This window comes from Orbicella faveolata, unplaced genomic scaffold (genome assembly GCF_042242905.1).
Source record: "Orbicella faveolata isolate gen_17 unplaced genomic scaffold, um_ofav_v1 contig_46, whole genome shotgun sequence".
Taxonomy (NCBI): Eukaryota; Metazoa; Cnidaria; class Anthozoa; order Scleractinia; family Merulinidae; genus Orbicella; species Orbicella faveolata.
The window spans coordinates 18,605,904-18,750,082 of NW_028301576.1; the positions used below are offsets into that span (position 1 = coordinate 18,605,904).

General features: G+C 40.3%; 5 protein-coding genes and 4 pseudogenes across 5 annotated transcripts in view; 2 read left to right on the top strand and 7 right to left on the bottom strand.

Annotated features, from left to right (window-relative positions):
- Nucleotides 1–4,895: 4,895 nt before the first annotated feature.
- Nucleotides 4,896–17,385, bottom strand: LOC149098751 (beta-1,4-N-acetylgalactosaminyltransferase 3-like). Its single transcript, XM_089278098.1, has 4 exons — nt 16,010–17,385; nt 9,399–9,918; nt 8,395–8,539; nt 4,896–6,068 (listed from the first exon to the last, which is right to left on the bottom strand). Exons 1-4 carry the CDS (start codon nt 17,143–17,145, stop codon nt 5,824–5,826), a joined length of 2,046 nt encoding a protein of 681 aa, XP_089134224.1. The 5' UTR covers nt 17,146–17,385; the 3' UTR covers nt 4,896–5,823.
- A 17,904-nt stretch (nt 17,386–35,289) lies between these two features.
- On the bottom strand, nt 35,290–57,779 carry LOC149098752 (beta-1,4-N-acetylgalactosaminyltransferase 3-like). Its single transcript, XM_089278096.1, has 4 exons — nt 56,191–57,779; nt 41,271–41,790; nt 40,199–40,343; nt 35,290–36,452 (listed from the first exon to the last, which is right to left on the bottom strand). The coding sequence occupies exons 1-4, from the start codon at nt 57,321–57,323 to the stop codon at nt 36,304–36,306; spliced, it is 1,947 nt and encodes a 648-aa protein (XP_089134222.1). The 5' UTR covers nt 57,324–57,779; the 3' UTR covers nt 35,290–36,303.
- On the top strand, nt 42,752–43,819 carry LOC149098753 (uncharacterized; annotated as a pseudogene).
- On the bottom strand, nt 44,726–46,164 carry LOC149098754 (uncharacterized; annotated as a pseudogene).
- A 13,519-nt stretch (nt 57,780–71,298) lies between the features above and the next one.
- Nucleotides 71,299–72,389, top strand: LOC149098755 (uncharacterized; annotated as a pseudogene).
- A 1,954-nt stretch (nt 72,390–74,343) lies between these two features.
- Nucleotides 74,344–76,727, bottom strand: LOC149098756 (uncharacterized; annotated as a pseudogene).
- A 4,486-nt stretch (nt 76,728–81,213) lies between these two features.
- LOC149098757 (beta-1,4-N-acetylgalactosaminyltransferase 3-like) lies at nt 81,214–93,126 on the bottom strand. The gene is made up of 4 exons (XM_089278241.1): nt 91,624–93,126; nt 85,884–86,403; nt 84,890–85,034; nt 81,214–82,553 (listed from the first exon to the last, which is right to left on the bottom strand). The coding sequence occupies exons 1-4, from the start codon at nt 92,757–92,759 to the stop codon at nt 82,405–82,407; spliced, it is 1,950 nt and encodes a 649-aa protein (XP_089134367.1). The 5' UTR covers nt 92,760–93,126; the 3' UTR covers nt 81,214–82,404.
- Nucleotides 93,127–107,039: 13,913 nt separating this feature from the next.
- Nucleotides 107,040–119,458, bottom strand: LOC149098758 (beta-1,4-N-acetylgalactosaminyltransferase 3-like). Its single transcript, XM_089278194.1, has 4 exons — nt 118,130–119,458; nt 111,297–111,816; nt 110,306–110,450; nt 107,040–107,971 (listed from the first exon to the last, which is right to left on the bottom strand). The coding sequence occupies exons 1-4, from the start codon at nt 119,263–119,265 to the stop codon at nt 107,823–107,825; spliced, it is 1,950 nt and encodes a 649-aa protein (XP_089134320.1). The 5' UTR covers nt 119,266–119,458; the 3' UTR covers nt 107,040–107,822.
- Nucleotides 119,459–131,827: 12,369 nt separating this feature from the next.
- The window catches only part of LOC110041235 (plastin-2-like), a 14,434-nt gene continuing 2,082 nt past the window's right edge, over nt 131,828–144,179 (bottom strand). The window contains exons 3-13 of the mRNA XM_020746517.2: nt 143,730–143,992; nt 143,104–143,317; nt 142,620–142,805; nt 142,156–142,236; nt 141,019–141,099; nt 140,198–140,324; nt 139,112–139,200; nt 137,685–137,880; nt 137,415–137,524; nt 135,355–135,498; nt 131,828–132,222 (exon numbers count right to left, since the gene is read on the bottom strand). Of these exons, the coding sequence (XP_020602176.1) occupies nt 132,043–132,222; nt 135,355–135,498; nt 137,415–137,524; nt 137,685–137,880; nt 139,112–139,200; nt 140,198–140,324; nt 141,019–141,099; nt 142,156–142,236; nt 142,620–142,805; nt 143,104–143,317; nt 143,730–143,992 (1,671 nt within the window). The 3' untranslated portion in view covers nt 131,828–132,042. The remainder of the gene's footprint in view (nt 132,223–135,354; nt 135,499–137,414; nt 137,525–137,684; nt 137,881–139,111; nt 139,201–140,197; nt 140,325–141,018; nt 141,100–142,155; nt 142,237–142,619; nt 142,806–143,103; nt 143,318–143,729; nt 143,993–144,179) is intronic.

Here is a 144,179-nt window from a genome sequence, read left to right on the forward strand (position 1 = left end):
GCAGTTTTTGTAAGATATTGTCACCTTCGGTATTACACCCAAAAACTTGAAACAGGTACTACGTTTCATACGCTCTTAAGCTGTTTGGGGTCAACTTATATCGAACATGATGTCCTCTCTACCTGAGGAGGAATCATGTTAGAAATGACGTATTAAAGTCGTATGCTAATGACACTAAATGTATACAATGAGGTCAGAAAAGCTCACCTAAAACTTAAGCTGGAGTAATCTTAGTTACAAGGCGAGGTTAGACGATAAAAGTTCTTGATATTTTCATGTGACTAGCACTTAACGAAGATATTTTACTTCTTGTGCAAGACAAGCTGGCATACGTATATGCTCCGCTTATGAGAAGTCATCCGGCTTCACCTTAATCAGCAGGCTTCGAAAAACTTTCCCTAAACTTGCCGGTAACACTTGACGTGTTTCGCTTCGCTTTCGAAGCTTAACGAAATTCAACGGCAGTCCCATTTGCGTCTGTCCAGCGGTCACTGGAAGCATAACAGCCACATCCTCGCATATGCACTTCTGTCAGGAAGAGAAACTCAGTTGGCATAGTTAACCCTGTGGGTGGTAGTACAGCGGTATTTCGCCACTCTACTGCCATTCCCTCTCGCTCGTAGATCAAACTATCGGCATAGTTATCGGTTGGAGGTGGCTTGGGATGGTTGGGCAGAAAAGCGAAAAGGTTCTCTTTCAAGCCACCGCAGTGTGTATAGCGCAGATTTTTTCCCATTGGACAGAAATCCGAGAACGTTTCCATTTATGCCTGATACATCAGGGGGAATAATTCCTGGCGAAAGCAAAGATTTGCCATGTGGAAGTCAACACAAAAATGAAGTGCAACGGAATTCTACAGTTAGCAATAAACTATAAATGATTTATGTAGTATGATGAACGATAGTTTTGTTACCTAGCAACAAGTAGTCTCCCAAGTGACTTCATCATAATTGTTGACACGAACTCCAAGTAAACTGAAGAATACAAAAGCAAAAACCGACACAACGTAGAATGATTTTTTTGAAGGTGTACTATATTTCGGCTGGCTAAACCAGCCTTCTTCAGGTACAATGGAAGATTTTACATTTGCGTGTTTTTATGTAGCCGATATTTACGTAATACCGGAAATACGCAAAAGTAATTGATAGTGTAAATTGAAGATAAGCATACGGATGGTCTGAACATCCGCGAAGAAACATATTAATTGTTTCCATTTGTTTTCTTTTATTATGTTCTTTTATCATGTTATTTTATTTTACCGTATGCTTAACAGGCTGAATGGAGTACAGCCCGCTCAGAGAATCGGGAATGCCCGCTCTTATATCCCTGCATGATTTGTAATAATAAGTTTCCTGAAATTTTAAATATTATTTTTTACGATAACTGCAGAAATTCTCGCGCGCTCATTGGCTAATTTGTATTGTCAATAAGCGGACAGACACATGAATTTATAATTTATGCGATGTATCAACGGGTGAGAGCGGGCAATTTGACAATTTGTTATCGCAAAAAACAAATTAATGTCAGTTTTTAATGCGTCTGTCCTGTTATTGACAATGAATTTCGTCATAACATTGTCAAAGTTTGCAGCTACTTTGACAGTGTTATGACGAAATTCATGATCAATAACAGGATAGACGCATGAAAAACTGAGGTCAATTTGTTAAAGGTAGTCAGGGATTTTCATGAAAAGAAACCCATTAAACGTTATTTATTTTTCAACTGGTTCACTGGTTCACAAGTGAAGCTGGTAGTTAAAAATTCGACCATCGCGGTCAACTTTGGGATACGCTGATTCACAGCTGGTTAAGGAAATACTATCACGAACATTGTAAAGATATCCTGTGGGCCTCGGTTACTGTTAACTTAGTTTTTATTCGACAAACGAAAGTGAACAACTAAGGAAGGAACGAGTCAAAAGAAAACTACAAGACTTCTCGTCATAATGGTGCGAGTCAGACCTATTTAAATAATAGATCTCATTACTCTCGCATTTTGATTGGTTCAACATTATGATGAATTCAAGGACAGACGTGCAGATGACGTCATTTACATATTTTGTTTCTTTGTTATATAAAACAAATAGATTCCATACGAGTAACCAAATGTTTTAGCGTATAGGGCTGCACTTGCGCGCTTTCGGCACGCAAGAGCTCCGCTACAAACTAGGTACTAACCTACTTTGACTAGTATACTTAATTTTGGAATATTTCTGTTTTCCGTTAAAGCTGAAACGCCAATCGAAACAGATAAACAACATATTACCCTACCGATAACCAGAAAACGCTGATGCTGAAGACTTTGGTCATCATAAGTTTAAGGGTCTAATAAGCGAGGTGAAATTTCACTTCCGGTGACTTAAGTCAGCCTTAGCGCAAGACTGTTTTAAACAATTCAGTGGCCTGCAAACTCGGTTACATTTTGAAATTTTTTTTGTGTGTGTTTCACACAATACTAAGTAAACAAGTATATGTAAGCAAAAACAAAATAAGAGAAAAACAGAAGAACAAGCGCAAAAGAAAAAGTAAAACTTTTTCCATTAGACTTTCGTGTGTTTCGTTTGATCTTATCGAAGTGCCGCTGGCAGTGTGAACTGGGCGAGCGCTGATAGGATAACTTCGGGGCCACTTTTTAAATGCTAAAGGAAACACAGATTTTTTTTAAATCCAACATTTTTCGACGAGCTACGATTCAAGCTAAAGTTGGAACCCTTTTGTGAAATCGTGCCTTTTTCAGAAAATTACGAATTTTGTAATATTTTGAAATTCTCCCCATATCTTGCCTATGCATAGCGTAATGAGGATTAAAAATGAAAGCTTAAATCAACGAAAAAAAACTCCCGATAAAGTAATATGTATGGAAGCCTTTACATTTTTTTCGGAATTAGTCACTTGACCATGGGCGTGACCTCATGACGTCATTACTGGTGTAACTGATCACGAAAAGGTTAAAACACGAGAAATAACTATGACGTAACAAAGAATGACGAGGCTAGATAAAAATAAATTTTCCTTGTCATCGGCTCAAAAAGATTACAAGTAGCCGTGCCGCGAGTCGTTAGTAGCGCGGGCATCGGAAGACGAGCGAAAAGAGAGACTGCACTGGTTTCATACAACCGTGATTTGGATGCCCGGCACTCTGGTGACGGAGTAATTCTATTGGTCGGTCTAGGAAGTTATGACGCACATCTGTCAGTAACCCGGCTTTATAAGTGACATGCAGCGCACGCCCAAACTCTGTTGTAATGTTTGTCTCCTAAGGTGCGACTCCTACGGTTCATAACATTTGCCGCTCTATTTTGAACTTCGATCTTGCGACCTTTTATTAGTTTTATGCTTCACACTGGTTTTTGAAGGACTGTGCTATTAGGAAGACTTAAAAGCAGAGTAGAGCCGTTTGACAGAGCCGTATAAACACTTTTGAGAGGTCATTTGCCTGGAGTGTCATATTCAAAACGGGGCGGAGGTGTTATTGATGCGACCTGTCAAAGTAGCATCCATAGTATGAAACCAGTGCAATCTCTCTTTTTGCTGGTCTTCCGACGCCCCCGCTACTAGCGGCTCGCGGCATCGCCGCTCGCACGTCACGCTCACAGTCACGCTAGCACGCTTACTTGTTTTACGTTCTTCCCCGCGGTTTTCGAGGAAAAGAGAGACTGCTTGCAGTCTACAAAAAGATCAGTTAATGAGCCCTTAAACGCTACACTAATTAGAAATGTCAGTTTTTCAGTGTTATGTTTTCATATGAATATGCCGAATGAATAGTTGGCTTAGGCCCGTATCGTAATTACACAGAATGAAAACTCAAGCATATGCTAAACGCGGCACGCAATCTGTAAGGCGAGGTGCGTGCGATACTTTACACTATTTTCCTTGTAAACGCTAACAGTACAATACAATACAGTACTATTTATCAGTTTCTCCGAAATGGGTTTTTCAGAACTCATACTGCTTACACCCATCCTTCCCATCGTCAGCTGCATTGACTGTGTTTGCCACTGTCTCTCTATGGCATGGTGTAAAATAATAAAGACTTGTGAGTATTCCGTGAAAATACAAGTGATTCGAGTGATATTCCATGGTATACCACTCTTAAGCGTTGTATAATTTTGTTACTTACTTACTGGCATAAATTACTTTTGTCTCACTGGAGCTCCCACGTGGATTTTCAATGAACTGTAATTGGTTGCGGTTTATCCATACAAATGCAAATTTACCCATAATTTCTTGCGGTTGCGAAGACCGGTCCATCAACTTTACAAGCAGTCAACAGAAAATAGAGTTCCGCGAAATCTCGATCGCTTCAAAAAGCTTTACTTGTTACGATCATATGATCATTTGGTACTTAACCCTGTATCTTAATTATTTGCACGATACTGGCAGTTAAATGCGCTCGCGAACCGAAGACTAAGTGCGCTCTCCCGCTCAAGTTTGGAAGTTGGTGAAAATCGTATTTACTTGTGTTCTATAATATAGAACTGAAATCACTCTAAGAGAATTTCAAATTGTCATACGCTTTGACGCGCGAATGACAAACAAAACACTTGAATGAAAGTTGAGACATTTCTGCTTAGAAAGAGGAACCGATGTAGATTTGCCATCAACAAGACAATATTTGTTGGCTACCTCATGACCACGATGGTCTCAGATGAATTCACACAAATAAGCTTGTGGTGTGATCCTGTTTGAAGAGTGACTGGAATCAAGTCTAATGCAGATTTCGTCGCATTTAGTTTTTTTTTTTTTTCAAACTGATATTCACACGGCTAGCCAGTCTGGCCCAAGGAGATGGAATAACACAATGAAGTTGGATGGGTATGCCTCGAAAAACCTCGCTATAAAACATCTGCAAGTAGACAAAGTGGAAGGAAATCCAGTTTAAATTAATCCATAGAATTAAAGTCACCAAAGACAACCTTTATTGATATGGTATTAAACGGATGACGAATGCCTCTACAGTGGTGAGCAAGAATCGATATTGATCATACACATACTATCTGTCAATTTAATTTTGTAAAGACCTTAGCAATTGACTGGCTTTATGCTACCAACAACTCAAAAGGCACTCAAACGATAGATAAAAAACTGTTTGGTAGCATATCCGGCTCGTGGAAAGAAATATCGAAGATAGTTGCATGTAATTTTACGACCATTCTATTGAGATAACACATCTACACTAGTACTGAATGTAACAATGGAGAATATAACATAGCGGCGCAAAGATATTGATTATAGTGGTGCAGAAAACAAATAAAGTTAAATTTAAAAAAAAAGAAAGCGATATTCACAATCTTTAATCTTAAACCTTACACAACACCTTTTAAAACTGTTAAGTAGTCGCAGTATGATGTGAGAATTTAAACCGATATTTTTCAACTTGGTGAGGCGGTACGTAGGCCAGGTAAAGCAACTTCGCATAGGAGGCGCGCTACAAACACTCCAGGCGCGGCTACACCAAGCGTTTTAAAAGTGTATCACTGTGACAGATACTTTTTATTTGTTTTATGGAATCTAAACGAGATCATAATAAAGAAATCGAAAGAGAAAATGGATGTCGTTGTTTTTACACCGCGTCTACATACCTTTCGTAATAATGGTGAATGTTTACAAATTTGAATCAAAATTGGAATTACGCTTGATTGCCTAATTCCTAGTTTATTTCACTTATTTTTTTGTTTGTTTGTTTGTTTCGTTTCTATTATTTTGGTTGGAGAAATATGTCGAAGTACGTTCTTGTTTTAACGTCACAGCCTGACTAGTCCCAGGTCGTAACCCCCTGCGGTTTCTGACCTAACCGGAGGTAAAATCTCACATTTTCAGACGTCTAAATCGCGGTGAAATAACAAAGAGGTCCATTTTCTTTTTCTATTTCCATATCATGATCTCGTGTAGATTCCATAAAACAAATAAAAAATATCTTTAATTCCATTTTTTTTTGTGTACTGTGATAATGATGATAGAGGCCTGGGTACTTGATTCGTTCCACTTCCAACTTGGCGTTCAAAACACGGTCCAGTAGATCCCAGTCCTCCCCGCCCCATTTGTATTTGAATTTCTCGGTGTTCATTCCTTTGGACAAACAGAGCAAAAATAAATCAGAGTTGTACAACTAAATGTTCATACAAGCAAATTCTTTCCCTGCTAGCAGAGATTCTTCTCCGGGTGTTCGTTGACGGGAGAAAAGAGACATCTGCCATGGGTCGAAAATGGCTTTGATTTAACCGCCGTCCACAGTCTTGGACGGCTCTATTTAAAACGCATGCTCCTTGCGTTGTTCGCTGACCGCAACTTGAGCCCGTTGCGTCTCGCGCATTTCTTTACATTAATTTCGCTGTCATTTATTGAGCCCACGGTGCATGGCGTGCTCATCGACGTGCTCGAAAGAGTTCAATCTTAAAGAGACACAAGTTTGCGTTCTTCCGTTTTGGATAACCTCGACGATGGAAAAATAAAAAAATTGAGTGACGAGCATTTGAAAGCCCTTTTAAACGGGCGAGACACGTTTGCGTGCTTGCCGACCGGGCATGGGAAAACTCTCATCTACCAGATTGCTGTACTAGTTGTACGAACGGAAAAGGTGAAAATTCTGCCATCTAACCCACTTGTTGTGGTTGTTTGTCGATGAGAAATGTTTTGTCTTGTTCGAGAATCAATGTTCTATTTATAACTGAGTTCACCTTTCGTTTACAGCATTTGCAAACCCGTCGGGATGACAAGGAAAAATCTGGCGACTCTCCGAGACGGACTATTAAATTTTCTTTGACTTCTGCAGTTGTGGTTGTGTTGAAAAGCTTTCCTGTCCAGATAACTTGAAGTTAATACCACAGTTCAGACAACAATTATCTCCAGATGATGTTTGTACTTTTTTAAGCGCGTTTTGGCGATCTAGTCGATGTTTTCCTTTGTTTTCTACACAGTGAATTAACCGGGGTGTGGGACATAGAGCGCCATCTGCGTGGGTTTTTCGAGCCAGTTTGAGTGAAAGGTTTTATTTTCGTCACGCGCTATGAACATCACGTGATGGCTCGGTCGCTAAGCCGCGGAGCATGTTAAAAATAGCCACTTTCGACCCATGGTAGAGGTCTCTTTTCTCCCGTCAGCGAACACCAGGAAAAGAGCCTCTGCTAGCAGGGAAACAAATTCTCTAAGTTTCTAAAAGAATTTTGTTAGTTCAGTATTACTGTGTCAGGCTGCAATAAACAGCTCATCAGAATCCACTTTTATTCCGTGTAGGAGAAAGGCAATGTGGGAGTAAATCAAATGTCAATATTTTCCCTTCAACCCAAAACAATGCACAAGCCACTGTCCACATAGAGTCTTTCTTGTTTTCAGTGCACTTTTATTTTCTAATTTCCTCCTGTCTTTGAGCAACCAGCAACAAAATTTTCGAGATCTTTCGACATTCATGCAAGCACACCAACAAACCGCCAGCACCTCCACCTCCCCCCACCTCCCCCCCCCCCCCGGCCTCCAAACTGTTTTTATTTTGCTGGGGCCTTGGGCGAGTGATATTTTTTCAATTTGCAATTCGTCCGAGGTGGCATAAGTATCGAACCGTGTTAAGTCGTTCATTATTCCGCTGTGCCACGCCCACAAAACAAAGACAACGTACGACAAGCAGACCAGAACGCAGAAAAACGGTTGAATTTGGATTCCAGACATTTGAGAACACTCGAGAAATGTAGAAAACACGAGCCGCAGGCGAGTGTTTTCTACATTACCCTCGTCTTCTCAAATGCCCGTCGTGTTTTATCACAGTGTAATACACGGCTTAGGCTTCTTTATTTGCTTTATGATATAGATTTTATACGCGCAAATCAATCAAACACGCTTTTTTTTCTATGTTTTATGCTCTGATAAAACATGGGTTTTTGACCAACAGAGCGCGCGCAGGGTCCTATCTATATTATAAAACTCAATACATCCAAAGAGTGACATAGTTCTATACTGTGTGGTATGATTTTTTTGTAGTGCGTTGTCTCCTTAAGATAAGTATAGTGATCATTCTACACACATTGGGACCACTGAGGTGAATTATAATTAATTGTCTGCTCAATTGATAATAGCAATAATAGGTTTTTATTCTTATGATGCTATATTAATTATTAGTTAATTTATCTAGGCAGACTTAGGTATTATACTTTTAAATTGTGCCGAAGGAATTTTTACCGTGTGTAAATAAAGTTGTCAATCAATCAGTCAAGTTTTTCAAGCCGCGAACAAAGTGTTTAACCGTCGTTAGAAACTTTATCAGGAGAAAAACATGTTTGTCATATCTCGTTAGTCGGTTAGAGGCTTTGCATTGTGGTAATATTGCAGTTCAAGCTTTGTCCGGCATCGAGATCATTAGGTTGTTCTTCTGATCACGTTCTTAAAAAAACTGAGTTCCACTTACCTCCAATCTTTGTCCAGTCAGACTTGTATATACCAAGCAAGCCAAACCCTTCAAGTTCCCAGAAGCCTCTGTGTTCAGTAGACGAGCTGCCACAATCTAAACGACCAACCACAGGGAAATAGGCAATTCGTCCCTCAACGGTGTTCTGAAAGATGAATGACAAACTGATAACGTTGAGTATGTAGTAGTGGTACAACGATTTCGAGTCAAAGTACATAAGGGACCTAGAGAAGGCTAGGACCAATAGCACCATCTGACTGGTGCATTACAGTAAACAAGCGAACCCATACAGAGTAAATCCTGTCACTGTAGTTTACGCTTGTCCGAGAATCTTTGTACCCTAGCCTCTAATACATCTACTCTGCTTATCGAGAAATCTAGATCTGCAATGATTACAATTTTTTTTTCCAGCCAATCAGTAGCGGGATAGTTCCAAGTGCCCTGTGACATCGTCATCAGCATTCTCATCTACAGGCCCCTATCAGTTCTACACTTGTTCTCTAGCAGTTGTCCAATACACTGTAGATATGGTAAAACATGATTTTAGTTGATTTGTTGAGGCCTGCATTCACCGTGAGGAGCCTGGTGGAGAGCAATGTTCTTGCAGGCGCCTCCTCCTCCTCCATACCATGCGACATCCACGCACTTACAGAAACTAGGAGCATTTATTCACACTAAGTAAAATGTTTCTTCTACACAGAAAACACTGAACACGCCCTGTCTTAGTTCTGTTCATCAATTCATTAAAAATGTCGAGCAATCGCAGAGAACAATGGAGAAGATCGTCGAACACTGCGCAAAACTTGAAAAAGCGTGACATGAGGAGGAGACGTTGGAGAAAACATAACACTAATGAGGCAACTCCTGGTTCCCACCCCCTCTCTGTTTTCCTAGTGGGCCGTGCTTTCGTACCCTCTTAGGTCACGCATTTGAACTGTTCGCTAACATTGCTGAAGACTCTTACAGAGCCTGCTTCTAACGTAATTACATTTGCACTTTATTACCTTTCTGACGCTGCCCACAATGTCTACGGGCACATCGATGTGAAGGTCATACAGAAACAGTATATCATGCTCGCTTGGAACACGCGCGACAGCCTCGTTTAGCGCGAGTGTCTTGTAAAATTTACCCGTCATGTTAACAATGGTGTGTCTGCTGCGGAACAGAGAAGTGTTAAAAGCTTCGGCCATATCAATATCCTGGCTTTCAAAGTCGGCAACAACGACGTGAAAGTTCGTATCACCGGTTAATAAGCTGGCAACAGTGAGTTCATTGATAAAATGATAGACCCATCGTCCCTGGTCTTTGACAGGAAGTATGAAGTACACCATGGCTTTGCTGTTCCAGTTGATTCCTTCTGGAAAACACAACTTGTCACTTCCCTTCTTCTGATAGACGTGCTCTGACAAGCGAAATGATTTCTTGCTATGCTGTAAACCAAGTTCCGCGTCGACAGAGAAACGATCGCCATAAACTGGATCAGACTTCTGCGTAACTCTGTAAATTCTCTTTAAAAAGAAATCCCTGGAAGAAAAACGAGACAAATTAAGTCATTAATCACTCAGTCGGTCGGTCAGCAGGTCGGTCGGTCGGTTGGTCGATCAATCGGTCGGTCGGTCGGTCAGTATGTGGTGGGTCGGTCGATCGGTGTGTCGGTCAGTCAGTCGGTCGGTGTGTCCGTCCGTCCTTCGATCGGTTGGTCGGTCTTTTAGTCAAGTCGAGCAAGCAAGGTCGGGAAGGCATGCTAACAGGTAGGCAAGCAGGTAGGCAAGGCAAGCAGAAACCTAAAGAAGTCAAACATCAGGTTCTTAATAAAATAATTCGTATTTCAGGTATTTGTTTGGCTTCGTTTGTTTCATTTCTCGTGTTCGAACATGTTTCGAAGCGAACTTGAGGTAAGCCTTTGGGTCGCTCGTAAGGTAATTACACTGCAGAGATGAATTCGAATTAAACCCTTTACAAAGTGATGAGTCCGGCGTGGTGAAGGTTTGTGAGTTGTGTCATGCAAACAAAGGAATATGAACTCCGCTTACCCAGCTAAATGTTCTGTATTTGTATCACAAACCATCATTTTTGTAATTAATGAACTTCTCAAACAATATGACATCAGTCCCCAAAATAATGTAAATACAGGTACAAAAACTGAATCAAGAATAATCCACAAGGATATAGCTTGAAAACAGAAGAAGTTGATCTACTCTTGCATGAAAACAAATTACATGAAAATAATGTGATCTGTGAAACCGAGTTACAACATAGCTTGATCAAAGTCGCGCTATCAACTCAGTATATGTTAGCGTGCATGTAATCCATTACAACGTAGCTTTAGAGAAGCGCGCGTTCTGATTGGCTAATACGCAATATACAATTTTTTTTATCTTCGAGTGTTCAACTCGATATCTCACGAGTGCGCGCAGCGAACGAGTGACACGCAAAGGTCGTGGGCTCGAATTCCGTTCACAGCCTGAAATTTTTTCAGGTTATTTTTCCAGTAGTGTTATGGCTGCATTCGCATCTTTCATTCTTTCATTATTTAATTGCTACTGTTGGACATCTATTACCACATAAGAAAGAAGACGATACAATTTTTTCTTGACGATGATGTTTACTACTGTCTTCTAGTGGAGTCCCTCGACAGTGGTGACAATAGGACTACGGAGGAGGACGACGATGAGATTCAACCAGAGGATGACACTCCGCAAGTTTCAACTAGATCAGGAAGGCGATCAGCTAGAAACAAAAATTCCAACTTTGTCTTCTACTAATGGTCACTGACATTCAGTACAAACGCGAAAGCCAGTTACCACACTATTATCAATGACAACGAGTGCAGAGAATTTAGTGAACTTATCGGTTCTCTAAACAAATGCACATGTATGTAGCTTGTTTTTGGTAGTAATAATAATAATAATAATAATAATAATAATAATAATAGTAATAATAATAGTAATAATCGAATGTTTCCCCAGAATAACCCTTACTTTGCTGATGTAGGTTCCCCCAAACAGTGCCTGGGTTTGCCGACTTTGCTGGCTTTGCTGTGTAGTGGAAATTCAGGCGACCAAGGCAAACCTACATCGGTGTCATTAATATTCAGTTGCTGGTACTTCCTTGTTCAAGAGAATCCAAGAGGTCGACAAATAGCTTCAAACGACGCCGACATTTTATTGAAGTATGAAACGAAATTTGTTTCGAAAGCGAAAGTTTTTGATGGTTTTGACATATTTTTGACAGCTTTATGTCAACTTTCCGTTGGCTTTTTAAACAGGTTAGCCAATCCCGTTAGCATGAATTGTAATTTTGGACTTAGATTGAAAAACGAACACGAGAAAACGAGTCGTGTTTTTCGATGAATTGTGTGTTTCTTGTTCGACGCGAAGGAATGAATGACAAGTTTTTATTGTAGAATCTTTTTTGAAGTTGTTCCGCGCGCGACATCCTATTTAGATTTAAACAGAATTCTCAAAATTTTCAACACTAGGTGGTCATATGATAAAATGCTTTTGACTGAGTTAGGCCGGGCCGGAGGGGAAAATATTTGTACGTGCGGACCTCGCGCAGGCGAGTCAAATATTTTCCCCTCCGGCCCTCCCACTCAGTAAATAAGTACATAGCTATTTGCCAGCTGGGAGGCCCGTATAGTGAAAAACTGTGACCGAGGTCTTAAAAGCATTTTCAAGGCCAAGGTCACAGTTTTTCGCTATACGGACCAACCCTAAGCTGGCAAATAACATATTTAATTTTTTCCTGCGGTAAAATGGTTTGCAAGTGGGTTTGTATACGCAACATTGAATTGGCTTACGTGCGGTCTACAAACCATCGTAAAAAAAATCTAACGAGCGAACGAGCGGCTAACTCAGATACTAGACAAAGAAAGATGTATTAAAGAACAGGTTTACTTCGAACTACTTTATGTTAGTTGCATCTAGTTCACCAGTTAAGTTCTCAAAAACTGTTTTACCGGAGTGAAAGCTCGTGCAAATTTGAAGTTTTACTACAAAAACAATTTCTATCAGTGATTGCGAATCACTCTAAATCAGACCTTTCTACCGTAAATTGAGTAGCACAAAGCGAGGAAATCCGGTAAGTGTATTCCACAGAAATTCACTTAAATACAACAACGATCAGAAAGGTGAACTCGACTACAATAGACTCATTTTTTGCTTAAAATTGTACAGTATTGTACAATACAATATTACGTGCCATTACAGCGCCGAGCTACAAACAACCAAACAAACTCTCACAACTTCAAAATATACTCAATTGAATTTACTTACGCTGACTTTCCTTGCCATTTTAAAGTGAATAGGGATAAGCTTGCGTTGATTAATCGTCGATGAAAGTGTAAAAAGGGCAAAGAGTGATCATTACCGCTTTTCACTCACGAAAATTGACCAACACGACAATTTCACCCGCGCTGTTTCCCGCCGTTACCGTGACCGTGGTCAGAGATAGGAATATCCGGAGCGCGCTAAGAACCAATCAGATTGCAGGATTCGTTACCGTGCCCTCTTGGGAAAAAATGAATCGGTTTATTTACTGAAAGCCTTAATTCTGGTGCACAATACGGTAATCTTTAAATTTTAGTTTAGGAAAATCTCGCGTATGGTCGGTATCGCACATTATTACATGTAGTTGCATATTACTTACAAAAATAGAATATTTTACTCTTTATTTATTTTGCTTTTTACTCTCGGTTTTCCCGAACCTTTCCTCGATTGTAATTGGGCTAAAAAACTCCTATTTTCCACTAATTCACTTGCCAAGTTGTTATCGGACAGTTTTTTTCTCGGACAGTACGCTTGTTATCAGTTCAATAAGCCAATCATATTCAAAGTTGTAGTTTTAATCAACCAATCAGATTCAAAGTTGTAGTTTAAATCAACCAATCAGATTCAAAGTTGTAGTTTAAATCATCCAATCTCAATTTCAGAGCGACACTTACGCAGGATAGAAAAAATAGATTTTCTCAAACTTTGTCAGGGAGGAGGTTTTTACTAACTTATTTCAAAACCGTAACTTTTAGGTTGTTTGGATTTTTATTTTCTTCGCGTCCTCTCACCGCACTCTTTATTTTCGCGCGCTAATTTTCGCGCTGCGTCCCAACTAACTGAACGCCCGGAAGAGGCTAGGTCAAACTCAATTTTTAGTCATGAAAGATGGATTTACTTGACATCATACTAAGGCTAGGAGCATCAAGAAAACATTCTGTGAGGGATAAATCGACTGCTTTGAATGTTTACATCTTTCAAATATTACATGTAACTGAGCGGTAGCGGCCCTGACCGGAAGTCACTCTTGAGAGTCGATCGACTACACTAAAATGGTTTGAATTATCCCGTAAATCGGGAGTCCACAATCTTCTTCATTCATTTGAGGTCAGTAATTATCATATACTTGTCAACATTTTGTTCCGCTAATAACCGGAAAAAGCGCCAGTTTCACAGGTAAACGGTCTTTCAGCTGTTTACATAGCATGTCGAAAGATGGAATGTCGAGAGTAAACCTATAAAACTTATAACTTATTACCTTACAAAATTATAAGGTTTATAAGAAGTTTAAGTCTTGTTCAATTCGTACCCCCAAGACCAATACGTGCAGAAATAATTTGTTCGCCTGTAGATTTGCAGCGGATGAAGTTAATTATAGAGGAGCTGGTTTTGTAGCCTCAGGCTGCAAGTCCGCGCGTACAGGTTTGAGCCAGACGTCATTTAAAGTCTTTCGAGTTTCCAGTTTGCTTGCATAAAGAGAACAGATTAGATTATTTATTAAATCCATTTTGAAATCACTGGTTATCCTTGCAATCTGATTGGCTCTCAGTGGTGCGATTTATTCACGAATCGCACTATTTTTTGCTCTAAATCGCATCTTTTTCTCAGCCAATGAGAATGGGCCAGTAAAACATAACAACCCATCAGATTTCAAGATAAGTTTAAAGTAATCAATAAAATTTCAGGAAAATGAAAGGCAAAAAGCCACTGTGTGGAGAATTTTGCAAATACTATTGCCAAAACTTTGTTGTTATTGTAGCTTTTTTTCCAAAAAAATTGACAAATTTAATTAACTAGTTTCTGAATGACGATTATGAGCTCTTTTAGGCTGAAGACCTACTTTAATGGAAGTTCCCAACTTTCAGTGTCCATTTTGACGAATGTTTTGGCGATTTTTCTTCAACATCTGCTCAAGATCCGTATGATACTGAGTCCAGTAAAACATAAACAAACGAAAACCACACAACAACAAATTCAGAGTCATCTCAAGAAGGTAGATGTTTCCAGGTTTCCGGTAGTTTCAAACGAAGCAACAAAACAGCTCAACTCTGTTGCTGTGAATAAACATAGTCAACATACGCCACACTGCACAAAATAGTGAATGAACGAACGTCTTACGAAGCCGGTGCCAGTCCTGCCATCGTGGAAATATCTTAAAACAAATGGCGCTGCCAGAACTTGACAAGGTCCTGAGTATTGAGTCCTACGCCGAGGTTACAAAAAGAAACGGAGATGATAAGAGCTGGACCCCTTAAAATCATACCATTGAACGGCATTTAAAAGAAAAAAAACGTACTATCCACTTGGCATCGTACACTCGAGGGAGTTTCACAACTCAAAAGAAATCGATCGCAGAATTACACAGGATATGCACCTTCAAATTCCTTCTCCAAAGACAATGAAAAGTCGCAGCCTCAACCACAGAAGAAAGGTAGGCCTTCCATAATTGATTCAGGCGACGAGAATTGCACTTTTATACCTGAAGTAGACTATTTTCGACTTTAGATCAGAACTGCTTGTTTCTTTGTCATGCTCGAATGAGTTTTCGTCACATGACATCGTTTTGCATACTAAATTAGACGCAAAGGCGTTTCCGGTTCCGCTTTTTTTTAACAAACCGGCTACTGGAACAATACACCAAAAATCTAAAATTTAAGGCGATAAAATTGTGCGATTTCAAAATGGATCTAATAAAGTGGCAATTGAACTGAGTGGAGTGCAATTTTGGTCTGAAATCATACTTGTGATTTCAAATCGAACTCGCGCTGCGCGCTCGTTCGATTTTGAAATCACGCGTATAATTTCAGACCAAATTGCACTCCACTCAGTTCAATTACCATTATTAATTATACAACTACAGAGTAACAGCCATTTTTCGGAGGGACGAACGATCGAAGTGTGGTTTCATGACCGATAGAGACACCGTTAATTTTTTGTTTTGTTTGCGGCTTTTTCTGTTTGGTTGCTACACAATGGACCTGTCAAAGTCAAATCAAAGTGATTCACGGCTTTTTGTCGCGTCACGCAAAAGCTTAGAAATTCAAGCGTAGTGTATCACAAAACCAAGAACCCGTTCAGAGCGAAAATTTGTATGAATATTAGTTTTCAGCTGCTCTTATACATCATTAAAGTAAAATCTAAGGAAGATCAATAGTTTCGTTGTTTGAATTTTAGTGACGTCATGTGAAAACCAGCTATAGTGTGCAAATAGCTACAAATGACTACAAATAAACAGCTCAGCTGACGGGCAGTTTGTCTAGCCTTACTTTATTTATAAATTAATCTGTACACCATCGAGGGATTGTTGTTGTTTTGGCAATAATAATTTCAAAACTTTCACTTACTTGGCAGTTTTCCTGTAAAGGACAGCAATCATCTTGTCCACCACTGATTGTACTATTTCTCCATCAACGACTCTGTTACTCCAGGACCACACTCTTCCTTTGCTTCCCATAAAAGTATCATCTTGAGGGAACACGTTGGATAGATAAACTAGGTAAACCCCATTGTATTTGTCGATCTTGTCTTTGGAAACAACTTGACTTGACTTGTACGTGCATTGTGGAAGATAACCTACTTCGCTAATCAAAGGAAGAGCGAAAAAGTTCGAGTACTTTTCCCATGCTATCTGTGAGATTGCAAGACGCTCAGCAAGTAGTTGGTTCATGGCATCCTGTTTTGGGGAAACCACGACATCATCGCAACATAGCGATAGGTATTCAGAGCTGATCAGTTTAAAGTCTGTGACGCCAGGATTTGACCAAAAAACTTGAACAAATCCGAGGCCTTTGCCTTGTTTATGAATGACTTCGATGTAATATTGACTTCCTTTGCGAAGATTTATGTCGCTCGAAACTTGATTAGGGTATTTATTTAGCTCGTTCTTTTTCGTCCAACTTGCAGCGCCCTCAATAAACACACTGGCAATTAGCTGTTTCTCATCGGGATTTTCGCTTGGACTGAGCCACAACTCTGATGAATCATCGGAGGCTATCGCAAAGCGATATGATCCATTCCTTGCTGGGTTTAGGAAACCAACTATCGTTTGACCGTATTCCGTTTTGTTGTCCTCGATTTGAAACTCGGAAAACTCACGAATTAACTTCTTCTCGCTTGGATAACTAGGATAAAATGGCGAGTTTCTCAACACTTTCACTTCGTCGCCGCACAAATCGCGCCAGATGGAAACTGTTAGTTGACCTTTTCTTCCTTCTTCACTTGCATCCGTGGAATTTTGTTCCTCGCCAGTTAAATTTACACCAGATTCATCAGTGAAGAAGACACTAGTTCTTCTTGAATAACTAACACTGTTCTTTTTGAATAAAACAGGAGCAAAAAAGAAAATCAAACAACAAGACAGTATTATTACCAGAAGCTTGAGCGGTCTTATCCGTCTTCGGGAGAGTACAGGCAACCAAAAAGAGCCATGGCGAAGGTAAAACCGATACACGAGCGCGAAGATCGTCCGTCTTCCAACCATCTTTTATTTCAAACAGAGTGAAGAAGGTCGGTGGAATCCCGCTTTACCTTCACTAAAACCTGTGTACACCCCTTTACACTGAACTGAACTCGATAATTTCGGACATTTTTGGCTGAGCAAGTGGAGTGTCGACAAAAGCTCTCATACAAAGTCAATCTCCCACTGTAGATATTGTCGCAGTTTTGACGCGATTCTATGCAAATCAGTTGGCCGCCAAAGTTTTCTATAGGCGTTGTCATAGTCACCTGTACAGCATAACATTAACCTAGTAGCGCCAACATTCAACTGATCAGTTCTTATTCAAACAAACGACCATAACTCGTGCATTACAGTAATTGTAAAGTTTCAGCCTGCAAAACATTAGAGCTTTTCCGCATAAAGAACCTTACTAATGGTAATATGCATTTCACGACCTTAGGTATGTAGATGAGATGGCAATTGTCTCTCGTTCAAGAAAAAGTCGCACGCCCGGATGTAAACTGGTGTGATTTTGCTGTATTTTTTATTCAGCTCGCTGCGTTTGTAAATACCTTATGAAACCAGACAAATTTTCTCAAAGCTAATTGTTGCTTCTCAGATAGAGTTGCCTGAATTTCAGCCGCCTCCTCCGCTCGCTAAGTCACTCGGGGAGAGAGATGTCTAAAGCACTGGTCGATAACGCTTCCGGTGGCGTCACTACCCAAAAACCTGGTAGTGCTTCTGATTGGTTGCAGTGTTAATTTATTCGCCCGGCTCGAACAATTCAGAATAATTTTATTGCCAAATTCGCGCGTTCAAGATGGCGGAAGAAAATCGCGAGCTAACGCAACAAGACTTAAAGCCGTTTCTGGTGTATGCTCGACATTTATAATAATAATAATAATAACAATAATACATAATACATAATATTTTAAAAGGAGGCCTCCAATCACCATAAGGTGGTTTTCAGGAGGGTCCTCTGAGAAAATAAATGTTAAACCTTTAAAATACATTAAAATCTAAAATACAATAAAAAGGACAAAATCTATGCGGTAAGCTAACTAAGATTAAAAACTAAAACTAAAACAAGAATTAAAATACTACTCCAAAACTTAATCCGCAATAAGAAAAGGCACTTTCAGAATTTCTTAGCAGAAGCGATGTATTCTTAAACTTGCCTACGGGATATAGAAGGTCCTTAATATATCAGATGGCTCCACTCGTGGCAATTGAACTTTCAAAGCAGCACAGCCGTTTTCCAAACGAAAGCATACTTGTTATTATTTCGCCAATGTTTTACAGTGGTTATCAGTTATCAATCACACGCGACCCTCAGCGCAAAAACGACTTAAAAAAACCTAAAAAGTGGTGCACGTCAATCATCTCTCCCTCCTTGCCGACTGTATGCAAAATTTACCTGAAAAAAAGTGTGAAACCTTGCAGCAGTCCACTCGTAAAAATTATCATTTTACTTTCGGTATGTACGGCTAGCTCACTACATTGGCATTTAACATTCCTTGAAATTTGTTGGGTTTTTCAACGACCATTCACATGCATGAATGACCCCGACGAGTCAAGCAAATCTGCACGTGAGCGAACAAATTATTTCTGCACGTATTTTTCTTGGGGCTACGGACTAAACAATATTACCTTACAAAATTATAAGGTTTATGAGAAGTTGAACTCTTGTTCAGTCCGTAGCTCCAAGACAAATACGTACAGAAATAATTTAGTTCGCGTGTAGATTTGCTTGATCTCGGGTCATTCATGCATGCGAATGGCCGTTGAGAAACCCGATCCGCCCGTCTTCAGTTACAAATTTCAAGTATTTGAAAGTAAAATGATAATTTTTACGAGTGGACCGCTGCAAGGTTTAAGACTGTTTTTGTAAATTTTGTATACAGTCGGTAAGGAGGCGGAGATGATTGACGTCCACCAAAGCTTAGGTTTTGTCTAGACGCCTTCTGAAGGTCGCGTGTGATTGATAACCGCTGAGGCCTGAGATAAAATTGCATTAATTACCACATCTGACTCGTGACGTCACCGGACAGCATTATCGCCCAGTGCTTTCAGACCTCTCTCTCCCTGAGTGACTTAGCAAGCGGAGAAGGCGGCTGAAATTCAGGCTACAGATAGAGAAGATCTTTACAAAATCGTTGTAATAAGACTAACGATTCGATCCAACGTTCTTTATTTACAAGATAGCTTTGTCGAGGCTGTTTCTTCTTCGCTGCAGGTCTTAGAATAAAGAAATATATATGGCGCTCATTATAAGAAATGTGCACAATTCTAGGTCAGCTCTTTGAAGATTTTGACACGAAATATGAGGCCATAATCGAACGGGCAAGGAATTTACAAGTCTAATGTCATAATGGGTACATTTGCATCTGTAAGGTTGTTATGCGGAACAACTCTATTGCGCTGAAAAACTCTATATGGAAGCGATGGTCGACGTTTTGGTTGTGCGGTAGGCAAAAGGAAAATAATATTTCCCGAATTCATATTAAACTTATTGCCCACGAACATGAACATTTGCTGTAATTGGCGTCCAGGCTAGCGCGGGCATTATTTGTCTGTAATGCGCTTGCGCATTAGTTTATCCATGGGACTGGGGAATAATTTCCATACGTAAACAATACCTAAATACTGCAGCAGGGTGAGTGAAGAGAGAATCCAATGCACCAAAATAATACATAGATGAGGTTTTCCAGGAGTTATCACCCCAAAGGAAGACGTTGCGAGTAAAAGCAGACCGTAAACATTATCCTGTGGTTGTAACAGACGTGGACAAGATCGGAAAGCGGGTTCACTGTCTTGGTTATAGCGAGCGGTACTGATGACAAAGATAGAAATTTAAAGATTAAAGATGACATTCTTTTCCAGCGGATGGAACCTCTTTTTATTCCTTCTGCTCCTTCTTTTGACGACCGTGCGGAATTATTTCACGCAGAGCTATATCATGAAATAAAAAGAAAGTTGTATTCTGGCCGATAGGACGATCCAGCAACTCTCATTGAAATTAGAATTGATCAGGATGTATTTGATGGAGGGCTTACATCAGCCGGGAAATCACGGAAAGAACGAGGAAAGACTGTGTATCGAATTAACTCAAACCAGACCTTAGACCATTTTCTGGGAGTCAAATGGGATGAACGTATATTCGATAAAAATTTACTTGTTGATACTGCACGTGAAGGAAGACGATGAATAGCCCGCGAAATCAGACTTTAGGCCATCCTGTCCTTCTCCCACAGCACTCACGGTCGCGCTAAATGCGAGTAGCAAAAACAGTGTAATACCTATAATTTGGGCGGCCATTTGCCCCATCGAAATCGGCTGCAATCCGGATGAATTATATACCAAAATAAAGGAAATTTTTCGCTTTATTCGAATTTTGCGGTACAAATGTGATCAGAGCATGTGCAAAAGTGCGCGGGCTCATTCTTTTGCGCCAACCGTGACAGGAGCTCGAAATCTCCTATAAACATTGCGTAATTCAATTTCAAAAATTCGATTTTGCCCCATTGAAATTTATCGCTATGACATATGAAGCCATCTTCTGATGCAGCTTAAATGTTCTTTTTTTTTAATTCAAAGGTACAAATTGTCCCCATGCAAAATGTTCAAAATTGTGCGTGTTTTTGCATGACCTTGAGTCAGACATTAGTGGGGGCGTGACCACCGGAACTTGATATAACCTTTTCTTACACTGAGTTTGATATGGATCGTGTTTGTTCCATGTTTGGTTAGTTGCACTGAGCAATTCCCTCTTACAGTTGTGATTAATTTTCAGAAGAAACAAATGCGAGCGTTACGCGAATTCTTGAGGGGCAGAGGAGTTTTGGTCAATTCAAAAACACTGGATACGGGAGAGAACGCTACAGCTTGGGTAATTACGAGGACTAACTGCCGATTTTGTGGTATTTGCCGTTGATCAAAACATTTTTCTCAATCTTTTTTCTAACGCTGTAACTAAAAACCTAAATGTCTTTGGAATTTAACGAACTGGTAGTCTTCCAGTTCCTTCTTAGGCCCGTTCCAAACGCCGCTCCATTCATGCGCCGAACCTAACTGATGAGTTAAGTACGGCAGAAGAGCGGCGTTTGAATCAGTTTGGTTCGGCAGGTTAGGTTTGGTGATGCAAACGACAGTAAATTCGGCAGGGTCTGTCGCACTATGCGACGTTGGAGCGGCAGCTGATTCATACGGCGTTCTCCTCACGGTGTCGAACCTAATGCATAAATTACTGTAATGTATTTTTCAAATAACGGGACTAGTGATTGGCTCAAAATTGTGTGGCGTGACCAGTCATGCATGAAGCTCGAAGTCGTCGCTAAAAACAAAGACAACAAAATACCAGTATGCCTTTGATTTATTAGAAACTGGACTGTATAAGCGAGTTTCTTTAGTGAAAATTCATTTTTTGCTCTTTTTTCGTGATAATAGTCCAGCTTATGAGATTTCCCTTTAACAAGTCGAATTGACCGGGAGAAAACCTGTCTAATTAAATATAGATACAAACACTGAACCTTGAGTTTGAATTTGCTTCCCTAAATTTTGCCATAAAAGCGAAATGTTAGTCACAGCTTTTCTATTTGGACAGAGTTCTTCAATTCAGAAGGCATGTTTTCCCATCGCAAATTGTTACCCCTGGCTTTCCGAATTAAGTTCGACGCAAGTACGCGGTCTGAACCAGCCGTCGCTCTAAAGTCGCTCTAAAGTCAAACTTAATCAAGTTTGGTTCGGCGCATGAGTGGAGCGGCGTTTGGACCGCCTAACTAAAGCTCGAAAAGTTTTCCGAGTGTTCCTACTCACTCGGCCGTCGTTAAAAGCAGGAACATGGAAAATTCCGGAACATTCCGGAACATCCAAAAACTAGAATAATTATGAGAAAATATATATAATTAGGGCGTCAATAAAACCAGGAACATGGAACATCCCGGAACATTCCGGAACATCCCGGAACATCCCGGAACATCGAATAATTATAATAATTATGAGAAATATATGCAAAAATTAAATTTTCAGAAATAAAATATCCGAGATAAACTGATATCAGCTCGAAATATGAAAAGATATTTTTGGGGGGTAGGGGAGTCGGTAGGGGAGGGGTATGGAGCGTTGGGTATTCATTCAACTGGCCACAATGAGTACAGGCTCCTCTTCTTTCCCGCCAATTGCGTCATGTGGTCTTTACAGCACTGTTTCTTCAACACAAACATGGACTGTTGTTACCGGTTCTACGGAATTGTCGGGAACGGTCATAATAACGAAAAGGTCTTCCATCTTTAATACTCTTCGATGTTTACAGGCCAGGATCTCGATACGGCTGACGAGACAACGACTCAAAGTACGAAATGTCTGGAATGATACTAAAATATTTAACATATGTCACACAACGTGTCACGGTTACTTAAAGTCTCTTCAACATGAACGATCAACGGAAGCACGAGTAACAAGCAAGCTATTATTAATAAATCATCAGAGCTCGAGCAGTCCGAACTAATTTAGACTTAGCCAAGAAACTCAATACCGAAGAGTTTCTATATTTATCTCATGGAGAAACTATTTCTTCGTGAGAAATCGCAATCGTGTATATTTTTGAATTGACGCAATAAAAAATCACACTCGTGTACCCACATTTTTCGGTCTCATTAAAGAGTTCGAACGCCACCATCTTGGTTTTCTATGAAAAACGAAATGTGGGAATAGGGGACAGTCACGTGATTAAACTGATGGCGAACGACTGGAAGGAATGGATTAGTGTTCTAAGTTACGCCTTCACTCATTGCAGTCATTTTCATTTTTTTGTTCTTTTTTTTCCTTTTCTGGTTAAATTTTTGTTTTTGTTTTGTTTTTTATATTCCGAGCTGATTAATTGTACATGTTAATTTCATTATTTGTTTCGTTTGTTTGTCCGCTGTGCAACAGAACATAAAAGATAAATAAGTAAATAAATTAATAAGGGAAAAAACTGAACAATGTAAGTATTTAATTATAGTATACGTAGAATATTGTACATTTATTAGTAAAAGTAACCTGTAGAGTAGGCATTAAAAATAAGGTATGAAATTGTAAGCGACTTGTATTGCAATGATGTAAATAGTGTACTGTAATTGAGTATTACAATGTAAGAGGTGTAAATAATGTAATTTTGTAAAGTAAGTATGTAAGTGTGTATTGAATGTATATAATTTATCAATTAAATTTTAAAAAAATATATTCCGAGCTGATACCAGTTTATTTTTGTTAAATTCAATTTTTGAAAATTTAATTTTACATATTTTTTCTCATAATTATTAGAATTATTCGATGTTCCGGGATGTTCCGGAATGTTCTACCTTCCTGATTTTATCGACGCCCATGAAATTAAATAAAGAAATAACCTAGAAAGACCAATAAGTAAAAAAAAATTAATTAATTAATTAACTGGTTTCAGCTCCGAATTTGTAAAAAAAGAAAAAGAAAAAATGCGAAATGACTAGAATGAGTGGAGGCTTGCAACTTTCACCTTTTAAGTAGCGATGTCGGGAGGAAATGCACAAGCTATCCCCACTAATCACTTCCTGCCAGTTGTTTGCTACCAGTTAAATCACGTGACGGTCCTTGATTTTACAGTGTGGTTGAGGAGGTCGATTTCCACCATATTGTTTTGATGCTGTTGTTTTGCTCATTGTGAGTGAAAACTGGGGAGAGCACCCGTCCCTGCGGAAGAGGCTGCTGTACTTACTTACTTACTGACTGACTGACTTACTTAACCCTATCACCCCTCCCGGGGTATAGGCCGTCGACGAGAGACCTCCAGAGCACCCTATCCTGTGCCTTTGCCTCTAATTGGTTCCAGGTGATGCCCATCCTCTTGGTGTCTGCCAGGAGGTCTCGGCGCCAGGTGTTTCTGGGCCTACCTCTTCTCCTTTTACCCTGGGGATTCCAAGGCAAGAAGAAGGAGACAAGGCTTGTCCCGTGGTACTAGCCACTGGCTTCCCCAGCGTGTGCCCTATCCATCCCCATCTCCTTTTTCCCATTGCCTGTTCTCCTGGGATCCGCTGTGTTCTTTCCCACAGGCTGATATTGCTGATCTTGTCTCGCCAGTGCACCTTTAGGATTCTCCGGAGGCTGCTGTTGATGAAAGTTTCTACTTTGGTGACGGTGGCTTTTGTTATTCTCCATGTCTCGGCACCATAAAGTAAAACTGGTTTTACATTTGATTTGAAAATCCTGATCTTGGTGCGTTGGGACAATTCTCTGGATTTACAGATTGTTTGAAGTTGTCGGAAAACTGTCCTGACCTTGCCAATCCTAGTCTTGACATCTTTATCCCTACCGCCCTGTACATTGATGATACTGCCGAGGTAAGTGAACGACTCTACCTCATCTAGTGGACTACTTTCCAGCAGGACAGGCTCGGTGCTGGCTGTATTCACTTTCATGACTTTGGTCTTGTGCTTGTGGATGCTAAGGCCTACCTGTGCAGAGATGTCCATCAGGCTAGTTGTCTTGTCCTGCATTTGTTGATGGTTGCGGTAAAGTAAGGCTAGATCATCCGCAAAATCCAGGTCATCTAACTGGAACTAGAATGTCCACTGGATTCCATACCTTCTCTGCTTCGCTGTCATTTTCATGATCCAGTCTATGACCAGCAAGAAAAGGAAAGGGGACAGTAAACAGCCCCGCCGGACACCAGTCTGGACCTGGAACTGTCTGGAAAACTGCCCTTCGTGTATCACTTTGCAGGACATTCCTTCATAATTACTCTTAATCAGGGAACCAGCTTGGTAGGTATTCCATTGTGCCATAGTAGTTTCCACAGGGGCTACCTATCCACACTGTCGAATGCCTTCTCACAATCAACGAGGTTGATATACAGCGAGGAATACCACTCAAGGGACTGTTTCACGATAATTCGGAGGGTGGCTGTTTGATCCGTGCAAGATCTGTTTTTCCTAAATCCTGCCTGTTGATCGCTGAGCTGGGAATCGACAGTGTCCTTCACTCTTCCAAGATGATCATGTTGAAAGCGTCTCCAGGCACAGACAGCAAAGTAATTTCTCTGTAGGTGGAACTTTCACTGAGACCACCCTTCTTTAAAAGTTTAATGAGATGACACTCCTTCAGTCAGCTGGTAACTCTTCATCCTCCGATATCCTTGCAAACAGGGGGTATAACATCTCTGCTGTGGTATCTATGTCGGCCTTCAGCGACCCGCAGGAAGGTTGTCCGCTCCTGCTGCTTTGCCATTCTTTAACTTCATAATAGCTTTCCTGATCTCATCCCGACTCGGTTTCTCACAGTTAATTGAAAGGTCCGAGTAGAGTAGAGGTAGGTCTGTTCAACAGTTCCTCGAAGTGCTCCGCCTACCTGTTGAGTTGCCCTTCTTTTCCAATGACGGTGTTCCCATCTTTGTCCTTAACTGGTCTTTCCGGTCTCCCATATTTACCGCTCAGCTTACTGGTGGTATCATACCGCTGCTTCATGTTTCCACTCTAAGCGGCTTCTTCTGTCTCCTCTGCCAGGCTATTGATGTAGTTCTGTCTTCCCCTGGTGCTTTGCCTTGTCGTGGCGGGAAAGCTTGCTTGCCCTTGCGACCCCCAGAGGTATACCGGCGTGAGCCTTATGCTCCTGGCAGGTTCGACCATGCCAGATTGGTCTGCGGGAGAGGGTCCGATAAAACAGCACCCTGGACCTACAGTTTACGGGTTGGGCGTGAGGCCAGCTTTCTCAACGCGGAAAACAAGTCTAGCTGCAGAAACGCCAACGAGAGACCTTACAAGAGATTCCTTATCTGGGAGAGGAAGGATCCTCAGTTAGAAGAAGAATGAAGTCAAGTAGTAAATGCTTGAGGTATCTGGAAGCCACAAGACGAAAACCGCCTTTCTCTTTCCAGAGACATCACCATGGGAACATGGAACTTGAGGACTATGTTCCAAAGCGGGAAGGCCGCAGAAATAGCAGCAGAGATGCAGAGGTACAACACAGCTATGCTCGAAATCAGCGAAACTAGATAGATTCAATCTGGTCTGAAAAGATTGATAAGTGGAGAGATGATTCTGTTCTCTGGACATGACGAAGAAGATGCACCTCATACTGAAGGCGAAGCTCTGATGTTGTCTAGATCAGCTTAGAAGGCACTTATAATATGGGAATCACATGGGCCAAGGATTTTCAAAGCTGCATTTAGAACAAAACAGAAGAAAATCAAGGTCAACATCATACAGCGCTATGCTCCTACAAATGACAGTGACGAAGAGGATAAGCATGAGTTCTAAGAACGACTCCAGAGTGTCCTAGACAACTGCCCATTGACAATACATTACCATAGTGATGGGCGACTTCAACGCTAAGATCGGAGAGGACAACACCGGCTAAGCGGAGGTGATGGGCAGGCATGGACTAGGTGAGATGAGTGATAATGGTGAAAAGTTTACCGCCTTTTGTGCCTTGAATGGTCTGGTCATTGGAGGTAGCATCTTTCCCCACAAAAGGATACATAAGGTAACCTGGGTATCTCCTGACAACTCTACTGCAGAGAACAAGATAAACCACATATGTATCAACAAGAAGTTCAGAAGATCTCTCCAAATGTACGAGTGAGGAGGGGCGCTGACGTAGCTTCTGACCATCATCTGGTGATTACTAGAGTGAAGCTGAAGTTGAAGACGAACCCCGGTGTGATAACCAGAAGACAGCGATACAACGTAAGCCTCCTAAGAGATAATGAGGAGAGAGGAGAGCACCAGAACAGACTTTACAACAAGTTTCAAGTTCTGCAAGAACTATTAGGGACTTTAAGCAGCGGGGACGCGGACGGCGACGGGAACGCCGAAACCTGTAAGAGGGCTGGGGAGAGAACGCCGTTGTGTCGAGAATTGACAAACATTAAGCAGCACCGTCGGAAACCGCGGTTTCCGCACTGTCAAGCTTATTGACATTATCGATATTCGTCCTCTGTTTATCAGGATGAACTAGGATCACTTCATTGAAAGAAGTTCGCAATCAACTCTTGATAATCCACGATGAAGGTGTTTTAAACGATCACAAACTTCTACTCTTGTACGATTTAAACCGGTCGAATGATCTCGACCAACCTTATGATTCTTTTCCTGATTTTAACTTCGATAGTTTGAAGACGACGAGTGCCGGTCCGAATTTCGCTTCCACAAACGCAACTTGCCCCTTCTCGCTGAGTTGTACGATGAAGTAAACGAACTTATTATCAGCAGATGTTTAATCAGACTGGCGCGACAAATCAGTGTGCCGACTGATAAAGATCTAAGTAAACCACTGATCTTACGACTGAAAATCGAAACAGCTAAGCAAGTTTTAATGGTGTCTACCCTTTTAAGTGTGTTAGAATTTCACCATGATGAGCCATTTGACATTTGAGTACTTCTCGAAAGGAAAAATTTCGATTGAAATCCGTGTAAGTTGTCTTTATTTACATTAGCGTTCAAAAAGATATTTCACGGTACTCACATGTTCGCCGGCTGGCTTGAGTTCGCTTCAGATTTCTCGACGTTTCTTTAAAATGAAATATCTCACATGGCAAGAGAAAACAAGCATTAAAGTTCCTCGAAATTAGTAACACGGGTTATTTAGCGTTGACACAGCAGAGGAAACGAAAGCAAAAACTCACGTTTTCAGACAACGCGAAATGAGCTTCACTCACGTCGGGCCCGAACGCAGAACGTCAACTTGTTTCCCGCCAGTCATGCGCAGTGGACCTTTTGGCTTTTCCCTGATCTTGTGGCGTTCCCGTCGCCGTCCGCGTTGTCTTTGCTTAAAGTCCCTAGTAGCAGAGGACGACATACCCATGGAACATCAGTGGAGCAATTTTAAAGAGGTTAAACTCCACATGCGAAGAGGTAGTCGGCTTTAGGAAACATTAGCACAAGGAGTGGAAATCAGCCGAGACATTAAAGAAGATCGAGTCAAGAAGGAGGAAGAAAGCTATACTGAACAACAGAGCAGAGCGGAAAAGGCAAGGGCACAAAAAGAGTATGCAGAAGCCAACAAAGAGGTCAAGAGAAACATCAAGACAGACAAGACAAGAAGGGGCTACTGTACTCTTCCTTTATTTCTTTCATTTATAGAAAGCCATGATAATGGTGTTCAAACTCTTAAAGTAGACCGAAAAATATAGGACTGTAAATAATCTACTGTACATAAGTTTCTGATTTCTTTATTCAATTCATTGCGTCAAAGACAAGCGTATACACGATTTCCCATGGTTTTACACGGCATATAGTTACTTGTCTAAACTAATTCGAATTACTCGAGTACTGATGAGTTTCTGACTTGCCAGACGGAATTTGCTTGTCTTACAACAGCTCTGCACCATAAATTTACTTCCATCACAAACCTTCAGATCCTGTCCCGATTAAAATACGCTGAACGACAGGTTATCGCACTTTATTGCCTGTAAACATGAACATGAAGGGGCATTTACACTGGGCCGCGAACAGTAATTGATTTATTTTTTTTAATTATCATTTTTTTCTTTAACTATCTTTTTTGGTTATTTCTTTACTTAATTTTACATATTTTTCACATAAATATCATAATTTTTTATGTTCCAGGATGTTCCGGAATGTTCCATGTTCCCGGTTTTATCGATCCGCTCTGGTTGATTTAGCGAGAGCATGCGCTGACAATTGTCTATCGATTACAAGTTTGAATTTTTTTGAAAATGCATGATCGAATTGCGTACTTTTTTAGCTCTTCGTTTATCTGTGCGGCGTTTTCAAATGCTTCTTTAAAAGTTAAGTTTTATGAAAACGTTGGCAACATATGGAATTTTTAACGAACGGATTCACCTATACAAAATATTACTAGGATAGTTTGTCTCCATTGATTCATCTTTCATATTTTAAGATAAAAACCCTGGAGATCACGCTGATTTACGGCGCGCCAATTTTTCAAAATCAGACTACACGCTTTATCTCTGAAAAGAAGTCCTTGGGCCCCAATTTTTTTTTTTTTTTTTTTTTTCATTCCTTAAACAAGTATTTCATTATGTGTCCGTGGTAGAAGTTTGAAGAAAATCTATCGAGTAGAACATTTTCGCGCGAACGTACTTACGGAGTTTACGCTGAAAGAAAACATAAGTCATGGCCTTAACGTGAGTTCGTAACGATTTTGTAGTCTTTAATCGAAATGCTGCCGCAAATCAGTTAGTGCAAGAGGTGGGTCTTGAGGTTGCAACATGAACCGCGGACTGCAAAGTGAACCGCAAACGTGACGGCAAGAGCAAGGTATCAGGTATCGTGAAGTTCGGTCGAACCTCCCCTCATTGCCGGCCACCTTGAGAACAGAGCAAAATGGCCGTTGTTGAGACATGGCATCATGGGGAGGTAAAGGTGAAACCATTTTTTTTCTTTTTTTCGGGAGTGCAGCATTTTCATTTTTTAAAATGCTTGTTGTGGCATATCAAACGTAGCACAGTCAAAATATATTAACAAAACAGAAACGAGCAGAGACGGAGAGCCTTTTACAATAATCAAAGTGCTCTATGAGCGAACTCGTGAATTTGACAGGAATGATGGTTACGCAAATGCCGTGATCACTAACAAATGCACTCTTTCCAATGTGAAATTTCTATTGTACCTGAAGAAGGCTGGTTTGGCCAGCCGGAATATAGTATACATTTTAAAAAATAATCCTACGTTGTATCGGTTCCTGCTTTTATATTCTTCATTTTCTATGTGAAGCCGATTAGATCACTATTGATCCAACGTATCCCAGCAGGATCATCGTTCGCAGTTGCCTGCTTAAACATTTTATACTCATCATTCTTGTGCTCATGTCGTAGTGAGAACCAGGATTAATGAAGGTAACGGGCAACCCATTTGTCATGCGCGTCACAGCTGAAAAGAGCTGATCGCACCTTTTTAACAATCAAATCTGTTATTGTTGCTACTTTATAATAACTCAAAGTAACAACATCCACACGAAGACATGTGTAAGCTTGACAATTCTAATTATTAAAATGATATATATGTTATTTGCCGGCTGGGAGGTCTGTATGGTGAAAAACTGTGACCGTCCTCGGTCACAGTTTTTCACCATACGGACCGACCATAAGCCGGCAAATAACATGTTTATTTTTTTTTCCCCTGCAGTAAATTGGTTTTACAGATTACAAATGGGTTTGTTTACGCAACTCTTGTCATTGAATCGGCCTGCGCGCCGTCTACTAACGATTTGTAAAAAAATCTCGGCAACGAGCGATTAACTAAGATAGTAGACAAAGAAAGATGTATTAAAAAACAGATTTTTTTCAAACTACTTTGTGTTAGTTGCATTTATTTCACCAGTTAAGTTCTCCAAAGTTGTTTTCGTGGTGTTAAATTTCGTGCGAAGTTTGAAGTTTTACTACAAAAACAATTTCTGTCAGTCGTTGCTTTTAAAATCACTTGTAATGGGACTTTTCTACCGTAAATTTAATAGCGAGGAAATTCGTTAAGTGTGTTCCACAGAAATTCTCGTAAATACAGCAACGATCAGAGAGGTAAACTCGACTGAAATTGACTCAAATTTTATGATGGCGAGAGAAACACAGGATTACGCGCCATTACAGCACCAAGCTACAAACAACCAAGCAAACTCTCACAACTTCAAAACACTCAATTGAATTTGCTTACAGTGACTTTCCTCGCCATTTTAAAGTGGGCAGAGATAAACCTGCGTTGACTAATCGTCGATGGACGTGTAAAAAACGCAAAAGATTGACGATTACCGCCAACTTTTAGGAGCGAAATTTAGGCTGCGAAGAAAGAATCCGGCCCGTGGACCGTATCGTAAAAAGCTGGACAGATCACGTGCGTATGATTAGCCAATCAAATTCGAGGATTTAGGAATCCGGTCCGCTCAGATGCTTGAGAATAAAATAAAAATGAATATCCCCTCTGGGTTCTTATCACCAAGTGCGTTCACTGATCTAGGCTCGAGTCTGCTGGACATTCTGTTCTCAACCTTTTCAACCCACCTCCTTCCCTGTCCAATTGTCTCTCCGTCCTTTGTTTTAGGGCGGTTTTCAGTTAAGTGTCGAAAGTAATCAGGCATCACTTTGGTTTTTGTTTTGGTTTTTACTACGGTTTGAGATTGACTGAGTATTCTAATTGGTGCGTAATTGGTTTGCTTTTGGTTTTACTACAATCAATTGAAAATCGCTCTATCATAATGTTGTTTCGATTTTTTGGCAGTTCATTACCCTCGCCTTTGATGAGAATACCATATGTCATTATTGTTAAAGCAGTTTTTGAAAACTCCACGTTTTAATCTTGACCTTTGCCTCAGAGTTTCACAGCGTCGTACAATATTCTAAACCTTAATATGGGTTTCTACGCATCACGTCTCAATCTACGTTCCCTTCGAAATTCTCTGAACTTTCTTACAAAACCTTCGCGAACTTCGCGAACTAACTTACATACGAACTCTCAGAACAGTAAAGATGAAAGTACTTATTCAAAAGTCCCTAAGATTGTTTATTTGACACCAAAAACGTAGGAATTAGACACCGGAGTGCCATATTCAAAACAGGGCGGAGGTGTCATTGATGCGACCTGTCAAAGCAACATCCAAATCATTGTATGAAACCAGTACAGTCTCTCTTTTCGCTCGTCTTCCGACGCCCCCGCTACTAGCGACTCGCGGCATCGCTGCTCGCACGTCACCCTCACAGTCATGCTAGCACGCTTACTTGTTTTACGTTCTTCCCCGCGGTTTTCGAGGAAAAGAGAGACTGCTCGCAGTCTACAAAAAGATCAGTTAATGGGCCCTTAAACGTGACACTAATTTGAAATGTCAGTTTTTCAGTGTTATGTTTTCATATGAATATGCCGAATGAATAGTTGGCTTAGGCCCGTATCGTAATAGACCATTTTACAGTTGTCTGCTCAGTGACCTGGCCTTTCTATGGCAGCGAGGCTAGAGTTGACCTTGTTTTGATACAGACCTCACTGCTTTTGTCATGTAAATGCAGCTAGTTAGCATCAGAACAACTTGTTTTACACAACAAAAGCAGTGAGGTCTGTATCAAAACAAGGTCAACTCAAGCCTCGCTGCCATACAAAGGCCAGGTCACTGAGCAGACAACTGTAAAATGGTCTATTACACAGAATGAAAACTCAAGCATATGCTAAACGCGGCACGCAATCTGTAAGGCGAGGTCCGTGCAATACTTTACACTATTTTCCTTGTAAACGCTAACAATACAATACAATACAATACAGTACTATTTATTAGTTTCTCCGAAATGGGTTTTTCAGAACTCATACTGCTTACACCCATCTTTCCATCGCCAGCTGCATTGACTGTGTTGGCCACTGTCTTTCTATGGCATGGTGTAAAATAATAAAGACTTGTGAGTATTCCGTGAAAATACAAGTGATTCGAGTGATATTCCATAGTATACCACTCGTAAGCGTTGTATAACTTTGTTACTTACTTACTGGCATAAATTACTTTTGTCTCACTGGAGCTCCCACGTGGATTTTCGATGAACTGTAATTGGTTGCGGTTTATCCATACAAATGCAAATTTACCCATAATTTCTTGCGGTTGCGAAGACCGGTCCATCAACTTTACAAGCAGTCAACAGAGAATAGAGTTCCGAGAAATCTCGATCGCTTCAAAAAGCTTTACTTGTTACGATCATATGATCATTTGGTACTTAACCCTGTATCTTAATTATCTGCACGATACTGGCAGTTAAATGCGCTCGCGAACCGAAGACTAAGTGCGCTCTCCCGCTCAAGTTTGGAAGTTGGTGAAAATCGTAATTACTTGTGTTCTATAATATAGAACTGAAATCACTCTAAGAGAATTTCAAATTGTCGTACGCTTTGACGCGCGAATGACAAACAAAACACTTGAATGATCCTTTTGTTCTTGCGTTTTTATAGTCAACAATAATTCTTCACTTGCAAGATATAATTATGTCTTTTAGACAAACTAGTTGTTCACCATTTACATCATATTTAGAGTAACCAGCATCGTAAGAGATTCTGCACAGAAAAGAAACGAGCGCTATAAGTTTTCAGTGTTGTGATATCCGTACGCTTTATGTCTCTCCCCAGCCATTGTAAGCAGATCGAGAAATTTGCAAAGACTCGCAAATGTGTGCTGTTTAACAGTCCTTGGAAAGGCACCGACTTATCATAGTTTCCTTTTATGCGGTGCTGGACAAATTGTAGTGACATATCGTTGATCCAAGTCTTACAGTCTGATTTATGTTTATTTTCTGTTCGACAAATAAGCAAATGTTTCATTCAAATCGGTGTTCAAAAGGCTAATTCCAACAACGATAAACGCGTTCACTGAAGCTCAAAAATTAATCAGTAGTTCAAAAGGCTTCAGTAGCCGTCTCGAGAAAAATTTCCCAGCGCTTATCTCGCTTTTCCCTCTGAGCAGAATGTGAAAGATTACTCAGAACACGGGCAAAGCTAGTTACAATTTCAAATATCTATCTGCACAGGACGACGCCGTACTCTGAGTGCCACTTGAAATAAATTTGGTCACTCTGATAATAGCTTCCAAGTTTGACGGTCGGCCGCAATCGCAAATGTTGGTTAAAGATCGCAGCAAAATCGGGCAGACTGAAAAGTACACTTTCAACCATTACTGAACACCCAAGGGAACAGTGAAAGTGGTGCTAAAGCAAGATTCATGAACTCAGAGAAGCGGCATATATGCGTATTAATGAGCAAAGGGGATCATTATGTAATACGAAATACAGGGAACACGAATTTCAAGAAAATCCCTTTCTGTTATTCTTGACATTTCAGCTTAGTATCTGAATTTGCTTTAAAAAGAAACTTATGCAAGTTACAAGTTCATAAAAAGTTGGACCAGAAACTAAAAATTTAAGATAGAAAAAGAGCATTTTTGAAATCTTATTTAAAATGACTATAAAATCATTTACAATTTGACTCAAATTTCCAATAGTTTTTACGTGTCGTTTATGTCTCCTGGGCGTCTCGATTAAATAAGTATTATTTCGTCTTCATTTCGCAGCCTACAAGTGTGGACTTTTTCAACCTAGAGTCATTTAAAACGAAAATTAAAGTGAGGTTCTCGCCCATTTTTGACGCCATCTCTTCTAAACTGAAGATTGTTCGCTTTCAAATTTCGCGCTTCATCGCGTCACTGTTATGACAATAGGGAGTTTACGAAACCACGACGGCGACGCCGAGGACAACGTCCATTAAAAAATGGATTTATATTTTACCTACGAATCTCGCGATACTCTAAAGTCATTTACTTTGTTTATCACTGTCAAAACTATCGCAAAACTAAATCCGGAACACAGCGATAAATTTGAAATAAAAATTTAAAATATAAGCCGTCGTGGCTCACGTTCTGCAGGCAACGCAAAATTTGGTCATTTCACGTTGTTGTTTTGCAGAGGACGGCAAAGAAATGTACCAAAAATTATAACGCACGTGCACAGACATTGTTCTGCTTATTAATTCTTTTGTTCAGTGACGTTCCCGTTGCCGTTGCCGTCGTGGTTTCGTAAACTCCCTTATGCATGCTTCAGGAAGTATGAACATTTATGACGTCCGGCTGTTCAACGCCATGTCCGAAATGGTCTGGGTCAATACATATTTTTAACTTTTTTATCGATGGTAGTTAGTTAGTAAGATTTTTGTTAATCTTAAGGGAAATAAATTAACCGTTGGCCGAAAAAAAAGCCAAAATATTAAACGTTGGCCTTAAAAGCCACCACCCCATCGAGACCCTCTTCTCCCCTATTGAAGGTGATAGTTTTGACTCTGGAAGTGAGCCTGGTGAGTGCTGCCTGGCAAAGTTTTAGGAGAATATTTGCTATGAAGTGAAAGTTGAGACATTTCTGCTTAGAAAGAGGAACCGATGTAAATTTGCCATCAACAAGACAATATTTGTTGGCTACCTCATGACCACGATGGTCTCAGATGAATTCACACAAATAAGCTTGTGGTGTGATCCTGTTTGAAGAGTGACTGGAATCAAGTCTAATGCAGATTTCGTCGCATTTAGTTTTTTTTTTTTTCAAACTGATATTCACACGGCTAGCCAGTCTGGCCCAAGGAGATGGAATAACACAATGAAGTTGGATGGGTATGCCTCGAAAAACCTCGCTATAAAACATCTGCAAGTGGACAAAGTGGAAGGAAATCCAGTTTAAATTAATCCATAGAACTAAAGTCACCAAAGACAACCTTTATTGATATGGTATTAAACGGATGACGAATGCCTCTACAGTGGTGAGCAAGAATCAATATTGATCATACATTTACTATCTGTCAATTTAATTTTGTAAAGACCTTAGCAATTGACTGGCTTTATGCTACCAACAACTCAAAAGGCACTCAAACGATAGATAAAAAACTGTTTGGTAGCATATCTGGCTCGTGGAAAGAAACATCGAAGATAGTTGCATGTAATTTTACGACCATTTTATTGAGATAATACATCTACACTAGTACTGAATGTAACAATGGAGAATATAACATGGCGACGCAAAGGTATTGATTATAGTAGTGCAGAAAACAAATAAAGTTAAATTTAAAAAAAAAGAAAGCGATATTTACAATCTTTAATCTTAAACCTTACACAACACCTTTTAAAACCGTTAAGTAGTCGCAGTATGATGTGAGAATTTAAACCGATATTTTTCAACTTGGTGAGGCGGTACGTAGGCCAGGTAGAGCAACTTCGCATAGGAGGCACGCTACAAACACTCCAGGCGCGGCTACACCAAGCGTTTTAAAAGTGTATCACTGTGACAGATACTTTTTATTTGTTTTATGGAATCTAAACGAGATCATAATAAAGAAATCGAAAGAGAAAATGGATATCGTTGTTTTTACACCGCGTCTATATATCTTTCGTAATAATGGTGAATGTTTACAAATTTGAATCAAAATTGGAATTACGCTTGATTGCCTAATTCCTAGTTTATTTCACTTATTTATTTTTTTTGTTTGTTTCGTTTCTATTATTTTGGTTGGAAAAATATGTCGAAGTACGTTCTTGTTTTAACGTCACAGCCTGACTAGTCCCAGGTCGTAACCCCTTGCGGTTTCTGACCTAACCGGAGGTAAAATCTCACATTTTCAGACGGCTAAATCGCGGTGAAATAACAAAGAGATCCATTTTCTTTTTCTATTTCCATATCATGATCTCGTGTAGATTCCATAAAACAAATAAAAAATATCTTTAATTCCATTTTTTTTGTTTACTGTGATAATGATGATAGAGGCCTGGGTACTTGATTCGTTCCACTTCCAACTTGGCGTTCAAAACACGGTCCAGTAGATCCCAGTCCTCCCCGCCCCATTTGTATTTGAATTTCTCGGTGTTCATTCCTTTGGACAAACAGAGCAAAAATAAATCAGAGTTGTACAACTAAATGTTCATACAAGCAAATTCTTTCCCTGCTAGCAGAGATTCTTCTCCGGGTGTTCGTTGACGGGAGAAAAGAGACATCTGCCATGGGTCGAAAATGGCTTTAATTTAACCGCCGTCCACAGTCTGGGACGGCTCTATTTAAAACGCATGCTCCTTGCGTTATTCGCTGACCGCAACTTAAGCCGTTGCGTCGCGCGCATTTCTTTACATTAATTTCGCTGTTATTTATTGAGCCCATGCACAGTGTAAACATGGCGTGCTCATCGGCGTGCTCGAAAGAGTTCAATCTTAAAGAGACACAAGTTTGCTTTCTTCCGTTGTGGATAACCTCGACGATGAAAAGATTAAAAAAAAAATGGGGTGACGAGCAGTTCAAGGCCCTTTTAAACGGGCGAGACACGTTTGCGTGCTTGTCGACCGGGCATGGGAAAACTCTCATCTACCAGATTGCTGTACTAGTTGCACGAACGGAAAAGGTGAAAAATCTTCCATCTAACCCACTTTGTTGTGGTTGTTTGTCGATGAGAAATGTTTTGTCTTGTTCGAGAATCAATGTTCTTTTTATAACTGAGTTCACCTTTCGTTTACAGCATTTGAAAATCCGTCGGGATGACAAGGAAAAATCTGGCGACTCTCCGAGAAGGACTGTTAAATTTTCTTTGAGTTCTGCAGATGTGGTTGTGTTGAAAAGCTTTCCTGTCCAGATAACTTGAAGTTAATACCACAGATCAGACAACAATTATCTCTAGATGATTTTTGTACTTTTTTAAGCGCGTTTTGGCGATCTAGTCGATATTTTCCTCCGTTTCCTACACAGTGAGTTAACCGGGGTGTGAGACATAACGCGCCATCTGCGTGGGTTTTTCGCGTCAGTTGGAGTGAAAGGTTTTATTTTCGTCACGCGCTATGAACATCACGTGATGGCTCGGTCGGTAAGCCCCGGAGCATGCTCAAAATAGCCATTTTCGACCCGTGGTAGAGGTCTCTTTTCTCCCGTCAGCGAACACCAGGAAAAGAGCCTCTGCTAGCAGGGAAGCAAATTCTCTAAGTTTCTAAAAGAGTTTTCTTAGTTCAGTATTATTGTGTTAGGCCAGGAGTCATAATCGGGGACGGAGACCGTAAGCGCGCGCTATTTCTAGTATTGGGGCTGTCCCTATGATATGGGACAATTTTTCTATTTTTAGAACAAATTGCGCCATCATGTGCGGCACACGGGCGTACATGCTACGTGGATTTTTGCGGATATAGCGCGGGGAAATGGCGTCCGAAATTCCCGAAATGTTTGATGCTTTTGGCCCACAAATCAATACGTTCATGTCTGTTGGAATTTTGCTTCATTATTTTCGTCGTAAGCTGCTTCAGTTTGGGAGAAGTAAGACAGTGTCGAATTTAGTTATGTCCCGCTTTATATCGCTGACCAAGTTGTGTTTCGCTGCTTCTTTAACAAGAGCTCCACATCACTCCACTCTAAGTTTGACATATGTTGAAGATTAACAGCTTTTCCATAACACAGCAAAAACCCAGTTGGATATATTTGGATATAGCACTGTTTCAGGGCTCCAAAGTTTCCCTCCTCTTGCCACACGCTTGCGAGGATTTCGCCAGAGTCTATCTCGACCGAAAAGTAAAAACAAAGTTTCGCCTGAATTGTAAGCAACGCTTGATGTTCTATCAAGGCCCAATAAGTGACAATAAAGTTTATGTCTGTAGATGCTACTTAGTTTTGCTTGTGTAAAAATCCAATAAAGTGTCTGTTGTCGATGAATAAGAGTGCCCGCCGATGCGTGTTTTGTACAGTCAGTAAAACATGACAAATTGGACTTCCGCACTTTCGTGTGAAAACGTTCATCAAACTCATACTATATCTCTATAGTTATTAAATATGTTTAAAGTTGATAAATGTTTGAGAACATATTGAAAGTTTAGCTGAAAATATGTGAATACAACAGAAATAATCAGCAAAGTTACGATGACGCTTCCTTTAATCAACTCGAATGAACGATTTCGATTTTGTTAGTTGAGTTATCAAACTCCTTTTCTATGTTATTTTCGCAGTGTAAAAGTGTTAAAGAAACACACATGATCTTAGTAGCCTTTTGGCGTTGATGAAAATTGTTGCAGTATCTCAGCACAAAAGACAACGAAAGAAATCTTTGTCAAGATTTGTTGACAATTGAAAACACCGGCTCGCACTATGCAAATGAGCTACTTATAACGCGTCAGACTTTCCTTTCAAAAACTTTTGCAAACTCGCCAAACAAACAGAAACAATAAGAAACTGTCAAAAACAGGGTTTAGTTATGATTAAGCATTGCTTGGGAAACTCAAAAATTAACTCGATAACGGGGTAAAGAGTTTTCTCACAAAACTTTTCTTTACAGAACAAACTCAAAATCTTCCCTGTACAACTAGCGCGAGCGGATATTATTCATTCACAGCACGAAATTGAAGTCTTGCTTTCGACCCTGAAAAACTCACCTTTTCCATTAGCACAGAGCATAGAACTACATATAAGAGCCCTGGTTCTTATTCCCTGTCTTATTCCCTGCCATCGCTGTGAAAAATCTGCAAGAGAATCTCGCCACTCCCGATTATGGCTCCTGGTTAGGCTGCAATAAACAGCTCATCAGTATCCACTTTATATGCCGTGTAGGAGAAAGGCAATGTGGGAGTAAATCAAATGTCAATTTTTTCCCTTCAACCAAAACCAATGCACAAGGCAATGCCTACATAGAGTACTTCTTGTTTTCAGTGCACTTTTATTTCCTAATTTCATTGATATCCTGTCTTTGAGCAACCAGCAAGAAATTTTCGAGATCTTTCTACATTCCTGCAAGCACACCAACAAACTGCCAGCACCTTCACCTCCCCCCCCCCCAACCTCGCCCTCCCCCGGCCTCCAACCTGCTTTTATTTTGCTGGGGCCATGGGCAAGTGATATTTTTTCAATTTGCAATTCGTCCGAGGTGGCATAAGTATCGAACTGTGTAAATTCGTTCATTATTCCGCTGTGCCACGCCCACAAAACAAAGACAACGTACGACAAGCAGACCAAAACGCAGAAAAACGGTTGAATTTGGATTCCAGACATTTGAGAACACTCGAGAAATGTAGAAAACACTCGCCTGCGGCTCTTGTTTTCTACATTTGCCTCGTCTTCTCAAACGCCTGTCGTGTTTTATCACAGTGTAATACACGACTTAGGCTTCTTTATTTGCTTTATGATATAGATTTTATACGCGCAAATCAATAAAACACGCTTTTTCTATATTTTATACTCTGATAAAACATGGGTTTTTGACCAATCAGAGCGTGCGCAGGGTCCTATCTATATTATAAAACTCAATACATCCAAAGAGTGACAGGGTTTAATCCTGTGTGGTATGATTTTTTTGTAGTGTGTTGTCTCCTAAAGATAAGTATAGTGATCATTCTACACACATTGGGACCACTGAGGTGAATTATAGTTAATTGGCTGCTCAATTGATAATAGCAATAATAGGCTTTTATTCTTATAATGCTATATTAAAGTGTTTAACCGTCGTTAGAAACTTTATCAGGAGAAAAACATGTTTGTCATATCTCGTTAGTCGGTTAAAGAGGCTTTGCATTGTGGTAATATTGCAGTTCAAGTTTTGTCCGACATCGAGATCATTAGGTTGTTCTTCTGATCACTTTCTTAAAAAAACTGAATTCCACTTACCTCCAATCTTTGTCCAGTCAGACTTGTATATACCAAGCAAGCCAAAGCCTGCAAGCTCCCAGAAGCCTCTGTGTTCAGCAGACGAGCTGCTACAATCTAAGCGACCAACCACAGGGAAATAGGCAATTCGTCCCTCAACGGTGTTCTGAAAGATGAATGACAAACAGATAACGTTGAGCATCAAACAGTGGTACAACGATTTCGAGTCAAAGTACATAAGGGACCTAGAGAAGGCTCGCAGCAATAGCACCATCTGACTGGTACATTACAGTAAACAAGCGGACTCATACAGAGTAAATCCTATCGCTGTAGTTTACGCTTGTCCGAAAATCTTTGTACCCTAGCCTCTAATACGTCTGCTCTCCTTAACGAGAGATCTAGATCTGCAATGATTACAATTTTTTTTTCCAGCCAATCAGTAGCGGGATAGTTCCAAGTGCCCTGTAGCATCGTCATCAGCATTCTTATCTACAGGCCTCTTTCAGTTCTACACTTGTTCTCTAGCAGTTGTCCAATACACTGTAGATATGGTCAGACGTGATTTTAGTTGACTTGCTGAGGTCTGCATTCACCATGAGGAGCCTGGTGGAAGGCAAATGTTCTTGCAGGCGCCTCCTCCTCCATACCATGCGACATCCACGCACTTAAAGAAACTAGGAACATTTATCCACACTAAGTAAAATGTTTCTTCAACACAGAAAACACCGAAAACGCCCTGTCTTAGTTCAGTTCATCAATCCATTAAAAACTACGAGCAATCTCAGGGAACAATGGAGAAGTTATTAACAATGGAGAAATTAGGAACGCAGGTCCACATCAGCCAACGGCTGCCAGATTATTTTAACCTGCGAGACCAAATAAAGTATGTATACGTGTATGTATGTATTTAAGATCGTCGAACACTGCGCAAAACTTGAAAAAGCGTGACATGAGGAGGAGACGTTGGAGAAAACACGACACTAGTGACCGTGCTTTCGTACCCTCTTAGGTCACGCATTTGAACTGTTCGCTAACATTGCTGAAGACTCTTACAGAGCCTGCTTCTAATGTAATTACATTTGCACTTTATTACCTTTCTGACGCTGCCCACAATGTCTACGGGCACATCGATGTGAAGATCATACAGAAACAGTATATCATGCTCGCTTGGAACACGTGCCACAGCCTCGTTTAGCGCGAGTGTCTTGTAAAATTTACCCGTCATGTTAACAATGGTGTGTCTGCTGCGGAACAGAGAAGTGTTAAAAGCTTCGGCCATATCAATATCCTGACTTTCAAAGTCGGCAACAACGACGTGGAAGTTCGTATCACCGGTTAATAAGCTGGCAACAGTGAGTTCATTGATGAAATGATAGACCCATCGTCCCTGGTCTTTGACAGGAAGTATGAAGTACACCATGGCTTTGCTGTTCCAGTTGATTCCTTCTGGAAAACACAACTTGTCACTTCCCTTCTTCTGATAGACATGTTCAGACAAGCGGAATGATTTCTTGCTATGCTGTAAACCAAGTTCCACGTCGACAGAGTAACGATCGCCATAAACTGGATCAGACTTCTGCGTAACTCTGTAGATTCTCTTTAAAAAGAAATCCCTGGAAGAGTAGCGAGACAAATTAAGTCATTAATCACTCAGTCGGTCGGTCGGTCGGTCACTGTGTCGGTCGGTGGGTCGCTGGATCGGTGTGTCGGTCAGTCGGTCGGTCGGTGTGTCCGTCCGTCCGTCGATCGGTTGGTCGGTCTTTTAGTCAAGTCGAGCAAGCAAGGTCGCGAAGGCATGCTAACAGGTAGGCAAGCAGGCAGGCAACGCAAGCAGAAACCTAAAGAAGTCAAACATCAGGTTCTTAATAAAAGAATTCGTATTTCAGGTATTTGTTTGGCTTCGTTTGTTTTAATACTCGTGTTCGAACATATTTCGAAGCGAACTTGAGGTAAGCCTTTGGGTCGATCGCAAGGTAATTACACTGTAGAGATGAATTCGAATTAAATCCTTTACAAAGTGATGAGTCCGGCGTGGTGAAGGTTTGTGAGTTGTGTCATGCAAACAAAGGAATATGAACTCCGCTTACCCAGCTAAATGTTCTGTATTTGTATCACAAACCATCATTTTTGCAATTAATGAACTTCTCAAACAATATGACTTCAGTCCCCAAAATAATGTAAATACAGGTACAAAAACTGAATCAAGAATAATCCACAAGGATATAGCTTGAAAACAGGAGAAGTTGATCTACTCTTGCATGAAAACAAATTACATGAACATAATGTGATCTGTGAAACCGAGTTACAACATAGCTTGATCAAAGTCGCGCTATTAACTCAGTATACGTAAGCGTGCATGGTAATACATTACAACGTAGCTTTAGAAAAGCGCGCGTTCTGATTGGCTAATATGCAATGTACATTTTTGGTGCAGAGTGCACTATTCGGATGGTTTAGGGGGCTGCTGTTCGGTCAGGCACTAACATTAAAACACAATAAGGTGTAAACTGTAATGTTTGTTTAATTAACTAATTTCAATTAATACACCGATTCCAGAAAAAAACAGGAAGTTGCATGCAAGCGAGGCTTGATAGCCCTCGAGCTACCAATATCGCGGACGAAATATCGGAGGAATTAGGAAAAAATTGGAATGTATATAAGTTTAGAGCTACCTGTCCGGAGCAATTGTCGAAGAAAAGGAAAAAAATTGGACACAAGTGCTGTGCAGCTGCAAACTGTAATAATCGAAGCGAGAACCGAACTGATTTATCATTCCATGAGTCTCCTTCGGATAAACAAAGAAGGAAAACGTGGAAATCGGGATGAAACGGGGAGATGCCTACTTTGCCACGGTAGGAAATAAGTTTTGCTGTTCCGAGCACTTCTTGCCAACTGATTTTAAACCGAGTCTGACGGGACACAGACGTTCATTAAAACAGGGAGCCGTACCCTCGGTTTTCCCATGGACAAAAGTCGATGATCATGAAGAATCTCGGTGTAGAGCGAAAAGGTCGCAGGCGAGATGTGAGACATCTGAGTCCGCCAAGTCAGAAGTGAGCACCCATCAGCATAAAGAGCGGCAGTACGAAATTAGGGATCGTTCAAACGAACAGAATGATTCCGTCGTTTATGGCCCACCGACACTTGAGGAGTGGATAGAGGCAATGAAGAAAGAAAATGAAAGACTGGTTTGGTCTGGAAAGATTTTCAGGTAGCAGCGAAGTTATCAAGTTTTATACTGGATTTCCTGACTATCCAACTTTAATTGAATTTGAGAAATATGTAGAGCCTAGTGCCAGTAACTTGACATATTACAGTTATATGCGTGACAACAGTGATTCGATCAACGTAGAAAATCAATTTCCCTACCTGGGAGGTAAACAAAAGAAGTTTCCCGGAAGCAATGTTGGTTGTCGAAGGACATTACAGCCAATTGATGAACTTTGGCTATTTTTAACTCGTTTAAGACTAGGTCTATTTGAGCGAGATCTGGCTTTTAGGTTTAATATTTCAGAACAAGTAGTGTCAGATATAGTTATTACATGGGCTAATTTCCTGTATTTGATGTTGGGGAGCCTGCCCATATGGCCCTCCAAAGAACAAATTAAGCAGTATTTGCCTGAAGTTTTCAAGGCTGAATAGGAAATATAAGGTGCATAATAGACTGCGCAGAGATAAAATATCAGACACCACAAGACCTGGAGAAGCAGAGTGAATTGTACTCTGAATACAAGTCCCACAACACATTGAAAGGCCTTGTAGGAATTTCCCCTAATGTCTGGATTACCTTTGTCAGTAGCCTTTAGGGAGGAAGTATCTCCGATAAGGAGATTGTAAAGAGTAGTTCCTTAATTGATTTGTTGGAAGAGAATGATTTGATCATGGCAGATCGAGGATTTGATATACAGGATTTGCTGGCATGCAAGAAGGTAAGACTCTTCATCCCTCCTAAGCGACAAAGTAAACCAGAACAATTTTCTGAGGAAGAATGTTTTTCAACCATGAGAATTGCAAATGTAAGGATACACGTTGAAAGAGCTATTAGGAGATTAAAGGGATGGCATATATTTGATGGAGTAATTCCACTAAGTTTGTGTGGAGTTGTCAATCGACTCTGGGCAGTGAGCTGTTTGCTGGTTAACTGGCAGAAACCTGCCTTAACTTGCTAAGTTATCTTACAATTAACTAATGGCACCTAAGATTTAATTTGTCATTTGGTAATAAATGTAAACAAAGTACAGGATTTTTCTTCAGTGATGATTAAATATATGGTGATTCCCATCATATTGAAATTGTGCATTACATGGCTTCAAGTTTCATTCAGTGTGTGACAAAGAAGGGCTTATGGTTCAGTGTTTTGCTAATAACGTTTAAGTACAATTGAATTATTGAGGTTTAACTATGGTCTTATAGATTCCCAATTCTTTTTAACTGTATTTTCATTCAACATTATATTACCTGAGAAAAGCTAACAGAAATTGGCATTCTCTCTTATCAGATGCTGCAAAAATGTATTAGTACTTTAATAATACATTATTTAGTCTGGCATTAGCTATAAGCCCATCTTGTAAGGCCATCTCTGATCCTTGGGTGAGCCAACTCATATAAAATATATTTGTCATAAAATTGTTCAATTTTCATCAGCTTCTCCTTCCACCATTCTGGCTGAAAGGCAATTTCCTCATGAAAAAATTCTCCATTACTTCCAAGTATAGCAAGGACACCACAAAGTCTGTTCACAACAAAGAGTTGTTGTTGTACTTGAAAAAAGTACATATGACTCTGGTTTACTTTCAAACCAGTATCAGACATTATACATATAGATTTCCGTATAAGGGCATCTTTCAGGGTCTCACCATCCTTAACGGTGACATTTTTAGCTTCAATGACTCCATGAGGACTGCTCTTACTTGGGTCTGTTACCAGACCATCTGGGGAGGCCCCAAAAATTCCCTTTTCCTTTTCAACAAAAAATCTACATTTTGCTACTTGCACCCTTGTATGTCCCTGTTCATGCATCATTTCAGTGTACTTGTCTATTACCAGTTGCTCATTCTCTAAGCCATCTTTCATGGCTTGTGACTGATAGTCCCTGTTATAGTGTAGTACTTCTTTGATAATTTTTGTTGGTGATGTATCTGCTTTGTGATTGCATCCCACCCTGTAACTCTTTGAAGCTGTCAATCTACCGAACCTGTGCTCATACCACTCTTGGCAAGCAGATTGTTGTCTTGTTTGAGACTCTATCTTAACAATTTCCTCTTCAGTTTTGAAAAGATTCCTCTTTACTCTCTCACACCTATTGTTTATTTCAGAAAGAGATATTGGATGCTCTTTCACTGGTGTATTATCTGAGTAACAGATGCTTCATGATGTCTCAAGTCCTCCCTTCTCTCGACAACATTACTAAGTTCACTTTCACAGCTTGACATAGAACTTGAAGAGGTCTGAGAGGTATCACCGACGGCCCTAGGTTGAATGCTTGTTCCAAACTCTTTAAGTTGTACATGAAGTACGGAACTCTTGGCAACTTCTCCCACTATTGTGTCAATTAGTACAATATCATTCACATCAGGAATCATCTTTGAAAATGCAACAGACGGGTTCACTTTTTGTAAATTTTGTTTTAACATTCCGACAGATTCTACGTCTAATTTACGCAATTTTGATGGCCTTGGGTCAAAAAGTGTGGGGTACACGCCCCTACGTTTTCTTCCTGAGGTATCTGATACATGTCGGGGTTTAAAAAGTTCCTGCGACATCACAGGATTATGTTGTACAGTCCTTTTCCCCGGAATTCCCCATTTTCTAGGTTTGGAGGTACAGCTGCGGTTGTCAACTTGTTCAACTGTATTTTTCCTAAATATTTCATCCAGTTTCCAGATCACTGCCATCACATGACAGCAGCAGCCACTTTTCCCAGCTGGGCATATTTTGTCGCATTCAGCAGCTAGAATCTTGGGGTTGCCGTTATTCTGAACCACCATTTTACCTTATATTTGACAGCTTTTCTATAGGAGGCCCAACAAAGTGCTCTGAGGTAAATAATGTGTTCTTCTGAAATGTCTGTTGTTACTTGGACATCGTGCACAAATGGGAGCAATCTAAGACCTTTAGAACTTGCAAATTCGACAAAGGTATCTTCTGTTTTTCGGCTGGTGTTCTTTCCACAGTTCTTAAGAGGCATTAATGTGTCAGTTGGAACAAACTTGGGGAGAAGACTGAGGTCGTTAGTGAAAGCCGAATCAGCTGTGGGAAATTTGTTAATGTGGTTGGTTGGAACAGTCTCGACATCGACCGGAACATTTAAGTCTGTATGTTCTTGCTTCAACCTTGCTACTTTAGCTTTAGTAAAACTCTTCTCCGGGTCAGGGTCGTAGATTTTTAAGTTTTTCATTTCATTCAGGTTCTTCACTCTAAAAAGACCGTGAGCAAAAATTTCTTTTAATAGGTCATAAAAATAGCGAGGACAGGTTGTTTATAGAACTTATAGAGAGACAATCGAAGGATGCCAAGGATGACAAAATACCTTTCGAAAAGTTCCTTTTTGTTGCCACTTTGATTTATTCGGCGACATTTTAGCCAAAATTTCAACTGGCTAACTGTCAATTTCCCTATTTGTTCTGCGGTAACACTGGCGCCAGGGATGTCCTCAGGAGAGAGATCACCTTGCTCTTGCTCTTCTTGCTCGCTCGCCATGTTGTTTCGAATTTACCGCGAGCGCTATTAAGCCTCGTTTCCGTGCAACTTCCGGTTTTTTTCTGGAATCGGTGTATTAATTATTGTAATAATGGGGTGGGGTAGGTACCTCTGTTTACTACGTAAAAAGTAGCATACTTACGTTACTCGCTCGATAACATCACAAACCTATATATGTTTTCGCAAATCTCTTGCTATTCTATCCCAATCAATTTGCTCGAAACGCATGCGCAGATAACTTAGCCTTCAGTGTCCAGTTATGGCCCTCTCTCCGTCACGCAACGCCACCGTTGCGTTGCTTGACAGAAAGAGGGCCAGAGCTGAGCTATTCTGACCGGGGATAGCAGCTGTATTTCAGGTAACGACAGCTCTCCCTTTTTTACTGCAAATAACGCTACTGTGACTGCGTATCATCTGGAATCACTTCTAGCTCGATTCAAGAAGTTTTTTCTGTTGTTTTATAACTATTGCGTGTTTTCCAGGGTTCAAATAAAGAATGCTTCTCCTTAGCGGCTTGTCTATTTCCTCTTCTATGAAGGGAGCAAAAAGTTCATATTCAGCCGAAACTTTCCCAAGTTAGTTACATATAAAACTAATAAATTTCTGTCACAAGAAACTTCGCAAATATGAGGTGACTCTCTCACCGATGTAGGATATAATTTCGACCAAGTAACGATCTCTACCTTCAGTACTTCTCGTTGAAACGCTCCTCGGTTGTATTAATCAATAGCATTGTATTTTAGTTCGACGTGAATAAGAACGAACTATTCCGTGACCGGACCTGACTATTTGATAATTAGATTAGTTCTTGTTTTTCTGTGAACTGAAAATTTGCGTTTGGAGTAGAACAAAATCGTTCCTCTTCGATTTTTCGTGAGATATTTAGCGTTATTCCATTTATCTCCAGCAGTAAGTAAAACGATACATATCTTTCTTACATTTTTGAGGAAACAAGGGTATCAGGTTGCACAGCTCGGCGAGGAAAACAAAAGTATCAAGTTACATACGTTGGAGTGAAAAATAAAATTGTCATATTTGCCACTTCTGCGTAATATTGAATTTAAAATGACTGAAAATCAGCGTAAAACATCACAATAAAATTCAAAGCCTTCTTGACAAACGGGTAATTGTTAGTTATTTTTGGGTCTTGAAAGAAAATACAAACATGAAACTTACACAATGCTAAGATTACGTCTTATCAAGTTTTTGTCTGCTCATATTCTGCAAGGGGAAAAGGCCTAGTTGACTACCAAGGGAGAGAACGGCATGGGTAAGGACCTATGTGTCTACTGTATCAGAGCCGTAAAATTGCACTCTGCACTATCTGAGATTGTCTCGCTAGTTTTTATCTTCGAGCGTTCAGCTCCATATCTCCATATATATTGAGTTGAACACGCAAAGGTCGTGGGCTCGAATCCCGTTCACAGCCTGAAATTTTTTCCGGTCATTTTTCCAGTAGTGTTATGGCTGCATTCGCATCTGTCATTCTTTCATTATTTAATTGCTACTGTTGGACATCTATTACCACATAAGAAAGAAGACGATACAATTTTTCTTGACGATGATGTTTACTACTGTCTTCTAGTGGAGTCCCTCGACAATGGTGACACTAGGAATTCGGAGGAGGACCATGAGATTCAACCAGAGAATGACACTCCGCAAGTTTCAACTAGATCAGGAAGGCGATCAGCTAGAGAAAAAAATTCCAATTTTGCCTTCTACTAATGGTCACTGACATTCAGTACAAACGCGAAAGCCAGTTACCACACTATTATCAATGACAACGAGTGCAGAGAATTTAGTGAACTTATCAGTTCTCTAAAAAAATGCACATGTATGTAGCTTGTTTTTGGTGATACAAATGCAAGGTAAATTATGGCACTTACAAACCAAACGAGGATCATTTTTTGACCGTCCTTGCTTGAAAACCGCTAACAGAAAATTGTTAATCACTTTCCAAGTGCGGCGGGCTGAATCACAGAGAAGAGAAAATAAAATTTAAACCTATGACTTTGTTTACAACGTAATTCTTACGACGACGAGGAGATAACTTTGTGTTCTGCGAGTTGAGTGTCCTACAAAGTTAAGTAATGCCGACGAACCAAGGGGTTTAAAAGTGTCTAGCAGGATCTGGTACCCTTCCAGGACTCTGGTATGTAGGTACTGTAATCAGTTGCAGAGAGGAGAATATTCCAAGGTAACGTCATGTAAAACTGTAGAGTTTTCTTATAATTATGCAGTATTAGGTTATCTAATAAGAAACGGTTCGTTCTACACTTAAAAATTGCCACCAATTGTCAAATTCCAAAGATAAGTAATTTTGTGGATAACAATCTCGCTAATTTTAGGGATAAGGGATAATTGCCCCTCAGAATTTTAAGGATAAGGGATGACTAAGCCCTCCCTAACAGGGTCTCTACAATTCATCCAGATAATAAAACTCGCTTGAATTTCCACTACACAGCAAAGCCAGCAAAGTCAGCAAACACAGGCACTGTTTTCGGGAACCTACATCGGTGTCATTGATATTCAGTTGCTGGTACTCTCTTGTTCAAGAGAATCCAAGAGGTCGACAAATAGCTTGAAACGACGCCGACATTTTATTGAAGCATGAAGCGAAATTTTGTCACTCGCTAAGTTTTTTATGGTTTTGACTTATTTTTGACAGCTTTATATCAACTTTCCGTTGGCTTTTTAAACAGGTTAGCCAATCCCGTTAGCATGAATTGTAATTGTGTGTAGCTACAGCAGTTAAGTTGTGCTCGCGCGATGTACGACACTTGAAGCGGCGCGCGCTTCTGCAAGAAATTTGCACGCGCAACATTTAGCAAGTTTTCAACGGGTTTCTAATTTAAGGTGGTTCCCTATAGTTTAACGATCGCACGAGTGCTGAGGAAGTGATCTGCGCGCGCTCAAAGGAAAACGTCAGTGTTTTTCGATATTTTATTACGTCAACATGAGCACAAAAAGCAAAACTGACAGTGAATTTTCTCACGTTTCCCTCGGTGAAATTCCGTTATATTTTGGCAGATTGGTAGTAAATATTTTATTTTAGTCGGAGCTCATTTATCAGGGAAATCTACAAGACCAGATTTTTTGCAGCGGTAAAAGACATAAATTTGAAAATATCGAAAAACCTGCCTTTACAAACCCTACTTTTTTCGTGTTTAAAATTCGTATCCCACTGCAAGCGATGTGATGTAAAAATTTTGGAAGATTTCACCGAAGGAAATTCATGAAAATCACAAATAAAGCCATAAAAACAGTAAAAAAACACATTTGTTTGGGCATTTAAAATTCAAGACTAAATCTCAAAATTTTAACAGAGATAATAGCAAAATACTATTTAATCATTGCTTATTATATGTAATAAGTTTGAGAGGACTATGTGTGAAAGGGAACGCAAAAACAGCATTCAAAACATAACACTTGCGCGCGCAACGCCATAAATGATTACCCTGTGGAGACACCTTAAGGACGTTCGCGCTAATTGTTTCTGCGCATCCTTACTGCGCACGCAAATTCACTTGCCACGTCATGCATGAGCGCGCGCATGCTAAGTAATAAAATGAACAATGATAGGGCAGATGACCATTGCTAGAGCTTTGCCTGGATTTAACGATCTTGGACGTTCGGTGACCCCTATTTTTTTTTTTTGATGGATCATTTTCTCTACCGATTTTCTACGTTTAGCGAAAAAATGAAGAAAATCTATCGACTAGAAGTTTGAATTTTTGCAAAATGCACCATCGAATTCCGTTGTTTAGCTCTTCGTTTATCTGTGCGACGGTTTCAAATGCCTCTTGAAGGGTTAAGTTTTGTGAAAACGCTGGTAAAATTTGGAATTATTTACGCAACAGGCCCACTTCTACAAAATATGACTAAGAGCGTTTACCTCCATTGACTCGCCTTCGATATTTTTAGCTATAAACCCCTTTATAACATAACTAAAGCAAAGCGCGCGCTCTGATTGGTTAATTTAGCATCTACTATTTGCCCATGGGTGTACGCTGCTGACGTGTGTACTAATGTTTACAAAGCAAATCTTTTGACAGACATTTTTTCCAAAGTAATGGCCGACGTTCTTCTGCCAGAAATGCGAAACTGTCCTCACAGTTGTCTGAAGATGAAACTTTATAATAATAATAATAATAATAGTAACAATAAAAACAATCTTTAAAGAGGAAGCGCCCGTCACGTAAATACGTGGTTTTCAGGGAGGTCCTCTATAAAATAAAAAGTATTAAAATCTAACTCTTTATCGAGCTACTGGTGTGCAGTCAGTTGTCATGAATGAATTTTCGCGCGCTTGTTTTCTCTTGTCATGTAAGACTGCACGAATATTTTTTTGTGATGTAGCTCAATAAAAGGACTTCTGTTGTTCCAATGTCTCAATGTTATGTTATAAAACAAATGGTAAACGCCATAGCGTGCACTATTGAGTTATGAATGCACTTGGGAGGTTTGCTAAGCACTCAAGAAGCTAGAGTTGCACTCGGCTATCGCCTCGTGCGACTCTTACGCTTCTTTCGTGCTTAGCAACCTCCCGCGTGCATCCATAACTCAATAGGGCACGCTATGGCGTTTACCATTTGTTAAGTAGACTACGCTGAATTACGTGCGCTAATTTTTCAAAATCAAGGCAGTTTTCCGCGCGCTATATCTCTGAAACGAAGTCGGTGACCCCCAATTTTTTTGCATTTCTGACACAAGTAACTCATTATCTGACTGCAGTAAAAATTTGAAACAAGTCTATCGACTGGAAAATGTTCGCGCGAACGTCCTTGAGCTATTTTATGCTCAATTATTATACTTTGTAGCCTTAAGAGTACTATTTTTTAGTCATTGGAAGTTTATTTGAACGTGTATTCAGTTATTTAAGGCTTTTTCACGCGTATTTGTTTCGCGTGTACGCTACCCTTGTTTCTAGGTCTTTCTAGTAAGTTCTGAGCATGGTGTCGCGAAAGCAGACGCGTAGCGCTGCGACACCCAACTAGCGTTATAAAAGAGTAGTTTTTTCGTTAGCAAGATCAGTTGACGCAAGATCTGCGCGGCATCCTATTTAGGTTTAAACAGAATTCTCAAAATTTTCAACACTAAGTGGTAATATGATAAAATGCTTATTGACTGAGTTAGGTCGGGCTGGAGGGGAAAATATTTGTACGTGCGGACCTCGCTGCGCTCGGTCCGTACGTCCTGACGAGCCAAATATTTTCCCCTCCGGCCCTCCCACTCAGTCAATAAGTACATAGTTATTTGCCGGCTGGGAAGTCCGTATAGTGAGAAACTGTGACCCAGGCCTTAAAAGCATTTTCAAGGCCAAGGTCACAGTTTTTCGCTATAAGGACCGACCCTAAGCCGGCAAATAACATATTTATTTTTTCCCTGAGGTAAAATGGTTTACAAGTGGGTTTGTATACGCATCATTGAATTGGCTTACGTGTCGTCTACAAACCTTCGTAAAAAAAGTCTAACGAACGCACGAACGACTAACTCAGATACTAGACAAAGAAAGATGTATTAAAGAACAGATTTATTTCGAACTACTTTATGTTAGTTACATCTAGTTCACCAGTTAAGTTCTCAAAAACTGTTTTTCCGTTGTGAAAGTTCGTGCAAAGTTTAAAGTTTTAGTACAAAAGCAATTTCTATCAGTCATTGAGAATCACTCTAAATCAGACTTTTCGACCGTAAATTGAGTAGCAGAAAGCGAGGAAATTCGTTAAGTGTATTCCACAGAAATTCACTTAAATACAATAACGATCAGAAAGGTAAACTCGACTGCAATTGACTCATTTTTGCTTAAAATTGTACAGAGAGAGACACACAGCATTACGCGCCATTACAGCGCCGAGCTACAAACAACCGAACAAACTCTCACAACTTCAAAATATACTCAATTGAATTTACTTACAGTGACTTTCCTTGCCATTTTAAAGTGAATAGGGATAAGCTTGCGTTGATTAATCGTCGATGGAAGTGTAAAAAGGGCAAAGAGTGATCATTACCGCTTTTCACTCACGAAAATTGACCAACACGTCAATTTCATCCGCGCTGTTTCCCGCCGTTACCGTGACCGTGGCCAGAGATAGGAATATCCGGACCGCGTTAAGAACCAATCAGATTGCGGGATTCGTTGCCGTGCCCTCTTGGGAAAAAATAAATCGGTTTATTTACTGAAAGCTATAATTCTGGTGCACAATACGGTAATCTTTAAATTTTAGTTTAGGAAAATCTCGCGTACGGTTGGTACATTATTACATGTAGTTGCATATTACTTACAAAAAGAGAATGTTTTACTCTTTATTTATTTTGCTTTTTACTGTCGTTTCTTCCGAATCTTCTTCTCTTTCCATGGAAATTGATCATTTCAGTTCATAGTTATCAGGGTGTCTTTACAATTTAAATCATGAAAATTACAATTTCCTCGGTTGTAATTGGCTTAAAAACTCCTATTTTCCACTAATTCACTTGCCAAGTTGTTATCGAACAGTTTTGCATCGGAAAGTTTGTTATCAGACAGTTCAATAAGCCAATCACATTCAAAGTTGTAGTTTTAATCAACCAATCACATTTAAAGTTGTAGTGAAATCAACCAATCTCAATTTCAGAGCGACAACTAAACAGGATAGAAAAATTCGATTTTCCCAAACTTTGTCAGGAAGGAGGTTTTTATTAACTGTATTTAAAAACCATAACTTTTAGGTTGTTTGGATTTTTATTTTCTTCGCTTTCTCTCACCGCACTTTTTTTTTTTTTTTTTCGTGCTCTGATTTTCGCGCTGCGCCCCAACTAACTGAAAGCCTGGAAGAGGCTAGGTCAAACTCAACTTTTAGTCATGAAAGATGGATTTATTTGACATCGAACTAAGGCTAGGAGTATCAAGAAAACATTCTGTGAGGGATAAATCGACTGCTTTGAATGTTTACATGTAACTGAGCGGTAGCGGTCCAATTCCACCGGAAGTCACTCTTGAGAGCCGATCGACTACACTAAAATCGTTTGAATTATCCCGTAAATCGGGAGTCCACAATCTTCTTCATTCATTTGAGGTCAGTAATTATCATATACCTGTCATCATCTTGTTCCGCTAATAACCGGAAAAATCGCCAGTTTCACAGGTAAACAGTCTTTCAGCCGTTTACATAGCATGTCGAAAGATGGAATGTAGAGAGTAAACCTATAAAACGTATGGGCTATTGACCAAGTGTGAGGTCAAGATGGCTGGATATTGGCAAAGTTCTGTTTTTGCGTGATTATGGACCGAGACGGAGTCGAGGTCCATAAACTCGCAAAAAAAAAGAACGAGGCCAATATCAAGCCATCTTGACCGAACAAGCTTGGTCAATAAAGGATTTATTATATGGCTTTCGGGGAAATTTTTCTTCCAGGAAATGGCGAGTAGTCCCGCGCAGGCAAGATAGCTCCATCTTGCACGCTCGGGTAGCCAATCACAGCGCAGGATTTGATTCATCTTGCCCGCTCACGGAGCTGGCCATATAATAATTATAACTTATTACCTTACAAAATTATAAGGTTTGTAAGAAGTTTAAGTCTTGTTCAGTCCGTAGCCCCAAGACAAATACGTGCAGAAATAATTTGTTCGCGTGTAGATTTAATTTGCTTTATGGTGGTCATTGAGAAACCCGACCCGCCGTCTTCAGTTATAAATTTCAAGGAATATTTAATGCCAGTGTGTCTAGTGAACTAGCTGTGAATACTGAAAGTAAAATGATAATTTTTACGAGTGGACCGCCGCAAGGTTTAAGACCTTTTATGGTAAATTTTGCATACAGTCGCTAAGGAGTCGGAGATGATTGACGTCCACCAAAACTTAGGTTTTGTCTTGACGTTTTTACGCTGATGAGCGCATGTGATTGATAACCGCTAAAATGCCAATTTTCCCTTTCTTTCCTAACTTGACTATTCTTTTTTTCTCGGAAATTGATAATTAATTGATAATAAGACTTGTATGATTGCAGACCGAATTGAACTCCACTCAGTCCTATTACCATTACTTATCTACAAATATAGCAGCGGATGAAGTTAATTATAGGGGAGCTGGTTTTGTAGCCTCAGGCTGCAAGTCCGCGCGTACAGGCTTGAGCCAGACGTCATTTAAAGTCCCTCGAGTTTCCAGTTTGCTTGCACAAAGAGAACAGATCAAATTAGAAATTATACAACTTCAGAGTAACAGCCATTTTTCGGAAGGATAAACGATCGAAGTGTGGTTTCATGACCGACAGAGACACCGTTAATTTTTTGTTTTGTTTGCGGCTTTTTCGTATCTGTTTGGTTGCTACACAATGGACCTGTCAAAATCAACTCAAAGTGTTCACGGCTTTTTGTCTTTGACTTAAATTGAGTTCCAGAATAAAGATAGCGTTGCGAGAAAATCTAAACGACATTGTTTTAAAATGACCATGTGTTAAGGTGGCTCAAAACAGTTTCCAGCACTTAGATTTTGATGGGTCGTTATAACAACTCTTTATCACTTGATGCTACAATCATGGTATCAAAAAACTGCCCAATCATTGGTGAGCACGTTGTTATCATTTTCGTGACGCAATAGGTTACCATAGCAACTGTATGACCTAAAAACACCCTTAATTACAGCTTTAGGAGCTTATAATTCAAAAACGGCAGGGTGAATTTTTTTTTTATATTATCGACTTTTGATAAGCATGATAAGACGCAACTTTTGGCAAAGTTTAAACAATTCTGTACACAGGGTTCAGAGCCACCCTAAATTTTCGAAAATTTAGGGTGGCTCTGAACCCTATGTACAGAATTTTTTTAAAACTTTGCCAAAAGTTGCGTCTTATCATGCTTATCAAAAGTTGATAATATAAAAAAATTTCACCGTGCCGTTTTTGAATTATGAGCCCCTAAAGCTGTAATTAAGGGTGTTTTTAGGAGGTCATACAGTTGCTATGATAACCTATTGCGTCACGAAAATGATAACAACGTGTTCACTAACGATCGAGGAGCTTTCTGATACTATGATCATTGTAGCATCAAGTGATAAAGAGTGGTTATAATGATCCACCAAAATCTGAGCGCTGGAAACTGTTTTGAGCCACCTTAAACGAGTCAGCTTTAAAATAGCTCACAGAACATCGTCTCATAATCGGAATCCCATATAATGCATGCCTTTGACAACCAATAGTGTGCAAATAGCTACAAATAACCTACAACTAAACACCTCAGCTGGCGGGCAGCTTGTCTAGCCTTGTTTTATTTATGAATTAATTCGTACACCATCGGGGGATTGTTGTTGTTTTGACAATGATAATTTCAAAACTTTCACTTACTTGGCAGTTTTCCTGCAAAAGGCGGCGATCATCTTGTCCACCACTGATTGTACTATTTCTCCATCAGCGACTCTGTTACTCCAGGACCACACCCTTCCTTTATTTCCCATAAAAGTATCATCTTGTGGGAACACGCTGGATAGATCAACTAGGTAAACCCCATTGTATTTGTCGATCTTGTCTTTGGGAACAAAGCTAGACTTGTACGTGCATTGTGGAAGATAACCTACTTCGCTAATCAAAGGAAGAGCGAAAAAGCTCGAATACTTTTCCCATGCTATCTGTGAGATTGCAAGACGCTCAGCAAGTAGTTGGTTCATGGCATCCTGTTTTGGGGAAACCACGACATCATCGCAACATAGCGATAGGTATTCAGAGCTGATCAGTTTAAAGTCTGTGACACCAGGATTTGACCAAAAAACTTGCACAAATCCGTCGCCTTTGCCTTGTTTATGAATAACTTCGATGTAATAACGACTTCCTTCGCGAAGCTTTATGTCGCTCGAAGTTTGATTAGGGTATTTATTTAGCTCGTTCTTTTTCGTCCAACTTGCAGCGCCCCCAATAAACACACTGGCAATTAGCTGTTTTTCATCGGGATTTTCGCTTGGACTGAGCCACAACTCTGATGAATCATCGGAGGCTATCGCAAAGCGATATAATCCATTCCTTGTTGGGTTTAGGAAACCAACTATCGTTTGACCGTATTCCGTTTTGTTGTCCTCGATTTGAAACTCGGAAAACTCACGAATGAACCTCTTTTCGCTTGGATAACTAGGATAAAATGGCGAGTTTCTCAACACTTTCACTTCGTTGCCGCACAAATCGCGCCAGATGGAAACTGTTAGTCGACCTTTTCTTCCTTCTTCACTCGCATCCGTGGAATTTTGTTCCTCGCCAGTGAAATTTTCACTAGATTCATTAGCGAAGAAGACACTAGCGCTTCTTGAATAACTAACACTCTTCTTTTTGGATAAAGTAGGAGCAAAAGAGAAGATTAAACAACAAAACAGTATTATTACCAGAAGCTTGAGCAGTCTTCTCCGTCTTCGGGAGAGTACGGGCGACCAAAAAGAGCCATGGCGAAGGTAAAACCGATACACAAGCGCGAAGATCGTCAGTCTTGCAAACATCTTTTATTTCAAACAGAGTGAAGAAGGTCGGTGGAATCCGGCTTTACCTTCACTGACACCTGTGGACACCCCTTTACACTGAACTCGATCGTTTCGGACTTTTTTGTCTGTGTAGACGAAAAGCTCTGACAGTAGTCGGACCCAAGTGGGGTGTCGAGAAAAGCTCTCATACAAAGTCAGTTTCCCGCTGTAGACATTGCCGCAGTTTTGTCGCAATTCTATGCAAATCAGTTGACCGTCAAAGTTTTCTACAGACGTTGTCACAGTCACCTGTACAGCATAATAGTAACCTAGTAGCGCCTACATTCAACTGATCAGTTTTCATTCAAACAAACGAGCATAACTCGTGCATTTCAGTAATTGTAACGTTTCAACCTGCGAAACATTAGAGCTTCCCCGCATAAAGAACCTTACAAATGGAAATATGCATTTCACGACCTTAGGCATGTAAATGAGACGGCAGTTGTTTCTCTTTCAAGAAAAAGTCGCACGCCCGGATGTAAACTGGCGTGATTTTGCTGTATATTTTATTCAGCTCGCTGCGTTTGCAAATACCTTATGAAACGAGACAAATTTTCTCAAAGCAAATTGTTGCTTCTCAGATAAAGTAGCCTGAATTTCAGCCGCCTTCTCAGCTCGCTAAGTCACTCGGGGAGAGAGACGTCTGAAAGCACTAGTCGATTATGCTGTCCGGTGACGTCACGAGTCAAATGTGGTAATTAATGCAATTTTATTTCAGGCCTTCATTTATACAGCGGTTACCAATCACAGGCGACTGAGTGGAGTTCAATTCGGTCTGCAATCATACAAGTCTTATTATCAATTAATCATAAAAATTACAATTTCCGAGAAAAGAAGAATAGCCAAGTTAGGAAAGAAAGGGAAAATTGGCATTACAGCGGTTATCAATCACACGCGATCTTCAGCGCAAAAGCGTCTAGACAAAACCTAAGTTTTGGTGGACGTCAATCATCTCCGCCCATTACCGACGATAAACAAAATTTACAAAAACAGTCTTAAACCTTGCAGCGGTCCACTCGTAAAAATTATCATTTTACTTTCAGTATGCTCAGCTAGCTCACTGAATACTTGAAATTTGTAACTGAAGACGGGCGAATCGGGTTTCTCAACGGCCATTCGCATGCATGAATGACCCCGAGATCAAGCAAATCTACACGCGAACTAAATTATTTCTGTACGTATTTGTCTTGGAGCACCGGACTGAACAAGACTTCAACTTCTTATAAACCTTATAATTTTGTAAGGTAATAAGTTGGAAGTTTTATAGGTTCAAGTATTGTTCAGTCCGTAGCCCCAAGAAAAATACGTGCAGAAATAATTTGTTCGCTCACCTGCAGATTTGCTTGACTCGTCGGGGTCACTCATGCATGTGAATGGTCGTTGAAAAACCCGACAAAGTTAACGTGTTCATTTATAGATTTCAAGGAATGTTTAATGCCAATGTAGTGAGCTAGCCGTACATACCGAAAGTAAAATGATAATTTTTACGAATGGGCTGTTGCAAGGTTTCAGACTTTTTTTTCAGGTAAATTTTGCATACAGTCGGCAAGGAGACGGAGATGATTGACGTGCACCACTTTTTAGGTTTTGTTAAAGTGCCAGTGAAACGAAATTTTCGTACTCTCTTTTATTATCCCAATCTATAGTTTCAAACGTGCCTAAAGTAATGGTGAACTTTATTTCTGTCAAATCATTACGGAAAGTGCTTTTTTCAGCTGTTGAAATCGACTTTTTGGAGCAAAAGTGTGTCCGGGCTCTGGAATCGAGTTTAAGGACCTTGTGACGTCACTGGTTGTATTCACGCAAGAAGCGCTATTGATTCTCTCTTGTTTTCACTTGACTTATTCAAGTTTATTCTTCATATTGTCGATACCTAATAGTTTTCTACCTTGTAATTTCTGTCCAGCCTTGACAGGAAATACACATCATAAACGTTGGAGGGCGCCAAAGAGTATAGATTCACCAAAACAAATGCTACAGATTAGAACAGCTCAGTATACTTTTCGAACATCTTGAGTACTCGATTGGAGATTTCGAAGACGAGTGTGGTAACTTTTATATCACGTCCTGAAACCTAAACACGATATTTCGTCGTCTGTTTTCAGCCTGGTTCTGAAATTTGGATTCTCACGTTTATCTAAGGTCTATTAACAAGGTTCGAATATATCCTCGGCAACTTTACTGCATTAAAAGCCGTAAGCGCATCAGCCATCCGCACAATCACGAAGTTATTAACGGTCCACAAGCTTTGAGTCGAGTACTTCTTTGCACACAGAGGGCATCTTTTTGTGATACTTATAAGTGAGAGTTCTTGTGGTAGACAAAATGTATCTTTGCAAATTGTAATCCGCAGCAGGGTTTGCTTTATCGCCGCATACGTATCAGTGTAAACAAAGCGGGAATTTCGCTTCTCTTTTACACGTATCTCCCAATTGCAATATTTCACGGCCGATGGAGTACTTTGAGTTCTTTAGCACATACTTATGTCTAGGATCTTCATTTAATAGTATCCAAGTTCAAAACAATCCGTTAAAACGTCACTAGTTTACACTCCTTTCGAAGGTTTCTTAAACAGAATTTGAACTAATTTGCATATATTATCTTTCGCCGCCGACATTGTCACGCTTTCTCTCGTTTCCTGAAAACATACCCGTAGGGTCATGGCAGCTTAGTTTACCTTTACAGTTTAAATTGGCTCCCTCATATAAAAGAAGAGGGTTTCTTAAATTGTTGCTGTTGTGATAACTTGTAGGATGTAGCAGATACAACTGGGCTAAAGGTCACTGTGGCACAATCTCGTCCGCTGTGAAACTCACAAAGCGTCCGGTTTCCTCGAAGCGAAGCGACTCGAAAACTCGAAGCGTTGTTGCTGCGATTCGTGCAGCAGCAGTCCGGATAATATTTTCAAAAGCCGCTTTCTCTTGTTTTCATGTCTTTTTTACTTTATGAGTGTAGATATTGTTTAATTGAGTGCTGGCCATTTCACCAAGAGTCCCGATCATTTTGCGATCTAAGAACTCACACTCGTTTGCTTGCTTACATAAAATATCCTGCAAATATCCAATTAAATAGACTGGAAAGCCCCAGGATCGACTCTCGACCTCTTCATGTCTAAGGCTACTGTTATTATCTGTTTTACAACTCTGAGATGTCCTTAAGATGTTTTTTGGGGGGCTTCGAACAGTAATCTCTTCTCCCATAATCACTCTAAATTTTCAGCGCGGCATGAGAGTAATACAACCAGTGACGTCATTAGGCTGTTTTAGCCGCGCCAAAATGGCCGCCTATTTTGGGCTTAACCAGCCAACTTCGAACGGCTGAAAAAGCAGTTTTCGCTTACCGTATGGGAAAAAAAGTTTGCAGTGTTTCCAAGTAAAGTTGAAACTTTATTACTAAGCAAAAATCTCACGTACAAAAATTTCGTTTCAGTGGCACTTTAAGAGTCCCTCTCCATAAAAATGGAAAATAACTCGGCAAGGGTCGAAAATTCGATTTCGCTCATATTTTCATGGTAGATAGGCTAGGGCATGACAAAAACTACTGGATAGTTTTTTTGGCAAAATATCCTTTTATTTCAAAGAAATATGCAAATTACCAAATTCCGTTAAAATCGTCATTTAACGCACCATTTTATTACATAAGTTTGAGAGACTCGCATACAAAACCACATCATTCTTCCGTCTTTAAAACAATGTTTAATTTAAGCAATGTTTAAATGTGTACTGGGTTGATTTTAGGGAATGTTGCGTTGTCTTTTTGGGTGCAAAATAATTAAATTTCGAAGACATGTATTTCATTCACTTAAAAGTACTTCGTGAATATAATTAATTTTCACCATGTGCGAAACCTTCAAATGGATCAAACTTCTGGTGGTTGAATCGCAGAAGGATGGTCTACAGATTCCTGTAAAAATTTCTTTGGGCAAATGATTGTGAGCGACGCGAGAGCTTTTCAAAGTACGTCAAAAATCCAAATATTTGACCATCCGTCGTCAAATTTCAATTTACGGGTTAGACGTATATTTTAGCATGCGCCACACGACTTGACCTAAAAAAAAAAAAGTCTACATACGAGCCAAGTGGCCCATCAGGCCGGAGCTTATCCCGGTTTCTGTAGCATGAAGCGACTAGGAGTATTTCTACTCCCCCCTGGATGGGATGCTAGTCCATCGCAGGGTTCCCCCCAGCATTAAGTTCGCCATACATACACACATACATACATACATACATACATACATACATACATACATACATACATACATACATACATACACACACACACGCACACACACATACACGCATACATACATACACACACACACACACACGCACACACACACATACATACATACATACATACATACATACATACATACATACATACATACATACATACATACATACATAAACTTTATTAAAGCTCGAATTTCAGAGTAGCTTAACAAGCTAATATTTCCGAGAACAAAATATTTCATAACGAAAAATTAAAATAGAAATTGCTATTTACATATTTACAATTGACTTATGTTAACTAATTATAAAATTGCCGGTACCCATTTATACACCTGGGTGGAGAGAGGCACTGTGAGAGTAAAGTGTCTTGCCCAAGAACACAACACAATGTCCTCGGCCAACGCTCGAACCCGGACCGCTCGATCCGGAGACGAGCGCACTAACCATGAGGCCACCGCGCCTCCCACGACTTGACCTATAATAAGTTGAAATAGACACAGAGCTGATAATTTCGAAATGTTCTAACCTTATTTGTTGTAAAAGGCACGTCCAAAGCCGATTTGACGTGTTTCTTGTCGATCTCTCACCATTCGTCGCACATAAAGCAGAAGTTTGCTATAGTTTACACAAGGTTAACGTCCGATGTACATCGCCTACTGTCAACCTATTATTGGTCGAATACTATGAATCTGTGACCATCTTTCTGCGCTTATGAACATCACTGCATCTAAGTCTAAAACGGCTGAGTCGTTTGTAGATAGTTGCTTGCTTTACGCTTCGCCAAAATATTGCGTTTGATCGATTGCTGACCATTGCTGATAAGCTTGTCGGCGCAGCACAATCTTACAGCCGTTATTTGTTCGTCACGCAATGCTGTCACGGCATATGCTGCACATTTTGATCTATTTTGTATAGAGTACTCTCAGGATAAGTGAAACAATTTAATCATTGTTCATCTGTTTGTTCATATATATAATAATATGTGTATATTTATATAATCGTGTTCAATAGTGTACGTGGCGTCGGTCCAAATCACGTTTGTTGTACGTTCTGACGTTTCAGACAACAGCTGATAAAGCTAGTGCCTGTACTCACTAGAATTTTAAGAAATTCGCCATAAACAAATTATAGATCAATGAAGCAAGAACTAGCTGATATAAAATAGGAAATCACAACGTGTCTTATTCGTGAGAAAAACAGACTAAATTTAATTAGTAATTACGTGAGTAAATAGCCCTGGCCATGCCATTTTATTTGGCGTATTTTGGCGAGGCATTAGTATGTAACAGAAAATAGTGGACTGTTGTCAATACAGTCCAAAATTATCGTCAGTAAAATATTGTAAATAAAACACATATTGACCGGTTACCTCCGCGGCCACCATTTGATCATTCCGATAAGGGTTTCATTATTGTCTTTACCCCTATTAAGCGGCCACTCAAAATTTAAGAACTTTGTTTTGGAAAGAGCGATGGCAGATAGGAGTCTGAAATTGAAGGTGCATGACGAGTGATAATTCAAATACACGTCTATCATGATTGTCTTGAATTGACTCCATGTTCACCAAGATATTTATAGCCCGACAGTGAAAAATTAAATATTCAAGGTACACCAACCTCTATTTAAGTGGCTAGCCCCATTAAGCGGTCACCACCCATTTCCCCGACGGTAGCCCACTGTATTACATGTAAACCAAAAATAATTGCATAGCGCGAAAAGACCTAGGTATGAGTTTAGCGTTACAGTATTACGCAGGGCATGTAGGTAGCAGTGGTCGAGTAAAAGATAACAACAGGGGCAATGGTAAACTATTCATTCTTTTCATTTCTTAATCCAATCTCTTCCTACTCAACACGATTGTGTGCTCCCAGTGATTCCAAGCCTTACGGAACCTTACGTATTAGGATAGAAATTGTCCTACCCCTACCCCCTAAAATGGGATGGCAGCATTGTGTGACGAACAAGAAACCGCTGCAAGCAAGGATTCAATCCATCAAACCATGATGATCAAACGTAATAGTTTGGTGTAGTGCAAAGCAAGCAACTATCTACAAATGACTTAGCCGTTTTTGACTTAGATGCAATAGTGATCATATGTGTCGAAAGAGGGTCGCAGATTCATAGTATTCGACCGTTAAATAAGTTGACAGTTGGCGATGTACATCGGACGTTATGTAAACAAAAGCAAACTTCTGCTTTATGTGCGACGAATGGTGAGAGAAGCACGTCAAATCGGCTTTGGACCTGTCTTTTACAGCAAATGAGGTTAGAACATTTATCGGCTCTGTGTCTATTTCAACTTAACATAGGTCAAGTCATGTTGCGCATGCTAAAATATACGTCAAACCCGGATGGTCAAATATTTGGATTTTTGACGTACTTTGAAAAGCTCTCGCGTCGCTCACAATCATTTGCCCAAAGAAATTTTTACAGGAATCCGTAGACCATCCTTCTGCGATTCAACCACCAGAAGCTTGATCCATTTGAAGGTTAGCTCGCGATTTTCTTCCGCCCGGTCCAAACGCCGCTCCACTCGTGTGCCGAACCAAACTTGATTAAGTTTTTAGAGCGACTTTGGAGCGACGGCTGGTTCAGACGGCGTACTTGCGTCGAACTTAATTCGGGAAGCCGGTGGTAACAATTTCCACGACAAAATATGCGTTCTGAATTCAAGAACTCTGTCCAAATAGAAAAGCTGAGACTAAGCTAGGCCCGTTCCAAACGCCGCTCCACTCATGTGCGGAACCTAACTGATGAGTTAAGTACGGCAGAAGAGCGGCGTTTGAATCAGTTTGGTTCGACAGGTTAGGTTTGGTGCGGCAAACGACATTAAATTCGGCGGGGTCTGTCGCACTATGCGACGTCGGAGCGGCAGCTGATTCAGACGGCGTTCTCCTCATTTGTCGAACCTAATGCATAAATTACTGTAATGCATTTTCCATATAACGGGACTCGTGATTGGCTCAAAATTGAGTGGCGCAACCAGTCATGCATGAAGCTCGAATCGTCGCTAAAAATAAAGACAACAAAACATGCTTTTGATTTATGAGAAACGGGACTGTGTAAGCGAGTTTCTTTAGCGCAAATTCATTTTTTGCTTTTTCTTCGTGATAACAGCCCAGCTTATGAGATTTCCCTTTAACAAGTCGAATTAACCGGGACAAAACCTGTTTAAATACAAACACTGAACCTTGAGTTTGAATTTGCTTCCCTAAATTTTGCTATAGCAGCGAAATGTTAGTCACAGCTTTTCTACTTGGACAGAGTTCTTGAATTCAGAACGCATATTTTCTCGTCGAAAATTGTTACCACCGGCTTCCCGAATTAAGTTCGACGCAAGTACGCCGTCTGAACCAGCCGTCGCTCCAAAGTCGCTCTAAAGTCGAACTTAATCAAGTTTGGTTCGGCACATGACTGGAGTATGGTTGGTGAAATGGTGCAGAACTCACAAAGTTTATATTCATTCCCATTTAATGATGTTGTTATTATTCACGAATATATTTATTCACATTCAACAACTAAATTTATATTCAAGAAATATATTAATTCACATTTAACGACGTATTTCGTTTTCACGAATATCTTTACTCACATTTACGGGATGTATTCATTCACATTTAACGGTTATATTCATTCACATTCACGATCGAAATATTGGTTCAACACGATGCAATATTCATTCAACATTTTCTGCTCACCGTCTTCACGCATCATTAGGTCCCAGCTCCCGCTCTATAATTTCTGAACGAAGGAAGGCCTATTATATGAAGGGGTAGAACAAAGACCAAAGACCCCAAACATACACAACTGAACATAAACGTTACATGGGCTAGAGGAGATAACAGACTGCTCGATGATTTCGGATAAGCAAGTAGATAATTTCGTACAACGTTTTACGAGTGATCATGGGACTTTGTTCGGGTATTCCTTGGTGACCGGATCGGACATCTTCGATCATTATAGGTCTCAGAGTTCAACGGGGTGGAATCAGGGAGAATATTGACCGCGTTGATTCTGGAAACTCTAGAATCCACTGGGCTGTCGTAATTTCTAGGAGAGCGTATTCTGTGGCTGCTCCAAATAGCTTGTGGCATATTGACGGACACCATAGCCTGGTTACTGTCATGCATGGGGGTATTGATGATTTTCCTTTAACCTTAAATCTTAACAAGGTACTCCTAAAACAATGTAAAAAACTATACCAGTGTTGTTGGTGGTTTTTTTTTTTTCTTTTCTTGTTTCAATGTTCTACTAATAACAAAACTGTAGCATTGTCCTAGATGTATTCCCCTCAGCGACGCAAAGGTTTGAGTGGCCATCAAGGGTGCGAAGTGATCATAGGGTGAAATTGTGAGGGTGTCTTACGACAGCCCAGTTGATTCTAGAGTCTCCAGGGTCAACGTGACTAATACTCTCCCTCTTCCATCCCGTTGATTGATCACTCATCTTGAAACGTTCTACGAGATCGTCTAGTTGCTCATCCGAAATCATCGAGAAGCCCGTACTCCACAATACGACGTTTCAATGTCCACCTTGAAACAAGAAGCATTTGAACTTTTTTTTGTCCACGTAAAACCAGACGATCTTTGTTGCAGAAGGAAAAATAAAAATTAGAATTAAAATATTTAGAGAGGAAGAGAGGGTTTTCATTCAGACCCTCTAGCCTGGTCGAATTGGAATTTGGAAATGCTGTTTTTTTTGTGGGGGGAGGAAAACTGGAGAACCCGGAGGAAAACCCTCGGAGCAAGGCGAGAACCAACAACAAACTCATCCCCGGGTCAAACTGGTGGGAGGCGAGGGCTCTCACCACTGCGCCATCCCCGCTCCCCAAGAACTGCCTCCGATATTGAATATCGAGTTCGGAAGACCTCAGGGCTGGTCATAGAATACACTGCAAGGTTTGTGCGGTCGTGTCGTATCCATTGTCCATGCAAAAGACATATATTTCCCAGTATTTCATTCAGTATTGCGCTATGATACTGACGAAAGGTAGTAATTGCTGAAGAGCTACACTCGAGCCTTATTTGGATGTTCTCTCTCAATCCTACTTCCGCGGTGTTCCATTCCCGTTTGCACTATTGTAGGAGATCGAAAGTGCATGCCAATGTTACGTTGGTCTTTGTTCTACCCCTTCATATAAGACCATATAATAAGCCTTCCTTCGTCCGCCATATTGCGTTCAGAAATTATAGAGCGGGAGCTGGGACCTAATGATGCGCGAAGGCGGTGCGCAGAAAATGTTGAATGAATATTGCACCGTGTTGAACCAATATTTCGATCGTGAATGTGAATGAATATAACCGTTGAATGTGAATGAATACATCCCGTAAATGTGAGTAAATATATTTGTGAATACGAAATACGTCGTTAAATGTGAATTAATATATGTCTTGAATAAATTAGTTGTTGAATGTGAATATATATACTCGTGAATAATAATAACAACATTAAATGTGAATGAATATAAACTTGGTGAATTTTGCACCATTTCGCCAACCATAGGCCAGGAGGAAGAGGTCAACTTTGCTTGCGTAGCCATGCGATTGCGCGCCCGATGATCTTGGCCATTACTTTGGTTTTCAAAAACGAGATGTCTGAAGGCACAAAAACATGCAAAATTTTGAGATCGCTCGATTGAAAACGCGATTGAAAAGTGAAGCTTTGTGCCCCTTTCTTGGGCGATATCTGGGGAACCCAACAATTAACAACAAGAACACAAAAATATGATCTTGATATGATTTAAAATGTTTTGATGATGATGAAAACGAATCATTTAACATGTGCATAAAAATGATCAGTGGGTTTAAACCCATTACTTTGCAGACGATAGCGTGGAGGACCTGCTGATCAATACTCGAAACTCTCGAAATATGAGAAATTATTAGATGGAAAATGTTCCCTTACAAAGACATTTGAACTATCAAGTCATATGCTGGGTTGGAAAGTAAATAATGGACCAGGGAATTATTTTTCTGCACTAAATTATCCTCAAAACTGTCAACGATAACATTTTCTTCTACGAGGCCAACCAACCGACGCAAGCCGAGCAGGCGTGTGGATATTTTACAGATTTTAGATGATAAAATGATTTAAGATCACTGTGCGGGAGACCTAGATGAAACGGATGATATTCGGAGTAACATGGACGAGACCTCTTGGTAGAAAGATGCTTTATTTCATGTCAAAATGTTCGTCAAATATGAGATCGGAGCAGGATCTGTTCCCTCGGGCCTCAGCATGCAGTGCAAAGCTATTTCTTGTCACACACCTCTGACAAGAAAGGTATCCTAAACTGGTGCTTTGGGTTCTAAGTTTTTTTCTTTTTTGTATCTCAATAAGTTCACTAAAGGTTACAGTATACCTTCAGATCGGCAATTTTCTTCAAATTTGGATTGTTGGGTCAAAGTAATGGTCGAAGATTAATCTCTAATTTCTGAAAAAAAATTGAAAAAATAAATATTGGCGGAGAAATGGAGGTTTTACGTTATGGCCGGAAGTAAAGTTTCCTCTTGATTGGCAGCCCTATAACGTGTATGCAATCAACCGAGACGACTTTCGCGGGAATATTACCTATATGGATACCACGAATTGGCTGGCTACTCACCTCTACTCAGTTGATCAGCATTGTTAATCCAAGCATTTTTCGTATTAGGTGTAATTCCGTGGACCAGTTCGAAAAAACGAAAACAGCGAAGAACGAATGAAAATACATCTCGGAGTGAAGAAGCGAAAATTGAACTCGCGGATGAAGCTATGGCTATCGTATCAAGCGGGCGAAAAGACCGAGTCAAGAGAAGACAAAGTTTCTCTAAAAATTTGGGAACTTGACAGTGATAACAACGATTTTTACAGTGACTCTTCTGTTGAGTCCGATACCGATGAATTGTCTGACGCATTGAGATCCACTGGAATATTATCCAAGCACATTTACTCCGCCGCGCTTTCTTTTGTTTGTTTTCTTCACCCAGCCACCCTAGCGTTCGTATCCTCTTTCGTCTTCTGCATTTTGCCAGACCAGCTTCAAGAAAAACCGAGCTACAGAAAAATTATCTCTCCGCCTTGAGCGCATTGCGAAACACAAGGGTTTTTTGGAGATTCGCGCGTAAATTTCCCCGCAAGAAAAAACTTTCCAAACGCTGATTGGCTCAGTGATCTGAGAACCTAGATGAAGGCGTTTGTGGGCAGAGTTTGTTTGCGAAGTAAAAGATTTTTCTTAGCGGTGTTTTCTCGAATAAATTTTTTCGCATGAAGCAGACACTTAGAGTTACAAGTCAAAGGGAATTTCTTCGATTGCCCTCAAATTTGGACAGTAGCTAGATTAACATATAATAAACAAAAGCTTGTCTGCGAATTGTTTGTTTCGGAATATTTTTTCTCCGAGAGCGATTTTTGTACGATCACTTCACATTTTTCAAATCCTATTTCAAAAGTGTTCTGTAACTTTTTACTGCAATTGAATATGGCAAAACGCAGACACGCTTTTTTAACGCTTTTTGCCCTTAAACCGGCGGGGGAAAAAACTAAATTGGCGAAAAACAAAATTCGCTTTGACTAGTAGCTTCCAAAAGGTGTTTAGGGCGCTCGCATTTAGTGGTCCTGAAAAAATCGGCAACTCATTTCATTTCAAAATTCTTGGTATACTGATAGCCAGCTCTATAAGCTTTAATTTGATATAGGGGTTTAGGTATCTACCGCTTAAACCGGACGCGCTACATCGCTTGGACGCGAGACACCCCTGAAGGTATACGGTAGCCTTAAACTTGTATAGATTGTCAAAGAAAACTGTGTGGGATGTTATATGGAAAGAACTATAAAATACAGAATCTGGTTCCAAGCAGCAAGGGAATTAAGACCGAGTTTACCAAAGGACCAGGCAGGGGTGATACATGCCATCTATCCTTTTTGGATGAAACTTTGTCAGATTGAAGGTAGTACCCAAAAACTCTAAAAGACAAAGTGGGCCGGCTCCGCGATTTTTCCCTTAGGAGTTAGACCACTCCCCTGGTTTTTTGACCAAAATCCCAAAAGTGTCACTAAAATAAGCATCAAATTTAGACCCCACTCCTGCTTACAGAATGCACTAAATTTTATTGATATTTTACACAAATATACATTGGACCTATCTTAGTTTACATCAGGAATTTCAAGTCATTTGAAGTGACAGGTGCCAATCAACGATTGTCATTTCTTACCCATGTCAAGCAACATTTAGCTACAACGCAAATTAGCTCAAATTCTGACTCAAATATTGCTTAAATCCAACTTTCAAAATCAAAACTAATTTTACCACAGTTTAGAGTCACCCTTGGCCTAATGAAATCAATAATAAAATTTTTGGCATCTGTTATTTTTTGGTGACAAAAGCTGTTTAAACAACGTGACGAGAGACTAGTTTTAACAAAGAGACAAATGCGAAATCTAAAAATATTAGATATTAGAGAATCAGTTTATCAAAGATATTTCTATATTAATGTCATTAACAAAGTCTTTGAATATTAATTAGGGCAATGGAAGCTCAATGAATGCAAAACTCTTTGCAATATCCCTTAACCCTCGGACGTACAAGGCAGGGGGAGAGGGTAAATGCCATCCCCCAATAACTTTTTTTCAAATTTTCGAAAAGACGATTTACTCTAAGGGGCTGAAACTTTCAGTAGCTGTTCATTCATCCTTCGCGGATATTTTGATATGTCAAAATTACCCATTTCAAGATTCCAGATTTGGCTTGGGTCTTCCCTCAACAACAAAAGATTGCCATCACAAATGAAACAAATAAATATAAAAATGAAATAATATAAGATTTTAAACGACGGAATATACTAGCACAAGCTCAGTGTGCTTTCATTTTGGTACTCACAGGGAAGAAACCAAATTCAGCAGATATTTCAGATGATATTTCAGATGTTTCTTCAAAAACAATAATTCATTGCAGACTAAAATCATAGGAATATACTCTCCTCCCATCGCTTCGGCCGGTTTGGCACTGAGGTGAAAGCCACCTTTCTGAGCGATTGTAAACAGCGTCATGTGACAGTCACGGTAAGTCTACCACCTGTACGTCTCTTTTAAGTGCCAGCGGTTTTCCAGTTATAATTAAATTTCAACCTGCAACCTGCAACCTGCAAAATATACCTGCCGTAATTTTTAACCACCGTTGTACATGTGCATTGGGCAGGCTTAATTAATTAATTAAGCTTAAGTTCTTGTTTGTGAAAGTTCTCATTTCCATCGTTGTGGATAATATTTATGTTTGCTAGGCCTGTTGCAGAATATGTGAAAAGGTTTTAGTTTTGTGAAAGAACACTCCGAGCACGGGATTGCAGATATTTCATAATCAAATGGACTGATCATTTTTACCGCTGATTCTTCAAAAGTATCTTCAATTACAATGTTTTCCTATACATATAAGCCATTCTGTGACCAAGTTACACGTTTTTTTAGGTTACAGATTACGTAAAAAAGGCAATTTTCCAGGGCGAATAGTCAAAATTTTGCTCCACCTATTTCCACCGGAGAGCGATGACTGTAACACTTTCAATACACTTTATGTAAGATGTTTCGGTTATAATTAAAATCTACTTACCTCTCAAGAAAGAAAAATGATAATTACTCCTTGAGACCCAAATACAATACCATCTGAAGCTGGAATGATTGGAGAAATCCGCCACAAAAAGTTGTATCAGCAAGAGGCGACGACGCCATTTTCGAAAATTCTTGGGTTTCACGTGACGTCACAAGCTTTGATTAAATCAGTGTCCGCCATGTTAGTGTCCCTCGGGTGTCAAATTTATGCCAATAATAGTCCATTTCTACAGTGAAGCTTCTCTATTATCGCTCTATTATTTCGACAACTACATGAATATCCAGAAAGAAAAACACGATAAAAGTACCGGGCATTCATCTAAAGGTATCCCAGTGCTCTCTGAGAATGCCAAAAGCTTAGAGAGTCGAGTAAAGGAAAGATATTCGCAAAAGATCTCGGTCATCGGGGTTGACCCCGCAAGCATAACAGCCGAGCAGTTCAGTCCAGAATGCTTGCCTCCAGTGGAAGTCTCGGTCTTGCTGAGTTACCTCGTTCTTGACACCAGCTTCTACACCAACAAGCAGTTCAAGGCGTTCAAGAGTCTGGAGGCGTTTAATCAAATGGTGTCGGGATTTGTAACCTCAGTTGTAGGCAGTAGTAGTATGTCGTGAGAGTAAGTGCTCGGCATTCACAGCGTATGAATGATCCTTTAGTGAACATTTGGGTCATTTCCGAAAACGATGGGACTATTTTGTCAGCCCATTGCTTGGGATGCAAAGCTGGACAGGCTGAGTCATGCTCACATATCGCGAGTGGGTTATTTTATTTAGAGGCAACTACACGAATTCATGGCAAGCTCGCTTGCACACAGGTAAAATGCTCATGGATTTTACCGACATATGTCAATGAAGTGCCAGATGCGAGGGCTAAGGACATCGATTTTTTATCAGCTAACAAGCTCAAAGAAAATTTCGACCAGAAAATTGAGGATCTACAACAGCCGCAAGCCTCGAACCATGCAGCAGCTTCTAGTTCTGGGACTGCATCAGCCGGCGCCACAGCGCATGCAGCGCGCATCGGCGCCCTCGAAGGAGAAATTCATCAGCTTTATGCCAAACTCAACCAGTGCAAAATTAAAGCAGTGGCTTTAAGTTTAATTGATCCTTTTGCTGACCAATTTATCGACCAAAGCCGCTCTGTTGCGGTAGTTTCAGATCGAAGTGTTTGCTACAAACTCGTTCACTCTCTAGCGCTCTCTTATTTGTAGCGTGGCCGCAAATCACCGCAGAAATCCACTCGTTTCTCCTCCTAATAGTGAGTTCCTCCTGTTCTTCCCCTTGATTTGTAATAATCTTAGGTATACGAAAAAACCCTAAGCCTTCACGATTTCCACTTTTGCTCGAACAGCCAACAACAACGCATAAAACCATCCCTTCTTTCTCACATGAACTCTTCTTTGGATACGCTTTGTTTACGCTTGAGGGACACCAAGATGGCGGATAGGAACCGTTGCTAAGCTATTGATCACGTGGGTGAAACCCTAGAATTGAGTGCATTTGCGCAATTCTTTCGCCGTGACGTCATAATGGCCATGATCATCGGGTCAGTCAAATCTGACGCGTTCACCTTTCCCTCCTGTTGCGGGCATTTTGTAGTTTTGTTAATTAAGGTGTACCGCTGTCCAGTAAAATACTGTATCGCGCCCCAAAAAAACGTATATCCGCGGTGTCGGACCACGCAGTGTCCTTAATTATCGCGCACGATCACTCGGGTCGATTTTCTGTTACTCTGATGGCTAACGTTTCTGAAAGAATTTGTTTTCAGTAAAAGATTCTTTTTATTTTTCTTCCAACCCTCTTTCTCCTCTGCTTTTTCAACCGCAGATGTGAGTATACGGCTAGTCGCTATCGACTCCCAATGAGAAATGCGCGCTTGAAGTGCGATGTTAATTTCCAGTCAATGATAGTAGCTAACTAACCATGGTAGGTATACGTTCTCCTACTACTTAGATATCAGTGGCGGATCTAGGGAAGGGGCGCTGGGAGCCCGCCCTCCCCGCACCCCCCTTATTTTGGGTAAAACAAAAAAATTCACAGAAGGAAGAAAAGCCGGCAACTTACCCAGCCGACCAGAAAAACAAGCCCGGACTAACCGAATACTAATTACGTGTTAAAGGGAATCTTTAGAACGACTTGGAGCTATATAATGCGGTCGCTTACACATCTTCTAAGATCTTCCAGCCTGAACGAACAAACTTTAACAGTTCCTTCGGCGATCGTGAACTACTTTCCTTCGTCTGTTTTCCCTGAGAGGAGACCTCGGAAACAAAAACACAAACACTTTCTCTGCTGTGGAAGATTTCAATTCCTTCTGGTGGCATTCAGGAACACAACAACTTATAGGGAGGGCGAAACAAAAACAGACCAGATCGACAACGAAGCAAGACTTTTCTGGGAAAGCATTGTCAAAACAAAACATCAAAGCCTGACTAGACTCGCTTACATGCGACTAGTCCCGGGCGCCAACCGAGCGGTCCGCCATATTTGCATTCGGTGTATTGCAGAGTATTTTTGACGAACTTCAAGGTGTTTGGAAATGCTGTAAAACACTGTTTCGAGTGTTTGGTATATTATCTCAGTCGAAACTACAAAAATATCAGTTCTGAATATTAAAAGGTCATAGCAAGATCAACTGTCCTAAGGAATTTGACTGAGAAAGACGTACTAAATGTCTTTTTGTGCCACGCGGGCTTTAAAACTCAAAGTGTTACAAAGAATGTACGGGCCACCTAGAACTCTTGCAGTTTTTGAAAGACATTGTCACCTTCGGTATTACACCCAAAAACCTGAAACAGGTACTACGTTTCATAAGCTCTTAAGCTGTTTGGGGTCAACTTATATCGAACATGATGTCCTCTCTACCTGAGGAGGAATCATGTTAGAAATGACGTATTAAAGTCGTATGCTAATGACACTAAATGTATACAATGAGGTCAGAAAAGCTCGCCTAAAACTTAAGCTGGAGTAATCTTAGTTACAAGGCGAGGTTAGACGATAAAAGTTCTTGATATTTTCATGTGACTAGCACTTAACGAAGATATTTTACTTCTTGTGCAAGACAAGCTGGCATACGTATATGCTCCGCTTATGAGAAGTCATCCGGCTTCACCTTAATCAGCAGGCTTCGAAAACCTTTCCCTAAACTTGCGGGTAACACTTGACGTATTTCGCTTCGCTTTCGAAGCTTAACGAAATTCAACGGCAGTCCCATTTGCGTCTGTCCAGCGGTCACTGGAAGCATAACAGCCACATCCTCGCATATGCACTTCTGTCAGGAAGAGAAACTCAGTTGGCATAGTTAGCCCTGTGGGTGGTAGTACAGCGGTATTTCGCCACTCTACTGCCATTCCCTCTCGCTCGTAGATCAAACTATCGGCATAGTTATCGGTTGGAGGTGGCTTGGGATGGTTGGGCAGAAAAGCGAAAAGGTTCTCTTTCAAGCCACCGCAGTGTGTATAGCGCAGATTTTTTCCCATTGGACAGAAATCCGAGAACGTTTCCATTTATGCCTGATACATCAGGGGGAATCATTTCTGGCGAAAGCAAAGATTTGCCATGTGAAAGTCAACACAAAAATGAAGTGCAACGGAATTCTACAGTTAGCAATAAACTATAAATGATTTATGTAGTATGATGAACAATAGTTTTGTTACCTAGCAACAAGTAGTCTCCCAAGTGACTTCATCATAATTGTTGACACGAACTCCAAGTAAACTGAAGAATACAAAAGCAAAAACCGACACAACGTAGAATGATTTTTTGAAGGTGTACTATATTTCGGCTGGCTAAACCAGCCTTCTTCAGGTACAATGGAAGATTTTACATTTGCGTGTTTTTATGTAGCCGATATTTACGTAATACCGGAAATACGCAAAAGTAATTGATAGTGTAAATTGAAGATAAGCATACGGATGGTCTGAACATCCGCGAAGAAACATATTAATTGTTTCCATTTGTTTTCTTTTATTATGTTCTTTTATCATGTTATTTTATTTTACCGTATGCTTATCTTCAATTTACACTGTCAATTACTTTTGCGTATTTCCGGTATTACGTAAATATCGGCTACATAAAAACACGCACCAATGTAAAATCTTCCATTGTACCTGAAGAAGGCTGGTTTGACCAGCCGAAATATAGTACACCTTCAAAAAATCATTCTACGTTGTGTTGGTTTTCGCTTTTGTATTCTTCATTTTATATGTAAAGCCGATTAGATCACTATTGATCCAACGTATACCAGCAGGATCATCGTTCCGGTTGCTTGCTTAAACATTTTATTTCCAAGTAAACGTTGTTTGTATTCCGGCAGCTGTTGTGCAAGCGTGTAAGGTTGAGTTCCATCTTTCTTTTGAATCCTCATCAGTACCTGAGTGCGATTACTAAACAGCTCAGAGATCATTTGCTGTCTTACGGTACCCCGGATGTCTGTTCTAGGGACAAAAGTGAAGCCACCTCCGGCAATCGCCATTTCACAGTAGACAGTGATAACTTGACCACCAAGAACAGGCTGAATGGAGTACAGCCCGCTCAGAGAATCGGGAATGCCCGCTCTTACATCCCTGCATGATTTGTAATAATAAGTTTCCTGAAATTTTAAATATTATTTTTTACGGTAACTGCAGAAATTCTCGCGCGCTCATTGGCTAATTTTTATTGTCAATAAGCGGACAGACACATGAATTTATAATTTATGCGATGTATCAACGGGTGAGAGCGGGCAATTTGACAATTTGTTATCGCAAAAAACAAATTGATGTCAGTTTTTAATGCGTCTGTCCTGTTATTGACAATGAATTTCGTCATAACATTGTCAAAGTAGTCTGCGGGTCCACTCGGCTATCGCCCCGTGGATCCACAGCTACTTTGACAGTGTTATGACGAAATTGATGATCAAGAACAGGACAGACGCATGAAAAACTGAGGTCAATTTGTTAAAGGTAGTCGGGGATTTTTATGAAAAGAAACCAATTAAACGTTTTTTGTTTTTCAACTGGTTCACTGGTTCACAAGTGAAGCTGGTAGTTAAAAATTCGACCATCGCGGTCAACTTTGGGATACCCGGCTGATTCACAGCTGGTTAAGGAAATACTATCACGAACATTGCAAAGATATCCTGTGGGCCTCGGTTACTGTTAACTTAGTTTTTATTCGACAAACGAAAGTGAACAACTAAGGAAGGAACGAGTCAAAAGATGGTGCGATAATGGTGCGAGTCAGACCTATTTAAATAATAGATCTCATTACTCTCGCATTTTGATTGGTTCAACATTATGATGAATTCAAGGACAGACGTGCAGATGACGTCATTTACATATTTTGTTTCTTTGTTATATAAAACAAATAGATTCCATACGAGTAACCAAATTTTTTAGCGTATAGGGCTGCACTTGCGCGCTTTCGGCACGCAAGAGCTCCGCTACAAACTAGGTACTAACCTACTTTGACTAGTATACTTATTTTGGAATATTTCTGTTTTTCGTTAAAGCTGAAACGCCAATCGAAACAGATAAACAACATATTACCCTACCGATAACCAGAAAACGCTGATGCTGAAGACTTTGGTCATCATAAGTTTAAGGGTCTAATAAGCGAGGTGAAATTTCACTTCCGGTGACTTAAGTCAGCCTTAGCGCAAGACTGTTTTAAACAATTCAGTGGCCTGCAAACTCGGTTACATTTTGGAATTTTTTTGTGTGTGTTTCACACAATGCCAAGTAAACAAGTATAAGTAAGCAAAAACAAAATAAGAGAAAAACAGAAAAACGAGCGCAAAAGAAAAAGAAAAACTTTCTCCATTAGGCTTTCGTGTGCTTCGTTTGATCTTATCAAAGTGCCGCTGACAGTGTGAACTGGGCGAGCGCTGATAGGATAACTTCGGGGCCACTTTTTAAATGCTAAAGGAAATGCGGATTTTTATTAAATCCAACATTTTTCGACGAGCTACGATTCAAGTTAAAGTTGGAACCCTTTTGTGAAATCGTGCCTTTTTCAGAAAATTACGAATTTTTTAATATTTTGAAATTCTCCCCATATCTAACCTATGCATAGCGTAATGAGGATTAAAAATGAAAGCTTAAATCAACGAAAAAAACCTCCCGATAAAGTAATATGCCTGGAAGCCTTTACATTTTTTCGGAATTAGTCACTTGACCATGGGCGTGACCTCATGACGTCATTACTGGTGTAACTGATCACGAAAAGGTTAAAACACGAGAAATAACTCTGAAGTAACAAAGAATGACGAGGCTAGATAAAAATAAATTTTCCTTGTCATCGGCTCAAAAAGATTACAAGTAGCCGTGCCGCGAGTCGTTAGTAGCGCGGGCATCGGAAGACGAGCGAAAAGAGAGACTGCACTGGTTTCATACAACCGTGATTTGGATGCCCGGCACTCTGGTGACGGAGTAATTCTATTGGTCGGTCTAGGAAGTTATGACGCACATCTGTCAGTAACCCGGCTTTATAAGTGACATGCAGCGCACGCCCAAACTCTGTTGTAATGTTTGTCTCCTAAGGTGCGACTCCTACGGTTCATAACATTTGCCGCTCTATTTTGAACTTCGATCTTCCGACCTTTTATTAGTTTTATGCTTCACACTGGTTTTTGAAGGACTGTGCTATTAGGAAGACTTAAAAGCAGAGTAGAGCCGTTTGACAGAGCCGTATAAACACTTTTGAGAGGTCATTTGCCTGATTTCAGTTGCAATCTGTCGAACAATTCATCACATCTTATCGGATATAGCTTCGCGTGAGGAAGTAGACACCGGAGTGTCATATTCAAAACCCGGCGGAGGTGTTATTGATGCGACCTGTCAAAGTAGTATCCAAATCGTTGTATGAAACCAGTGCAGTCTCTCTTTTTGCTTGTCTTCCGACGCCCCCGCTACTAGCGGCTCGCGGCATCGCCGCTCGCACGTCACGCTCACAGTCACGCTAGCACGCTTACTTGTTTTACGTTCTTCCCCGCGGTTTTCGAGGAAAAGAGAGACTGCTCGCAGTCTACAAAAAGATCAGTTAATGGGCCCTTAAACGCGACACTAATTAGAAATGTCAGTTTTTCAGTGTTATGTTTTCATATGAATATGCCGAATGAATAGTTGGCTTAGGCCCGTATCGTAATTACATAGAATGAAAACTCAAGCATATGCTAAACGCGGCACGCAATCTGTAAGGCGAGGTCCGTGCGATACTTTACACTATTTTCCTTGTAAACGCTAACAGTACAAGACAATACAGTACTATTTATCAGTTTCTCCGAAATGGGTTTTTCAGAACTCATACTGCTTACACCCATCCTTCCCATCGTCAGCTGCATTGACTGTGTTCGCCACTGTCTTTCTATGGCATGGTGTAAAATAATAAAGACTTGTGAGTATTCCGTGAAAATACAAGTGATTCGAGTGATATTCCATGGTATGCCACTCGTAAGCGTTGTATAACTTTGTTACTTACTTACTGGCATAAATTACTTTTGTCTCACTAGAGCTCCCACGTGGATTTTCGATGAACTGTAATTGGTTGCGGTTTATCCATACAAATGCAAATTTACCCATAATTCCTTGCGGTTGCGAAGACCAGTCCATCAACTGTACAAGCAGTCAACAGACAATAGAGTTCCGCGAAATCTCGATCGCTTCAAAAAGCTTTACTTGTTACGATCATATGATCATTTGGTACTTAACCCTGTATCTTAATTATTTGCACGATACTGGCAGTTAAATGCGCTCGCGAACCGAAGACTAAGTGCGCTCTCCCGCTCAAGTTTGGAAGTTGGTGAAAATCGTAATTACTTGTGTTTTATAATATAGAACTGAAATCACTCTAAGAGAATTTCAAATTGTCGTACGCTTTGACGCGCGAATGACAAACAAAACACTTGAATGATCCTTTTGTTCTTGCGTTTTTATAGTCAACAATAATTCTTCACTTGCAAGATATAATTATGTCTTTTAGACAAACTAGTTGTTCACCATTTACATCATATTTAGAGTAACCAGCATCGTAAGAGATTCTGCACAGAAAAGAAACGAGCGCTATAAGTTTTCAGTATTGTGATATCCGTACGCTTTATGTCTCTCCCCAGCCATTGTTAGCAGATCGAGAAATTTGCAAATGACTTGCAAGACCTGCAAATGTGTGCTGTTTAACAGTCCTTGAAAAGGCACCGACTTATCATAGTTTCCTTTTATGCGGTGCTGGACAAATTGTAGTGACATATCGTTGATCCAAGTCTTACACTCTGATTTATGTTTATTTTCTGTTCGACAAATAAGCAAATGTTTCATTCAAATCGGTGTTCAAAAGGCTAATTCCAAAAACGATAAACGCGTTCACTGAAGCTCAAGAATTAATCAGTAGTTCAAAAGGCTTCAGTAGCCATCTCGAGAAAAATTTCCCAGCGCTTATCTCGCTCTTCCCTCTGAGCAGAATGTGAAAGATTACTCAGAACACGGGCAAAGCTAGTTAAAATTTCAAATATCTATCTGCACAGGACGACGCGTACTCTGAGTGCCACTTGAAATGAATTTGGTCACTCTGATAATAGCTTCCGAGTTTGACGGTCGGCCGCAATCGCAAATGTTGGTTAGAGATCGTAGCAAAATCGGGCAGACTGAAAAGTACACTTTCAACCATTACTGAACACCCAAGGGAACAGTGAAAGTGGTGCTAAAGCAAGATTCATGAACTCAGAGAAGCGGCATATATGCGTATTAATGAGCAAAGGGGATCATTATGTAATACGAAATACAGGGAACACGAATTTCAAAAAACTCCCTTTCCGTTATTCTTGACATTTCAGCTTAGTATCTGAATTTGCTTTAAAAAGAAACTTATGCAAGTTACAAGTTCATAAAAAGTTGGACCAGAAACTAGAAATTTAAGATAGAAAAAGAGCATTTTTGAAATCCTATTTAAAATGACTATAAAATCATTTACAATTTGACTCAAATTTCCAATAGTTTTTACGTGTCGTTTATGTCTCCTGGGCGTCTCGATTAAATAAGTGTTATTTCGTCTTCATTTCGCAGCCTACAAGTGTGGACTTTTTCAACCTAGAGCCATTTAAAACGAAAATTAAAGTGAGGTTCTCGCCCATTTTTGACGCCATCTCTTCTAAATTGAAGATTGTTCGCTTTCAAATTTCGCGCTTCATCGCGTCACTGTTATGACAATAGGGAGTTTACGAAACCACGACGGCGACGCCGAGGACAACGTCGATTAAAAAATGGCTTTATCTTTTACCTATGAATCTCGCGATACTCTAAAGTCATTTACTTTGTTTATCACTGTCAAAACTATCGCAAAACTAAATCCGGAACACAGCGATAAATTTGAAATAAAAATTTAAAATATTAGCCACCGTGGTTCACGTTCTCCAGACAACGCAAAATTTGGTCATTTCACATTGTTGTTTTGCAGAGGACGGCAAAGAAATGTACCAAAAATTATAACGCACGTGCACAGACATTGTTCTGCTCATTAATTCTTTTGTTCAGTGACGTTCCCGCTGCCGTTGCCGTCGTGGTTTCGTAAACTCCCTAATGCATGCTTCAGGAAGTATGAATATTTATGACGTCCGGCTGTTCTACACCATGTCCGAAATGGTCTGGGATTTTCAATATGTTTTACGTTAGTCAATACATATTTTTAACTTTTTTATCGATGGTAGTTAGTTAGTAAGATTTTTGTTAATCCTAAGGGAAATAAATTAACCATTGGCCGAAAAAAAAGCCAAAATATCAAAAGTTGGCCTTAAAAGCCACCACCCCATTAAAACCCTCTTCTCCCCTACTGAAGGTGATAGTTTTGACTCTGGAAGTAAGCCTGGTGTGTGCTGCCTGGCAAAGTTTTAGGAGAATATTTGCTATGAAGTGAAAGTTGAGACATTTCTGCTTAGAAAGAGGAACCGATGTAAATTTGCCATCAACAAGACAATATTTGTTGGCTACCTCATGGCCACGATGGTCTCAGATGAATTCACACAAATAAGCTTGTGGTGTGATCCTGTTTGAAGAGTGCCTGGAATCAAGTCTAATGCAGATTTCGTCGCATTTAGTTTTTTTTTTTTTTTCAAACTGATATTCACACGGCTAGCCAGTCTGGCCCAAGGAGATGGAATAACACAATGAAGCTGGATGGGTATGCCACGAAAAAACCTCGCTATAAAACATCTGCAAGTAGACAAAGTGGAAGGAAATCCAGTCTAAATTAATCCATAGAATTAAAGTCACCAAAGACAACCTTTATTGATATGGTATTAAACGGATGACGAATGCCTCTACAGTGGTGAGCAAGAATCAATATTGATCATACATATACTATCTGTCAGTTTAATTTTGTAAAGACCTTAGCAATTGACTGGCTTTATGCTACCAACAACTCAAAAGGCACTCAAACGATAGATAAAAAACTGTTTGGTAGCATATCTGGCTCGTGGAAAGAAACATCGAAGACAGTTGCATGTAATTTTATGACCATTTTATTGAGATAATACATCTACACTAGTACTGAATGTAACAATGGAGAATATAACATGGCGGCGCAAAGGTATTGATTATAGTAGTGCAGAAAACAAATAAAGTTAAATTTAAAAAAAAAGAAAGCGATATTCACAATCTTTAATCTTAAACCTTACACAACACCTTTTAAAACCGTTAAGTAGTCGCAGTATGATGTGAGAATTTAAACCGATATTTTTCAACTTGGTGAGGCGGTACGTAGGCCAGGTAAAGCAACATCGCATAGGAGGCGCGCTACAAACACTCCAGGCGCGGCTACACCAAGCGTTTTAAAAGTGTATCACTGTGACAGATACTTTTTATTTGTTTTATGGAATCTAAACGAGATCATAATAAAGAAATCGAAAGAGAAAATGGATATCGTTGTTTTTACACCGCGTCTACATATCTGTCGTAATAACGGTGAATGTTTACAAATTTGAATCAAAATTGGAATTACGCTTGATTGCCCAATTCCTAGTCTCTTTCACTTATTTATTTTTTTTTGTTTGTTTCGTTTCTATTATTTTGGTGGGAGAAATATGTCGAAGTACGTTCTTGTTTTAACGTCACAGCCAGACTAGTCCCAGGTCGTAACCCCCTGCGGTTTCTGACCTAACCGGAAGTAATATCTCACATTTTCAGACGGCTAAATCGCAGTGAAATAACAAAGAGATCCATTTTCTTTTTCTATTTCCATATCATGATCTCGTGTAGATTCCATAAAACAAATAAAAAATATCTTTAATTCCATTTTTTTTGTGTACTGTGATAATGATGATAGAGGCCTGGGTACTTGATTCGTTCCACTTCCAACTTGGCGTTCAAAACACGGTCCAGTAGATCCCAGTCCTCCCCACCCCATTTGTATTTGAAATTCTCGGTGTTCATTCCTTTGAACAAACAGAGCAAAAATGAATCAGAGTTGTACAACTAAATGTTCATACAAGCAAATTCTTTCCCTGCTAGCAGAGATTCTTCTCCGGGTGTTCGTTGACGGGAGAAAAGAGACATCTGCCATGGGACGAAAATGGCTTTGATTTAACCGCCGTCTACAGTCTTGGACAGCTCTATTTAAAACGCATGCTCCTTGCGTTGTTCGCTGACCGCAACTTGAGCCCGTTGCGTCTTGCGCATTTCTTTACATTAATTTCGCTGTCATTTATTGAGCCCACAGTGCATGGCGTGCTCATCGACGTGCTCGAAAGAGGTCAGTCTTAAAGAGTCACAAGTTTGCGTTCTTCCGTTTTGGATAACCTCGACGATGGAAAAATAAAAAAATTGAGTGACGAGCATTTGAAAGCCCTTTGAAACGGGCGAGACACGTTTGCGTGCTTGCCGACCGGGCATGGGAAAACTCTCATCTACCAGATTGCTGTGCTAGTTGTAGGAAGGGAAAAGGGGAAAATTCTGCCATCTAAATATAACCCACTTGTTGTGGTTGTTTGTCGATGAGAAATGTTTGTCTTGTTCGAGAATCAATGTTCTATTTATAACTGAGTTCACCTTTCGTTTACAGCATTTGCAAACCCGTCGGGATGACAAGGAAAAATCTGGCGACTCTCCGAGACGGACTATTAAATTTTCTTTGACTTCTGCAGTTGTGGTTGTGTTGAAAAGCTTCCCTGTCCAGATAACTTGAAGTTAATACCACAGTTCAGACAACAATTATCTCTAGATGATTTTTGTACTTTTTTAAGCGCGTTTTGGCGATCTAGTCGATATTTTCCTTTGTTTTCTACACAGTGAGTGTGGGACATAGCGCGCCATCTGCGTGGGTTTTTCGAGCCAGTTTGAGTGAAAGGTTTTATTTTCGTCACGCGCTATGAACATCACGTGATGGCTCGGTCGCTAAGCCGCGGAGCATACTAAAAATAGCCACTTTCGACCCATGGTAGAGGTCTCTTTTCTCCCGTCAGCGAACACCAGGAAAAGAGCCTCTGCTAGCAGGGAAACAAATTCTCTAAGTTTCTAAAAGAATTTTGTTAGTTCAGTTTTACTGTGTCAGGCTGCAATAAACAGCTCATCAGAATCCACTTTTATTCCGTGTAGGAGAAAGGCAATGTGGGAGTAAATCAAATGTCAATATTTTCCCTTCAACCCAAAACAATGCACAAGCCACTGCCCACATAGAGTCTTTCGTGTTTTCAGTGCACTTTTATTTTCTAATTTCGTCCTGTCTTTGAGCAACCAGCAACAAAATTTTCGAGATCTTTCGACATTCATGCAAGCACACTAACAAACCGCCAGCACCTCCACCTCCCCCCCCCCCCACCTCCCCCCTTCGGCCTCCAAACTGCTTTTATTTTGCTGGGGCCTTGGGCGAGTGATATTTTTTCAATTTGCAATTCGTCCGAGGTGGCATAAGTATCGAACTGTGTTAAGTCGTTCATTATTCCGCTGTGCCACGCCCACAAAACAAAGACAACGTACGACAAGCAGACCAGAACGCAGAAAAAACGGTTGAATTTGGATTCCAGACATTTGAGAACACTCGAGAAATGTAGAAAACACGAGCCGCAGGCGAGTGTTTTCTACATTACCCTCGTCTTCTCAAATGCCCGTCGTGTTTTATCACAGTGTAATACACGGCTTAGGCTTCTTTATTTGCTTTATGATATAGATTTTATACGCGCAAATCAATAAAACACGCTTTTTTCTGTGTTTTCTACTCTGATAAAACATGGGTTTTTGACCAATCAGAGCGCGCGCAGGGTCTTATCTATATTATAAAACTCAATACATCCAGAGAGTGACATAGTTCTATACTGTGTGGTATGATTTTTTTTGTAGTGCGTTGTCTCCTTAAGATAAGTATAGTGATCATTCTACACACAGTGGGACCACTGAGGTGAATTACAATTAATTGTCTGCTCGATTGATAATAGCAATAATAGGTTTTTATTCTTATAATGCTATATTAATTATTAGTTAATTTAGCTAGGCAGACTTAGGTATTATACTTTTAAATTGTGCCGAAGGAATTTTTACCGTGTGTAAATAAAGTTGTCAATCAATCATTCAATCAATCAGTCAAGTTTTTCAAGCCGCGAACAAAGTGTTTAACCGTCGTTAGAAATTTTATCAGGAGAAAAACATGTTAGTCATATCTCGTCAGTCGGTTAGAGGCTTTGCATTGTGGTAATATTGCAGTTCAAGCTTTGTCCGGCATCGAGATCATTAGGTTGTTCTTCTGATCACGTTCTTAAAAAAACTGAATTCCACTTACCTCCAATCTTTGTCCAGTCAGACTTGTATATACCAAGCAAGCCAAACCCATTAAGTTGCCAGAAGCCTCTGTGTTCAGCAGACGAGCTGCCACAATCTAAACGACCAACTACAGGGAAATAGGCAATTCGTCCCTCAAAGGTGTTCTGAAAGATGAATGACAAACTGATAACGTTGAGCATGTAGTAGTGGTACAACGATTTCGAGTCAAAGTACATAAGGGACCTAGAGAAGGCTAGCACCAATAGCACTGGTGCATTACATTAAACAAGCGGACCCATACAGAGTAAATCCTATCACTGTAGTTTACGCTTATCCGAGAATCTTTGTACCCTAGCCTCTAATACGTCTGCTCTCCTTAACGAGAGATCTGCAATGATTACATTTTTTTTTTCCAGCCAATCAGTAGCGGGATAGTTCCAAGTGCCCTGTAGCATCGTCATCAGCATTCTTATTTACAGGCCTCTTTCAGTTCTACACTTGTTCTCTAGCAGTTGTCCAATACACTGTAGATATGGTCAGACATGATTTTTGTTGACTTGTTGAGGTCTGCATGCACCATGAGGAGCCTGGTGGAGAGCAAATGTTCTTGCAGGCGCCTCCTCCTCCTCCTCCGTACCATGCGACATCCACGCACTTACAGAAACTAGGAACATTTATTCACACTAAGTAAAATGTTTATTCTACACAGAAAACACCGAACACGCCCTGTCTTAGTTCAGTTCATCAATCCATTAAAAACTACGAGCAATCTCAGAGAACAATGGAGAAGATCATCGAACACTGCGCACAACTTGAAAAAGCGTGACATGAGGAGGAGACGTTGGAGAAAACATGACACTAGTGAGGCAACCCCTGGTTCCCACACCCTCTCTCTTTTCCTAGTGGGCCGTGCTTTCGTACCCTCTTAGGTCACGCATTCGACCTGTTCGCTAACATTGCTGAAGACTCTTACAGAGCCTGCTTCTAATGTAATTACATTTGCACTTTATTACCTTTCTGACGCTGCCCACAATGTCTACGGGCACATCGATGTGAAGATCATACAGAAACAGTATATCATGCTCGCTTGGAACACGTGCCACAGCCTCGTTTAGCGCGAGTGTCTTGTAAAATTTACCCGTCATGTTAACAATGGTGTGTCTGCTGCGGAACAGAGAAGTGTTAAAAGCTTCGGCCATATCAACATCCTGGCTTTCAAAGTCGGCAACAACTACGTGAAAGTTCGTATCACCGGTTAATAAGCTGGCAACAGTGAGTTCATTGATAAAATGATAGACCCATCGTCCCTGGTCTTTGACAGGAAGTATGAAGTACACCATGGCTTTGCTGTTCCAGTTGATTCCTTCTGGAAAACACAATTCGTCACTTCCCTTCTTCTGATAGACGTGTTCTGACAAGCGAAATGATTTCTTACTATGCTGTAAACCAAGTTCCACGTCGACAGAGAAGCGATCACCATAAACTGGATCAGACTTCTGCGTTACTCTGTAAATTCGCTTTAAAAAGAAATCCCTGGAAGAAAAACGAGACAAATTAAGTCATTAATCACTCAGTCGGTCGGTCAGCAGGTCGGTCGGTCGGTTGGTCGATCAATCGGTCGGTCGGTCGGTCAGTATGTGGTGGGTCGGTCGATCGGTGTGTCGGTCAGTCAGTCGGTCGGTGTGTCCGTCCGTCCTTCGATCGGTTGGTCGGTCTTTTAGTCAAGTCGAGCAAGCAAGGTCGGGAAGGCATGCTAACAGGTAGGCAAGCAGGCAGGCAAGGCAAGCAGAAACCTAAAGAAGTCAAACATCAGGTTCTTAATAGAATAATTCGTATTTCAGGTATTTGTTTGGCTTCGTTTGTTTTATTTCTCGTGTTCGAACATGTTTCGAAGCGAACTTGAGGTAAGCCTTTGGGTCGCTCGTAAGGTAATTACACTGCAGAGATGAATTCGAATTAAACCCTTTACAAAGTGATGAGTCCGGCGTGGTGAAGGTTTGTGAGTTGTGTCATGCAAACAAAGGAATATGAACTCCGCTTACCCAGCTAAATGTTCTGTATTTGTATCACAAACCATCATTTTTGTAATTAATGAACTTCTCAAACAATATGACATCAGTCCCCAAAATAATGTAAATACAGGTACAAAAACTGAATCAAGAATAATCCACAAGGATATAGCTTGAAAACAGAAGAAGTTGATCTACTCTTGCATGAAAACAAATTACATGAAAATAATGTGATCTGTGAAACCGAGTTACAACATAGCTTGATCAAAGTCGCGCTATCAACTCAGTATACGTTAGCGTGCATGTAATCCATTACAACGTAGCTTTAGAGAAGCGCGCGTTCTGATTGGCTAATACGCAATATACAATTTTTTTTATCTTCGAGTGTTCAACTCGATATCTCACGAGTGCGCGCAGCGAACGAGTGACACGCAAAGGTCGTGGGCTCGAATTCCGTTCACAGCCTGAAATTTTTTCAGGTCATTTTTCCAGTAGTGTTATGGCTGCATTCGCATCTTTCATTCTTTCATTATTTAATTGCTACTGTTGGACATCTATTACCACATAAGAAAGAAGACGATACAATTTTTTCTTGACGATGATGTTTACTACTGTCTTCTAGTGGAGTCCCTCGACAGTGGTGACAATAGGACTACGGAGGAGGACGACGATGAGATTCAACCAGAGGATGACACTCCGCAAGTTTCAACTAGATCAGGAAGGCGATCAGCTAGAAACAAAAATTCCAACTTTGTCTTCTACTAATGGTCACTGACATTCAGTACAAACGTGAAAGCCAGTTACCACACTATTATCAATGACAACGAGTGCAGAGAATTTAGTGAACTTATCAGTTCTCTAAACAAATGCACATGTATGTAGCTTGCTTTTGGTAATAATAAAAATAATAATAATAATAATAATAATAATAATAGTAATAATAATAATAATAATCGAATGTTTCCCCAGAATAACCCTTCCTTTGCTGATGTAGGTTCCCCCAAACAGTGCCTGGGTTTGCTGACTTTGCTGGCTTTGCTGTGTAGTGGAAATTCAAGCGACCAAGGCAAACCTACATCGGTGTCATTAATATTCAGTTGCTGGTACTTCCTTGTTCAAGAGAATCCAAGAGGCCGACAAATAGCTTCAAACGACGCCGACATTTTATTGAAGCATGAAGCGAAATTTGTTTCCAAAGCGAAAGTTTTTGATGGTTTTGACATATTTTTGACAGCTTTATGTCGACTTTCCGTTGGCTTTTTAAACAGGTTAGCCAATCCCGTTAGCATGAATTGTAATTTTGGACTTAGATTGAAAAAGGAACACGAGAAAACGAGTCGTATTTTTCGATGAATTGTGTGTTTCTTGTTCGACGCGAAGGAATGAATGACAAGTTTTTATTGTAGAATCTTTTTTGTAGTTGTTCCGCGCGCGGCATCCTATTTAGATTTAAACAGAATTCTCAAAATTTTCAACACTAGGTGGTCACATGATAAAATGTTTTTTGACTGAGTTAGGCCGGGCCGGAGGGGAAAATATTTGTACGTGCGGACCTCGTGCAGGCGAGTCAAATATTTTCCCCTCCGGCCTTCCCACTCAGTCAATAAGTACATAGCTATTTGCCAGCTGGGAGGCCCGTATGGTGAAAAACTGTGACCGAGGTCTTAAAAGCATTTTCAAGGCCAAGGTCACATTTTTTCGCTATACGGACCAACCCTAAGCCGGCAAATAACATATTTAATTTTTTTCCTGCGGTAAAATGGTTTGCAAGTGGGTTTGTATACGCAACATTGAATTGGCTTACGTGCGGTCTACAAACCATCGTAAAAAAAAATCTAACGAGCGAACGAGCGACTAACTCAGATACTAGACAAAGAAAGATGTATTAAAGAACAAGTTTACTTCGAACTACTTTATGTTAGTTGCATCTAGTTCACCAGTTAAGTTCTCAAAAACTGTTTTACCGGAGTGAAAGCTCGTGCAAATTTTGAAGTTTTACTCCAAAAACAATTTCTATCAGTGATTGCGAATCACTCTAAATCAGACCTTTCTACCGTAAATTGAGTAGCACAAAGCGAGGAAATCCGGTAAGTGTATTCCACAGAAATTCACTTAAATACAACAACGATCAGAAAGGTAAACTCGACTACAATAGACTCATTTTTTGCTTAAAATTGTACAGTATTGTACAATACAATATTACGTGCCATTACAGCGCCGAGCTACAAACAACCAAACAAACTCTCACAACTTTAAAATATACTCAATTGAATTTACCTACGCTGACTTTCCTTGCCATTTTAAAGTGAAGGGGGATAAGCTTGCGTTGATTAATCGTCGATAAAAGTGTAAAAAGGGCAAAGAGTGATCATTACCGCTTTTCACTCACGAAAATTGACCAACAAGACAATTTCACCCGCGCTGTTTCCCGTCGTTACCGTGACCGTGGTCAGAGATAGGAATATCCGGACCGCGCTAAGAACCAATCAGATTGCACGATTCGTTACCGTGCCCTCTTGGGAAAAAATGAATCGGTTTATTTGCTGAAAGCCTTAATTCTGGTGCACAATACGGTAATCTTTAAATTTTAGTTTAGGAAAATCTCGCGTATGGTCGGTATCGCACATTATTACATGTAGTTGCATATTACTTACAAAAAAAGAATATTTTACTCTTTATTTATTTTGCTTTTTACTCTTGGTTTTCCCGAACCTTTCCTCGATTGTAATTGGGCTAAAACACTCCTATTTTCCACTAATTTACTTGCCAAGTTGTTATCGGACAGTTTTTTCTCGGACAGTACGCTTGTTATCAGTTCAATAAGCCAATCATATTCAAAGTTGTAGTTTTAATCAACCAATCAGATTCAAAGTTGTAGTTTAAATCAACCAATCAGATTCAAAGTTGTCGTTTAAATCATCCAATCTCAATTTCAGAGCGACACTTATGCAGGATAGAAAAAGTAGATTTTTTCAAACTTTGTCAGGGAGGAGGTTTTTACTAACTTATTTCAAAACCGTAACTTTTAGGTTGTTTGGATTTTTATTTTCTTCGCTTCCTGTCACTGCACTTTTTATTTTCGCGCGCTAATTTTCGCGCTGCGCCCCAACTAACTGAACGCCCGGAAGAGGCTAGGTCAAACTCAACTTCTAGTCATGAAAGATGGATTTATTTGACATCATAATAAGGCTAGGAGCATCAAGAAAACATTCTGTGAGAGATAAATCGACTGCTTTGAATGTTTACATCTTTCAAATATTACATGTAACTGAGCGGTAGCGGCCCTGACCGGAAGTCACTCTTGAGAGTCGATCGACTACACTTAAATCGTTTGAATTATCCCGTAAATCGGGAGTCCACAATCTTCTTCATTCATTTGAGGTCAGTAATTATCATATACTTGTGATCATTTTGTTCCGCTAATAACCGGAAAAAGCGCCAGTTTCACAGGTAAACGGTCCTTCAGCTGTTTACATAACATGTCGAAAGATGGAATGTCGAGAGTAAACCTATAAAACTTATAACTTATTACCTTACAAAATTATAAGGTTTATAAGAAGTTTAAGTCTTGTTCAATTCGTACCCCCAAGACCAATACGTGCAGAAATAATTTGTTCGCGTGTAGATTTGCAGCGGATGAAGTTAATTATAGAAGAGCTGGTTTTGTAGCCTCAGGCTGCAAGTCCGCGCGTACAAGTTTGAGCCAGACGTCATTTAAAGTCTTTCGAGTTTCCAGTTTGCTTGCATAAAGAGAACAGATTAAATTATTAATTATACAACTACAGAGTAACAGCCATTTTTCGGAAGGACGAACGATCGAAGTGTGGTTTCATGACCGATAGAGACACCGTTAATTTTTTGTTTTGTTTGCGGCTTTTTCTGTTTGGTTGCTACACAATCGACCTGTCAAAGTCAAATCAAAGTGATTCACGGCTTTTTGTCTTTGACTTTAATTGAGTTCCAGAATAAAGATAGCCTTGCGAGAAAATCTAAATGACATTGTTTTAAAATGACCATGTGTCGGTTAAACGAATCAGCTCAAAAATAGCTCACAGAACATCGTCTCACAATCGGAATCCCATAAGGTAAATATGTAAAGACTCTCGCCAAAATTCTGGTCACGGCAATTTTTCTTATGCGAGATATGCGAAGAAATTTTTTACCCAAATTTACAGAGATTTGTATCGAGACGCCATGCTGGTGCCCATCCGTATGAGAACCAACATGGCGGCCGGAAACCAGCAGAAACATCTGTCACTGAGTTTTCCTACAAAAGCGTGAATTTATCCCTCGGAAACACTAAAACATTAAAATAATACTTTTTTAAGACATGAACTGTTCAGGTAGCCAAGTTCCCCGAAATAAGTCACTTTTTTGACAATCATGACAGCTCTCTAGGCCGTCATGTAAATGCCGCGTCACGCAAAAGCTTAGAAATTCAAGCGTAGTGTATCACAAAACCAAGAACCCGTTCGGAGCGAAAATTTGTATGAATATTAGTTTTCAGCTGCTCTTATACATCATTAAAGTAAAATCTCAGGAAGATCAATAGTTTCGTTGTTTGAATTTTAGTGACCTCATGTGAAAACCAGCTATAGTGTGCAAATAGCTACAAATATGACTACAAATAAACAGCTCAGCTGACGGGCAGTTTGTCCAGCCTTGCTTTATTTATGAATTAATCTGTACACCATCGAGGGATTGTTGTTGTTTTGGCAATAATAATTTCAAAACTTTTACTTACTTGGCAGTTTTCCTGTAAAGGGCAGCAATCATCTTGTCCACCACTGATTGTATTATTTCTCCATCAGCGACTCTGTTACTCCAGGACCACACTCTTCCTTTGCTTCCCATAAAAGTATCATCTTGAGGGAACACGTTGGATAGATCAACTAGGTAAACCCCATTGTATTTGTCGATCTTGTCTCTGGAAACAACTTGACTTGACTTGTACGTGCATTGTGGAAGATAACCCACTTCGCTAATCAAAGGAAGAGCGAAAAAGTTCGAGAACTTTTCCCATGCTATCTGTGAGATTGCAAGACGCTCAGCAAGTAGTTGGTTCAGGGCATCCTGTTTCGGGGAAACCACGACATCATCGGAACATAGCGATAGGTATTCAGAGCTGATCAGTTTGAAGTCTGTGACGCCAGGATTTGACCAAAAAACTTGCACAAATCCGACGCCTTTGCCTTGTTTATGAATGACTTCGATGTAATATTGACTTCCTTTGCGAAGATTTATGTCGCTCGAAATTTGATTAGGGTATTTATTTAGCTCGTTCTTTTTCGTGCAACTTGCAGCACCCTCAATAAACACACTGGCAATTAGCTGTTTCTCATCGGGATTTTCGCTTGCACTGAGCCACAACTCTGATGAATCATCGGAGGCTATCGCAAAGCGATATGATCCATTCCTTGCTGGGTTTAGGAAACCAACTATCGTTTGACCGTATTCTATTTTGTTGTCCTCGATTTGAAACTCAGAAAACTCACGAATGAACTTCTTTTCGCTTGGATAACTAGGATAAAATGGCGAGTTTCTCAACACTTTCACTTCGTCGCCGCACAAATCGCGCCAGATGGAAACTGTTAGTTGACCTTTTCTTCCTTCTTCACTTGCATCCGTGGAATTTTGTTCCTCGCCAGTGAAATTTACACCAGATTCATCAGTGAAGAAGACACTAGTTCTTCTTGAATAACTAACACTGTTCTTTTTGAATAAAATAGGAGCAAAAAAGAAAATCAAACAACAAGACAGTATTATTACCAGAAGCTTGAGCGGTCTCCTCCGTCTTCGGGAGGGTACAGGCAACCAAAAAGAGTCATGGCGAAGGTAAAACCGATACACGAGCGCGAACATCGTCCGTCTTGCAACCATCTTTTATTTCAAACAGAGTGAAGAAGGTCGGTGGAATCCGGCTTTACCTTCACTAACACCTGTGGACATCCCTTTACACTGAACTGAACTCGATAATTTCGGACATTTTTGGCTGTGCAGACGAAAAGCTCTTACAGTAGTCGGACTCAAGTGGAGTGTCGACAAAAGCTCTCATACAAAGTCGTTCTCCCGCTGTAGACATTGTCGCAGTTTTGTCGCAATTCTATGCAAATCAGTTGGCCGCCAAAGTTTTCTACAGGCTTTGTCATAGTCACCTGTACAGCATAATATTATCCTAGTAGCGCCAACATTCCACTGATCAGTTCTTCAGTATTCAAACAAACGAGCATAACTCGTGCATTACAGTAATTGTAAAGTTTCAACCTGCAAAACATTAGAGCTTTTCCCCATAAAGAACCTTACAAATGGTAGTATGCATTTCACGACCTTAGGTATGTAAATGAGATGGCAATTGTCTCTCGTTCAAGAAAAAGTCGCACGCCCGGATGTAAACTGGCGTGATTTTGCTGTATATTTTATTCAGCTCGCTGCGTTTGTAAATACCTTATGAAACCAGACAAATTTTCTCAAAGCTAATTGTTGCTTCTCAGATAGAGTTGCCTGAATTTCAGCCGCCTCCTCCGCTCGCTAAGTCACTCGGGGAGAGAGATGTCTGAAAGCACTGGTCGATAACGCTTCCGGTGACTTCACTACCCAAAAACCTGGTAGTGCTTCTGATTGGTTGCCGTGTTAATTTATTCGCCCGACTCGAACAATTCAGAATAATTTTATTGCCAAATTCGCGAGTTCAAGATGGCAGAAGAAAATCGCGGGCTAATGCAACAAGACTTAAAGCCGTTTCTGGTGTATGCTCGACATTCATAATAATAATAATAATAATAATAATAATAATACATAATATTTTAAAAGGAGGCCTCCAATCACCATAAGGTGGTTTTCAGGAGGGTCCTCTGAGAAAATAAATGTTAAACCTTTAAAGTACATTAAAATCTAAAATACAATAAAAAGGACAAAATCTATGCGGTAAGCTAACTAAGATTAAAAACTAAAACTAAAACAAGAATTAAAATACTACTCCAAAACTTAATCCGCAATAAGAAAAGGCACTTTCAGAATTTCTTAGCAGAAGCGATGTATTCTTAAACTTGCCTACGGGATATGGAAGGTCCTTAATATATCAGATGGCTCCACTCGTGGCAATTGAACTTTCAAAGCAGCACAGCCGTTTTCCAAACGAAAGCATAGTTGTTATTATTTCGCCAATGCTTTACAGTGGTTATCAGTTATCAATCACACGCGACCCTCAGCACAAAAACGACTTTAAAAAACCTAAAAATTGGTGCACGTCAATCATCTCTGCTTCCTTGCCGACTGTATGCAAAATTTACCTGAAGAAAAGTGTGAAACCTTGCAGCAGTCCACTCGTAAAAATTATCATTTTACTTTCGGTATGTACGGCTAGCTCACTACATTGGCATTTAACATTCCTTGAAATTTGTCGGGTTTTTCAACGACCATTCACATGCATGAATGACTCCGACGAGTCAAGCAAATCTGCACGTGAGCGAACAAATTACTTCTGCACGTATTTTTCTTGGCGCTACAGACTAAACGATATTACCTTACAAAATTATAAGGTTTATAAGAAGTTGAAGTCTTGTTCAGTCCGTAGCTCCAAGACAAATACGTACAGAAATAATTTAGTTCGCGTGTAGATTTGCTTGATCTCGGGTCATTCATGCATGCGAATGGCCGTTGAGAAACCCGATCCGCCTGTCTCCAGTTACAAATTTCAAGTATTTAGTGAACTAGCTGAGCATACTGAAAGTAAAATGATAATTTTTACGAGTGGACCGCTGCAAGGTTTAAGACTGTTTTTGTAAATTTTGTATACAGTCGGTAAGGAGGCGGAGATGATTGACGTCCACCAAAACTAAGGTTTTGTCTAGACGCTTTCTGAAGGTCGCGTGTGATTGATAACCGCTGAGGCCTGAGATAAAATTGCATTAATTACCACATCTGACTCGTGACGTCACCGGACAGCATTATCGCCCAGTGCTTTTAGACCTCTCTCTCCCCGAGTGACTTAGCAAGCGGAGAAGGCGGCTGAAATTCAGGCTACAGATAGAGAAGATCTTTACAAAATCGTTGTAATAAGACTAACGATTCGATCCAACGTTCTTTATTTACAAGATAGCTTTGTCGAGGCTGTTTCTTCTTCGCTGCAGGTCTTAGAATAAAGAAATATATATGGCGTTCATTATAAGAAATGTGCACAATTCTAGGTCAGCTCTTTGAAGTTTTTGACATGAAATAAGAGGCCCTCATAATCGAACGGCCAAGGAATTTACAAGTCTAATGTCATAATGGGTACATTTGCATCTGTAAGGTTGTTATGCGGAACAACTCTATTGCGCTGAAAAACTCTATATGGAAGCGATGGTCGACGTTTTGGTTGTGCGGTAGGCAAAAGGAAAATAATATTTCCCGAATTCATGAACATTTGCTGTAATTGGCGTCCAGACTAGCGCGGGCATTATTTGTCTGTAATGCGCTTGCGCATTAGTTTATCCATGGGGCTGGGGAATAATTTCCATACGTAGACAATACGTAAATACGGCGGCAGGGTGAGTGAAGAGAGAATCCAATGCACCAAAATAATACATAGATGAGGTTTTCCAGGAGTTATCACCCCAAAGGAAGACGTTGCGAGTAAAAGTAGACCGTAAACTTTATCCCGTGGTTGTAACAGACGTGGACAAGATCGGAAAGCGGGTTCACTGTCTTGGTTATAGTGAGCGATACTGATGGCAAAGATAGAAATTTAAAGATTAAAGATGACATTCTTTTCCAGCGGATGGAACCTCTTTTTATTCCTTCTGCTCCTTCTTTTGACGACCGTGCGGAATTATTTCACGCAGAGCTATATCGTGAAATAAAAAGAAAGTTGTATTCTGGCCGATAGGACGATCCAGCAACTCTCATTGAAATTAGAATTGATCAGGATGTATTTGATGGAGGGCTTGCATCAGCCGGGAAATCACGGAAAGAACGAGGAAAGACTGTGTATCGAATTAATTCAAACCAGGCCTTAGACCATTTTCTGGGAGTCAAATGGGATGAACGTATATTCGATGAAAATTTACTTGTTGATACTGCACGTAAAGGAAGGCGATGAATAGCCCGCGAAATCAGACTTTCGGCCATCCTGTCCTTCTCCCACAGCAGTCACGGTCGCGCTAAATGCGAGTAGCAAAAACAGTGTAATACCTATAATTTGAGCAGCCATTTGCCCCATCGAAATCGGCTGATTAAACTGATGGCGAACGACTGGAAGGAATGGAATAGTGTTCTAAGTTACGCATTCGCTCATTGCAGTCATGAGTGGAGGCTTGCAACTTTCACCTTTTAAGTAGCGATGTCGGGAGGAAATGCACAAGCTATCCCCATTAATCACTTCCTGCCAGTTGTTTGCTACCAGTTAAATCACGTGACGGTCCTTTATTTTACAGTGTGGTTGAAGAGGTCGATTTCCACCATATTGTTTTGATGCTGTTGTTTTGCTCATTGTGAGTGAAAACTGGGGAGAGTACCCGTCCCTGGGGAAGGGGCTGCTGTACTTACGTACTTACTGACTGACTGACTTACTTACTTAACCCTATCACCCCTCCCGGGGTATAGGCCGTCGACGAGAGACCTCCAGAGCCCCCTATCCTGTGCCTTTGCCTCTAATTGGTTCCAGGTGATGCCCATCCTCTTGGTGTCTGCCAGGAGGTCTCGGCGCCAGGTGTTTCTGGGGCTACCTCTTCTCCTTTTACCCTGGGGATTCCAAGGCAAGAATAAGGAGATAAGGCTTGTCCCATGGTACTAGCCACTGGCTTCCTCAGCGTGTGCCCTATCCATCCCCATCTCCTTTTTCCCATTTCCTGTTCTCCTGGGATCCGCTGTGTTCTTTCCCACAGGCTGATATTGCTGATCTTGTCTCGCCAGTGCACCTTTAGGATTCTCCGGAGGCAGCTGTTGATGAAAGTTTGTACGTTGGTGACGGTGGCTTTTGTTATTCTCCATGTCTCGGCACCATAAAGTAAAACTGGTTTTACATTTGATTTGAAAATCCTGATCTTGGTGCGTTGGGACAATTCTCTGGATTTACAGATTGTTTGAAGTTGTCGGAAAACTGTCCTGACCTTGCCAATCCTAGTCTTGACATCTTCATCCCTACCGCCCTGTACATTGATGGTACTGCCGAGGTAAGTAAACGACTCTACCTCATCTAGTGGACTACTTTCCAGCAGGACAGGCTCGGTGCTGGCTGTATTCACTTTCATGACTTTGGTCTTGTGCTTGTGAATGCTAAGGCCTACCTGTGCAGAGATGTCCATCAGGCTAGTTGTCTTGTCCTGCATTTGTTGATGGTTGTGGGAAAGTAAGGCTAGATCATCCGCAAAATCCAGGTCATCTAACTGGAACTAGAATGTCCACTGGATTCCATACCTTCTCTGCTTCGCTGTCATTTTCATGATCCAGTCTATGACCAGTAAGAAAAGGAAAGGGGACAGTAAACAGCCCCGCCGGACACCAGTCTGGACCTGGAACTGTCTGGAAAACTGCCCTTCGTGTATCACTTTGCAGGACATTCCTTCATAATTACTCTTAATCAGGGAACCAGCTTGGTAGGTATTCCATAGTGCCATAGTAGTTTCCACAGGGGCTCCCTATCCACACTGTCGAATGCCTTCTCACAATCAACGAAGTTGATATACAGGGAGGAATACCACTCAAGGGACTGTTCCACGATAATTCGGAGGGTGGCTGTTTGATCCGTGCAAGATCTGTTTTTCCTAAATCCTGCCTGTTGATCGCTGAGCTGGGAATCGACAGTGTCCTTCACTCTTCCAAGATGATCCTGTTGAAAGCGTCTCCAGGCACAGACAGCAAAGTAATTTCTCTGTAGGTGGAACTTTCACTGAGATTACCCTTCTTTAAAAGTTTAATGAGATGACACTCCTTCAGTCAGCTGGTAACTCTTCATCCTCCGATATCCTTGCAAACAGGGTGTATAACATCTCTGCTGTGGTATCTATGTCGGCCTTCAGCGACCCGCAGGAAGGTTGTCCGCTCCTGCTGCTTTGCCATTCTTTAACTTCATAATAGCTTTCCTGATGACTCGGTTTCTCACAGTTAATTGAAAGGTCCGAGTAGCGTAGAGGTAGGTCTGTTCAACAGTTCCTCGAAGTGCTCCGCCTACCTGTTGAGTTGCCCTTCTTTTCCAATGATGGTGTTCCCATCTTTGTACTTGACTGGTCTTTCCGGTCTCCCATATTTACCGCTCAGCTTACTGGTGGTATCATACCGCTGCTTCATGTTTCCACTCTAAGCGGCTTCTTCTGTCTCCTCTGCCAGGCTATTGATGTAGTTCTGTCTTCCCCTGGTGCTTTGCCTTGTCGTGGCGGGGAAGCTTGCTCGCCCTTGCGACCCCCAGAGGTATACCGGCGTGAGCCTTATGCTCCTGGCAGGTTCGACCATGCCAGATTGGTCTGCGGGAGAGGGTCAGATAAAACAGCACCCTGGACCTACAGTTTACGGGTTGGGCGTGAGGCCAGCTTTCTCAACGCGGAAAACAAGTCTAGCTGCAGAAACGCCAACGAGAGACCTTACAAGAGATTCCTTATCTGGAGAGGAAGGATCCTCAGTTAGAAGAAGGATGAAGCCAAGTAGTGAATGCTTGAGGTATCTGGAAACCACAAGACGAAAACCGCCTTTCTCTTTCCAGAGACACCACCATGGGAACATGGAACTTGAGGACTATGTTCCAAAGCGGGAAGGCCGCAGAAATAGCAGCAGAGATGCAGAGGTACGACACAGCTATGCTCGGAATCAGCGAAACTAGATAGATTCAATCTGGTCTGAAAAGATTGATGAGTGGAGAGATGATTCTGTTCTCTGGACATGAAGGAGAAGATGCACCTCATACTGAAGGCGAAGCTCTGATGTTGTCTAGATCAGCTTAGAAGGCACTTATAATATGGGAATCACATGGGCCAAGGATTTTCAAAGCTGCATTTAGAACAAAACAGGAGAAAATCAAGGTCAACATCATACAGCGCTATGCTCCTACAAATGACAGTGACGAAGAGGATAAGCATGAGTTCTAAGACCGACTCCAGAGTGTCTTAGATAACTGCCTATTGAGAAGACATTACCGTAGTGATGGGCGACTTCAACGCCAAGTTCGGAGAGAACAACACCGGCTGAGAAAAGGCAATGGGCAGGCCTGGACTAGGTGAGATGAGTGATAATGGTGAAAAGTTTACCGACTTTTGTGCCTTGAATGGTCTGGTCATTGGAGGTAGCATCTTTCCCCACAAAAGGATACATAAGGTAACCTGGGTATCTCCTGACAACTCTACTGCAGAGAACAAGATAAACCACATATGTATGAAGAAGAAGTTCAGAAGATCTCTCCAAATGTACGAGTGAGGAGGGGCGCTGACGTAGCTTCTGACCATCATCTGGTGATTACTAGAGTGAAGCTGAAGTTGAAGACGAACCCCGGTGTGATAACCAGAAGACAGCGATACAACGTAAGCCTCCTAAGAGATAATGAGGAGAGAGGAGAGTACCAGAACATTCTTTACAACAAGTTTCAAGTTCTACAAGAACTAGTAGCAGAGGACGACATACCCATGGAACATCAATGGAGCAATTTTAAAGAGGTTAAACTCCACGTGCGAAGAGGTAGTCGGCTTTAGGAAACATAAGCACAAGGAGTGGATATCAGCCGAGACATTAAAGAAGATCGAGTCAAGAAGGAGGAAGAAAGCTATACTGAACAACAGTTGCACCAGAGCGGAAAAGGCAAGGGCACAAAAAGAGTATGCAGAAGCCAACAAAGAGGTCAAGAGCAACATCAAGACAGACAAGACAAGAAGGGGCTACTGTACTCTTCCTTTATTTCTTTCATTTATAGAAAACCATGATAATGGTGTTCAAACTCTTAAAGTAGACCGAAAAATATAGGACTGTAAATAATCTACTGTACATAAGTTTCTGATTTCTTTGTTCAATTCATTGCGTCAAAGACAAGCGTATATACGATTTCCCATGGTTTTACACGGCATATAGTTTCTTGTCTAAACTAATTCGAATTACTCGAGTACTGATGAGTTTCTGACTTGCCAGACGGAATTTGCTTGTCTTACAACAGCTCTTCACCATAAATTTACTTCCATCACAAACCTTCAGATCCTGTCCCGATTAAAATACGCTGAACGACAAGTTATCGCACTTTATTGCCTGTAAACATGAACATGAAGGGGCATTTACACTGGGCCGCGAACAGTAATTGATTTATTTTTTTAATTATCATTTTTTTTCTTTAACTATCGTTTTTGTTTATTTCTCTACTTAATTTTACATATTTTCCCATAAATATTGTAATTTTTTATGTTCCAGGATGTTCCGGAATGTTCCATGTTCCTGGTTTCATCGATCCGCTCTGGTTGATTTAGCGAGAGCATGCGCTGACAATTGTCTATCGATTACAAGTTTGAATTTTTTTGAAAATGCACCATCGAATTGCGTACTTTTTTAGCTCTTCGTTTATCTGTGCGGCGTTTTCAAATGCTCCTTTAAGGGTTAAGTTTTATGAAAACGTTGGCAACATATGGAATTTTTAACGAACGGATTCACCTATACAAAATATTACTAGGATAGTTTGTCTCCATTGATTCATCTTTCATATTTTAAGATAAAAACCCTGGAGATCACACTGATTTACGTCCTTGGGCCCCAATTTTTTTTTTTTTCTTTTTTTATTTCATTCCTTAAACAAGTATTTCATTATGTGTCCGCGGTAGAAGTTTGAAGAAAATCTATCGAGTAGAACATTTTCGCGCGAACGTACTTACGGAGTTTACGCTGAAAGAAAACATAAGCCATGGCCTTAACGTGAGTTCGTAACGATTTTGTAGTCTTTTATCGAAATGCTGCCGCAAATCAGTTAGTGCAAGAGGTGGGTCTTGAGGTTGCAACATGAACCGCGGACTGCAAAGTGAACCGCAAACGTGACGGCAAGAGCAAGGTATCAGGTATCGCGAAGTTCAGTCGAACCTCCCCTCATTGCCGACCACCTTGAGAACAGAGCAAAATGGCCGTTGTTGAGACATGGCATCATAGAGACGTAAAGGTGAAACCATTTTTTTTCTTTTTTTCGGGTGTGCAGCATTTTCATTTGTTAAAATGCTTGTTGTGACATATCAAACGTAGCACAGTCAAAATATATTAACAAAACAGAAACGAGCAGAGACGGAGAGCCTTTTACAATAATCAAAGTGCTCTATGAGCGAACTCGTGAATTTGACAGGAAATGATGGTTACGCAAATGCCGTGATCACTAACAAATGCACTCTTTCCAATGTGAAATTTCTATTGTACCTGAAGAAGGCTGGTTTGGCCAGCCGAAATATAGTATACATTTTAAAAAATAATCCTACGTTGTATCGGTTCCTGCTTTTATATTCTTCATTTTCTATGTGAAGCCGATTAGATCACTATTGATCCAATGTATCCCAGCAGGATCATCGTTCGCAGTTGCCTGCTTAAACATTTTATACTCATCATTCTTGTGCTCATGTCGTAGTGAGAACCAGGATTAATGAAGGTAACGGGCAACCCATTTGTCATGCGCGTCACAGCTGAAAAGAGCTGATCGCACCTTTTTAACAATCAAATCTGTTATTATTGCTACTTTATAATAACTCAAAGTAACAACATCCACACGAAGACATGTGTAAGCTTGACAATTCTAATTATTAAAATGATATATATGTTATTTGCCGGCTGGGAGGTCTGTATGGTGAAAAACTGTGACCGAGGTCACAGTTTTTCACCATACGGACCGACCGTAAGCCGGCAAATAACATGTTTATTTTTTTTTTCCCTGCAGTAAATTGGTTTTACAGATTACAAATGGGTTTTTTTTACGCAACTCTTGTCATTGAATCGGCCTGCGCGCCGTCTACTAACGATTTGTAAAAAAGTCTCGGCAACGAGCGATTAACTAAGATAGTAGACAAAGAAAGATGTATTAAAAAACAGATTTTTTTCAAACTACTTTGTGTTAGTTGCATTTATTTCACCAGTTAAGTTCTCCAAAGTTGTTTTCGCGGTGTTAAATTTCGTGCGAAGTTTGAAGTTTTATTACAAAAACAATTTCTGTCAGTCGTTGCTTTTAAAATCACTTGTAATGGGACTTTTCTACCGTAAATTTAATAGCGAGGAAATTCGTTAAGTGTATTCCACAGAAATTCTCCTAAATACAGCAACGATCAGAGAGGTAAACTCGACTGAAATTGACTCAAATTTTATGATGGCGAGAGAAACACAGGATTACGCGCCATTACAGCACCAAGCTACAAACAACCAAGCAAACTCTCACAACTTCAAAACACTCAATTGAATTTACTTACAGTGACTTTCCTTGCCATTTTAAAGTGGGCAGAGATAAACCTGCGTTCACTAATCGTCGATGGACGTGTAAAAAAGGCAAAAGATTGACGATTACCGTCAACTTTTAGGAGCGAAATTTAGGCTGCGAAGAAAGAATCCGGCCCGTGGACCGTATCGTAAAAAGCTGGACAGATCACGTGCGTATGATTAGCCAATCAAATTCGAGGATTTAGGAATCCGGTCCGCTCAGATGCTTGAGAATAAAATAAAAATGAATATCCCCTCTGGGTTCTTATCACCAAGTGCGTTCACTGATCTAGGCTCGAGTCTGCTGGACATTCTGTTCTCAACCTTTTCAACCCACCTCCTTCCCTGTCCAATTGTCTCTCCGTCCTTTGTTTTAGGGCGGTTTTCAGTTAAGTGTCGAAAGTAATCAGGCATCACTTTGGTTTTTGTTTTGGTTTTTACTACTGTTTGAGATTGACTGAGTATTCTAATTGGTGCGTAATTGGTTTGCTTTTGGTTTTACTACAATCAATTGAAAATCGCTCTATCATAATGTTGTTTCGATTTTTTGGCAGTTCATTACCCTCGCCTTTGATGAGAATGCCATTTGTCATTATTGTTAAAGCAGTTTTTGAAAACTCCACGTTTTAATCTTGACCTTTGCCTCAGAGTTTCACAGCGTCGTACAATTTTCTAAACCTTAATATGCGTTTCTACGCATCACGTCTCAACCTACTTTCCCTTCGAAATTCTCTGAACTTTCTTACGAAACCTTCGCGAACTAACTTACATACGAACTCTCAGAACAGTAAAGATGAAAGTACTTATTCAAAAGTCCCAAAGATTGTTTATTCGACACCAAAACCGTAGGAATTAGACACCGGAGTGTCATATTCAAAACAGGGCGGAGGTGTCATTAATGCGACCTGTCAAAGTAACATCCAAATCGTTGTATGAAACCAGTGCAGTCTCTCTTTTCGCTCGTCTTCCGACGCCCCCGCTACTAGCGACTCGCGGCATCGCTGCTCGCACGTCACCATCACAGTCACGCTAGCACGCTTACTTGTTTTGCGTTCTTCCCCGCGGTTTTCGAGGAAAAGAGAGACTGCTCGCAGTCTACAAAAAGATCAGTTAATGGGCCCTAAAACGTGACACTAATTTGAAATGTCAGTTTTTCAGTGTTATGTTTTCATATGAATATGCCGAATGAATAGTTGGCTTAGGCCCGTATCGTAATAGACCATTTTACAGTTGTCTGCTCAGTGACCTGGCCTTTCTATGGCAGCGAGGCTAGAGTTGACCTTGTTTTGATACAGACCTCACTGCTTTTGTCATGTAAATGCACCTAGTTAGCATCAGAACAACTTGTTTTACACAACAAAAGCAGTGAGGTCTGTATCAAAACAAGGTCAACTCAAGCCTCGCTGCCATACAAAGGCCAGGTCACTGAGCAGGCAACTGTAAAATGGTCTATTACACAGAATGAAAACTCACGCATATGCGATCTGTAATGCGAGGTCCGTGCGATACTTTACACTATTTTCCTTGTAAACGCTAACAATACAATACAATACAATGCAATACAATACAATACAATACAATACAGTACTATTTATTAGTTTCTCCGAAATGGGTTTTTCAGAACTCATACTGCTTACACCCATCCTTCCATCGCCAGCTGCATTGACTGTGTTTGCCACTGTCTTTCTATGGCATGGTGTAAAATAATTAAGACTTGTGAGTATTCCGTGAAAATACAGGTGACTCAAGTGATATTTCATAGCATACCACACTAGTTACTTACTTACTGGAATAAATTACTTTTGTCTCACTGGAGCTCCCACGTGGATTTTCGATGAACTGTAATTGGTTGCGGTTTATCCATACAAATGCAAATTTACCCATAATTTCTTGCGGTTGCGAAGACCAGTCCATCAACTGTACAAGCAGTCAACAGACAATAGAGTTCGGCGAAATCTCGATCGCTTCAAAAAGCTTTACTTGTTACGATCATATGATCATTTGGTACTTAACCCTGTATCTTAGTTATTTGCACGATACTGGCAGTTAAATGCGCTCGCGAACCGAAGACTAAGTGCGCTCTCCCGCTCAAGTTTGGAAGTTGGTGAAAATCGTAATTACTTGTGTTCTATAACATAGAACTGAAATCACTCTAAGAGAATTTCAAATTGTCGTACGCTTTGACGCGCGAATGACAAACAAAACACTTGAATGATCCTTTTGTTCTTGCGTTTTTATAGTCAACAATAATTCTTCGCTTGCAAGATATAATTATGTCTTTTAGACAAACTAGTTGTTCACCATTTACATCATATTTAGAGTAACCAGCATCGTAAGAGATTCTGCACAGAAAAGAAACGAGCGCTATAAGTTTTCAGTGTTGTGATATCCGTACGCTTTATGTCTCTCCCCAGCCATTGTAAGCAGATCGAGAAATTTGCAAAGACTCGCAAATGTGTGCTGTTTAACAGTCCTTGAAAAGGCACCGACTTATCATAGTTTCCTTTTATGCGGTGCTGGACAAATTGTAGTGACATATCGTTGATCCAAGTCTTACACTCTGATTTATGTTTATTTTCTGTTCGACAAATAAGCAAATGTTTCATTCAAATCGGTGTTCAAAAGGCTAATTCCAACAACGATAAACGCGTTCACTGAAGCTCAAAAATTAATCAGTAGTTCAAAAGGCTTCAGTAGCCGTCTCGAGAAAAATTTCCCAGCGCTTATCTCGCTTTTCCCTCTGAGCAGAATGTGAAAGATTACTCAGAACACGGGCAAAGCTAGTTACAATTTCAAATATCTATCTGCACAGGACGACGCCGTACTCTGAGTGCCACTTGAAATAAATTTGGTCACTCTGATAATAGCTTCCAAGTTTGACGGTCGGCCGCAATCGCAAATGTTGGTTAAAGATCGCAGCAAAATCGGGCAGACTGAAAAGTACACTTTCAACCATTACTGAACACCCAAGGGAACAGTGAAAGTGGTGCTAAAGCAAGATTCATGAACTCAGAGAAGCGGCATATATGCGTATTAATGAGCAAAGGGGATCATTATGTAATACGAAATACAGGGAACACGAATTTCAAGAAAATCCCTTTCTGTTATTCTTGACATTTCAGCTTAGTATCTGAATTTGCTTTAAAAAGAAACTTATGCAAGTTACAAGTTCATAAAAAAGTTGCACCAGAAACTAAAAATTTAAGATAGAAAAAGAGCATTTTTGAAATCTTATTTAAAATGACTATAAAATCATTTACAATTTGACTCAAATTTCTAATAGTTTTTACGAGTCGTTTATGTCTCCTGGGCGTCTCGATTAAATAAGTATTATTTCGTCTTCATTTCGCAGCCTACAAGTGTGGACTTTTTCAACCTAGAGTCGTTTAAAACGAAAATTAAAGTGAGGTTCTCGCCCATTTTTGACGCCATCTCTTCTAAACTGAAGATTGTTCGCTTTCAAATTTCGCGCTTCATCGCGTCACTGTTATGACAATAGGGAGTTTACGAAACCACGACGGCGACGCCGAGGACAACGTCGATTAAAAAATGGATTTATATTTTACCTATGAATCTCGCGATACTCTAAAGTCATTTACTTTGTTTATCACTGTCAAAACTATCGCAAAACTAAATCCGGAACACAGCGATAAATTTGAAATAAAAATTTAAAATATTAGCCGTCGTGGTTCACGTTCTGCAGGCAACACAAAATTTGGTCATTTCACGTTGTTGTTTTGCAGAGGACGGCAAAGAAATGTACCAAAAATTATAACGCACGTGCACAGACATTGTTCTGCTTATTAATTCTTTTGTTCAGTGACGTTCCCGCTGCCGTTGCCGTCGTGGTTTCGTAAACTCCCTAATGCATGCTTCAGGAAGTATGAATATTTATGACGTCCGGCTGTTCTACGCCATGTCCGAAATGGTCTGGGATTTTCAATATGTTTTACATTAGTCAATACATATTTTTGACTTTTTTATCGATGGTAGTTAGTTAGTAAGATTTTTGTTAATCCTAAGGGAAATAAATTAACCGTTGGCCGAAAAAAAAGCCAAAATATCAAAAGTTGGCCTTAAAAGCCACCACCCCATTGAGACCCTGTTCTCCCCTATTGAAGGTGATAGTTTTGACTCTGGAAGTGAGCCTGGTGTGTGCTGCCTGGCAAAGTTTTAGGAGAATATTTGCTATGAAGTGAAAGTTGAGACATTTCTGCTTAGAAAGAGGAACCGATGTAAATTTGCCATCAACAAGACAATATTTGTTGGCTACCTCATGACCACGATGGTCTCAGATGAATTCACACGAATAAGCTTGTGGTGTGATCCTGTTTGAAGAGTGCCTGGAATCAAGTCTAATGCAGATTTCGTCGCATTTAGTTTTTTTTTTTTTCAAACTGATATTCACACGGCTAGCCAGTCTGGCCCAAGGAGATGGAATAACACAATGAAGTTGGATGGGTATGCCTCGAAAAACCTCGCTATAAAACATCTGCAAGTAGACAAAGTGGAAGGAAATCCAGTTTAAATTAATCCATAGAATTAAAGTCACCAAAGACAACCTTTATTGAAATGGTATTAAACGGATGACGAATGCCTCTACAGTGGTGAGCAAGAATCAGTATTGATCATACATTTACTATCTGTCAATTTAATTTTGTAAAGACCTTAGCAATTGACTGGCTTTGTGCTACCAACAACTCAAAAGGCACTCAAACGATAGATAAAAAACTGTTTGGTAGCATATCTGGCTCGTGGAAAGAAACATCGAAGATAGTTGCATGTAATTTTACGACCATTCTATTGAGATAACACATCTACACTAGTACTGAATGTAACAATGGAGAATATAACATGGCGGCGCAAAGATATTGATTATAGTAATGCAGAAAACAAATAAAGTTAAATTTAAAAAAAAAGAAAGCGATATTCACAATCTTTAATCTTAAACCTTACACAACACCTTTTAAAACTGTTAAGTAGTCGCAGTATGATGTGAGAATTTAAACCAATATTTTTCAACTTGGTGAGGCGGTACGTAGGCCAGGTAAAGCAACTTCGCATAGGAGGCGCGCTACAAACACTCCAGGCGCGGCTACACCAAGCGTTTTAAAAGTGTATCACTGTGACAGATACTTTTTATTTGTAATATGGAATCTAAACGAGATCATAATAAAGAAATCGAAAGAGACAATGGATGTCGTTGTTTTTACACCGCGTCTACATACCTTTCGTAATAATGGTGAATGTTTACAAATTTGAATCAAAATTGGAATTACGCTTGATTGCCTAATTCCTAGTTTATTTCACTTATTTTTTTGTTTGTTTGTTTGTTTCGTTTCTATTACTTTGGTTGAAGAAATATGTCGAGGTACGTTCTTGTTTTAACGTCACAGCCAGACTAGTCCCAGGTCGTAACCCCCCGCGGTTTCTGACTTAACCGGAAGTAAAATCTCACATTTTCAGACGTCTAAATCGCCGTGAAATAACAAAGAGATCCATTTTTTTTTTCTATTTCCATATCATGATCTCGTGTAGATTCCATAAAACAAATAAAAAATATCTTTAATTCCATTTTTTGTGTGTACTGTGATAATGATGATAGAGGCCTGGGTACTTGATTCGTTCCACTTCCAACTTGGCGTTCAAAACACGGTCCAGTAGATCCCAGTCCTCCCCACCCCATTTGTATTTGAATTTCTCGGTGTTCATTCCTTTGGACAAACAGAGCAAAAATAAATCAGAGTTGTACAACTAAATGTTCATACAAGCAAATTATTTCCCTGCTAGCAGAGATTCTTCTCCGGGTGTTCCTTGACGGCGAAAAGAGACATCTGCCATGGGACGAAAATGGCTTTGATTTAACCGCCGTCCACAGTCTTGGACGGTTCTATTTAAAACGCACGCTCCTTGCGTTGTTCGCTGACCGCAACTTGAGCCCGTTGCGTCTCGCGCATTTCTTTACATTAATTTCGCTGACATTTATTGAGCACACAGTGCATGGCGTGCTCATCGACGTGCTCGAAAGAGGTCAATCTTAAAGAGTCACAAGTTTGCGTTCTTCCGTTTTGGATAACCTCGACGATGGAAAAATAAAAAAATTGAGTGACGAGCATTTGAAAGCCCTCTTAAACGGGCGAGACACGTTTGCGTGCTTGCCGACCGGGCATGGGAAAACTCTCATCTACCAGATTGCTGTACTAGTTGTGCGAACGGAAAACGTGAAAATTCTGCCATCTAACCCACTTGTTGTGGTTGTTTGTCGATGAGAAATGTTTGTCTTGTTTGAGAATCAATGTTCTATTTATAACTGAGTTCACCTTTCGTTTACAGCATTTGCAAACCCGTCGGGATGACAAGGAAAAATCTGGCGACTCTCCGAGACGGACTATTAAATTTTCTTTGACTTCTGCAGTTGTGGTTGTGTTGAAAAGCTTTCCTGTCCAGATAACTTGAAGTTAATACCACAGTTCAGACAACAATTATCTCTAGATGATTTTTGTACTTTTTAAGCGCGTTTTGGCGATCTAGTCGATATTTTCCTTTGTTTTCTACACAGTGAGTTAACCGGGGTGTGGGACATAGAGCGCCATCTGCGTGGGTTTTTCGAGCCAGTTTGACGGAAAGGTTTTATTTTCGTCACGCGCTATGAACATCACGTGATGGCTCGGTCGCTAAGCCGCGGAGCATGCTAAAAATAGCCACTTTCGACCCATGGTAGAGGTCTCTTTTCTCCCGTCAGCGAACACCAGGAAAAGAGCCTCTGCTAGCAGGGAAACAAATTCTCTAAGTTTCTAAAAGAATTTTGTTAGTTCAGTATTACTGTGTCAGGCTGCAATAAACAGCTCATCAGAATCCACTTTTATTCCGTGTAGGAGAAAGGCAATGTGGGAGTAAATCAAATGCCAATATTTTCCCTTCAACCCAAAACAATGCACAAGCCACTGCCCACATAGAGTCTTTCGTGTTTTCAGTGCACTTTTATTTTCCAATTTCGTCCTGTCTTTGAGCAACCAGCAACAAAATTTTCGAGATCTTTCGACATTCATGCAAGCACACTAACAAACCGCCAGCACCTCCACCTCCCCCCACCTCCCCCCCCCCCCCCGGCCTCCAAACTGCTTTTATTTTGCTGAGGCCTTGGGCGAGTGATATTTTTTCAATTTGCAATTCGTCTGAGATGGCATAAGTATCGAACTGTGTTAAGTCGTTCATTATTCTGCTGTGCCACGCCCACAAAAAAAAGACAACGTACGACAAGCAGACCAGAACCCAGAAAAACGGTTGAATTTGGATTCCAGACATTTGAGAACACTCGAGAAATGTAGAAAACACGAGCCGCAGGCGAGTGTTTTCTACATTACCCTCGTCTTCTCAAATGCCCGTCGTGTTTTATCACAGTGTAATACACGGCTTAGGCTTCTTTATTTGCTTCATGATATAGACTTTATACGCGCAAATCAATAAAACACGCTTTTTTTCTGTTTTATACTCTGATAAAACATGGGTTTTTGACCAATCAGAGCGCGCGCAGGGTCCTATCTATATTATAAAACTCAATACATCCAGAGAGTGACATAGTTCTATACTGTGTGGTATGATTTTTTTGTAGTGCGTTGTCTCCTTAAGATAAGTATAGTGATCATTCTACACACATTGGGACCACTGAGGTGAATTACAATTAATTGTCAGCTCAATTGATAATAGCAATAATAGGTTTTTATTCTTATAATGCTATATTAATTATTAGTTAATTTAGCTAGGCAGACTTAGGTATTATACTTTTAAATTGTGCCGAAGGAATTTTTACCGTGTGTAAATAAAGTTGTCAATCAATCATTCAATCAATCAGTCAAGTTTTTCAAGCCGCGAACAAAGTGTTTAACCGTCGTTAGAAACTTTATCAGGAGAAAAACATGTTTGTCATATCTCGTTAGTCGGTTAGAGGCTTTGCATTGTCGTAATATTGCAGTTCAAGCTTTGTCCGGCATCGAGATCATTAGTTTGTTCTTCTGATCACGTTCTTAAAAAAACTTAGTTCCACTTACCTCCAATCTTTGTCCAGTCAGACTTGTATATACCAAGCAAGCCAAACCCATTAAGTTGCCAGAAGCCTCTGTGTTCAGCAGACGAGCTGCCACAATTTAAACGACCAACCACAGGGAAATAGGCAATTCGTCCCTCAACGGTGTTCTGAAAGATGAATGACAAACTGATAACGTTGAGCATGTAGTAGTGGTACAATGAGTTCGAGTCAAAGTACATAAGGGACCTAGAGAAGGCTAGCACCAATAGCACTGGTGCATTACATTAAACAAGCGGACCCATACAGAGTAAATCCTATCACTGTAGTTTACGCTTATCCGAGAATCTTTGTACCCTAGCCTCTAATACGTCTGCTCTCCTTAACGAGAGATCTGCAATGATTACATTTTTTTTTTCCAGCCAATCAGTAGCGGGATAGTTCCAAGTGCCCTGTAGCATCGTCATCAGCATTCTTATTTACAGGCCTCTTTCAGTTCTACACTTGTTCTCTAGCAGTTGTCCAATACACTGTAGATATGGTCAGACATGATTTTTGTTGACTTGTTGAGGTCTGCATGCACCATGAGGAGCCTGGTGGAGAGCAAATGTTCTTGCAGGCGCCTCCTCCTCCTCCATACCATGCGACATCCACGCACTTACAGAAACTAGGAACATTTATTCACACTAAGTAAAATGTTTATTCTACACAGAAAACACCGAACACGCCCTGTCTTAGTTCAGTTCATCAATCCATTAAAAACTACGAGCAATCTCAGAGAACAATGGAGAAGATCATCGAACACTGCGCACAACTTGAAAAAGCGTGACATGAGGAGGAGACGTTGGAGAAAACATGACACTAGTGAGGCAACCCCTGGTTCCCACACCCTCTCTCTTTTCCTAGTGGGCCGTGCTTTCGTACCCTCTTAGGTCACGCATTCGACCTGTTCGCTAACATTGCTGAAGACTCTTACAGAGCCTGCTTCTAATGTAATTACATTTGCACTTTATTACCTTTCTGACGCTGCCCACAATGTCTACGGGCACATCGATGTGAAGATCATACAGAAACAGTATATCATGCTCGCTTGGAACACGTGCCACAGCCTCGTTTAGCGCGAGTGTCTTGTAAAATTTACCCGTCATGTTAACAATGGTGTGTCTGCTGCGGAACAGAGAAGTGTTAAAAGCTTCGGCCATATCAATATCCTGGCTTTCAAAGTCGGCAACAACTACGTGAAAGTTCGTATCACCGGTTAATAAGCTGGCAACAGTGAGTTCATTGATAAAATGATAGACCCATCTTCCCTGGTCTTTGACAGGAAGTATGAAGTACACCATGGCTTTGCTGTTCCAGTTGATTCCTTCTGGAAAACACAATTCGTCACTTCCCTTCTTCTGATAGACGTGTTCTGACAAGCGAAATGATTTCTTACTATGCTGTAAACCAAGTTCCACGTCGACAGAGAAGCGATCACCATAAACTGGATCAGACTTCTGCGTTACTCTGTAAATTCGCTTTAAAAAGAAATCCCTGGAAGAGAAATGAGAAAAATTAAGTCATTAATCACTCAGTCGGTCGGTCAGCAGGTCGGTCGGTCGGTTGGTCGATCAATCGGTCGGTCGGTCGGTCAGTATGTGGTGGGTCGGTCGATCGGTGTGTCGGTCAGTCAGTTGGTCGGTGTGTCCGTCCGTCCTTCGATCGGTTGATCGGTCTTTTAGTCAAGTCGAGCAAGCAAGGTCGGGAAGGCATGCTAACAGGTAGGCAAGCAGGCAGGCAAGGCAAGCAGAAACCTAAAGAAGTCAAACATCAGGTTCTTAATAAAAATAATTCGTATTTCAGGTATTTGTTTGGCTTCGTTTGTTTTAATTCTCGTGTTCGAACATGTTTCGAAGCGAACTTGAGGTAAGCCTTTGGGTCGCTCGTAAGGTAATTACACTGCAGAGATGAATTCGAATTAAACCCTTTACAAAGTGATGAGTCCGGCATGGTGAAGGTTTGTGAGTTGTGTCATGCAAACAAAGGAATATGAACTCCGCTTACCCAGCTAAATGTTCTGTATTTGTATCACAAACCATCATTTTTGTAATTAATGAACTTCTCAAACAATATGACATCAGTCCCCAAAATAATGTAAATACAGGTACAAAAACTGAATCAAGAATAATCCACAAGGATATAGCTTGAAAACAGGAGAAGTTGATCTACTCTTGCATGAAAACAAAATAATTACATGAAAATAATGTGATCTGTGAAACCGAGTTACAACATAGCTTGATCAAAGTCGCGCTATCAACTCAGTATACGTAAGCGTGCATGGTAATCCATTACAACGTAGCTTTAGAGAAGCGTGCGTTCTCATTGGCTAATACGCGATATACATTTTTACCACAACTGCTACTAATCTTGCAATCTCATTGGCTAATTTGCCGTTGTTGATAAGTGTCCAGACAATGCTGCTCGTGTCAGTGTGCCTTTTTCAGCTCGCGCTCTGAAAAAAAAAATTTTCTTTGACGTTGATATTGTGCTAAAAAACAAATCGAAATGTGGTGTAGCGTGACCTGTACTCTTATCGACAACGATACGCGTCATCACAGTGGTCTCGCAAGGCCGTCTCGACAAGAAAATAAAAATCCAAACAACCTAAAAGTTGCGGTTTTGAAATAAGTTAGTAAAAAACTTCTTCCTGACATATATAAGTGACCGTTAGAGAAAGCTGCTCTTAAACGATTTACGCCTCTTTTGTCAGTCTTTTACAGCAGTTATCAATCACTCGCGACCCTCAGCACAAAAAAGTCTTGACAAAACGTTTTGGTGGACGTCAATCATCTCCGCCTCCTTGCCTACTGTACGCAAAATTTACCTGAAAAAAAAGGCTCTCTGTAAAGTGCGGACCGGATGGCGACGGATGGCGGATGGCGAATGGCGGATGGAAAAATGCCGATGATAAAATGCGGATGGAAAAATGCAGATGACAAAATGCGGATGGAAAAATGCGGATGTCAAAATGCGGATGACAAAATGTGAATGATAATATAGGGACGAGGAGAAATAAGTTTGCGATGTTTTCTTACATTCTGAGTTGTAAAATTAAAAAGTAAAGTAAAGTCTGCATGCGAGCCAAGTGGCCCATCAGGCCGGAGCTTATCCCGGTTTCTGTAGCATGAAGCGACTAGGAGTATTTCTACTCCCCCCTGGATGGGATGCTAGTCCATCGCAGGGTTACCCCCAGCATTAAGTTCGCCAGTACCCATTTATACACCTGGGTGGAGACAGGCACTGTGAGAGTAAAGTGTCTTGCCCAAGAACACAACACAATGTCCCCGGCCAGGGCTCGAACCCGGATCGCTCGATCTGGAGACGAGCGCACTAACCATGAGGCCACCGAGTTGTAAAATTAGGCCTAGAGAATTCGTAGATCGAACATTTTTTACGCCGGTTGTGAAAAAAGTGAAATTAAAAAAAAAAAAAAGACTTTGATCAAGGAACGGTAGTTACTCAGACTCCTTCTTTTAGCACATTGAAGGACGTCGGCTATTTACTTCTCAGCAAATTTCCTCTGCGAAAAACAGCATTTTCAAAATAAGTGAAACACTTTTACGGTTACAGATCGGCTACCCATTGTACCGCAGTCGACAAGTTTGCTGGACACACAGAGCGTTCGCTGCAAAAGATGGTGCACAACACGTGTGCAAAGGTGTCTCTGTTACAAATGGACTGCACAAGGGCCATCGAGTCGTCCGACAGCGACGATTCTCTGACTGAATCTATCTTTGTTTCGAAAACGTGAGTTGATGGATTTAATTTAGTCGATTGAACTTCGACCTTATCTTTATTTCTCGAAATCTTTGCTAACCATTTCCTTGTGTGCTTGTCTAGTGGAAGCGCCGGTTAATCTTCCGATCGGCAGGATAATAAGACCTTTGGAAATTAAATGGAAGGCAAGAGCGTTTTACAGCTTTTGTTTTGGAACAGGTTTCATACCATTAAAATAGCGGAAACAAAACTTGAACACAAGGAGGAAACGTTCTTAAACTTTTGTAAGAGTTCTTTCTGGATGTACCGCAGTTTATAAGCACAGCTGTCACACTATTGCAAGGCAACTTTAAAGTGTAAAATCGGTGATTTATTAGGAAAAACTTTAAGGCCGGACTGGGAAAAAGGACGAATTGGGAAAAGTAAAGAAAATGTTAAAAAGAAACCGAACAACTCTTTTAAAATTAACAGTCTGCATTAAAGCGACAAAGAAACTCCAGATGAAGAAGTGCCAAAATAGCTTTGCACTCCCTTTCCAGCGAAAAAAGTCAAAGTTCGTCGGAATTTTTCACAGACACAATTGAATATATCAGAAATATATTTTGTTTGGTGTTTCAACTAAGAAAGGTCAGTTACTATTTACATCACAGGGAAATAAGTTCGCATCTCGCTTTTCTTTTTTGGCCGTCGATAAAACCAGGAACATGGAACATTCCGGAACATCGAATAATTATCATAATTATGCGAAAAATGTGTAAAATTAAATTTTTAAAACTAAAATAAACAAAAATAAACTGGTATCAGCTTAAAATATGAAAAGATATTATTGGGGATAGGGGAGTCGGTAGCAGAGGGGTAGGGAGAGTTGGTTATTCATTCAACTGACCACAATGCTGCAGGCTCCTCTTCTTTCCCGCCAATAGCGTCACGTCGCTTTTCAGCACTCTGTTTTTCAACACAAACATGGACTATTCTGACGATGAATGCCAGGTAATTCATTGCGTCTCCTTTTTTGATCCCTGATTTCTTCAAGATCTGAGGTGTTTGTCTGAGCATCATACAGTTGCTTGTTAAGTCAGTATTCATAGTTTTGTCCCTATTCCATCTTCATGTTGCTATTTATCATCCCCAGTTTTCGCGCTACTCCGCTAGGAACGCCTGGCACTATGGCCCACTAAGTGCAGACTCGGCCTTTCCGGAAGTCGGAGTAACAAGCAAGTTATTATTAATAAACTAGTGGTAATCAAAGATTTATAGAGCAGCACGTTCACGCGCGGTTTTCGCATATCTGGTTTACTTGGTGGTGTGCGAATGGCTCGATAGAAAACTAAGTTTGATCGAATGTCAGATAACGATCTGCACGTGAAGTTGAACTAGCGATGAATAAACTATAGTCTGCGGTAAAAGTATTTTTAATTAATTAAGTATTAACTTGTACTGGACAAACATTTTCCAGGAGATGCATTTGAACTGTTGGCGACACTTAGAATTCAATTTCAGATCGCCAACACTTGTAACAAATATTTCTAGAGACAATACAGTTTTGACCAGCGACCCCGCAAGACAGCGCGCGCGTCGCCAAATGTTTTTAAATTTTGTGTCTGTATTTGTTTACACTGTCATCAGAGGTCGAGCTGTCCAAACTAGTTTAGACATGAAACTCGATGCCGTAGAGTTCCTATTTATATCTCATGGAGAAACTATTTCTTCATGAGAAATCGTGTATACGCATATCTTTGTATTGACGTCATGAATTGAATAAAGAAATCACACTCGTGTACCCATACTTTTTAGGTCTGATTAAGGAGTTCGAACGCCACCACCTTAGTTTTCTGCGAAGAACGAAATCTGGGAATAAAGGACAGTCACGTGATTAAACTGACGGTGAACGACTGGAAGGAGTGGATTACTCTTCTTAATTGCTAGCGTTCACTCATTGCAGTCACTTTCATTTTTCTTTCTTTTTTCCTTTTTTTATGTTTTTGTGTTGTTTTAATTTTCCGAGCTAATACCAGTTTATTTTTGTTTGATTTAATTTTTTAAATTTTATTTTACATATTTTTCGCGTAATTATGATAATTATTCGATGTTCCGGGATGTTTTATCAAGCCTTCAACATGGCTTCCAAAATGGCGGACGTTGAAATTGTTCAGGTACGGAGCTTTTTGCTGCTACAATCAGGCTAAAAAGTTAGTTCACATCCTAAAACATAGCGATTTAATTACGACGTATCGTATGCTTTCGTAAGAACGACTTTTTATAAATGGGTTTTCGCCTTCCGTTCTCCTTTAAGTTCGACTTCAGAGCGACTTTGGAGCGACGGCTGGTTCAGACGGCGTATTTGCGTCGAGCTTAATTTGGGAGGCCGGCAGCAACAATTTTCGACGGGAAAATATGCGTTCTGAATTCGAGAACTCTGTCCAAATAGAAAAGTTGTGACTAACATTTCGCTGTTATAGCAATATTTAGGGAAGCAAATTCAAATTCAAGGTTCAGTGTTTGCATTTAGAGAGGTTTTCTGCCGGTTACTTCGACTTGTTAAAGGGAAATCTCATCAGCTGGGCTATTAAGTACGGCAGAAGAGCGGCGTTTGAATCAATTTGGTTCGGCAGGTTAGGTTTGGTGCGACAAACAACATTAAATTTGGCAGGATCTGTCGCACTATGCGACCTTGGGGCGGCAACTGATTCATACGGCGTTCCCCTCATGTGTCGAACCTAATGCATAAATTACTGTAATGTATTTTTCAAATAACGGGACTCGTGATTGGCTCAAAATTGAGTGTGGCGTGACCAGTCGTGCATGAAGTTCGAAGTCGTCGCTAAAAATAAAGACAACAAAACATACCTTTGATTTTTGAGAGACGGGACGGTGTAAGCGAGTTTCTTTAGCGCAAACTCATTTTTTGCTTTTTCTTCGTGATAATAGCCCAGCTTATGAGGTTTCCCTTTAACAAGTCGAATTAACCGGGAGAAAACCTGTCTAAATGCAAACACCCGAACCTTGAGTTTGAATTTGCTTCCCTAAATATTGCTACAACAACGAAATGTTAGTCACAACTTTTCTATTTGGACAGAGTTCTCGAATTCAGAACACATATTTTCTCGTCGAAAATTGTTACCACCGGTTTCCCGAATTAAGTTCGACACAAGTACGCCGTCTGAACCAGCCGTCGCTCCAAAGTCGCTCTGAAGTCGAACTTTTCGAAGTTTGGTTCGGCCCATTAGTGGAGCGGCGTTTGAACCGGGCCTTAGGTTGCAAGTTCGCGCGTACAGATTTGAGCCACACGTCATTTAAAGTCTCTCCAGTTTGCAGTTTGCTTGCACAAAGAGAACAGGTTAAATTAGTAATTATAGAACTACAGAGTAACAGCCATTTTTCGGAAGGACAAACGATGGAAGTGTGGTTTCATGACTGACCGAGACACCGTTAATTTTTTTGTTTTGTTTGCGGCTTTTTCGTATCTGTTTGGTTGCTACACAATCGACCTGTCAAAATCAAATCATGGTGTTCACGGCTTTTTGTCTTTGACTGAAATTGAGTTCCAGAATAAAGATAGTGTTGCCAGAAAATCTAAACGACATTGTTTTAAAATGATCATGTGTTAAACGAATCAGCTTAAAAACAGCTCATAGAACATCGTCTCACAAACGGAATCCCATATAATGCATGCCTTTAACAACCAATATATAGGCTGGTTTTCACTAGAGCATAAGCACAAGCATAAGCATAAGCACAAGTGAAAACAGCCGTGACATAAACATAAGCATGAGCAGAAACATAAGAAGAACGAACCCACTAATTTGTCTTGTGCAGTTTTCACCAGTAACGCGCTCGACATAAGCATAAGCATATTAAGCACAAGAAAAACAGAGCTGTTCGTATTTCTTGTGCTTATGTTTGTGCTTGTGCTTGTGCTTATGTTCTAGTGAAAACCAGCCTATAGTGTGCAAATAGCTAAAAATAACTACAAATAAACAGCTCAGCTGACGGGCAGTTTGTCTAGCCTTGTTTCATTTGTGAATTAATCCGTACACCATCGGGAGATTGTTGTTGTTTTAACAATGATAATTTCAAAACTTTCACTTACTTGGCAGTTTTCCTGTAAAGGGCGGCGATCATCTTGTCCACCACTGATTGTACTATTTCTCTATCAGCGACTCTGTTACTCCAGGACCACACTCTTCCTTTGCTTCCCATAAAAGTATCATCTTGTGGGAACACACTGGATAGATAAACTAGGTAAACCCCATTGTATTTGTCGATCTTGTCTTTAGGAACAACTTGACTTGACTTGTACGTGCATTGTGGAAGATAACCTGCCTCGCTAATCAAAGGAAGAGCGAAAAAGTTCGAGTACTTTTCCCATACTATCTGTGAGATTGCAAGACGCTCAGCAAGTAGTTGGTTCATGGCATCCTGTTTTGGGGAAATCACGACATCATCGGAACATAGCGATAGATATTCAGAGCTGATCAGTTTGAAGTCTGTGACGCCAGGATTTGACCAAAAAACTTGCACAAATCCGACGCCTTCGCCTTGTTTATGAATGACTTCGATGTAGTAACGACTTCCTTTGCGAAGCTTTATGTCGCTCGAAGTTTGATTAGGGTATTTATTTAGCTCGTTCTTTTTCGTCCAACTTGCAGCGCCCTCAATAAACACACTGGCAATTAGCTGTTTCTCATCGGGATTTTTGCTTGGACTGAGCCACAACTCTGATGAATCATCGGAGGCTATCGCAAAGCGATATGATCCATTCCTTGCTGGGTTTAGGAAACCAACTATCGTTTGACCGTATTCCGTTTTGTTGTCCTCGATTTGAAACTCGGAAAACTCACGAATTAACTTCTTTTCGTTTGGATAACTAGGATAAAATGGCGAGTTTCTCAACACTTTCACTTCGTCGCCGCACAAATCGCGCCAGATGGAAACTGTTAGTCGACCTTTTCTTCCTTCTTCACTTGCGTCCGTGGAATTTTGTTCCTCGCCAGTGAAATTTTCACCAGATTTATTAGAGAAGAAGACACTAGTTCTTCTTGAATAACTAACACTCTTCTTTTTGAATAAAATAGGAGCAAAAAACAAGATTAAACAACAAGACAGTATTATTACCAGAAGCTTGAGCGGTCTTATCCGTCTTCGGGAGAGTACAGGCAAACAAAAAGAGCCATGGCGAAGGTAAAACCGATACACAAGTGCGAAGATCGTCCGTCTTGCAACCATCTTTTATTTCAAACAGAGTGAAGAAGGTCGGGGGAATCCGGCTTTACCTTCACTAACACCTGTAGACACCCCTTTGCACTGAACTCGATAATTTCGAACCTTTTTGGCTGTGCAGACGAAAAGCTCTGACAGTAGTCGGACCCAAGTGGAGTGTCGACAAAAGCTCTCATACAAAGTCAATCTCCCGCTGTAAACATTGTCGCAGTTTTGTCGTAATTCTATGCAAATCAATTGACCGTCAAAGTTTTCTACAGGCGTTGTCACAGTCACCTGTACAGTATAACAGTAACCTAGTAGCGCCAACATTCAACTGATCAGTTTTTATTCAAACAAACAAGCATAACTCGTGCATTACAGTCATTGTAAAGTTTCAACCTGCGAAACATTAGAGCTTTCCCGCATAAAGAACCTTACAAATGGAAGTATGCATTTCACGACCTTAGGCATGTAAATGAGATGGTAATTGTTTCTCTTTCAAGAAAAAGTCGCACGCCCGGATGTAATTTGGTGTGATTTTGCTGTATATTTTATTCAGCTCGCTGCGTTTGCAAATACCTTACGAAGTGCGGTGTTTGTCTTGTATTTTTTTTAAGAACTGTGCAACTTCACTTCGTAATTCTTTCGTTCATCTTGGTTACTTTTGCGATTACTAATTAAGTTAGTTTCTTAAGCGTAGCTCATTTACATTTCTAAACTTTACTAGTATTTTTGTCTGTCTTCGCATTTTCGTTTTCTATTTTTTTTTTTCTTATGTTTTTTTTTTCCTCTGGCTCAAGCCTTTGTTGCTGTTTGTTAGCATAGCTATTGTGCATTTAAGAATAAGTGTTAGGTTTTATTCGTTAGAATATTATGAAATTCATCAAAATCTTATCATTGAATGTAAGGCGGTTGCGTAATCACGTCAAGCGAAGGGCATTGTTTTTGTATCTCAAGAATCAAAAAGCAGATTGCTATTGTCTTCAGGAAACCTTCGCGTTAAAGGAAGATGCAGTCCCTTGGGCTTCAGAATGGGGTGGGAAAATACTTTTCTCACACGGTACAAAACATTCCAAAGGTACTTGCATATTGCAGAGGCCAAACTCTTTGTTCTCTTTAGAGCGTCTCACGGTCTATTGATCCAAACGGTAGATTGGTTATCGCAAAAATCAAGCTAGGTGACGAAGATTTTTTTCTAGCTTCCGTTTATGCTCCATGTGATTCCCGACAGCAAACTTTGTTTACACAGAACTTATGTACAGATATTGTCTATGAAACAAACACGTCCAGAACTATAATCGCTGGTGACTGGAAAACCACTCTTCATTCAATAGATAAACGTGGAGGGCGACAATGACAAGAAACAAGTTACAGAAATTCTCTTCTTAGTTTTATGGACGAATTAGGTCTTCTTGATGTTTATCGAGTCCTACACCCCAAAAAGAAGGCATTTACTTATGAATCAAAATCTCTGAAGCTTAAATCTAGAATTGACTTTTTTCTCATTGCACAGTCTTTAAAGTCAAACATAAGAACAGCTGAAATCCGCTCCTGAATTGCTCCAGACCACAAGGCCATTTACTTGGGCCGTCGTTAAAAGCCGGAACATGGAACATTCCGGAACATCCCGGAACATCCCGGAACATCCAAAAACTATAATTATTATGAGAAAATATATAAAATAAGGGCGTCAATAAAACCAGGAACATGGAACATCCCGGAACATTCCGGAACATCCTGGAACATCGAATAATTATAATAATTATGAGAAATATATGTAAAAATTAAATTTTCAGAAATAAAATATACGAAATAAACTGATATCAGCTCGAAATATGAAAAGATATTTTTGGGTGTAGGGGAGTCGGTAGGGGAGGGGTATGGAGCGTTGGGTATTCATTCAACTGGCCACAATGAGTACAGGCTCCTCTTCTTTCCCGCCAATTGCGTCATGTGGTCTTTCCAGCACTGTTTCTTCAACACAAACATGGACTGTTGTTACCGGTTCTACGGAATTGTCGGGATCGGTCATAACGAAAAGGTCTTCCATCTTTAATACTCTTCGATGTTTACAGGACAGGATCTCGATATGGCTGACGAGACAACGGCTCAAAGTACGAAATGTCTGGAATGACACTAAAATATTTAACATGTGTCACACAACGTGTCACGGTTACTTAAAGTCTCTTCAACATAAACGATCAACAGAAGCACGAGTAACAAGCAAGCTATTATTAATAAATCATCAGAACTCGAGCAGTCCGAACTAATTTAGACTTAGCCAAGAAACTCAATACCGAAGAGTTTCTATATCTATCTGATGGAGAAACTATTTCTTCGTGAGAAATCGCAATCGTGTATATTTTTGAATTGACGCAATAAAAAATCACACTCGTGTACCCACATTTTTCGGTCTCATTAAAGAGTTCGAACGCCACCATCTTGGTTTTCTATGAAAAACGAAATGTGGAAATAGGGGACAGTCACGTGATTAAACTGATGGTGAACGACTGGAAGGAATGGATTAGTGTTCTAAGTTACGCATTCACTCATTGCAGTCATTTTCATTTTTTTGTTCTTTTTTTTCCTTTTCTGGTTAAATTTTTGTTTTTGTTTTGTTTTTTATATTCCGAGCTGATTAATTGTACATGTTAATTTCGTTATTTGTTTTTTTTGTTTGTCTGCTGTGCAACAGAACATAAAAGATAAATAAGTAAATAAATTAATAAGGGAAAAAACTGAACAATGTAAGTATTTAATTATAGTATACGTAGAATATTGTACATTTATTAGTAAAAGTAACCTGTAGAGTAGGCATTAAAAATAAGGTATGAAATTGTAACCGACTTCTATTGCAATGATGTAAATAGTGTACTGTAATTGAGTATTACAATGTAAGTGGTGTAAATAATGTAATTTTGTAAAGTAAGTATGTAAGTGTGTATTGAATGTATATAATTTATCAGTTAAATTTAAAAATATATATATTCCGAGCTGATACCAGTTTATTTTTGTTAAATTCAATTTTTGAAAATTTAATTTTACATGTTTTTTCTCATAATTATTATAATTATTCGATGTTCCGGGATGTTCCGGAATGTTCTACCTTCCTGATTTTATCGACGCCCATGAAATTAAATAAAGAAATAACCTAGAAAGACCAATAAGTAAAAAAAAAATAATTAATTAATTAACTGGTTTCAGCTCCGGATTTGTAAAAAAAAAAAAAAGAAAAAGAAAAAATGCGAAATGACTAGAATGAGTGGAGGCTTGCAACTTTCACCTTTTAAGTAGCGATGTCGGGAGGAAATGCACAAGCTATCCCCATTAATCACTTCCTGCCAGTTGTTTGCTACCAGTTAAATCACGTGACGGTCCTTTATTTTACAGTGTGATTGAAGAGTTCGATTTCCACCATATTGTTTTGATGCTGTTGTTTTGCTCATTATGAGTGAAAACTGGGGAGAGTACCCGTCCCTGCGGAAGAGGCTGCTGTACTTACTTACTGACTGACTGACTGACTTACTTAACCCTATCACCCCTCCCGGGGTATAGGCCGTCGACGAGAGACCTCCAGAGCCCCCTATCCTGTGCCTTTGCCTCTAATTGGTTCCAGGTGATGCCCATCCTCTTGGTGTCTGCCAGGAGGTCTCGGCGCCAGGTGTTTCTGGGGCTACCTCTTCTCCTTTTACCCTGGGGATTCCAAGGCAAGAAGAAGGAGACAAGGCTTGTCCCGTGGTACTAGCCACTGGCTTCCCCAGCGTGTGCCCTATCCATCCCCATCTCCTTTTTCCCATTTCCTGTTCTCCGGGGATCCGCTGTGTTCTTTCCCACAGGCTGATATTGCTGATCTTGTCTCGCCAGTGCACCTTTAGGATTCTCCGGAGGCAGCTGTTGATGAAAGTTTGTACTTTGGTGACGGCGGCTTTTGTTATTCTCCATGTCTCGGCACCATAAAGTAAAACTGGTTTTACATTTGATTTGAAAATCCTGATCTTGGTGCGTTGGGACAATTCTCTGGATTTACAGATTGTTTGAAGTTGTCGGAAAACTGTCCTGACCTTGCCAATCCTAGTCTTGACATCTTCATCCCTACCGCCCTGTACATTGATGATACTGCCGAGGTAAGTGAACGACTCTACCTCATCTAGTGGACTACTTTCCAGCAGGACAGGCTCGGTGCTGGCTGTATTCACTTTCATGACTTTGGTCTTGTGCTTGTGGATGCCAAGGCCTACCTGTGCAGAGATGTCCATCAGGCTAGTTGTCTTGTCCTGCATTTGTTGATGGTTGTGGGAAAGTAAGGCTAGATCATCCGCAAAATCCAGGTCATCTAACTGGGACTAGAACGTCCACTGGATTCCATACCTTCTCTGCTTCGCTGTCATTTTCATGATCCAGTCTATGACCAGCAAGAAAAGGAAAGGGGACAGTAAACAGCCCCGCCGGACACCAGTCTGGACCTGGAACTGTCTGGAAAACTGCCCTTCGTGTATCACTTTGCAGGTCATTCCTTCATAATTACTCTTAATCAGGGAACCAGCTTGGTAGGTATTCCATAGTGCCTTAGTAGTTTCCACAGGGGCTCCCTATTCACCTGTCGAATGCCTTCTCACAATCAATGAAGTTGATATACAGGGAGGAATTCCACTCAAGGGACTGTTCCACGATAATTCGGAGGGTGGCTATTTGATCCGTGCAAGATCTGTTTTTGCTAAATCCTGCCTGTTGATCGCTGAGCTGGGAATCGACAGTGTCTTTCACTCTTCCAAGATAAACCTGTTGAAAACGTCTCCAGGCACAGACAGCAAAGTAATTTCTCTGTAGGTGGAACTTTCACTGAGATTACCCTTCTTTAAAAGTTTAATGAGATGACACTCCTTCAGTCAGCTGGTAACTCTTCATCCTCCGATATCCTTGCAAACAGGGGGTATAACATCTCTACTGTTGTATCTATGTCGGCCTTCAGCGACCTGCAGGAGGGTTGTCCGCTCCTGCTGCTTTGCCATTCTTTAACTTCATAATAGCTTTCCTGATCTCATCCCGACTCGGTTTCTCACAGTTAATTGAAAGATCCGAGTCAGCTGGCTGAATGTCTAGAGGTAGGTCTGTTCAACAGTTCCTCGAAGTGCTCCGCCTACCTGTTGAGTTGCCCTTCTTTTCCAATGATGGTGTTCCCATCTTTGTCCTTAACTGGTCTTTCCGGTCTCCCATATTTACCGCTCAGCTTACTGGTGGTGTCATACCGCTGCTTCATGTTTCCACTCTAAGCGGCTTCTTCTGTCTCCTCTGCCAGGCTATTGATGTAGCTCTGTCTTCCCCTGGTGCTTTGCCTTGTCGTGGCGGGAAAGCTTGCTTGCCCTTGCGACCCCCAGAGGTGTACCGGCGTGAGCCTTATGCTCCTGGCAGGTTCGACCATGCCAGATTGGTCTGCGGGAGAGGGTCAGACAAAACAGCACCCTGGACCTACAGTTTACGGGTTGGGCGTGAGGCCAGCTTTCTCAACGCAGAAAACAAGTCTAGCTGCAGAAACACCAACGAGAGACCTTACAAGAGATTCCTTATCTGGGAGAGGAAGGATCCTCAGTTAGAAGAAGGATGAACTCAAGTAGTGAATGCTTGAGGTATCTGGAAGCCACAAGACGAAAACCGCCTTTCTCTTTCCAGAGACACCACCATGGGAACATGGAACTTGAGGACTGTGTTCCAAAGCGGGAAGGCCGCAGAAATAGCAGCAGAGGTGCAGAGGCACGACACAGCTATGCTCGGAATCAGCGAAACTAGATAGATTCAATCTGGTCTGAAAAGACGTGCCAATTCTTCAAAATCAGACTACACGCTTTATATCTGAAAAGAAGTCCGTGGGCCCCCATTTTTTTTGTTGTTTCATTCCTTAAACAAGTATTTCATTATCTGTCCGCGGTAGAAGTTTGAAGAAAACCTATCGAGTAGAACATTTTCGCGCGAACGTACTTAAAGAGTTTACGCTGAAAGAAAACATAAGCCATAGCCTTAACGTGAGTTCGTAACGATTTTGTGGTCTTTAATCCAAATGCTGCCGCAAATCAGTTGGTGCAAGAGGTGGGTCTTGAGGTTGAAACATGAACCGCGAACTGCAAAGTGAACCGCAGACGTAACGGCAAGAGCAAGGTATCAGGTATCGTGAAGTTCAGTCCAACCTCCCCTCATCGCCGGCCACCTTGAGGACAGAGCAAAATGACCGTTGTTGAGACATGGCCATCATAGGGAGGTAAAGGTAAAACCGGTTTTTGTTTTTGTTTTTTGTTTTTTTTTCTTTTTTCTTTTTTTTTTTTTTTTTCGGGAGTGCAGCATTTTCATTTGCTTAAACGCTTTTTGTGGCATATCAAAAGTAACACAGTCAAAATATATTACCAAAACAGAAACGAGCAGAGACGGAGAGCCTTTTACAATAATAAGTGCTCTATGAGCGAACACGTGAATTTGACAGGAATGATGATTACGCAAATGCCGTGATCACTAACAAATGCATTCTTTCCAATGTGAAATTTCTATTGTACCTGAAGAAGGCTGGTTTGGCCAGCCGAAATATAGTATACATTTTAAAAAATAATCCTACGTTTTATCGGTCTCTGCTTTTATACTCTTCATTTTCTATGTAAAGCCAATTAGATCACTATGGATCCAACGTATACCAGCAGGATCATCGTCCGCAGTTGCTTGCTTAAACATTTTACACTCATCATTCTTGTGTTCATGTCGTAGTGAGAAGCAGGCTTAATGAAGGTAACGGGCAACACATTTGTGATGCACGTCACAACTGAAAAGAGCTGATCGCACCTTTTTAAGAATCAAATCTCTTATTGATAAGTTAATAAAGATGGTGAATTTTAAGCTCGGTAATGAAATGTGAAGATGAATTAATCAACATGACACGAGCGTGGGACAAAGAAAAATTCAGAGTCCCCGACAGGAATCGAACCCATGACCTCCCGAAAACCGGGAGGTCATGGGTAAATGAATATGGAGGTCATGGGTAAATGAATATCCCCTCTGTGCTCTTATCACCGAGTGCGTTCACTGATCTAGTCTCGAGTCTGCTGGAAACTCTGTTCTCAACCTTTTCAACCCACCTCCTCCCCTGTCCTATTGTCTCTCCTTCCTTTGTTTTAGGGCGGTTTTCAGTTAAGTGTCAAAAGTAATCAGGCGTCACTTTGGTTTTTGTTTTGATTTTTACTACGGTTTGAGATTGGCTGAGTAGTCTCATTGGTGAGTAATTGGTTTGCTTTTGGTTTTACTGCAATCAATTAAAAATCGCTCTATCATACTACTGTTTCGATTTTTTGGCGGTTCATTACCCTCGCCTTTGATGGAAATACCATTTGTCATTATTGTTAAAGTAGTTTTACAATGAATTTTTGCAGCTATTCGTCCTTCGCTCATAGCCAAAATTTCTCCAGACAAATGTTTGGATGTCTGCTCTTAACTATTTTGGTCAAACTGAGCTGCCGCTGACAACAACTGTCCACTTTTCGGTTGTATTGCTATAATTATTAGAGCAGTTTTCATTTGAGTGACGTAAAACCAAAACCAAAAGTAGTCTTTCTAGCCTATCACAAGACACAGACAATCCAATGAACCTGTAGCTGACGCAAAGCGCGGGGAAAACGAGTGCGAACGAGTCCCGATTGGTTTTGGTTTTACTTCTGCCGGATTGGATGAAAAGTGGAGCGAGTTTCGTAAGGTAAATGAGTAGCGATTTTGATGTGAAACCAATAACCTTTCAGCACGCAAGTGAAAACCGCTCAAAAGGAATTTAGAGGGATAACACAAATAAAGGTTTCTTGACTGTTTTACAGTGGTAGAATATATATAGACTGTCTGGTCTGTTAACCCCTGCTATCTCCTCGACTCTTCCCAACAAAACCAAACAACTGTCGACCACTAGCACGTCGTTAAACCTCTCAGATTGTACAGTTTATCAGCTGCCATCGGAAGATCACAAATTCTACAGCTCCTGCATTCCCACGATATTTCAATCTTCTCGTAAGTCCAGAGTCCGAACTTTTTCTATTGATCTCGAGCTGCACACCATCTTTAGTGTTCACAAGCCTGAGGTCGCTGCCGTCAGTGCATCTCTTAGTCTCTCATAGCGCAAAGATCCATGGACAGACCGAACTTGTCTTGTGTGTAGAACTTCGTGGCGTTCATGTCGCTGCGCAGGTGGCCGTTCACGTCATATTTGCCAAGATGACTGAGGACTTCGTTCCACATGTCGAGGCCCTCAATCCCTTGACTGTAAACCTTTTTGGGACGCCGTTCACACTAACTTTCACGCTGGTGATATCGCGTTTGAAGAACTTCTCCGAGTCTCTCGCGCCCGCGTTGTGTCATGTGGTCACTAAACAGTGGGAGAATCCCCTTATGGAGCAGCAGGGGACATTGATGCTTTCATTTATGATCGAGTCTGTGTCCTTCGTGACTGAGATCGTTTGTGATGACTGACGTAGTCGTACATGAACTGTTTGCCGTTGATATAGGTGCTCTCCGCTTCTCGGGCCAAACTGACGGAGTGGATCACTTCATATTTGAGCTGAATGTTTGTGAGTTCATAGGCCAGCTTTGTTGGGTCGGAAGTACAGTACAGTACAGTACAGTACAATACAGTACAATACAGTACAGTATATTCTATTCAATTCTATTCAATTCTATTCTATTCTATTCTATTCTATTCTATTCTATTCTATTCTATTCTATTCTGTTCTATTCTATTCTATTATTTATATTTAGGTTTTTTGTCTCCAGAGTTTGAGCGTATTTTACGTAAGTCTTCGCTCCGGATCCCCTCAAGAAGCATGTTTTGGCGCTCTTCCTTAGGCAGGAACAGATCCTCGTAAAGTTTGAACAGGTCAAAGACGTTGGTGTCTTGGAGGTTCTCCCCGACGAACTCCACTTTCAGTCTTGAGACAAGTGCTCACGAGACATTGTTGACGAGAAAGTTGTTTTTTTTTTTTTTCACCACTGACGTCGAGGTTGAAGCGCAGTGCCAAAGAACCTGGAGAGAGAACGACGCCTTCTTCAAGCTTGGACACGGCAACTCTAAGAGACTGTTTGGTGCTTTCTTTTCGTCGGTCGGTCTGAGACTTTCACTCACAAAAGCCATTGACCTAACGTCGTCGTGTTGAAACAAAAAAAAAATGTTCAATATAAACGTGGACCTCCTTCCATGAGGGCAACGCCCACTTTTTTCACTTCCAGATTGGCACTGTTATTCACACCGAGTTTTATTTCAGGGACCGCCTGTTTTTGCTGATTATTGCATTTCTCCCAGAGGTCTGGATTCCTTACTGCTAACCAAAAAGATCGCGGCTTCTGGGTACGAGTTTGGGTTACGTGTTTAGAAACAACCAGCGCGCTTGCTATATTTTAACGAGCATTACTTTTAAGTCGTAACTCTCGTCTAAGTTCCTAATGCAAAGGTCACACCTTTAAAAATTATCGTCTACACCGACGAACCAAATTCTCAGATCCGACTGCGCGAGATTACATTGTAAGCAATCTTTTTCATGGTTTTGTGAATCACTTGCTTTTTGAGAAAATAACCCAAAGAAAATACGCACGCTGATTGGTTAAAATCGTGTTTCTATGGCTCGAAAACGACACAGAACTAGCACGAGCTGTTGAAGTAATGACGGCGCGAGCAAAGAGAATTTACATTTTGATAATCAAAGTAAGCACTTTGCTTTTCTCTTTTTCGTCGCGGTATTTCTAAAAGAAATGGAAAACATATTGTCCGTGTTTCTATCGAGTTAAAGAAACACTGGAGAAAGTTTAGGAGAACTCGAAAAAGCTGTGGAAACACTCGCTAGCTGACGAGGGCGCAGCCCGAGTCAACTATCACGCATAGAAATCGAGAGTGGATTATCTAATTGTTTTAGTATAAATCTACTAGCCGCTCAAAACTTTATCTAAATCCTCTTCACAGACACTTCGAAAAAGCCAAGAAGTGGCTGTCATTTAGTTAACAAGCGCTCACTACTACGCTACTCACTATCTATCACAGAATAGATAGTGAGTAGCGAGCCAATCAGAGGACGGCATTTGAGATAGAACGCTAGTAGATTTATACTAATAAAAAGTTAGATTATGAGCTCGAGATTTCTATTGCGTGATAGCTGACGAGGGCGCAACCCGAGTCAACTATTACGCATAGAAATCGAGAGTGAATAATCTAATTGTTTTAGTATGAATTTAGCAGTCGTTTAAAACTTTATCTAAATCCTCATCACAGACACTTCGAAAACGCCAAGAAGCGGTCGTCATTTTGTTAACAAGGGCACACTGCTACGCTACTCATTATCTATCACAGATTATATAATAACCCAAGTTATTCTCCCATTTTGATTGGTTCTCGCCTATGATCTATTAGAGAACAGACACACGATTGACACAAAGTTTTTCCCTCTGGGTTTTAAAATGACGGAAAGTTTTGAGAATTTAGATAATATTTTACGTGACTGGGCCAAAGATAAAGTACAAAAAAGTCTTGTCGAGGCATCGAACAGGCATGAGAAGCCGGAAGAAGAAAGATAAAGCCGTTTCTTTTTTAGAAAATGACTCGAGGATTCTCAGTCGGCAGTCGAGCGAGACTAAATCAAGCACAAAATTGTCTTGGTAAGCCAAAAACCATGGCTTTATCTCGAATTTAACAAACCTAATAAACAAAATGTTTATGACATTACTTTATTTAGCAGTTCAATTCTGCTTTCGCTTTCATTCCACGAGTAGCGACGCTCGATTCAAGTTTGACAGTGGCATCATTTTCCTGGACCAATCACAATTCTTTGCTACGTATAGCAACCAATGAGACTGCTTCATTTTGTGTAGACGATAGATTACGTCAAATGGCTTTTTTCGTGTTCGCCAAAGTGAAATAAAAAAAGCTTTATCCGTAGTAGTTTGTTTCGTTATTATATAAAACAAATATATTCCATGTTGCAGTGCGTCTGTTCAGTAACAGATCACAGAAGACGTCAAAATGTGGTAAGAACATCAGTGACACACTCGGCTATCGCCTCGTGTGCCACTTTTTTGTTCTTACCACATTTTGACGTCATCTGTGACCTATTAAACAATTAGATTATGTGGTCGATATTCTGTCGTGAGTCAACTATCACGCATAGAAATCGACAGCTTTAATCTAATTGTTTTAGTATGAATCCACTTGTCGTTCAAAACTATATCTAAATCCTCTTCACAGACACTTCGAAAAAGCCAAGAAGCGCCCGTCATTTTGTTAACAAGTGCACACTGCTACGCTACTCACTTTCTATCACAGAATAGATAGTGAGAAGCGTAGCCAATCAGAGAACGGCATTCGTGATAGAACGCTAGTAGATTTATGCTAATACTGAACAGATGCACGGCAGCATGGAATCTATTTGTTAAATAGATAGTGAGTAACGTGGCCAATTAGAAAACGGCATTCGTGATAGAACGCGTGTAGATTTATACTAAAACTCCATGTCTCAATTAAAATTACTAAAAATAGCTAGCACCTGCATGTCTCCCGCACCCACAGTCAGCTTGCTACTATTTCACGCAGCGATGAAGAAACTTGGGGACGGTCAAACGTCTTGGTTATTAAAAGTCACAGCAAGATAACATAGGATAAGGGACTGGTCAAAAAGTATTGGGGGGTGGGCCGGAGCAGAGACAGGGTGAGTCATCAGTTTTTGAGCCCTTGGTAAGGGGTGGGTCGTTCAATTTTCAGCTACCCATGGAGGTGGGTCATCCTGTTTTATAACAGGAACTGGCACACATTTGAAACAATCGACAACATAGGTTACTCCCTCCAGTTCCAAAGGACGAAAACTTTTCGAGCCGTGTTTGAAAAAGTACGCTTGGCTGGTGCACAATAGAGATGACAATTTCATGTAAAATCGGTACGAAAGCTAAGAAGGCTAACGGATTAAGCAAGGAGTCCCAAGGCAGAAATTTTCAAAACACTGTGCTCTGTTGACATGCTGGTCTTCAAGAACAGCAAATGGCCAACTTGTGTCTACATGCTATTTGTCTTCAAGGGTACGGGACACATGTTCATAGATCTGGGACTCGTAGTTAACTGGCTAACCCTCAGGACCAGGCGTTCCCCCGCCCCTGCCCAGGACCCACTACAGTTCTGGAGGCCTAGTGTGAAACGTTAAAGGTCAAGTTTTCTTAGAGTTTACAGACATGACTTAAAAGTTGCAACAGTAAAATGATATTACTTTTAGATGATTTTGTGTTATTATTATTATTTAGAAATAAATCTGAAACGTAAATAATACCACAATTTCATACACAAAATGTGATTTTGTAGGATTATGCAACCAAAAATGTCATGTTTTATAGCGGGGTGAGTCATGTTATTTTCAGCCCGCATTTAGGGGTGGGTCACTCAGTTTTGTGCCAAATGGGAGGGGTGGGTCAGGTGTTTTCTAACCACCACATTTTCAAATGCTTCTGCCCACCCCACCTCACCCCCATGTACTTTTTGACCAGTCCCTACGATTGTTTATTGGATACCAAAATCGTAAGGAGCAGTGACCCAATCTCCTCACAAATATTGAGGTTTTAAATGGGTATATTTATTACTCTCAAAAAGGTAAGCTAAGCTACGCTTAATCACTACAACAACTGACTTACAATCCAATTTGCGCGACAATTCAGTATAGCACAGATTCAAAATATCAAGTGTTAAAATCTATTTTAACAAGGATTCTGGATTAGTTTCTGGATCGACGTTGAAATGATAAATAGCAAAGGAACATTACAAAACATTTAGCATTTTCTATTCTTCTTCAGTTTTTTCTCAATAACCAGATTAGCGGCCATTAGACAGGCGAAAACTGTCAACACCATCTTGGGTTTAACCTCTACCAGGTCATCGGGCAACGCGTAGGTAGCAGCACCAATCTTTCGTGCAACACTCAAGGCGTATTTGGCATTTCTGTGTTTGTCCTGACAAACAAGACGAACGCAATTGGTATTTTATCGACTTGCCAGTGATCTATAGTAAAATATCTTAAGATAATTGGATTAATCTTACTAAACACTTGAAATCTTTTAGATTTAACGGAATCTGTTTGTAGGCTATTTGTAAAAGAAAGGAAAGAAACTTGTTCATCTTGACAATTCCACGGGGTTTTACAACTCATCATTACTAGCCAATTAGACTTTCAAAACGTCTGTTCAAATATTTTCTCATCGCACGTATATAGGTCAAAACCAGGAGCCATAATCGGGGACGGAGACCGTAAGCGCGCGCCATTTCTGGTATTGGGGTTGTCCCCATGATATGGGACAATAATTCTATTTTTAGAACAAATTGCGCCATCGCCTGCGGCACACGCGCATACATGCTGCGAGGATTTTTGCGGATGTCGCGTGGGGGAAACGGCGTCTGAAATTCCCGAAATTTTTCATGTTTTTGCCCCACAACTCAACGCGTTTACGTCCGTTGGAATTTTGCTTAAGTATTTTCGTCGTAAGCTGCTCCAGTTTGAGCGAAGTAAAACAGTGTCGAATTTAGGTATGTTCCGCTGTAAGCTTATATATATCGCCGACCAAGTTGTGTTCCGACGGATGCTTCTTTTACATGAGCTGTACATTACTACAATTTAAATTTCACATATGTTGAAGATTAACAGCTTTTCCATGACACAGCAAAAAACTAGCTGGATACATTTAGATATAGCAGAGCTTCAGGACTTCATAGTTTCCTAGATCCTCTTGCCACACGCTTGCGAGGAATTTGTCAGTCTCTCGCGACCGACAAGTGAAACAAAATAATTGCTAGTTTGAGTTTCGCTTGAATTGTAAGCAACGCTTGATGTTTCATCAAGGGCCAATAACTTTTATTTTACGTCCATAGATACTGCTCAGTTTTATTCGTGTAAAAATCCAGTAAATTCTCTGTTTTCGATGAATGAGAGCGCCCGCCGATGCGTGTTTTGTACAGTCAGTAAACATGACAAATTGTACTTCCGCCGCACTTTCGTGTGAAAGCGTACATCGAACTCAAACAATAACTCTATAGTTTTTAAATATGTTTAAGATTGATAAATGTTTGAGAACATATTTAAAGCTAAGCTGAAAATATGGGAATAAAGCAAAAATAATCAGCAAAGTTACGATGACGCTTTCTTTAATCAACTTGGAATAACGGTTTCGATTTTGTTGATCGAGTTATCAAAACTCCTTGTCTATTTTCATTTTTGCAGTGTAAAACTTCATTATGCTTATGTTGAAGAAACACACATGATGTTAGTAGCCTTTTTTGCGTTCGTGAAATTTGTTACAGCATCTCAGCACAAAAGATAACGAAAGAAATCTTTGTCAAGATTTGTTGACAATTGAAAACACCGACTCGGAATTGAAAGTGCACGAGCTGCACTATGCAAATGAGCTAATTGTACGCGTCAGACTTTCCTTTCAAAAACTTTTGCAAACTCACCAAACAAGCAGAGACAATAAGAAACCATCAAAACAGGTTTTGTTATGATTAAGCATTGTCTGAGAAACTCACAAATTAACTCGATACCAGAGTAGAGAGTTTTCTTGCTATATTCTTAAGTCAGAGCTGAACGCAAAAACATACGCGTAAGCTTACGACTAGCGTGAGCAGATCTTATTATTCATTCCCAGCGCGAGATTGAAGTCTTGTTTTCGACCCTGAAAACCCACCTTTTCCCTTAGCTCAGAGCATAAAACTACATATAAGCGCCCTGGTTCGTATTCCTTGCCTTATTCCCTGCCACCGCTGTGAAAAATCTGCAAGACAATCTCGCAACTCTCACCATTTGATCAGGCAACGTGACAACATCCACGCGAGAGCCCCCGACATGTGCGTGAATCCGCGCGGATATATGACGTCAGGATGGCGCAATTTGTTCTAAAAATAGAAAAATTGTCCCATATCATAGGTGCGCGCGAATCCCGAGACTTACGGTCTCCGTCCCTGATTATGGCTCCTGGTCAAAACATAAAAAGTTGAAAAAGATTGTGAACATTATGGTAGAAATAAAGGCAAACCCTCTGGACGCGTAACCCATTATAATCTCCACTCTGTGGCATTTCCAGTATTTTTGGAATGACGTTTTTCAATTTGGTTGCAATCCTTAAATTTCAACATTTCGGGGGGGGCATACCTTATTGATTCTACAACCGTATGGTACAAGCACACCCCCCCTCCCTTCCCCACCCCTTGAAAAATCCTGGATTCCCCCTGGTATTGCTGTAAGTTCCTGATGCTTTACAAAATACTTGTAACATTCACATTTGTGGATCAGGATAACCAGCCAGATGGAAACTTATTACTTATCATGATGTCAGGTGGTTCTTACTTTTGAGTCTATGGATAAAACCCTAGTGTGTGACCATTCAAATGAAAGCTTTTGAGCATAGCTTTCATATGATACTGTTTGTTATGCTGTTCTTCTACATTTTAAGTCTGTGGATAAAACCCTGGCTTGTGACGTTGAACTGAAAGCTGTTTTTGAGAAATTTAATCTGGTGATGTTTGTCTTTCAACAGAAATGAGAAAAACCCCGTTCAACTTTTAAAATTGTAATCTGCTGCAAAACAAGACTTGAGACACAGGCGCAATCTTTTGCTCTTTCCATTTATGTTGTCTTCAATAATTTCTTTTTTTCGAAAAGAAGGAAGGGATTTAATTGAAACGCTTTTTTCTTATTCTTTTTTCTTCAAAAAATGGCTTTCAAGACACGCACCAGCTTGTTGACCCTTGTTCTGTGTGTTTCAGCCACTCGGAGGTGGATTGTGCTTTCCATTGTGCATGTGTGAAAGAGTTAACAGTTCCTCCTCAGTTCAGTTGTTTAAAGAAGCTCAGTCACGGTATTTTGAGCTATTTTGGCCAGGAACAAAATTACCTTTAAATTATAGAAAACCTGAAAATAATAGTGTATTAAAATAGAAAAACACCAACGACATAACGATAAGCCAAAACGGAACAAGGATGGTTAAGGATGGAGAAGATTGACAGCGATTACAAACGACGAACTTGAAAAATTTGGGCTAAGTTTCTCTAGACGCGCAAACCGTGACGTAGCTTCGTTAAGTATCATTACTTACCTCTTCACTAGAGCCCTTGGCCACCATATCGTACTTCACGGTGCCGGGTTTGATAGCATCAACTAAATCCAGAACAGGCAGGCTGCTACTGATGCTAAGATCCTGGAAGTTTGTGATCCTGCTTGATTTGCCTGCCTCTTGCAACTACAAAACAATCACACAGAGTCCAGTATTGGAAATGCCACGACGCGAGGTTTAACGTTTTCTACTTCTAGCAGAGAAACTAGCTTAGAGATTCAACATTTACAGCCATGTTGCAAATTTATAATTGCTAAAATGCACGCGCTCATTTGTATAACACGCGTACACAAGATTTCTAATATAGAGTAGTGTGGCCAACATAATCAATGCAACATACGTGCGGTGCATGATGGAAAGGTTGGATGTAACACCGTCGAATATGCAACGCTTTCCTTTATTCTGATTGATTGTATTTTCTATGGCATGGTAGAAAGTAGTATATACAGAGGATATTACATGCCCGCTCGTGGATACGGATTTTATCTTCGAGTGTTCAACTCGATATCTCACTCGTTCGCTGCGCTCACTCGTGAGATATTGAGTTGAACATAGTAACGACGACGTTTTTGACGATTTTCCGAAGATTTCCGACCACTTTCCGAAGATTTCCGAAGATTTTCCAAAATCGTTGCGAAGGCCAGACGAACGCTTCCGAACATTTTCCGAAGATTGCCGAAGACGACCGAAGAAGATCCGAAGATGTTTCGATCATACATCAACAAATTTAAGTGTAGTTAAAGGGACAAAAGAAAAATGTTATCAAAAAGGAATATTTTCACAGTGTGAAAGATAAAAATTGTATCTTCACTGCGCGCGATGAAGATATGATTTTTTAATAAAAGGAAAAATCCTGGTATTTCACTGGTGTTTATATAATAAATTTTGATACATAAAAGTAGACAAAAACATTTCTTTTGTTCCGAATCGAAGTTGTTCTTATTCTCTGGTCTCGCCTTTATAAGTCTCATCTCCCCCTTTCTTTTCTTTCTGCCTTTGTCACTTGATTTCGCCTTTTTTTCGAGCCAGAGAAGTCTCGACCTAACCATCTAAGGAGATGGAAAACATGACAGGTATGCGAGAAATATTGGCCACCAATGGCTAATTCCCTCTATGAGACGTGCCTGCAGGGAATCGTGGTAGTTGTATTCATATTTTGATGAATACAACTACCATGATTCCTGCAGGCGTGTCTCATAGAGCGAGTTTACCATTGTTTTCTGCAAAGCGCTCTTGTGCGTAGTTACTTATAGAAGTAACGTTACTAGACTCTATATGGCGTCATCGTGACTCCAACCTGAGACAAACGTTGTTAGTTTTGCCTTTCCTTCAAGTTTTAAAGCTAAAAGGTAAGTTAAATCCTATACAAAGCAGAGAGAGGCCCAAGCCGCCAGAAATTCCTGAGGCTCGTTTCTCGAAAGCCCCGGAAACTTTTCGGGCCCTTAAAGCCATTTTTAGTTCATCTGTATCTAAAAACAGAGAAGCGTGTACCTCTGAAACGTCTTGCAGGAAGGGAACCTCTGTTCATATTAATAATATGTGAATAAAACAGCTCTGTAATCATAAGGTTCGAGATTTTTCTACGGCTTTCCGGGTACGAAAACTTTTCGGGACCTTCGAGAAACGGTCCCCTGGTTTCCTTAAAATGAAGTGGTTAGGAGTATGGTTATTTTCCGTACACAGGATGTTAGTCAAATTTACATCAAACACATTTTAGTCCTTTTGTGCCGAGAATTTCCGAAAATCCAGTTATACAACGGCTACTACTTGGTGTATAAGACACAGTTGGCCTAAAACAATAAAAACAAAAGAACGAGGAAAATGCTAGAAACAATAGGTTTCTCGTTCTTTCGTCCTTTTGTTCTCTATCGTTTAGGCCAACTGTGTGAAAAAGAGGCACTTCAAGAGTTTAATGTCTTGTTTTAGAACATAACACAATGATGTCAGCCATTGTTAGAGGCCAAAGCACTCGATCCAGCACGCTACCCATCAGCCACCAATCGCGCTGCCCCTTCCATGAAACTTTACCTCCAGTAACTTACCTTGTTATTAACCCAGTTGATAATGTCCTTGTCTTCAATCTTTGTGCCATCTGGAGTCAGCTTTGAGAGCAAGGCAAGAGTGTACGCCCTCATCTGTTGCCAAACAATAGCTGTCAAAGTAAAAACGCTTGCGTTGCAGTAGATGAAAGAGTTTTCTTTCCTCTCAAAAATGGTATCTAAAAAGTTAAGGTTTCGGACCTTCGGGCGTAACCTCCCAGAATAAGACCTTCTTGAGTACCCCCCGGGGAGAGGGGGGCTGTTTCCACTTACCTAGAGTCAGTGTTTCGTTGCCATTATAAATATCTTGCCCTCCAATCCCGACCAGTGAAAAGTTCATTTCTTTCCCTCTGCCAATCTCCAGTGCGCAGTTACAGTTCTCTAATTGTTCCATCTTCTCACGATTGTGTTTGTAAGGTGGTCTGTATACTTTCCTTTTCACAATCCCTGGCTCAATGATGTCAAACACCTATGAGAGAGATTTCAAATTAAAACCTTCTTGTAATTTAAGGTAATTTCTGTACATCAGAAAAAAAATGACTTAAAATATCGAAATGTAATTGCTTAAACGGGTCGCTTCAACAAAAACAAAAACAACAACAACAACTATTTTATTTTGCTAGATTTACAAAAAAAATTAACAGCATAAAAAAAAACAGTTAACTTAATTAGGCAAAAAATTACTCAGAACAGCATACAGGGAATTACTGGAAAAACCACTTAGTACTGCAGCTGATATTGCTTGTACAGCGGTAAGTTTGAAGGAAAAACATAATTTGGCGGGATGCGGAATAAACAGCACAACACTCAATCGAGAATAACTCTAGAAATATTAAAGCAGTTTTCTTCAAACTTGGCACCAGCAATGTACATCACAAAAGAAACAGAATGACAGCTAGTATGTTGTTGCCATGGCAACACTCTTGGCTCCAGTCTCTTTCTGTGAAAAACCAAATATTTCCATTTGCAACCTTCTTAAGTGGGACAGAGGGTCTTGCTTGGAACACACATGGTTCCTATATTGTCTTAACTCTCCCCATTAGATTGTTGGGGGTGGATGATCCTCGTTTAAGATAAAATCTGGGAATTTTAGTCTTAATTAAAACAGAACCAGCGGCATAACTGTTGTCATGGCAACGACACGACTGGTGCCATTTTGTTCCTTTTGTGATGTACATTTCTGGTGCCAAGTTTAAAGAACACTGCTTTAATATTTCTAGAGTTATTCTCGATTGAGTGTTGTGCTGTTTTAGTGGAACCACTTATGACGTCATCACTTTCCTCATTTGCGTAATACAAAAACGTAAATATCACTAAAACGAAAAAAGATAGTCCAAAAAGGGAAAGCCATTCTTCTTTACTTTGCAAAGCCTTTCAAATAAGCAGCGATTATTTTTTACTTCATAGGCACTTTAAAGGAGCTACGTCACGGTTTGCACATCTTGAAACGTTTAGCCTAAATTTTTCAAGTCCGTCGTTTGTAATCCGAGTTGATCTTCTCCATCTTAAAACATCGTTGTTCCTTTATGGTTTATTATTATCTCTTTGTTGTTTTTGTGTCTTGGTAAACTTTTATTTTCAGGTTTTGTTCAATTTAAAGGTAATTTTGTACGTGGCCAAAATACCTCAAAATAACAAGACTGAGCTCCTTTAATATTCTGGTTCAAGCTACAGCTATTTAGGAAAAATGATATATTTACATCCAGCAAGACTATTCCATTGCGAAGATCGGTGTAAAGATAGTTGACATATGGGGTGACGCCAATACTGTTCATCCAATTACGAAAGGCTGTAAAACAAATCGGAATCAAACATCACAGCAAAGTTCTATAGAACTCACCAGAAAGTGGTTACTTTTATATGCTGTTATTGTTTTAATTATTCTTATGTATTTTGTAATAATTATTATGCAAGCGAGGCTGGAGGTGACCTTGCTTTGAAACAGACCTCTCTGCTTTTCTCATTTAAATGCCAAGTAGTTAGCATAAGAACAACTTGATTTACACAACAAAAACAGTAAGGTCTGTATCAAAACAAGGTCACCTCTAGCCTTGCTGCCATTCAAAGGCCAGGTCACTAAAATAGTCTATTCATTCTAGGAGCTTCCTGAAAACAACTGCAGTGTGAGAGGAGTTTCCTGCCTCCACTGACAAAAATTTCTTCCAACCTCGCTGGCGACGGCTGAATTTCTCGCTTCCTAAATTGCATCACCCGTCTTTATCTCCACACAGAATATTTTCAACATTGCTGATCCTAGTTAATCTTATACCCAGACCCTGTCTGACGTTGTGGAAGATTTGTGCTGAGTGGTTTAAAACTCAATTAAGCTAACCCAGGATTAGCGAGAATTTTGATTTCAGTTTTGTAACTTTTCGTTGAGGTTTTCTGTTCTATTGTTTTTCCTTCAGTTTTGAGCTTGATTAATTTCAAACTACGCAAAACATAAAGCAGTCAAAAAAAATTATACAACAAAAATTAGTACTTCGATGAATTTTTCATCAACCCGGCCCTGGGGTAGAGACCCCTAGTAGAATGCTGGACTTGTGTCACGTTTAAACTTAATTAGTAGCCTTGTTACTATAGGTCTCTCAGCTGTAACTCAGTTGATCTGAGGAATATCAGGGATTTAAACCCAACAACAAGTTGGGGACTTCACTTTTTTCATTGCCCTATGCCCATTACTACTGAATTTAACCTCTTATATTGACAATTTTAAGTTAAGCTTTTGATTTTGAGATTAAAATCTCGTGTTACTTTCAGTCAACACCGTGATTGTATTTACTAACTTCTCTCTTCTCTGGTCTCTTCTTTAGGATCCTCGTCATTCGAATCCAATGGAGGCAAACAGTGGTAATGGTTAAACAAGTTCGCTACAAACGCCATGTTTAACTTTGGATCACCAGCAACGACATCCTGGAGGAAAAACAAACCATGTTGTGAGAAACCAGTCATGGTATCCATGATTGATTGACTGATTGATTGATTGATTGATTGATTGATTGATTGATTGACGGACAGACTGATTGACTGACTGACTGAATGACTGACTGAATGACTGACTGAATGACTGACTGAATGACTGAATGAATGACTGATTGGCTGACTGACTGACTGACTGACTGACTGACTGACTGAGACTGACTGGCTGACAGACTGAATGACTGACTGATGATTGATTGATTGATTGATTGATTGATTGATTGATTGATTGATTGATTGATTGATTGATTGACTTGTTGGGTAGATTAGATAAAACTGACAAGGTACTTATTCTATTCAAGGTTATCAAGTAACCTATGGCTCAGCTTTTTAATCGCTTTTTACCTTATTGACTAAATATGAGAAAAACATTCTGCTTATAGAAAGGTTCCAGCCATAGTGAGACTAAAATGATAGGGCTTACTGAAAAAATTTGCATCCGAAGAGAGCAATGTTTTATTTGAAGTCGCTGCTTTTAGAAAGTCATTACTTTCGCACTACTTCCGGCACTTGCTAACAACTCTTTCATGATTTTATCTCAACTTTCGGGGGGCGGGGGAGTGGGTGTTTGCTAATTTTGAAGATTCTCTCGCGGTCAAATTAAATATGAGGTAATAAAACAGCTTACCTTGGGCCGCACGAATTTCTTGCAGCCAATGCTGTCTGCCATCATTAGCGTTCTCGCCGCTCTCTTGCTGGGATTTTGTTCCTACGATCCAGACCCCATCGCATTCAGCGTGTAAAATGTATGGTAAAGTTAACTAACAGCGTACTACAACTTCAATTATAGTAGTAGCTCTTTCTAGGAATGTGAGCTCTGGCGAAAGCAAATCAAGGAAAAAAATGTTTGGACTAAACGCTAGGAGTGGTGCCAGAATTTTCGGTTTGTCATTTAAGTGCCCCGTACCCGGTCGATTGTCGATAAAACTGCAGGAAAAGACCATATGATTCCTTATTTTTCTTTTTATTCCTTAAAAACAACCAATACATATCTATTTTAAGAAGCTTTCATAGGTTAACTAAAGATGAACCTAATCAATAGGCCTGCTCCCGATGTATGATCTGTTGAAGCCCCGATATCTTTTTTCGGGTTAAACATGCAATTGCCAAATTAACCAGTTGGTCAGTTTCTTGTTAGCTCTCCGTACAATGATTTAAGTTCTACCTCGGCAGCAGGTAAATAAAATGAAACCAAGGAAGGAAATATTAATTATAACGTGTAACGTGTATCCGAGTTTAGGGTAAGGGAAAATTTCTTCGTTTCTTGCTCTGACCGTTGATATCGTTTTATTTGTTTCCAAAATGCAAACACTCTTCAGTCAATAGGTGAAAGGTCTTTCCAAATATCGATTGCCATGCAAGAAATTGATTCTTTACCTACATTAGTTCTTAGTCTAGACTTTAACACTTTTTCCGTGGCTACATAGCCTCATCTAAACACAAGAGGGGTTGGGAAAATTCAAGGGTTTGCATAACTTTCGAGAATTCTCCCAACCTCCCAAGTGTTCAGATATATGAGGCTATGTAAACATTGCAAAAGTACTCTTTTGCTTTTATAAAGTATTTCTCAAAAATACGCGCGAATTTAAGACGTCACGACCGTGTTTTCATACTCTCATCTAAACACACCTATCAACCAATGTGAGCGCGCGTAGTATCTCAGTTGTTTTATGAAGCTGTATATGTTGCGTTGAACCAACGAATATTACTAGCTTGACGAAAGATGCATTAATACTTGAAAAGAAAATATCCACTATTCTCGTACCTGTATGACACTGCTGTCCACTGCATCCGGATCAATGCGCTTTAGCAGCACCCTGAGAAGATGAAAGTAGCATTCCGAATCCTACCAAGGATGAAGAATTTACCGCATTAGAAAACGTTCTCCAGAGGTAACAGAACGCATACACAGAAGTCAGCCTGGGGCGGGGGGGGGGGGGGGAAGACTCCCATCTGAAAAGGACGGGTGTGCTTGTCGTATCTTTTGGAGGGTAAAAAAACGGTTTTGGTATCTATTAGGGTGGTCAGCCTCAAAAGGTCGACAGGGGAAGCTTTTGCAGTATCTTTTAGGGTATTGAGCAAAACAAATATATCAGGAGATAATGTGTTGTTTTAGAATTGGTTCCTCTTAGAGGTGAAAATAATTTCAAGCCACGCCCACAAAACAGGATCTTGGTACCTCTTAGGGATTTCCGACGAGCACCCCTGCTCTTTTTTGAACGCTTTTACCTTGACATCATCACTAAAGTTTTCCACTCGTCGACCGCAACCTGCTTGTTCTAATTGGTAGTTGAACCATCTCAGCAAAATGTCCTCTGGTGGTAGCGCCATCAGGTCGTTCAACGATTCGTCATCGGACAAGAGAGCGACCATCTCTGGCACGTTACTCAAGGTGATCTTGGCAAACAAGCCGAGCTACATTCAAAGGTAAAACACATTATTGGACATTATTAGGGCAGTTTTCAGCTGAGTGTCGTAAAATCAAAACCAAAGTAAGCACTCTGGTCAATCACAAAAGACAGAAACAATCCAGTGAACCAATCAAGACTGAACGCAATTACATGTAGCTAAGAACAAGCTCGGGAAAACGTGGTCGAGGTAGTCACGCTTGGTTTTGGTTTCACTTCTGATTGGATGACAAAGTGGCACGAGTATCCCAAGCCAATCGCTTGGTCAATACGGCAAGCATTCTACAACACACTCAGAAGCTTACTCTAATGATCTGCCACAGGAAACTCAGCACAAGGTGAGTGGTTCCCTTTTCAAGGTCCTCGGCTCCAATGTTAACTAAACTGCATCCAATGGAGCGCGCTGAATTCAGAGCCAGCGTCAGATTCTCACGAAATGCTGTTAAATCTCTTTTTGACTTTGGTTTGGTGATGGCACGCTCGTCAACAGTCTCAGGCACGGCCACGTTGATCATTTTACTGAAAGAAAAAAAGGCATTTCATCTTTATTGAGCAATTTTCTACTGATTTGAAGACAACTCCGATTGACCTAACTGCCCAGGAAGAATGTCTTCCTTTGAATGGTTGGACCTTCATGTCTGTGAAGGAAGGACTGTTGTATTACGCTTGAGAGGCGGCTGGACGTTACAAAAGAATATCCTGAACGAGAAAAGCGACGAAAAGAAACATGTGGAACAAATCGATAAAACGTCTTACACGGCCTGACTCTAGACCCATTTTGATCCTTCGCGAAAACATCCATGCAACGCACGTGGAAAGATTATCCGCGGAAGAACTAGGTACCATGTCTAAAAATAATTTAAGATGAAAAAAATAAGGCTTATATGGGGGATACACTCTCTTACTTTGATCTTTTCTTGTATAAACTCACCATAAAATTATACCATCCTTGATCTTTGTAAAGATTTCCTGGCTTGTTGAATCGATAGGTAAATAGGTCTTAAATTCTTCGTCGTCCTTCAGTGATGTTTTGATCCAGTCTACGAAGGCGACCCGCTCTCCTTCAGAATACGAATGCCTTGTGCCTGCCGCCGAACTTTCTGATGTCCCTCCCGAAATCTCAAGTTGTTCTCTCCTTCGGATTAAGTTCATAAACTCTGAGCCTGCAGATTTCTTGCTGTATGTCTTATAAATCTGAAAAGAAAAGACCTTGGCTTTTCATTGTGTCCGGCCGAGGAGTACAAATCGATAGTCGCCCCAGTGGTTCAATACAACGCTTTGCATTGACAAAATGAAATATTTTCCTTGAAATATTTTACAAAGTTTAAAAACGATTTTAAAAAGTCCTTTTTGAAAAAGTCAAAATTGTCTTTTAACATGA

Excerpts from the sequence above, each read along its gene's own strand:
- LOC149098752 (XM_089278096.1), bottom strand. The coding sequence starts at position 57,323 with ATGTTTGCAAGACTGACGATCTTCGCGCTTGTGTATCGGTTTTACCTT. Across the intron at positions 40,344-41,270 it reads TTGTGGGCAGCGTCAGAAAG|AACACCGTTGAGGGACGAAT; the intron begins GTAATAAAGTGC and ends TTCATCTTTCAG. Across the intron at positions 36,453-40,198 it reads TGACTGGACAAAGATTGGAG|GAATGAACACCGAGAAATTC; the intron begins GTAAGTGGAATT and ends GTTTGTCCAAAG.
- LOC149098758 (XM_089278194.1), bottom strand. The coding sequence starts at position 119,265 with ATGGTTGCAAGACGGACGATCTTCGCACTTGTGTATCGGTTTTACCTT. Across the intron at positions 111,817-118,129 it reads CTTTACAGGAAAACTGCCAA|GGATTTCTTTTTAAAGCGAA; the intron begins GTAAGTGAAAGT and ends TTTCTCTTCCAG. Across the intron at positions 110,451-111,296 it reads TTGTGGGCAGCGTCAGAAAG|AACACCGTTGAGGGACGAAT; the intron begins GTAATAAAGTGC and ends TTCATCTTTCAG.
- LOC149098751 (XM_089278098.1), bottom strand. The coding sequence starts at position 17,145 with ATGGTTGGAAGACGGACGATCTTCGCGCTCGTGTATCGGTTTTACCTT. Across the intron at positions 9,919-16,009 it reads CTTTACAGGAAAACTGCCAA|GGATTTCTTTTTAAAGAGAA; the intron begins GTAAGTGAAAGT and ends TTTTTCTTCCAG. Across the intron at positions 8,540-9,398 it reads TTGTGGGCAGCGTCAGAAAG|AACACCGTTGAGGGACGAAT; the intron begins GTAATAAAGTGC and ends TTCATCTTTCAG.
- LOC149098757 (XM_089278241.1), bottom strand. The coding sequence starts at position 92,759 with ATGGTTGCAAGACGGACGATGTTCGCGCTCGTGTATCGGTTTTACCTT. Across the intron at positions 86,404-91,623 it reads CTTTACAGGAAAACTGCCAA|GGATTTCTTTTTAAAGCGAA; the intron begins GTAAGTAAAAGT and ends TTTTTCTTCCAG. Across the intron at positions 82,554-84,889 it reads TGACTGGACAAAGATTGGAG|GAATGAACACCGAGAATTTC; the intron begins GTAAGTGGAATT and ends GTTTGTTCAAAG.